General features: G+C 37.7%; 3 protein-coding genes across 3 annotated transcripts in view; 1 reads left to right on the forward strand and 2 right to left on the reverse strand.

Moving 5' to 3' along the window:
* Nucleotides 1-5683: 5683 nt before the first annotated feature.
* On the reverse strand, nt 5684-61454 carry pth2ra (parathyroid hormone 2 receptor a). The gene is made up of 12 exons (XM_053328671.1): nt 61349-61454; nt 58018-58128; nt 56963-57084; nt 54061-54158; nt 45446-45629; nt 38609-38762; nt 30902-30962; nt 25673-25739; nt 18772-18866; nt 13250-13388; nt 8968-9009; nt 5684-6070 (listed from the first exon to the last, which is right to left on the reverse strand). Exons 1-12 carry the CDS (start codon nt 61452-61454, stop codon nt 5684-5686), a joined length of 1566 nt encoding a protein of 521 aa, XP_053184646.1.
* A 39783-nt stretch (nt 61455-101237) lies between these two features.
* Nucleotides 101238-126921, reverse strand: LOC128367963 (ras-related protein M-Ras). The gene is made up of 6 exons (XM_053328673.1): nt 126780-126921; nt 112763-113036; nt 111226-111379; nt 108093-108192; nt 106898-106977; nt 101238-105248 (listed from the first exon to the last, which is right to left on the reverse strand). The coding sequence occupies exons 2-6, from the start codon at nt 112953-112955 to the stop codon at nt 105149-105151; spliced, it is 627 nt and encodes a 208-aa protein (XP_053184648.1). The 5' UTR covers nt 112956-113036; nt 126780-126921; the 3' UTR covers nt 101238-105148.
* A 14767-nt stretch (nt 126922-141688) lies between these two features.
* The window catches only part of tmem177 (transmembrane protein 177), a 3893-nt gene continuing 1402 nt past the window's right edge, over nt 141689-144179 (forward strand). The window contains exons 1-2 of the mRNA XM_053328672.1: nt 141689-141720; nt 143556-143820. Coding sequence (XP_053184647.1) covers nt 143620-143820 — 201 coding nt within the window. The 5' untranslated portion in view covers nt 141689-141720; nt 143556-143619. The remainder of the gene's footprint in view (nt 141721-143555; nt 143821-144179) is intronic.

Here is a 144179-nt window from a genome sequence, read left to right on the forward strand (position 1 = left end):
TTGTAGTGTGACTGATTTGACTTTTTGCATCCGTAGGCTACGTAATACAAAATTTGGAGTGCTAGATTTCATGTGTCAGTGAGCGCACATTGTGCCGCTCCCAGCAAGATGCTATCCTGGGTGGTTGCCCATATCGCCCATATCTAAATCCGCCACTGGTAATACCGAATTCTCTGTCCAGATCATCAGCTTGACTCCTTTCAACTCGTCCTGCTGTCTCAGCCTGTTGTTTCTCTGCCTTAAAGTTCACTAGCCTGAAATCTGACAAGACAACTATTGATACTTTCATAAGATACAGCAGTTGTATGCAACATTTTGCAAAACCTCTTAACATTTTCAACCTCTTGATTTTTAAAAAAAATCAAAATGATGTGAATACATTTTCTACAGGAAATTAAAACACAACAACAACAACAACAACAACAACCACAACACTATGTTCAGCAAACATTAATAGTTACTTTTTATGCCATAAATTGAACAAAAAAAAGCAAACAACCCAAACCATGACTCCGGCAATGCGTTTGGGCACCCTATGCTGTACTTATTATTGTTCAGGGCATATGCGTAATGAAGACTGGATAGACTCAATAATACATACTGTATAGCAGTGAGCGAGACACGACCTGCCACTACTCAGGTGTGCAGAGATTTCTTTCAATACATTTTTGGAGCGACATCACAGCATGGAATTGCTTTTTATAGCCAGCTAAAAGCCTTTCCAACCTTGTATTTAAGATTTTGTCGCATTCTTTCTTGCACAAGACTTCTAGTTCTGCAATATTCTTGGGCCATCTAGCATGCACAGCTCTTTTATGATCTACCTACAGATTTTCAATTACAGCGTGTTTAAGTCAGAAGACTGTGAGGGCCATTCCAAAACCTTCAGCTTGCATCTCTGGAGGCAGTCCATGGTGGATTTCATGGATTTAGGATCATTATTCTGTTGTTGAAGCTATCCTCTTTTCAGGCTTTTTCACATTTGGTGTTTTGTTTGCTTCCAGGATTTGCTGGTATTTAGTGGAATCTATTTTCCCTCCACTCATGCAGTGTTTCCTGTGCCACTGGCTGCAACACAACCCCAGAGCATGATAGATCCACCCCCACACTTAACGGTTGTCAGGGTGTTCTTTTCACTAAGTACTCCTTTTTTTTCTCTGGACTCTTCATCAGTCCACAGCACTTGTTTCCAAAATACATCAAACTTCAGTTACATACTTCTGACATTGGATTTTATGATTAGGATTCAGGTAAGGTTCTCTTCTACTGACTCTTCCATGAAGGTTTTCTTTGAGTCTGCTTAATCTTCACAGGAAGAGAGGGACTAGGAGGCAGAGGGCATCACACATCCCTACAATATTGTCACAATACCAGTATCAAGGCATTGAGCTGATAGATAGTCACTTATTACAGTACAACAGTTAAGTAGTCATATTCTTTGATTCTGTACTATACAAATTATTTTCATAACTTTCACATTATTTGTGCTCAAGCTGTCAAATGGACTTGACTTTTTTACCTTACTTCCTACCTCACTTGTGTCACCGATAAGTGATAAGTGAAACAATTGAATCCAAACATTGACCAACTCTAACATCTATTAATTGTAATATAGGAAAAGCATGCCATTTTTGAAATTTCTCCCTTTTACCTTTTTTTTAAAAAATCTTGTCACTTTCAGAATGACTATGAGAATTACTGAATAAACACACCTGGACTCAATATGAGTCAACATAATGGTGAAATATAGACTACTATAAGATATCTGTCCATTTACTTTCATAGCACAACAAAAGTATCTAAAAGTAACACATTTAGGATATAAATGGACATAATCGACAATAACAGACATATCAAAATCTTATATGCCAAAAGAGCAGCCTTGCGCCAACATTCAGCAGAGGTAATAGCAAAATAATTATAATTGCAGGAAAAAAAGGGAACTGCTTGTTAGTATATTTGCATAATCTGCTTTGTGTATTTATGTGATAAAAAGTGTTATTGTGAAACCTGTTTTGCCAGAGAATGGGCAGATACAAATATAGTATTCTCTATTACCAACTCTAGGGGAGCACTAATAAACTAATAAGGATATGAAGACTCATATCATGTCTGTGTAATTATATAACCTAAGACTCTACCAAAGCTGAACAAACACAGGTAGCTACTCTTTGGATTTGCAGCTCTGTAGGTTATAATGACATTATTATCAATTTTGTGATAATTCATGGCAAATTACATTTGCTAAAATAAAAGACTATAAGCAGGACTGATATTCCTGCTTCATTGTGCTGCCGCTCACACTTTTACATCTTTTGTCTCCTTCTGTCTCTCTCTCTCTCTCTCTCTCTCTCTCTCTCTCTCTCTCTCCCCGAAGCAGTGAAGATGGAGCAGATACTGATGACAAGCCTTTGTATCCTGGTTTATCTCTTTCAAAAGGGTTTATTGATGCTGATGTCCTATCTGTTATAGCATAATTTAACAAGTGAAACACTCACTCACTTATTGGAAATGTTTGATATCTTGTTTCCAGGTCTGATCTAATCTTCACATTACCACAAAGAATTTGGAAGTTCATAGAGATTTGAACATTAGAGCAGATTGTCCCTTTCAAAGTGACTCTTGCAGCACAGCATTTGACACCAATGGAAACCTAAAGAATGGCTTTTATTTTCTTGTGCTGCCCTTACATGCACCGATTATGCAACTTCTGCAAGAATATGTCAGTCTTAATGAAAAAAGTAGAATCTTCGGGGGTTCTCTCTGACATACACTCTGGTGAAGAGTATCAACATTTAGGTGATTGTGGAGTTCTTGGAGATGTAGAATTTTAACGTCAGCGTTATGGTTTGGGTCAAGTAAACCATTCATGTTTAAATTTCTTACACGGTTTCTTAAATAAGCCTCACTATTAGAGACTAAAGGTATTAACTGGTAAGACATACAGGGAACTTTTCTTTCTAAAGTGTTTGCACTGGTTTGTAGCTCTGACTCAATAGCGTGTCCCTTGCTTCATAACATAAAGAGGTTTATTGGTTTTTATGGTTGTCACTTTTGTTACCATAAGGGTGATAAATCCTATGCATAATATGATCAACCTGAATCCCCTCTTTAAAATGAGGGAGATCATTTCAGTCTGGCAATGTTAGCATCATTTAATGAGCCAGTGTTTGAAGCAAAAGGGCAATCTCCTTTTAATGAAGCTTAGTCACTTCCAAATGATAAACGGTTTCATCCCTGAATATCAACCACAACAAATGTGTGCCTTGGAGTCAGTAAGCAACTGTCCATATTGTGGTTTGATACAGCAAACAGTGAAACCCTCTGGTACACTGGCAAAACAGATGGAAGAGATTGATTTGTGACTTGTATAAATAAAATCTCATGTTGAGATAACAACACAGAGATCAATAAGTGAAAAGAAGTTGGGGTAAACCAGCTTCTGATCTTAAAACTGTTTCTTTTTTTTGTATTTTGGAGCTTTGTATTTGTATTGTAAAATATAACCGACAGTGCTGTATGCTTGAAAGATGGTACATTGTGTTTACATACATGAGTATTTTCATACATGAGATTAGGAAGACTGGAAAAGACTGGAAACTTCAGTGCCATCTGGTCTGCTATGATAACGTGTTGTTGTTGGATTTGTTGACAAATTCTACATTGCACCTTTGCCAAATTCATATGAACTGTGAGTTTATATGGGACTTGCTCATTTAGATATTTGACTCTCACACCTTGGAAGTATTGTCAGTAAAATCAGTCAAACGTTTCTATGACGGTTAAAGTGTGTGTAAAAGATTAGGTTCAGTTCCACCCAAGTACTCTGAGGGAACGGTTCATTGTAGTTAAGGTGATTCTGAGAGACTATGCATCCCCATTCACCTGGAAAATGTGAACAGTAGTGAGTAAATGACACGCAACAGTTTGCTTTATGAGACCCAAAAACCCTACCTTATGGGTCCACCACCTACTCACATCAAATACATTTTAAAAAGCAACAACCTGAATAATGTGGTGATGGTCATGATTTTGTTTTCCTTTTCTTTTTTAAAAGACAAACATAAAAGGGCTTATGTTGTTTATGAATTATTCAACTCATAAAGCCCCTTTTTTGTGACCATCACGCATCCATTGATTACAATATTAAAGAGCAGCTCAACAGGTATTTGTTGAAAACATTAAACATTTATCAGCTGTTAACAGAGGGAGAGGAGAGGAGAGTAAGAAGGGAAGAAAGACATTAAGAAATATCATAGAGAAAAACAGCCAAATTCATTCAGTACATGGACGGACAAGATTAAGAAGGATTTCTTCAAGTCATTTTTTAAAGCTTCTGCAGGAGCATGAGGCACACAATAAATATTTCATTTTTGTGACAAGCACTATAACGCACTGACAGACATGCACAAACAAAGCAGTCAAAAATAATCCTTAAGCAGCTACCAAATATAGGCCTTCACTGTCACAACAGTAGCTGATTGTCAGAATAGAAAAATCGTACTTTTAATGCTGTCACATTTGATGTGCTATCACAACTGTATGTGCTACTGACTGAGATCATTTTTTGTGGCCTTGCTTACAGGCGGTAAACATATCAAGTGAATCCACAAATGGGAGCACTTCACGGTGATCAAAGTCAAAATAGTCTGTGCACACATATACATCAATACATCTCCTGAAAAGTATGCACAACATCTGTAGTTCATTTCAGTTTGATTTTAAAGTCACATAAAAAATATTCTGGAAACATTCAATTTAGTTCCATTGGGAGCTGCAGGTAGCTCATTTCTCTTCACAAAATGCATTACTTTTCACAAAGCGGGCTGACTGTACAAGCAAGCACATCATTTCACCATGACACTAACTGACTCCTCCTGCATGACTGATACTGTAATTGTACTTAAGCCAACAGGAGGGATGGGCACGTCTGTAAATGGCTGAGGTCGACATTTTCTGTGGAGCTTTGAGCTATGTGAAGAAAACAACGCTGTAATCTGCCGTACATCTTCACATTCCAGTTTTTATTGTACAGCTATCGTGCTCATGGTGCTTTCATTGTATTTTTTTTTTTTTTAGAAAAGTATGCACCTGTTTTCTTACCTTTTTTTCTCTCTGTTCACAGTGTACACTTAAATACAAATGTCTCAAGGGTTCCATGTGCTTTTTTACCCACTGTGGTTTATCATCATCCCCCGGTATAGACTCAAGGTGAGAGCAGGAAAAGTGCACTTTACAGCAAACCTGCTGTTGTGCTAAAGCATACTGTATTTTCCATGTCCATAAAACAGACAAAGTGGCCTCCAGAGGTTTGCTAGACAATAGAGGGCACTATGGTGTTGCCCTCCCTGAGAAAAACATGGGGTCTTCTGTTTAATGTGTATAATCAAAAACGTTTGCCCTTTTTGAAATCTACAGACATCTGCAATTTTTCAGTGGAATTGTACAGTATACAGCCTTTAGAGCACTAGGTGGAATTTAGTACCAAGGCAAGTACTACTATACTATTGATATTGTTAAGTTTAACCAAAGACCGTCATACTTTGTTAAAGATCTTGTGTCTATGATTTAGTCGTATCAAACTAGACACTGCAGAATGGCAGCAATGCAGCAAATTGTCATTCGGCTTCATAACTGTGTAATAGTGTTTCATCAGTCTCTCTCTTGTAATGTTTGTTGACTGCTACAGTGTTTCCTCCTCATCCTCGGCTGTAGCACTGGAATTGAAAACAGGCAAAGTCTCCTTCAGCGAGATATCGTCCACCCGCTTTGGGCCGCTGTCCTCAGGTTCTTCCGGTATAGATGGGTCTGAGTTACTGATCACATATCCTGGGAGGGTGGCGTGCATGCTGATCACAGAGGGACCCGAGCTGCGATAAACACGGCTTGAGACGAGTGTGGTGGAGCGTGTGGAGAGGCCACCACCTGCCAAGTGGGACTGGCTGCTGGTGCTGTTGTTATTGAGGCCGACAACAACTGAGCCATAACGGTAGCGGCCGCAAACCACAGGGCCTTCCCACTCAAAGGTCAGATTCCAGCGGGTCCATGTTTTCTTTATCTCTGTCTGGACCTGTGGGATAATAAAAGAAGCAATAAACATCAAGAGTGTTGTAAAATGGTAACAGGGTACAGAAAAGGAGTCATCATTATTTTAAGTAAATTCATTACAATTTTGTATTTGTTTTTAGCCCTGCTAAGAGAATGGCCACCACTATGGTCCAGACTGGACAGCTATATGAGCTACAGCTGAAATTATGCACAGACATTCACTGTACCTTTGATACCTTTTGATCTTGTATCTTTTCAAATAATATAATCAACTGTATACAATACCTGAAAAACAAATCACATTTCCTCAGCTGTATTTTGTGTTTGTTGATAAGCAATTTAACACAAGTGAGTACAACCCTTGTCAATAACACTAGAATGTTAAATAATCATACTTTTTTTTTTTCATTTAATATATATATATTAAAGATATCATTTTTAGACAAAGCCCAAGAAGAAAAAAATAAATATTTGACTAAAGTAAACTACTAAGAATGAACTTCAGTACATCCTATATCATATTTTTTCATATTATTTTCACTTTTGATGATAGATTCAATCCTCCAGGGCAGGGATGATACCAAACTTGCACAAATCTGACATTCTCCACAGTAATAATACAAACAATGCCTTTGGCATATTCATCCAAGGTAGGCTCATTCATTTATGACCAATAGACATGGAAACCATACATCATGTAGAATCCAACACTTTAAAAAACAGTAAAGTAACAGTAACGTTTTTTCCTTTCATCCATCTTGTGGATAAGTCATAGCTTATAAAACATCAGAATAGTAGACATATTCATTCTGTCTGAAAAATATACACTTGGAGAAGTAACTGAGTTAGATTGACCTAACAGTGACTAACATCATTGCCATAGTCAGTTATATAATCTACAAGTTCAAGCCAAACTGTGTTCCTTGAAACAATGCAATATGTACGAGGGCAGTGCATACTGTGCTGTACTTAATTCACAGTTTCATAAAACAGTTTCAACACATTGAGTAAACAGTAGACCACGGCTAATTGATTAGACTTAACTCTCCATGAAAACACTTGAAGAACTCAATATGGAGTGGTGCATCACACTGGTTACATGCATATAAAGCGTGCTTGTCACACCATCTGCATCTGTTGAAATGGTTTCTCTGCGTTCATGGACCAGTGGGATTTCCCATCGCCTCTAGCAGAATCCTGAGTGACAGTTGTTGCAATTGAAGACCTTCTGCCATGGCTAAGAGGTAGTTTTCTATATCTTTTTAGGACACGGAGGGACACAGATTGCTGAAAGGCCACGAGGTCATTTCCACTACCAACAACATCTCTGAAGAATAACCAGCTATTGACCACTGCGTTGTTTAGGATCCAACAGAAGACTGTCTGGCTGTGAAACTTTGTCACAGGCTTTTTTCTCTTTGTTCCACCTGTTTACAGGCAACTCAGAGTACTTCTCAGCAGCATCGGTTGCCATGGTTACAACTTTTTCCCCCTGTGTAAGAAACTCAGAACTTCTGCAAGGTATATTTTGGAAAATATGTTACGGAGACATCATGCCGGCGGCACTGTTTCAAAGTGCCAAGACATCCATAACCTCTTTTTGTTGTTTTATCACAGAGGCTAAATGATGCAAAAAGGTTGTCAAATACAAAGTTACACCCTGGAGGAACTACTGCCTGTTTGGCCAGACCAACAACTACACTTGAGCCCTGTCCTATAGGCCAGTTACAGGACAGTGTGTGTGCATGCCACAATGAGGCTCCATATAATACATGTGACCAAATGTGCTGTGGTGGCACAAAACTGTAGCCACATGTGAAAAGAAGCCCATACTGGATCAGGTTTAGTTTGCTTTAAGCACTGCACTGTTGGGTCATAGGTCCAAAAAACTTGGATGCAGTCTTGACCTTTTTAAAAATCCTGTCCCTATTTTGCATAATTTGGGTGGTGTTGTGGGTTCTCATTTTCCTCAGGACATCATCTTTTCAGGCTGGTTGTTGTGGGAGACTCGCCGAGATTTGCTTTGACACTGACTGCTATAGGAGTGGGAGGTGGGAGCCTTTGCCTTCTAGCACATACAAAGCAATCTAGAGTCATGTTTTTGGCCAAATGATTAACTGTGTTTGTGCTCTCCCAAATCCTAAACAAAAAGCATTAGGGCTTAACTTGCTAGATGTTTGCCTTAATTAGCATCTTGTTTATGTTTAATCTGCCACTTAATGCTGTGGCAAGCAACAAATGCTCTCTTTGCCTGAGCTTTCTCGCTCAACACAGCTGTCAATGGTTTTCTACTGGCAAGTTAATGAAATGGTAAGATTCAAGTACACCATTTTATGAGCCAAACATGTAGCCTAAGCTGTCTAGAGATAGAGAGTTGGGCGTTAATTCTCAAGGCTGGCTGTGACCCCTTTCACACTACATGATTCATACGGTTCAATGTTAATAATAATTATGCTTCATGGCGCTTTGATTTAGTTCTGACTCAACAGAAAACACACGTCCTCTGTTTTCTGGTAATTGAGAGTTGTTTGAACTACGGTCGCCCCAAAAGGTCTTGGAGGATGAAAAGAGTGTACCCCAGGAGACAATGATGAACACAAACACAAATCAGAGAAAATGCATAAAGAAAAGGGAGGTATTTGAGAAGACTTTACCAAGTACAGAGTGTATGAGATAGAGAGAGAAAGATAGATTCATTAGAGAGGGCAAGAATCACGTTGGTCAAATGTCTTCAAGTTGGTCACTTTTTGACATACTTCCCCCAGTTATGTGTGTCACTAGAATACTACTTATCTTTACTCTGAAACCAAACACAAACCTATTTTAAATACATTATCTGTATTGTTTTCAATGTGCTTCAGCTTTGAAGTGTTTGTACTGTGATCAGTGTCATTTGGAAAGAAATATATATATACTCACCTCCCCATTGCAGAAGCAATAAATAATGGATACAAAGAAACCCTGAAAAAGAAGAGATTGACATATAAATTGTGAGTGTAAATTACAGTGGGAGGCAAGTCAAGTGAGAAAAATAAACATATATATAGTAGGTACAAGATGATTACAATCATTTTGACTGCACCGCTATCCTGGTAAACACCCTGATCACATCACGTCTGGACTACTGTAACTCTCTCCTCTTTGGTCTTCCGCGGAAATCTCTTCACGAATTCCAACTGGTCCAGAACGCAGCCGCTCGTATCATAACCACAACTCCCTCTATTGAACACATCACTCCTGCCCTGCAGCAGCTTCACTGGCTCCCTATCAAATCCCGCATTGACTTTAAGATTCTACTCCTCACGTTCAAGATCCTTCACAACCTGGTACCATCATATCTCTCTGAACTTATTCACATTTACACACCTTCTCGAACTCTCCTATCCTCCTCTGCCAACCAGCTCTTTGCTCCACCTGCCAACCTAACCACCATGGGGTCAAGAGCTTTCAGCCGATCTGCCCCCTGCTTGTGGAACTCTCTCCCACCAGACATTCGCACTTCTGACTCTGTCTCCACCTTTAAATCCCTCCTGAAAACGCACCTATTCAAAGTGGCATACTCCGTCTCACACTGACTATGCAATCACATTCTTGTTTATTTATTGTAATAATGCACTTTGTAGTCACATTCATATTTATTCTTTATCTTTGCACTAAATGTCACCTGATTTGTATTGTTTGATGTACTGTTGTTGTGTTATATGTGCCTTGTAAGGTGACCTTGAGTGCTTTGAAAGGCGCCTTTAAATAAAATGCATTATTATTATTATTATTATTATTATTATTTATCAAGTGCCATTCGTCTCACAGTAATAACACAAACACTATTTTTCATAAAATGAAGATGATCATTTTCCAGGTCACCCACTGTCATCCATTTACTTATCTAATAAAAAAAAAGAAAGACTCAAACATTAATCTCTGCTTCACCTCATGTTCTTGCTTCCTGCTTTAAGAAGTTGAAGGACACACAGTGTGTCTTTGTCAAAGTGGGGGATAATGGGAAGTTGTGTGACCATCAGTGTGTATTAGTGTGTGCATGGGTGTGTGTGTGCCTTTTTGCACATACTGTATTTGCTATTAAGAAAACCTGACAGTGAATTTCTGAGAAGCCTACATTTACACTGTGCAATTTCTGTGTGTGTAATGAAAAACAGCCTCTGGCAACATCCTAACAGTCATTTCAGAAGAATGTATTTGCTAAACACTAAAAACCAGCCACACTACAAACTTCTTAATTACAATTCAACCCCCTTTTAAAGACCCATTGGTCCTTTGTTTTCCTTTTTGAAACTGTGAATTTCAAGTTTTTTTTCATAGTTTTGAATATACAAAACAACCAAAAGGAGTAATTTCTAAAAAAAAAAAAAAAAACAAAAAAAAAAAACAGTTAAGATTCTTGATCATCATTTTAAAAAAGCAAAATGATTTGGTTTATATTGATTAGCAAAATAAAAAGGTAGGTATTCATATCACTATAGTATCTAATTAGATTACTCAAGATCCATATGCATATACACGTATATATAAACTGGCAAATGTATCAATTAAAATTACAAGTATTAGATTAAGTGGTTTTAATGCTCCTATTAGCTAGTTTCGCTGTCTTTGCCTCTGTTTTTTCTGTTTCTCCTGTGTGCCCTCGTTCTTCTCTCTTTGGGCAGTTAACTGCTTTTGTCCTGATCAGCAAGTTAGAGCCCAGAAGCCCCGCCCCACTGTGATGTGACGGTGTTTATATCAAACAGCCCTCACTGCACTTGGATGCAGAGCCTAGCAGTTGATTTAAAGCTTATTATTATTAAATGCGTCCCATATCCAAATTGCCTCCAAAAGAGTGTCTGTCTCCACATTAAATCACCTTTAAGTGTTTGATGGTTGGGTTAGAGGTTTGCTTTAGAACATAACCGCCATGAAACAAGTAGATAATAAAATATTTCTGTCACGCTTTCTCTCACTCTCTCTCTCAAAGAAAGCTTTCTAGCCTGTCACTCACTGGTGCACTTATTCACTCTCTTTTTCCACGTCTTTTTTAAAATAAGATTCACAACAATGCCAAAATTTTTACTTTAAGAAACGAAGTCTGATGTCACCCCACTGCAGGGTTGCACAGCTTTGATCATGACATGCAATTGCAGAGCCCAGAAGCTCCGCCCCCTCACTGCAGTGTGGAGCTGCTGATTGCCTGTTAATGTACAGTTCAAGTTTATTAATATTAACCATGCTGCATGTCCAAATTGCATCAAATTCAACACTGCTATCCCTTTGTTCCCCAGCAACGCACCTGGCAACTGTTGATTCCATCAGATGAACAGTTCAAGGGATACATGAAGGACATACAGAGATTCCTTCCTTTATTAGATAGATAACCACATACTCGAGCAAAGTACACTTTCTTTTGTCTGGATTCATTAACGTTTCCTAATTTGGTTGAAGTGTTGTAATGACCTTGCAGGAAGGGACCTTGCTAAACAGCGTCACAACAGTGTCTTTGCACAGGCAAACAAGGAAGCCTGAACCATTTGAGTTGAATTCATTTCTGTCTCTGTCTCAACATGATACTACTACTACTGCTACTACTACTGAGAAGAAGAATGATGATAATAGTTAAATAACATATACATAGACTTTATTATACACATTTAACATCTCAAATGTTTAACCTGCTTTAAAACCAATCAGCGAGTGCTGGCATGGTGGAATGATGCAGCTTTCTTTTTGTGATTGTTTTGGCATGAAATTCTGCTTTTGTTATGTCTCTGGCTATTCATAAACATCATCACAAAAATCCAGAGCCATTTTTTGGCTTTAGATGGTAGAGGCACACAAACAGACCTTTTTAAAATCACAAAAGCCCTTTCATGGCATTAAATATTTCTGCTTTCACTTTGATAGAAATTACACATTTGCATGCACATGGAATGCACTTCCAAAAAAAAAAGGATTTAATTGCTTGAGGAATTAATGTGTCCCATCCCTTTTGGGAATCCATTTACACGTACAACTACCACCGGCTTGTAAGTTGATAGGCAACAGTATTATTATATATTCAAGCTGCATTAAGTTCTCTACTAAATGTATTTGCTACTGCAAATGATTTGGGAGCTAACCCTTTTTAGGAGATGCAAAGCACTTTGATGGGGAAAAGTGTCCTGGAGGTTAGAAGCCACTGCATTTGAGCAATGTCATTTTATACAAATTTTTCAATGTGATCTTGAAGTTCATGGTTTTCACCTATAAGCTTTTAATATTACATTAATTCCAAGTTTACATGAATGCATGAATCCATCTGCCTGGCTCAGTCAGTACTGTAGAAATCTGTTACATATTCGTCTGACTCTGGATCTTCTTAATATTCAAGGTAATGGGGGAACACTTTTTTCTGTACTATGTGCTTTATACTTTACTCAGCAAACGTTTCTTGTGATGTAAGACAAAATACAAATACTGTACATGTAAGACATGTAGACATATTTTCTTTATAATAGATTTTATATAAAGTGGGTCAAATGAGTAAGGTTAGTACTGTATAGCTACATTTGGCTGAGCTCCTGTAGTGTAATTTGATTTGCTTTTACATGCGTGGGCTAATTTCACGTTTCAGTAATTGAAGCCATTCAAGGTTGAATTGAGTATTATTTAATTACTACAACTCGTTAATGAAAGGCAGAAATATTTTACACTCTAAAATATGTTTTGTTCAGCGAGTATGCGAGGCTAAATAATATATTCTAATCTGGTAGTAAATGTAATTTTGTGAATATGTCAAAATAAATATCACGCCTATTTACGCTTAGTTCAAAATGACTCAGTTCAATATTGGCAGAGCCACATTATGACACTGGATCAATGTCATTAAAAAGCTGCTTCATTGAATAATGAAGTACAGCGCTTCACTCTGATACTGACAGTGAGTAATAACAGGTAATTGTGGTTAGCTCCACACCATGAAATTAAAATGTTATAAGTTACAATAAGCCAGCACTTTGCCCACAGTGAGAGACCGTCCATGGAGCAGCACAAACTGAAATCTGTCACCTAATGGACTCTAAATGTGCTGCATGTGTCTTTGTGTTACTGTGAGTCAACATGCTGAATTTGACACACTGATGTGTTGCCACCAAAGTGCTTTCAATGAACAATCATAAAATTACTGAGCTAATAGGTGAATACATCCCATATCCAACTGAGGAAACAAAAATACCTGGAAGGAGTTGAAAAACAGCTCACAGTACATGCGGACCTCCCAGCTCGGTCCCTCAAATGTATGAGGCAGACCAACGAAGATTATGTAGTGGATGCCAAACACCAGCACCAACACAAGGGTCGACTTTGCCAGTTTCCTATAAAGACACACACACATGACACAAGGATTAAAAAAACAAACAAAAAATTAACATAAACATTAATTTTTTTTCTAAGGCTTCTCTCTTGGGGTGCTTTGTTATTAAAAAAGTTGTGCCGGTTAAATGAATGGGACAGGATTTATTATTAAACATGACAAGTATGAACATTAATGATGCACACAATAACATAATCACCTTACGTGAATAAAAATGATTGTGTAATAATAAATAAAGTGGAGCCCATTGAAAACGTGTATTGGTGCATAATACAGTACACCAGGTCCAGTACCATACTTGTATATCTGTGTATAAGACAGATTTGTTTTATATTTTGCTTCCCTTAAAAAAAACTATGTTAATATACCCATATTAGAATCTAGTCAGCACATCTAAATCAAGAAGTGACATAATGTATGTTCTCTGAGACTTCCTCCAACTAAATATATATACACTATAGTTGAGGTGTATTCAATGCTTTGACTTGCAGTTTTAGAAGTACTATATAATCCTACAGAACATTGTGTATTGCTTTGTCAGCTGTACTCCACAGTAAGTATAAAGCACAAATAAGAATATATATATACACACGGGTGGAAAACTGGATTGAATTAGCAGAGAAACATAACAAATGCAGATGCTTCTACACAGGTGCATTGCATGGTACAATTGAGCAATTAACATCCAATTACGCTCTGTGACATGTATAGATATGTTAAGCAGGCCCAGTGGATTTGTTGGAAGGAGGGAATGACTTTGAAAGAGAGTTCAGTGTTTGGCATGTGTAGCAGGAGCTTCAGTCACAAAGATGGCTCAAATGGCTGCTGTTTCAGTAGGAGGAGTGATATCTGCATTTAGATCTATGGGAAAAACATCAGTAAATAGGGTCGGAAATTGTGGTCGACAGTGCACATTTGATGACTGTGGTGCTCATGCATTAATGTGATACGTAGGATAGAAAAACAGAAGAGCAAGTCTTCTGCAGGTGACTGAGCATGTCAATGCAGGACGTGATCAGACTGTCAGCAAGAACAGTCCATTGACAATTACATAGAGAGCGATATTATAATAGGGTTGCAGTGCATAAACCCCATCATTACAAAGATGAATGCACATTGGGTTCAGTGGTGCAAAAACCAAAGGCACTGGTCTACAGAGATGTGAAAAAAAGCAATATGGTTGGATGAGTCATCTTTCACCTTAGTTTCAGCATGTGGGCAAGTGCATGTATAGCGTACATCAAAAGAACGGTAAAGGCCTGAAAGCTTGACCCCTACAGTGAGGGGAGCTGGTGGCTCTATTATGCCGTAGGGGGGCATTTTGCTGGCATGGTTTGGATCCACTTGTCACCTTAGAGGGAAGACTCACTGGAAATCCATACAAAGTGGTTCTGAGTGATCACCTTTATCCTATGATGAAACATTTCTAACCTGATGGGAGTGGTCTCTTCCAGGATGCCCCCATCCAAAGGCCACAGGGGATCACTGAATGGTTTAATGAGAATGGAAATTATGTGAATCTTATGATATGGCCTTCACAGTACATTGACATTGGATGTCAATCCAACTGACCACCTATGGAAGATTTTGGACCAATGTGTTACACAGAGTCCTCCACCACCATCATCAAAACACCAAAGGAGGGAATATCTTTTGGAAGAATGATCTTCATCCCTCCAGATGAGTTCAGACCCTTGTAGAATCCAGGCACATTGAAGCTGTTCTGGTGGCACGTGGTGGCCCAACACCTCACTAAGGCACTTTATTTTAGTTTTTCTATTCATTTTGCATATATTGAATATGTATTTTTCTAACAATTGAAATCACTGCATATTGTAGCCAATCACAATCCAACATCCAGACCACACTATCTTTTTCCTAACTGGTTTATTTACTTGCATCTGCATACATGTCTCTTATGTTTAAATAAAAATCTCAGACACAGTGCCACACAGCCATCATGTAAGCACAGTTAAGACAAAGACAGCCGTGCTGAAAAAATAACGCACATTTTTAATTTATGGCCATAATCTGGAATTATCGAGCAGCAGCTCACGACATGCAAACTGTCAGAGATGAACGTTCCTGATTGGAAAATAGTGTTTTTATCCGAGTTTGTTTGTACAAAGGATTGGATTATTAACTTTCACTACAAGTTCAAGCCAGGATTTTAGCTCAATATTCATGTGGTAATCTATCTTGAAAAGAGAGGAAGTGCTTTGTAAAGAAGATAAGCCTGGTGTATCAGTTCAAACTCTGCTGGGAATGTAAAAAGTCCCATGTAGAGTCTAAGGAAACGGTAACAATTGATTGTGGCTGCACAGTGAAAAACTTTCTGTGTTGAAAGAGAAATTTGGACTAGGTCTGAATGAACTTAAAACTACCTGAAAGCAGACCATATTCATTCATTCAACATATCTGCTTTTAGTCACTGATTGAAGCAGATATCGGTGCAGAATTGCGGCAATTCCCAGCAGGCTGCTATCTTTCAAGAAGTCTTCCATTTGGAGAAAGAAACTGATCTGTCCTCTGCTCCCTTCAGCTGTGATAGTAATACTGTGTGACAGCCCTAATGTCACGGTGAATTTCAATTTAGCTAGGCCATAATCAATTCTGTCAGCTAATTCAAATCACAAGACCAAAGTGCTAAATACCAACACACTCTAATAACACAACACACACACACAAAAACAAAATCATAACACACAGGTCTAAAAATGAAATGCCAAATACACACAGAATAATAGTAATGTCCTTCCATGTTTTTCCTCTCAGCGTTTCCAGATTACTGCTAGTGTGAAAATTAAGCATAAACAATGAACGGCCAAGCAAAACAGGGATGATTTGATGTGATCCAACAGACAATTTTAGATCTTTTTACCTTTGAAATATGCAACATAACAGCATGACCTCAATTTAAAATTCAATCCATTTTTGTTTTGGCTCATGTTTTTTCCTCCTTGGGTCTCTCTCTTGGTTCCACGGCATCTGTGGTAAACGTCTAGGTGGTTTATGATTTGAAAAATCTGAATTTACATGTAATTAAAGTGGCCCTGTGGAGTTCCCTTGTAAACAGACTCAATTTTACATTCAGTTATACACACCAAAACACACCTCAAGAATACAGCTTGAGGTTTAAACATGTTGACTGGATTTTTTTTTCCAAAATCCTGCATCATTTACATCCTATTGCATCATATAGTTAACAATCAACTCAAGTCAAATTAAACTTTATACACCATTATCACGAATCACATATATGCCTCAGGGGGGCCGTGCAATCTCTACAGCAGTTAAACATCCTCTGTCATTAGATCCTCTATTTGAATAAGAATAAGCTCCCTTAAAAACTTTAATGCAGTTAAAAATGGAAGAAAACTCAGGAAGAGTAACAGAGGAAGGATCTTCTCCCAATAGTCTCCCAACAGAATATAGCATTGAACAGATTGATAAAATTATAATGGATTTATAAGATACATGTGTCCTCCTTTTCTCCTTCTTAGCTTATTAAGGAAAAAGTTTAGCTACTTTATATAAACCACTTTAATTGGAGGCACAACAGATACTAAGTGTTTCCTTAATACTGCTAACTCATTTCTCATTTGCAAAGGGGAACTGTGTTAGCACAAACCACGCTAAGTTCAGTAGGTCCCTAAACTGTGATGGTACATCTATTGTAGGTTCAATAAATACTGCTTAAAATATTCTGTTTTTTTTTTTTTTGCAAGTTGTATTCTTCTGTCTTTCTTTCTTTCTTTATTGGTTCTCTGAGTTCACATAGATGTATGTAAAGGGCTTTATTGGCCTGCATTCACCTCTCAGCATTGGTTCCCAGTTTGGTGCACCTGATCACTATCATCTTCTCTGGCTAATAGTCTGCTCATCTACACAAAACAGTCTACTTTGCAGCATTCAAAACACTAGCTCGTCTTAGGAAATACACTGTAATTATGATGTTTTTATCTGACACATTGATGCCAGCTCCAGCAGGGCAGAATAATACTGATAATTGCAGATGTGAAAGTGTGTGTCTGTGCGTGTGCGTGTGCATGTGCGTGTGTGTGTGTCTGTATGCATATCTTATGCTGTGTGGGGACTCGTCTCCCTTTTTCACGACAAAATGCAAGTCCCAACAATATACATTTTGAGGTAAGTCTTGATTTAGGGTTAGGGTTGTAGAGAGGGTTAGGGTTAGGGCTGTAGGGATCTAACGATTACAGGTTAGGGAGGGCATGTCTGTTTGTGCGTGTGCTTACTCATTTGCATGAGCTCTGCATGTGTATATATATATATATATAATTGAGTGTAGATAGCATCCAGTCGTATTTGATTAAAAGTGGCTGGGATTCAAATCTATTGGATGTTATTGTGTATACATTTGAATTAATTTTAAATCTGACGGAGGGATTAGCACTAAGCAAAGTTTATTTTAAGTCCAAAGGATACGGCTGATGAAGACAAAAAGAACAATGAATTGATCCTATACAAACAATTGGTGTGTGTATATCCACTAATTCCTCTGCATGAGCCGCACTGTTGCATGACAAGTTTCTTTCCTGTGCTTTGTGTATTGAGTCATCCCCAATCATTATCTCACCAATCCACGCCTGAAAGTAGTTCAACAAATGCAGTATTTTCTCCCTTTTTTCTCCTTCCCAAGTGGTTTAGGAAAATACTTAGCCGTGTGTTGTCGGTATATTCACAGACATCGATGGCATCAGATGAATCCCCTACGTGAGCTGTGCTCTAATAAGGGAAACAAACTACTGATTGATGTGTTTATAACACTATAACATTATGTGACAAACAATTACCTTTACCCGTTTTGTTTTGAAATACTTACATGTACACTTGCTGTATCAACTTGTACATTCTTGTATGTGTCTCATTCTCCTTGGTTTATTCTTTTGTTTTCACTCTTTGTTTCTTTAGTGTTTTCTGTAAATCTTAAACTCGTATGTCAGGCGGTGTATTGTATGCCTACTTACTGAGATCTGGAGCATTGTGTAGGTGTGCTGCTGAGCACCATTGAAGTTATAGTATACAGTGATGTGTGAATGCTGATATCTCTGTTTACTTTGTATAGGAGGGAGCTGTAGATGTGGAGAGAAAGACTACAATGCTTAAAATGACTGAAATGAATATCTGTAGCCGTTTTTTAGAATTTATGTCTTCAAATGGACTATCTGAGATACTGTACAGAATAGCAACAGCCTCATCCTTTAAGGTTGAGAACAATAGGAGTCCAGAACTTTGCTGTTTTAGAAAGGTAAGAAACAAACAAACCCTGAAACAAGGAATCATTAGGAAAATGTGAATATGAGCAATCACAGAGAGAGAGAGAGAGAGAGAGAGAGAGAGAGAGAGAGAGACATAGCATTAACCTGTATTGTTTCCTGGTGTCGTATCTCCCCGCATTTGTCTCTCGAATTTTAGTGGCCAATACTCGAACGATGTTCACAAATAAGATAAAGTTGAGCTGAAACAGAAGAAAAGAGTAGGAAAACTCTTAATCTTTGCAGTTAATGTAAGCACTGTTCTTATCTGTTACTATAACTGACATATCTGAACAATAATAAATCACTTAATTGTCATTGTTACAATGTTGACGGATTTGACAAAATCTGCTTTTTTCAAGAGTGGATCTAAATACTTGTCTCATTAAATAAAATAAAATAAAATATGTTGCTTTGACATCTGAAATCTGTTGACTTCAACATGTTGTTGGCCCATGACTAAGACCGCATAACATCTGGTTTGGAGCTTTTCCAATCGTAATCCCATTGTTGTTTAACAGTATCAAGGTACAGAATCACATTAACACAAAACATTATTCACAAACATGGACTGTCACAGGTCACACACAGGTCAATTTTAGTTTTACTATCCTGAACTGTGAACCCCAAATGAAAAATGCCACTGGTTTCATCTTTAAATTGCAACAGAAATATTAACATACTAACATATTGTTAACATATTGTCTATATCTCATTCTCTAAGACACCATAATGCATTTGTTACATCATACTCAAGTATATTTATCACAAAACAGGATTAACTGAGTTTTCAAAGCTTGCAGGCATAGTACTGCAACAGCCATATTAAAAAACCTTAGAGGCCTTAGAGTGACCTACTGTAGGGTAGTGACTGTAAAGTCAATTTATTTTTCGGCAGTTGAAAAACGGCTAAGAAAAGACTTGCCAAGTCAAGGGATTTCTTCCCAGAGACATCGGTGAAGCTGAGGCTAAGTAATTTGAAAAATGCAAATTGTGGCTTCTGCAATCATTTTGGACCCCTGAATCTATATAATCCTTCCAAACCTGTGTGCCACTTGGATTAGCCTAAATGAGGATATAGTCACAGATGTACTATACTTAATCCAGACATGGCCTTGTTTTCAAACTGAGAGAGTCGTCCTGCAGTCACATATGTGACAAGTGTGTCAGAAACTTGTGTTGTTTCCTTTACTCCTCTAGAACTAAGAATAGAACTAACTATTGGGATTATGTTTGTCAGTATCAAGAATGTTTCACTTGTAATTGGAATATGTGATAATGAGAAAGTGTTGTCTGACCCAGAAGATCCAGAAATAATGCTTCTGATAACTATTAAAACTATCATCCATGCGGAATGATCACGTCAAGGTAAACAGAACCACAGCCAACACTTGACATGCAGAATTTATGAGGTGTCACTTCTAGTATCATTACTAACATTATATGACAGGTGGTTCACTTTTAGTTTAGTTTATTTCCAACATGTTAAAATAGTGAAACAAAACAAATAGGCAGTGGTTTACGGCAAAATAGAAATTATAGGAGAAAAAAAAACATTTAAAAAAAACCAACATATATACATATACATACATATAAACATATACATTCACATATATACACATACATACTGTATACACATATACATACACATACACAAACATATATTTTCCTTCCATTGTTTTCCTTCCTTCCTCCCTTTCTCCTCTTCTTCCCATTTCTTACTTTCCTCTTTCAGACATACAACCAACAATAAACAATAAATATCTGTTTGAATGGGTGCAGGATCAAGCAATGAGCTTTTCTAGTCCTACCCCTTTTTTACCCTTTCATTTTATTTTATTTTTTAATTTTTAGACGCTATCGATCACTTCCATGCTAAACAACAACAAAAAACCATCCAATCATTCAAAACAATACGAGTGAATAATAATAATAATAATAACAAAACAAACAAGCAGACAAACAGCAATTTCAACATCTAATGGCATTTTCACACTGTTTAATTCAACTGAACTGACCAAAACAACTGGACCAAGACCTTTTTGAAGAGGTAGGTTCATTCTGGCAAGAAACAAACTCTAGTACGGTTTGTGAGATCCAACTTGAATCCAAAGCTGCCACAGTCAGCTGCACGGTGCATGCCAGGCTGAGGAAGAGCTTTGTATTGTAAACATAAATGGAGGATTGACCTGAAGCAGCAACAGAATACAAGGCAGCATATCTTTACCAGATTTCTGACCAATGAATGGTGTGATAGCTCCTACGCAGCTTTTGTTGATACATGTTGGTTGGCTTGAAATCTTTGTGAAATCAAACATACCCAAAGGTAAAATGCAAAAAGTAGCAACTCATCCACTGATTTGGACCAAAACCAGCAAACTATAGATGTGAAAACACCCTCAGTCTCTCTCTGACTCACTGCCACTCTTTACCAGGTTTGACTCAGGTTGTTTTAGTGAATGAGCCAATAGGATTAATCCTCTGGGGACAATGAATGTCTGTACAAAATTTCATGGTAATCAATCAAATAGTTTTTCAGTCTGATGGACCGACTGATCAGCAGACATGTCAGTCTATAGAGCCACACCACTGGCATGGCTGGAAAAAACCTGAGACTGGTCTGTTTGTGAAGTTATCAACTATTTCATAACTGTTGGATACAAAAATCTGATTTCTCACCAAGGACTCGATAAAGTGTTCGCAAAATCTTTTGACACTGTCGAAGTCATTAAAAGTAATTTCCAACACATGTGCATGAGGACTTGTAAGAGTTCAATTAAAGCCTTTGCTCCTATTTCTGCAGGTCCAAGCTCTTTCTGTATCTGCAGGGGACAATCTGTTGCAGCCAACAGTGCATCAGTCCACATTTCCAGTCACAGCTTCGTATCAATTTAACTAATTCAGTACGGCACAGATTGATATCAGAACATGTTTTCTACAAAGGTATCACTTTTCAGTAGTCTTGTCATGATTTCAAAGCTTTTATGAAAGATACAAGACACTGTATTTTTCTCTCTCTTGCCTTAATGCATGATTTGAACAGCAGACATAATAATCATTAGCATGCATAGGACATATGTACAGTATAAATCAAAGACACAGAGACTGTTGCTAATCCTGTTTGATTTCCAACATTTGCATTGGCAAATAAATAAAGTTGTTTCATGTCATAATGGTCGTTTGAATTTGAATTAAAGGGATTCACAACAGTTTTCTTCATTTCCAGTTTCAGTGTATATTTTCTTCACATTGAGTAGAAGGGAAATATTTTGAGTGCTATGTCTGCATACAGTAATTTCTCTGAGAAAAGAAAAAGTTGAATAATGCAGCCTTTTTAATGATCTTTCCTTTCTGCTCCTCACAGTTTCTTTGTTCTAGTCTCCAAGCACTTGTTATTTATGCTGTTCCTTCCTCTTTTTTTTGGCGTAAAGCAGAGATCATTAAAAACAAGCACGTTCAACCAACTCTTACTTACTGTACTGTCTTGGGGTTAACTACACTATGCTCAGATGTTATCAGCTTTTTTTTGGTTATGCCCTGGTCTGGTGTAGGTGTTTAGCCAGCACAGTAATTGGGTCAGAAACACACTCACATAACATGCTCACATCCCTCTGGTTTGCTACCACTTGATAACCTATGTTGGTTAGCCTCCATGGAAGACATTTGTTCATTATGATCTATTCTGTGGCAGCTTGCAGATCTGTAGGTGTGTTCACTCTGTTATTATGCCCATTCTGTACTGTAGACACAAAGACTCATGGCTGGTTGATGGTGATTAGCAATGGCTACATAAATCACCTTTGCACAGCATTTCATCTTAAAAAGTGGGTGCTTTAGATATTAACCCCCCAAAATAAGATAATCAGTATCTTCTGTATCCAGACCTTTTGAATGTACCTGTCATGACATGAAACAGCAGTTTCCTGGTTGAAAAAATAATTGATAAGCACCACAGGGGGACTAATAATTAGCCAATTAGCACCAAGGACTAACACTGTTAAGCTTTGCATCAGAACCAAGGAAGTGTAAAACTAGGCAGCACTGATCAGATATGAATTGGAAGAGATGTCTGTTGAAAAAAACAAGCAAAAACCAAGCACCGCCCAACTCACACTAGTTGGAGCGTTTAATGTGATGGTCAAATCAAATCTCCCTCCACCACCAAAATCGGTTAGAGTTGAGGAAATTATTACTGTCACAAGTCGTTGTCTGTAATACACTGAGTTCATCGCTATCATCTCAAGAGCATAGAGAGTCCCTGCCTCCTACATGAGAATGATGGCTAGCAATCACACCCACATAAGTCTAACTGATTAAGCTCTGTGGTGTGAGCCCTCGGTCATCAGGTGGGCTCCCCCTTTCACCAGTGTTTCACCAATTATCACATATCTACAATCTACTATCTAATATCTGCAATATTTCCTTAACCTTAATCAAATGTTTTTTTTTTTTATCAAAGATCTATCACCTTTAAACTACATTAATCATACAGTAGTTACCATACAGAGATGTAGAAATAAATACAATCCATTATTAAATGTTTAAACTTTGCCAGTGAACATAATTTTACTAAACTATCCAATATAGATGATTTATCATGTGATAGAGCTGGTATGCAGTATGCATGTGTGTCTAGGATGAAGCACCTAAGGGCTCACGCTTCACTTGCACTCAATGTCTTCAACTGCAATCACAATCCAGAGCTTCAAGTCTTTTCCTTTTTTCCACTTACCAGAACTGATCCAGTGTGGATAAAAGACAAAGGACTGCAGCTGCGGCTGTTAACATGCTGCTTAGGTACTTAAGTGGTGTTACACACTGTTTACTACACTCAACAACAAATTAACAAAATACATCAGTAGAAAAATACCTTATTTGCTGGAATATAAACATGCTTTAATCTTGTTTTATTCAATATAAATGTGCCAAATTTCTCAATACTTGCTGCAGTCACATTTTGGATGGTAATCAAAACATTATACACCCAGCTAGCCAGGTAAATATAATCTAGCTTCAGCAGTATGGGTAGCAATGCAGACATGTTGTCAAAGAGCACAGGCTCAGAGCAGTAGCTTGGGACTGCATTTACTAACACACACAAAAGAGCAGCACACTGACTGGAAATGATGCCACCATTCTGTCTCACAAATAATAGTCACTTCCAAAATGCAGACAAATTTGAAAATCCCAAGTCTCTTTTAGATGCTCATGCATGGGTTGCAGGTATGTGTTTCTCTTAATTAACTAATCAATTATTTAATTAATTAATTGATTAAGGAATTATTAATTATGACCAGAGGAAATTATCTCATGTTGCAAGTTAAAGCTTGCAGCTTGCAGGTTTCAAGTTTGGTGAAAGAGGCTCCTGGTTTGCAATTAGTGTATGATTCAAGTGTGTGTGTGTGTGTGTGTGTGTGTGTGTTTTTGTTTTTTTGTTTTTTTTCATGGTTAGTTTTTTTTTTCATATAACACAATAATAGCACAAAATGCAGCACTTGAATACATAGTCCCATCTGGGGAGTTTAAATAATGAGTAGAAATACAACCAATTAGTCTCCAGGGGCATACAGTAAAAGTAAATGCTTAAAAATCATTTTCAGGTGATAGGGAAATAAACACAAAAATAAAGTAATGACCAACTTTAATTGGTCGCCAGAGATTGGAGATTAGGCTTTAGGCAGCCATGTTCCTGGGATTGCCTCATTGTGTGTGTTTACTCTTTACATTAGCTAACTCATACTGGAGAAGAGACACAGAAAACATCCACACAATAAATGAAATAAGCAGCAAAAGAAAATAAGAAAAAAGTGTGATAGAAAACTAAATTAAGAAGGAGAAGGAAAACATAATCCCGTTCTAGCCAGACAGAAGACCAACCTACCGTTTAGTCCAGCTAATCATCCCTTCACAATAGAGTTTGTATTTCCCTGAATTATCTGGTATATTACTCTGATATTGGATATGATGGCGCTGTATGTGCTTGCCGCTGCTAATTCTGAATTTTGAACATCCACAAATGCTTGCAGCCAATTTTGTACCCAAGTAATAAAAAGTTTTTCATTAACTTATTTAATTAAGTCACCAAGTTATAAAACCGACTTCCACTAGTGTATTTGCAAGCCTGGCAGCCTGAGTTGAACTCCCTGCCGGGCCTAACCATTTTTCCTGCAGAAACCCTCTCATATTATTAAAATCCTGCACCATGCTGGAAATGAGCAACAATTCATGAATTACATCTTTCGAAACTGAAGCTCCCAAAGATAACCTCAAAATTCCATTGACAGAAAACTTTTTATACAGTATGGTCAAAATTACAGCAGGGGTTTGTCTTTTAATTTAACTTAATCCCAGTTAAACACCAGTGATCAATAGTGAGAAAACTCCAGACTAGAGCTGTGAGCAAGCAATGCGCTACATTAGCATGGCAAGTTAAACGCAGCATACTACACAAGCAAATCCCATAGATCCCCATGGTGATGGTAAATTAGAAAAGCAAAACAAAAGATTTGTTTGTCATGCAAGCTTCTGTGGGAAAAGCCATAGAAGAAATTGGATGAGTTAGAAAAGACTTTTTCTGCCAGATGAATCTCTCTGTATCTGCATTTAATCCCTCCTTCACTCATCATAAATGGTAAATGTGCTACATTTACATAGCATCTTTCTAGTCTTCTGACCACTCAAAGCATTTTACACTACATGTCAAGATTCACCAATTAACACACACACACATATTCACATGCTGATGATGGCAGAGGATGACATGCAAAGTGCCAACCTGCTCATTAGGACACGCACACACACACACACACACACACACACACACACACACACACACACACGCACAAAGGCCCGTTGACAAACCTGCACCAATATCAAAAGGATTAATACACACTTCAATCTTTAAAAAGCTGTAGCTTCAGTAATTACATATTTCTTAAGCAACTTCTCAAGCTACATTGACACTAAGCAATAGCAAATAGCAAACTCACTCACAGTCTCACAGTCTTACCCCGATGGCTGTCAGGATAGGAACCTGATAGATCCACTTAATGTTTCCAGCACTTAACTCCCAACACCTGCAGCGGTTACAAGTATAAAGAGGAGAGGAGACAAAAAGATGAAGTTAAGAAAATAATGGAAGACAGAAGGAAGAAGGAACAGATTGATATTATTAAGAGGAAGAGCAGGGACAGACTGAGCAGGCACCAAATAAATGATTCAATTCAGCACGAAAAAGAAACATTTTGGTTAGAAATGATTAAATAACGTGGGATTTGTGATACGCATCAGAATAATGATCTCAGAGAAGATACCACAATCTAGCTAAGACACAATCTTAAATGGAAACGAGGCACAAAGAGACACAGAGATAGAGGGAAATAAAAGAAGGACAAGAAAAAACAAACTTCTGTCACACACTGCTGCTACTCTGTTGTGTAAGAAGTGGAGAATTTCCATCAAACTGACATGTAGTTGCTTAAATGTCATCATCCATGCCTACTTTTTTGTGTTTCCTGTATCTCCATTTAGTTCATACCTGTGTGACGTTTTGCTGATTTCTGCTGGTAAGCGTTTGACATTAAAGGAGCAGTCTGTCTCTTTGCGTGTTTGACGGAAAGGCTGATGTAACTGACTCATAAAGATTTCGACAGCTTCGTTGGGTGTCTGCTTGTCACACCACAGAGAATGTGTAAGTAAATCAGCGAATATGTTAGCCAGCTGTGAAGTAGACTATTCTTTATTCTTTTGTGGTCTGAATGGAAATTATGTAATATTAATTATGAATATGAAAATAACATCCTTTTGCTTAGCTTTCATTCATACCTGGAATTTTGTCTCTGTCCAATGTAGTCTGTCTATGTTATTTGATATTTAATTGGAAGCAGGTTTGCATTTGTTACAGTGACAAGGGGTGATAGATAGAGACAGGGGAGGAAGCAAAGTAGCTCTTTTAAAACCTGGTTTCAAAGCAGCAGCCAGACAACGATAAATCATTACTGAAATATCCAACCTCCCCTGAAGAGGCGTTGTCTCTATATTTCTTTGTAAAGTTGTTAAATTGGATCCTATGTGTATTGTATGTATATCATCAAATCAGTATTTCACCCACGAAAAGGCATGTTGTGCATTTGTGTTTCGTATAGTGTGCCAACATCAGGGGGAGGCATGGGGACAACACAGTGTGGGAGTCCCCTCTAAATGTCTGTGCATGCCGCTTCTCTGCTCCTCATTTATATTCTGAAGCTGAATGGTTCATGGCAAATGGAAAAGAGAGACACTAAATCTATACAGTCTTTGTTTTGTAACTTACTGTCAGGTTTTCAAAGTTGCTTTTTCTCTTTAGATGTTTCAGTCCATTTTTACATATATTCTAAAGAACATTTTAGCACTGTGTGTGAAAGTGCTTCCATTTCCTTCCTGTTTCAGGTTTTCAATGAATCATGTTTTTGTAAACTATTTTGTGACATAACTGCAGCACAGAAAGTCTTTTTAGTGGCTTGCTTTTTTTCATGGAAAATTGACTTTTCAGTTATTTTGTATTTCCTTTTTTCCTTTTGTACATGGGTGTAACCGCCGTTCATACCTTTCACAAATTTATGCAACTGGAAGAGGGTATATGTTAAATTTACTGAAGATAAAAGTGAGTCTGTGTTACTCTGAAAGGTATGAATTATTTTTTTTCAACACTGTAAACTTCAAAGGAAATATTGCATCACTACACAAACATATAGCTTTCCACAGAGCAGTTGTTTCAGGCTTTTAGTGATTATGGAAATAGGATTATGCAGCTATATCTCAAGTTGAGCAGACTTCAACCCTGGCAACGTGTGCACTTTGCATGTTATGTATGCTTTCAAACCAATGCATGCACACACATCCCTAATGTAATGTGAGGGGAATGGCATGTAAGTAAGGAGTATAACTTTATGAATCTTCAGGTGAAGTGTAACCACAGCCTTAGCTACCACAGAGTTGATTCCACCTCTCTCTGACACACTGGCAGCTACTATAGTTCCTCTCAACACAAGCTTTATGAAACTATTCATTGTTACCGTACTATTGTACTTTTTTCAACCGCACTGGCTCTGTTTTTCACTGTAAACAGACTTTCAATTTTTTAGGTCACTGAGTAAATTGAACTCTGCTGTACTACCAGGAGAATAGCAACAAACTCTTTTCCCATATTCAGGGCTCTTACTGTTGTTTACAGAGCAAATACCTTAATTCACCTGAGCCCTGTGGCGGTGCATTTTGTGTACAAACAGATCTTCATACACCAGAGCGTGGTCCTGAACATCAAATAAATAATATGCCTTGTCACTGACACAGACTGTGCTGGGTAAAATGTAACCACAAATATATTTGTTGTGTATAAAGAAGAATTGTCTCCAAATCTACAGAAAATAATCCTGATAGACGATGTTACTGAGGTCACTACTTCTTCCCACCAAGAGTCCTTGAGACCTGACAGTATACACAAATTAAATAGGTTTATGATGGACTATTGGAAAAGACCGTTTCTGTATCTGCACATTCTGCTCATGTTTGCTGGTGGGTCGGAGCTGACAGTCAGGAGAAAAGACTGCTGACAGTTTTGACAACAGAGACAGCAGTGTTGACTTAAAGTGGATTTTGGATTTTCAAGGAAAGCTATTGTATAGTTGAGTTTTACGCATCAGTTGTGAAAATGTGTGCTAATCTTTAGTTTGAATACTTCTGAAAGACATTAGAGAAAATAGTTTATTACAATTACTGGCCATCCCTTGCTGTCTCTTTATTCAGTTTATTGAATTAAACTTCACCAAGAGGCTCAGAATATCTACACTTATTGACAAAATGCCTCCTGAGAGAGCATGTAGAAAAGTTTGTTTTGAATCAGGACAGCTTTTAAAGTTCATTGCTGCTCAATACTGTTTGACTGTTGAATGGCAAATCTATGACACTTTGAGAAGTTTTTAGTGGCACATCTTGATCTTTTCAGCTTTTATTTATGGTATTTATTTTGAGTGCATCTGTTTATGTGAGGGTGTAGCATGCTGCATTGAAGATTACACTGTGCTCTGAGTTTGTAACAACTTTTTATAGTATTGGCAATAGATTTAACTCAACACAATGTATTAACCAAAGCTTAATGTGATTTGCACAAATATGTATTTGGACTAACTTTTATGGAAAGGCAAGTGCGCCAGTAGGAATTGGTGTGCTTATAATGTATATCTATTACTCTTTATTTCTAACCTTGCACTTTAGTGTCTATAATTTGACTTTTTTATCTTTAAAACTGTCTTTTCTTCCATCTTAGAGCACCAATGGTTGTGGTGAACACTAGAATCCTGGGACACAACTATTTAGTATACGTCACATTCATGGAAATTAAATTAAGCCACCATCTGTTTACACAGATGAAGAATATCATTTTTAGATAATGATATTTAGATGTTGCTAATTTCCTGATGACCCTGTGGATGCAGGGAAGAGCACTGTTTTATGCATTAACAAGCATGCTGTGTTACATTTCTGCAAATTCATAATGAAGCATCCCAAAACTTGAAGCCCAACAAATAAGCAACTACCTTGGAAACAATATCAGTCCTATATATCAGTCCTTAGTCAGCATTTTGCTTCTTAGCCCAAACCAATCTGTTTTAAAGTCCAACCTTACAGTACTGCTTAAAATGGATCCTGTAATTTCACTTGAGCTGCCCTTTCACAACTCTTCAGTTGTTCATATTGTGACCTTTGTGAAGGATCAGTACGGCAGGTTATGTTCAATCTTTGAACAAGAGTGAACCAAATAATAAATGTTATTAACAGCTATTGGCAGGCAGAGGAAGGTCATATTTGGCAGGGAATACCATTACATGTGAATTTATGAAAACCACCACTCAAGCGCAGGGGTCAAAACCTTTGATGATTTTCATGCAAATGGAGCCAGACCTTTTTACTGGTACAAATTAAACCGTAGTAGATTTCTGTTTTCAGTAGAAATCCTGAACTGCATCTATAATTATGTATGTTATGTCTGAAATACACATTGTGGCCTAATGTATGTGCATCTTTGTGTACTTCAGGCCTGGGGCTGTCATAGTTAAGGCAAGGCTCAATATTTCCAGCCAAATAGAATACAATGATACTTAAGACAATACTGTGTTTCTAGCTTTGTTGCGATAGTATGAGGAGTGCCATTTTCTGTTTCAGCATGACAATGGCCCCATTGATGAAGTAACAAGTCTTCCTAATTGAATGATTTAAATGATATTGTTCATTCATGCGCTCCTGGAACAATACATATGATTGTTTTCAAGGAAAAAAGCACCTAAATGTACTGTTTGGGTTAAAATGACTACTTCCTTAAGGTTGATATACCTTTGTCATCGTGGTTCAGATTAAACATGGTGAGACAGTATTTAGCTGTTACGCTGCACACAACTTTAACAAACTACCAACAGAACTGAAATCAGCCCCAATATTTTAAAATCCAGATTAAAAATGTTCCTCTTTTCATGTGCTTATGATTGAGCTCTTTTAAAGCACTTTAAATTTGAATCTTTCATTTGCACTATGTATGTTCTGTTAATAGTTTTAATGCAAATCATTATGTTATGCTGCTCTCTCATAATTCAATATTTATGTCTAGCCTTTTGTTTTCTTGCTCTCTTATAATTTTTCTTTACGGTCATAATTACTGTGGCCACTAGAGGACTTTCTTTCAACTTGAAGATATATTTTTCGGGGGGACTTACATAAACAACTGATCCTGTAAATCTTCTTGGACAGTCTCGAACAAAACCAGCATACAAAAATCTTCTTTTTCTGAGCTTGGTGGTTAAGAGCCTACATAAACCGAGCCCTGACCGCAACCCCATCCAACACCTTTGGGATGAATTCTATAACAATGAATACATTATCACCTAGCATCAGCAGTGGTTGCTGAAAGGGAGGAAATCTCTGCAGCCAGGTTAAAAAATATATACATTGCATGTATATATAAGAAGTTCCTCTAAGAGACATTTGACAGATCTGAGATGTATGCATGTTTAATTGGATTTCAAGGATTGAAATGTCACCACACCTATACACTAACAATCTTCTTTTATCTTCTTTTTCACGTTTACTTTCATGCTCACACACACTTTTTCATATTTAATATTGGTGCCCTTTCAAATCATGGTTTCATTTAACTTTATTGGTGTAAAAAAACACCAGTAAATAAACAAACTGCAACTTGGGCTCTCACCTTGCATCAGCTAGCGTTGCCCTCACAATCGCCCACAGGGCCACAAAAAGAGCTGGAACACCTGCAAGTACACAAAACAAATGATGAGCACAGTTGTCCCCATGATGCTGTTTACCTGATATATGCTGCAGGTGATATTCACATTCCCCTATTCCCACATCATATTAAGAAAGTAAAGACACATGAACCACTCATATTGGCAGCATCTTTCATAGAACCAGAACCAGACTCTCTATGGACACGGTATTTAATTCCCCTATTGGGACTGTACAAGAATTACTGGAGTGGGCAGAGAGGGTAAAACTTTTGTCTCAATGACAAAACAGTGTTTGGATCCGTCACTTCGAAAAAGGTGGCAACACCCTCCCTCCTAATACATCTCAATGTAATGTGTGATACAGCTGACACAAGTCCTGAGTTGCCCCCATGAGCACAGACCCCGAAAAGGAGCCTGTCATTTCCAAGAACAGACACATCAATAAGGGGACAGTACCTCAGTAATGTAGTCTGGGGCCAGGACATGAAGTGTTTAAAGACCGTGTAAAGTGAAAATATATTTGTGTTCTGAGTTAGTCACATCACAGACAGATGTGTTATTAACCATCCTTCCAAATTTGAATGCTAGAAAAATTGTCTAAGTATGTAAAATTATCTTTTAAAATCATGAAAAATCAAGCACTTCTCTGTGCAGTCAAACGCTGGGGGCGTGTCTGCTGAAGGCGCTGGAAACACACCCACGCGCGGAAGGAGGCCGCCTCCGTGTAACATAGCAACAGTAGCAATGGACGCTCGCGCTAACAGCATTGCAGTGACCCAGCCCTACATGTTTGAGCCATCAGAGCCAGACACTGACTCGGAGTCAGACAATGAACATGCACAATCTCGTGCCTCACAGTCTGCAACAGAATGGTAATGTATGTCTCCTATTTATGCAAGTTAGCAATATGTATTACTGACTATCTGCTATGGGATACTGACGCCGAGCTAGCAACCGAGTTAGCTGCCGAGGTACGCTCCCACTGACTAGCTAAAAACGTTAGGGTTTCATGTAATGAAGAATTGTGATTGTTTTGTCTGTTCACAGATTAAACACTTGATTTTTATTACTGTTTCGTTAATTTAATTACTCCTTTTGTTTATACCTAATAAAGGTAGTACTAGTATTTGTTTTTAAGTGTAGTGGGTGGTAAACCCAAGTAAATTCAGTTTGTCCAGGTTTGAAAGGAGGCATTTTACTCGTTTTTTCAGATCACACTATTCAACAAATGTGGGGAAACGCATTAGGTAACTAATTAGACTACAAAAAAGTTAAATATAACACTAGCCAGTTTCACTTAGTCAGTTACTTACCTGTCTTCTGATTAATTTGTGGATTGCTGAATGTCATCATTATAACACACAGGCTGAATAAGACAATATGCTTCAACTGATTAGGTCATTTTGCTGAACCAGGCTTCATACTGAACTGACAACTGAAATGGTCAACATTTGTCACACTGTGATTAAAAATGTACTTGTGCAGGTGCACATGTGGAGAATGCAGAACAATGCCCACAGAGGTTGAACATGTCTGCTACAAGGAGCTGAATGCTGTATGTAAATGAAAACTGTTTTTCACAATAATAATTCAAATAATGAATACATATGCAGCAGCATACTAGATGTCTAGCACTAAAACACCTATTACACATATTCCTATAGGTTCAGAGTAGATGTGGAGAGCTGCCTGAAGAGCCACGCTGCATGACTCTTCATCCAGGCTTGGAGCCGGTCTGCCTGAACCCCTACTCCCTGCAGAATGCCCTAAACATTTATCAGGCAGATCGTGGACCACTGGCGGAAAAGGAAAGATCTGGGTAACGTAGACAATATAATAATTGTTTTACTGATTTCAGATATTTATAAATTACACTTGTGTTGATCAAATGACATGCATTTCAAAGACAGGTAAGGTTTAGTACCCGGGAATAAACTTACATCATTTATACAATCATATTATAGTTGACTAATGTATACAGTGTATTTCATTTACACTCAAAGCACATGAGTGATGCTTGACTGTATCCATTTTAATCCTTCATCTTCCTGAGCTATATATAAACTCTCATGTTGGACAGATTGCAAACAATAAATACTAGTTCATTCTTTAGCTGTTTTTCACTACATAGTAAATCAACCAACATGTACATCACCTTGATATATAGATGTATAAACTGAATGCACATGATTGGACATTTATACAAGCAATCACTAGATTATTATTATTATTTCTGAAAATGTAGCTGTGTGGTCGTGGAAATTCCTTGGAAACTGCTGTCCATTTTCTTGTCCATCCATTTAGCCAATATGATGAGGTAGACTGCAGGTTGATGAATCAAACTCATCTTCTGAGGTCCCAATCTGTAAGACATGACAAAAAATGTGGAGGGAAACAAATAAGTTCAGTTTGGTTTCAGATAGGTTCTTCTAAAAGACAACACATGTCAATGTTTTGTGAAAGACAGCTCCAGTGTAAAATTTGATTACACAGAGGACAACATACCAAAAGTAAACATACATAAAAATATAAATCAAAGTATTTTTCTACATTTTTTATTACAGGCGTGCTCGCTACCTGGCCTACAGGAGTTTTGTGTCCTGGTGCTGGGGATACCTGGGAAAGGACAACCGGGTTGTCATCCCCTCCTGTGTTGTCCTCTGTATTCATCAGGAGTACCCTGATGAAGATGTGGAATACACAGGTTTTAAACCTCCCCTTTAGATTGTTTTATTATTTATAGTTTATTGCTTGCTTATATTGTTATTTGTTTATAAAATGTGTCCAATATAAAATAAATGTATTATTGAGTAATGATATATTTGTGTGTGTCACAACTTCTTTTACAATGGAGGCTGGTGGAGCTCTGGTCCTGAGATTGGCTGAGGCAGGAGTAGGCTTGGGCGGTATAAAGGTGTTGCAGTATACCAAGGTGCTTTCTGAGTGCTTCATACTGTTATAGTGGTTTAATTTCAAATGTTTTAGTCACCACGGAAATTAGTCGCCAGGAATGTGTAATAAATACCATACACCAAGGTAAATGTCTGGAAGCTATGAAGGCTTGAAAAAAATATATATACCGCCCAAGTCTAGGCACAAGGTAAGTCACAGGAACAGTGGCTGCCAGATATGCTGGAGGAAGACACTGAGACCTGTACATGGGAAAAGAAAACAGGAATAAGGAAAAGAGACATTAGGCTGTCATCATGAACACTGCATACATACATACAACATACCTCGTGGGTACCTCGGAAGCCACTTTGACACTCATTTTAGGTGTCCCTCGGTCCATGTTTTACATTACACACAAACGTAAAACCTCAGTCTACATATAATTCCTTGTCATAGCTATATTGGTGCACATAAAATATTACCTGTCGGTTATCATTGTGTTGTCAGATGGATGACGCTCAGGGAATAAGGCCAAATTATGTCACGATTACATGCATGCTAACATTACACGGGCATGACAGGGTGCATGATGTAAAATCACTTTCAGGATTTGCGCATTCAGCAAAATGCATTTAATTGCCTAAATGTACAGTATTATAACTTATAAGCACATAACGTTACTTACACTCTCTGACGGGCACATAATGCCGGTGGCGGTGATGATGGCACCTGCTGTCGGCGGGATGGGAGGATGTAAGCCGGTGAGGGAGACGGTCGGTGGCGGTGATATAGGCACCTGCTGTCGGCGGGATGGGAGGACGTAAACCGGGGAGGGAGACGGTCGGTGGCGGGCACGTAATGCCAGTAGCACCTGCTGCCGGCGGGACGAGAGGACGTAAGCCGGGGAGGGAGACGGTCGGTGGCGGGCACGAAGCCGGGGAGGGAGACGGTCGGTGGCGGGCACGTAATGCCAGTAGCACCGGCGGGACGAGAGGACGTAAGCCGGGGAGGGAGGCGGTCGGTACGGCACCTCTAACCAGACACAACGGACTGCTCAAAAATCCCGACTTCCAGTGAAGATGCACACACGAGGAGGAGTCATGACTAGTTAGCTAGCTGAGAGCGAGCTGGAAAACGACTGAGGCTAATGCGCTGAATGTATTTATACTGCAGCAGCAGCAGGGGCGGGTTTATGATAATTACCGCCGCGTTACGTAACGCGGCGGAGATTTCAGACCCGCCTACTAAATCCTGACACAGAAATGTTGAAACACAGTTTGTGAAGCCTAGCTCCACAATTCAATCTAAATGGTTGAAATGCTTTTTACACCTTTTTTAGAAATACATTTATGACCTATTTAATGTGTTTAGAAGAAAATGTCTGATTTCACTTTACACGGTCTTTAAAATATAATGAGAAGGATCTTAAAATAAATGATAAAACCAACTGGCAGCCAGTGAAGCACATTAAAAGGGGAACGATATGATCCGTTATCTCGGTCTGTGTTGGTGGGTCTGGTTGCTGCAGTTTTGTACAATTTGGAGTGTGTGAATCAATTTATGCCAGTTAAGAGATCATTGCAGCAGGCCAGAGGAAATGTATGATGGATTCAGTATCTGTAAAACTCAAACTTGAAGTCTCACGATGTTCCTGAGATAGTAGAAGCAAGACTGGATTATTTTGCTGATATGTATTTCAAAATCTGAGGAGATATTTGCAGAGTAAATGAAGTGATTACTAGAATTGTTGGATGCAGAAGGTCAGAGCCAAAGATAAAAATTATATTTAATTGCAAATTAATTAAAGAAAGGTTGTTGACATCTAATCTTTTATATCTGCTAATCAGTTTCAGACTTGACTGATACAACCATCGGTGTGTCATCTGCATACAAATGTACATAAATGTCACGGCTGCGAATGTTGTAATCAAAGTGGGATCAAATGAAACATCGCACCACCAACCAAAAAGGGTGGATGTTACCAAAGTCAAACAAGTAAAAACACAAATGGGTGTCCTCTGTCAAACCTTCTCTGCCAGCGTATGGACAAAACCAGCATTCAATACTTTCATATCACACAAAGAATAACCATAACAGGAGCTGCTGTGCTTTCTAAAGCTATTATAAAGTCAAGAAACAAAACTTTCTCAAGAAACTCCACAATTAATTTCTTTAAATTTTGTGAGCGATTGTCGATTCCACTTTGATTCCATTTATAAAACAATTCTTTATCAGCGTAGATCTGTTAGATGTAATCAGTCTTAATCTGCTAGTGTATAAATATAGCAAACCTGCCTCAGACAAAGCCTGCACTGCATGCTCTTTGGATCCATTGGGAAACTGTTTAGATTTAGAACGATCTACGATACACTTTTTAAAGACACAGCATATGGTACCCTAGAGCAGTTTTAGAAATAAACTTCCAATTGGTATTAAAGATAAAACTGCACCAGAGTAAAATTAAATTTCTCTCATCTCTGGGAGGGGGAAAAAAAGAAAGATAATTGCTGTAACTGCAAGAGCTAAGAATATAATTTGATCTACTATGACATCTATTGAGAGAGACTAAATGTATTACAAACCAGAAATTTTAAAAGCTAGACATTATTTTTTTATACAAAACCATCCCCTCAAAGATGAATGATACAAATACGTTCTGTTTCCACTGTTATTATTTTTTTCTATTGTAAATTTCATGCAACTGTTGCAACATTCAGGTAAACTAACAGGGAAACTAACAGGGGATGTGAATTGAATTTTGTCATCAATAATGCATTTGAAATGACTGATGTGGTCCCCTGAATACACAGCTCCTTAAGCAGTAGTGATTGCATAATACTGTGAGTTTGGATGTGCAAGCTCGACTATTTTTAGAAGAAACAGAAGATGAAATTTCCCTCCAATGCCCCCCCCCCCCCCCCCCGCCCCCACCAAGCAGCTCATCAAATATGGCAGCCTTTGTATAGTCAATCTGATAAATTAATGAAACTTTAATTTGTGATAAGTGTGCACATATTCAGCTAATTAGACACAAGTTTTACATGAATGCTGCGTCTTATCTGTAGCTAAAAAGGAAGGGATAGGAAAATGTAGAAAACAGAGAGAAACTGAGTGTAAGAGGCTGAGAGAGCATTATGGGAGCGTGAGTGGAGGAAATGCAGATATGTAACCAAAATCATCAGCTTAGGGTTTATGTCTAATGATTTATGAGCAATTGATGACAGCTACTGTTGAAAGGAAAAGCATTTTCATTCATTTAGCAGTTTGTCAGGGGCTTATATAGCACAATCTCATATCAATGTGAAATAACAAATAGCTAATTTAGGCAAGATGCTGGAATCATTGGAAAAACAATTACACTTTGAAAAAGACCAGCTGCTTAACACATCCATGTGAGAATGTCTACATCGATACTGTCAGTATGCATCTCTGAAAGCTTTTTCCTTTCTCCTGCTTAGAAATATTCATATAATTGTTATAATATATAATACCCTAACTAACCCTTCCATCTGAATTCACACAATCAAGCCAAAATAGCACAATATGTGGACTGCAAAAATTTGGCAAACCTTATTTTGAACCTGTCAAGAAATGCATCCCATCTTATGAGTGTCGTATGCAAGTAAGAAGAAGAAGCAAGTTGTTCTGTAACTACTTTAATCTCTATTTCTACTTCAGTGTGCAATGTGTGGACACTGAAACCACTTTAGTTGTTCCTCTGACCCATACTTACTAAGAAGTGATCCCTTCCTGATGCAATTCCAGGGAAAGACATTCCAGTGAAATATTAGTCTATTACAGACTTTCCTCTTTGTGTTTTTATCCTTCTGCAGCTCAGCAAGGACATACTGCAAACCACTGTAAGATTTGTGGCCTCTCATCCGAAAAAAAAAGAAGAAAGGAAAGCAACTCTAAAGCAAGTCCAGATTTGCAATAACATTGAATTTAGAGTGAATTTTCAGAAATTCAATGTAAATGAAATTACAACTAAGCCACCGAAGTGTCCATCAAAAATGATATCAATTGTACTAAACTCTTCATTATCAAAATGGTTTATTTTCTTTAAGGCATAGTGGATCTTTGTTAATCTAGTCACAGTACAATATACAATATTCTTTGACATAATACTCATTGGGAGACAATCAGTCATTTATGGCAAACCGCCATTTAGATTGTGTCAGGGTCTCCAGATGCACTACCACATATAAACAGATACAGAAGAAACAGAACCTCTTCCTCTTTTCCCCTGTGTGTTGACGTGAGTTCAAAGAAAAGAACAAAACATTTTCGCTGGGGTTGAAATCTTCACATCTTCAAACATTATCACATACTTGTGTGCAAGACAGGGGCAAAACCTAGAAATAGTGCAAGCGGCTCCGCCTCATAATGAAGCATCAAAATTGATGTACTGAACTATTTTAGAACTGCATAATTGCATCCAAAAGTGTAATGTGTAGGAAAATGACATTTAATCTCTTTTGAAAGAAAAAAAGGAAGTATTGAGCTTTTTAAGGACTGTGTGCTTTCAGTTTCTCTATGCACCAGACAATATTTATAAACATAGAATGATTATATATAAGGGCAGCATGCAGTAGTTGTTGATGTCAACGCTGTGTAATGCATTGGTGGAGAAAGAGGTTTTGCTTTGTATATATTAATGCATTGTAATTTTTGTATATTTAATGATAAACTGACTTGCCAAGTTCAAGCTCTGCCTTTAGTCATACTGCACAATGTCTATATATGTGATATGAGATGTGTATATTTTGTCTGCTTACCCCATCCAATGAGTGTAAAGCCCCAGAGGTATTTGGAGTCTGATCGGAAGGCCATGAAGATGAGACTGTGGAGGTAGAGGCCTTCTACCAGGATCCAGTAATAGTTGGTGGTCAGGAAATAGATGAAGAGCAGCACCGTCACCTTGCAGCCAATCTGACAACAAAAAAAAATTAACGCTTTTATCACATCCACTTCATATCTGCTCTTGGCCCTGAGAGAGAAGATCATCTGATTACACTTTACTGTATAAATTTGCACATCAATGAAGAAAAATACACAGCACAAAATCACTATCAATACATAATGCATATTAATTAAAGCCATCAAATCAACTCACTAATGTACCGTGCCTCTCGACTACATACTTGGCATCACACATTTTAGTAAATGAGATTTTGCCAGTGGATTAAGCCAGGTTCTTTGCCTCCTAGTTTCCTCCTCAGTTCTCAGGTTTTTGGAGGGTAAACCTGCAGCTGACTGAGCCTCATTAGTATGCGTTCAGTTTCATTCATAACTGAATCAATGTGTGCTAATCCACGCTGAGTGTTATGAATAATCTGACTTTTCTGTTGAGTTTTGATAAGTGCATTACCAACTTTAACAGACTGGCTGATAAATCTTTCTCTCATCTGAAGAGACTCTAGACAAACCTCAAAATAATGATACCATGAAAAAAAAATATTATAAACTCAATGTTTAGTAGCAACAACAGAATGTACCATGTGATACAATGTAAAAGCCTTTTGAAAATTAGTACGCTCTTATGAATAAAATAAATAAAATATATATTTTTTATTTTTTTTTTTATTATTGAGTGCAACACATAAAATGCCTTTCAGCTTCATTGTAATGTGACAGCAGGGTGCCTCAGGCATAGAAATGGCAAATATGAGAAAAAGGAAACAGTGCTGTGAAACAAATTGTGCCAAATTATACTTTTGAATGCACAATCATGATAATTGATGTTTTAATTATCTGCATTCCCTCTTGCAACATATGTGCATTAAAGCCAACTACTGTACTTCTGGCACTCTCAATAATATGAATCACACAAGAAATGCATGAACACACACAACACAGCAGCATATATAATATAACAGTGAATCATGATCACAGTAATGTGAAAGACTGTAATCTAGTCACATTGTTATGACTCTTGCATGTCATAATCTATAACACATGAAGCAAGAAGACACCCATTAATATTTTAGATACCTACAGTTAATGTTACAGAAACTGGATCCATATCGCAAATTAATAAAAAAAATAAAAATACAGTAGTAGCACTAAAAATGCCCCACCTTGACATGAGTGCATGATGTTTGTGTATGCCAACATATTGTTTTGCAGAGGCACTGAATAAATGCAGTGAAGATATGTGAGAACTCAAATATTATAATAATTCATGTCTGCACAAACATGATGAATTAATTAGCAAGTTGACAAAAACACATGTATGTTTAGTAAAAATGGACTAGCTCCATGCTAATTGCACATGCTCACTATGCTGACCTTTTTAGTACTATAATCTAAAAACATGGTGCAGACGTGAAAAACCTTAAAAGACAAATCACAAAAGAAAGAAATAAGTTTTTAGTCAAGCTGAGCAAGTACATACTCAGCTCAGGTTATTTTTACATCTTTTACTCGCTTTCAGTGCCATCTCATGAAAGGTTTCTGAGTGCAAGGATTAAAGTATATGGTTCAGCAGACAACAAAATAATTGCTTTTACTCTTTCAGGGACACAGACATACTGGTAACCTAACAATTATTTCTGATCACAATCAAAAAAAGCAATCATGATCTGTGATGCCAATTACAGATCCCTAGAAATCCAAATGTGCATAGTTTGCAACTTCTGATTCTTCTATTACAATGACAAAAACAATTCAAGTCAAAAAGTAAAATTCAAGGTGGGATTATTGTGAGAGTAGCTTTAATTCAGACATAAACTCAGTGCCCGAATCAGTGCTCTTCCCTTTCTCACTAATTACTTTATGTGGTAATTTTAAATGAAATACTGAGAAATAAGCATGTCTGTTGAATTCACTCATTAGAGTCTCAGTGGGACATTTGTATGGAGGTGTAATGTAAAAAAAAAAAAGCTGTTGCCTGTGGAGTTTTTCATGATTAGAGACTTTTTGCAGCAGGTTCTTGCAACAGTATTAAGATAACTGATGTTTTTATTATCCTTAAGTAGATGCCATGCTAGCTAATACCTCATTAAACACAGTACAAAGTTTTCAAAAGACTGAGAAGGAACATAAAAACATGCATTTAATGTCACAGTGCTAAAAACAGCATCAGAAATTGGGCAAATGCCTGCAGCAAAACCAAAATAAAAGGACTATACTGTGTATGTTTACTGCTTTTTTTTCATTTTTTGCAACATGTTGACTACTACACTCTAGATTTTCCTTAATTGGAAAGTCTGACACATGCACGCTGCTGAATGTGGGTATGAAGGCGGTGTGTGGGTGGGTCAAATATGAAGGGCAGGTCCCTTAGATGTTGCCTCAGGGCGTCTGTTTATCAAGCTCCAGTTCCTTTTGGAAAACATGAATCCACTGCAACAAATTGAAGGCCAGACTCTTTCTTAGCCTTGAAAGTAGTTTCACAAGAGCCATTAATGACCAACAATGAATTTAAATAGCTGTTTTTCACTGAGACACTGTACATCTAATAAGTTGGATTCTCTTTTTGAAATATTGATCAGGCCAATACATGCCATTTTTCCATACGATCCATTTACAGTTATAATTATAGCACTGGTTGGTGTAATTGCTTGAAAATCAACATCACCAGGTATAGACAGGGTTTAATGGTTATAATTGAGAGTACATAAAGACATTTAACTGCTATTAATGATTACAGTACCAAGGATGCACAGAAAAGTGGGCTACATTTAAATATGGATTATCAATAAGTGAGAGGGGTTAGTGGATGAGTTTGCAAGGTACAATAACATAACATTTTCAAACAGGGGTACAAATAGACAGTCCACTTTTTTTACCCAGCAGACTGGACTATGATAATGCTCTCCTATCTGGTCTCCACAAATATATCAGTTGCAATTCAAACAGTGCAGCCAAGGACCAGAAGGAGAGAAAACATCACATCTGGTTTAAAGTCCTGACATTAGATGACAGTCAGTCTCTGTATTGATTTTTAAAAATATTTGATTTTTGTTGAAAGCACGTACCAGCCTACATGTCTGCCATGCTTGCAATGTATAAACCAGGACAGCTCCTCAAGTCCTCTGAGTGTAGTTGTTCCAAAAATGCAGGATAGAAACTTTTGGTGACGCATCTTTTAATTTTTATGCTCTGAGCTGTTGGAGCTGTCTGCCTGAGGGTCTGGCAGCAGCTGCTATTTCTTTTAGCTTTTGATTAAAATGTTTCATGGCCATTATTTCATTCATTTAATCATATATTTTATTGTACTCATGTTTGAAAATGTTGTATTCCCCCTTACTGTATCTATTTAATTTCTGATTGCCTTGTATATAATTAATTTATTTGTTTAATTTTTATTAAATCAATTTTATTGGTTTTATCATCACATTTTCTTCATTTTTTTGTGTCATCATTATTTTGTGTGCTCATTACTGTATAGCCACTGTAGTTATTTTACTCAGCCATCTGTAAAGCACTTTACAATTGCACTTAAATTGTTAGAAAGATATTATAGAAACAAAGTTTGATTGATCAATATAGTGTCTAGTATTGTATATGAATGTGCTCTGGTAGAATCTCTTCTTCAAAAACCACTTGAAGACCTCCCTCTCCAAGAGTACTCACTCATCATTTCATAGTCCTTCTCTAGGCCTTTATCTCAAAAAAGAAAAAGATGTCTGCCAGGCACTTATATGTTACTTCAAGGACCTGCAAGTCTTATAGCACTTCTGTCAGATGGAACATTGAGTGTTGAGGCTCTTAAAGATTTCTTCTTGATCTAATGTACTTTGGATGGTACTTCATTTGTCGCTTTAAATGTGTTTGCCTAAGTACCTAAGTAGCCTGTTTACTGTTAATCTACATGTACATGCAGCACATCATTAACCACATTTCTCCCCTACCCCTTTTTAACTATATTTGTCAAAGTATCCCTCAAACTCAAATACATGTTTTTCTTCTCATTACTTCAGTTGGACTTTGAACTTCACTGTGCAGAATGATGTACAGTATGTGCAGACTTTGACACCAGAAAGCTGTTTTCACATTAGACTGCTGACAGCGAAAACGTTCTCACCTCAAATTGGAGTCGTGAGGCTACGTACTTGCTTTATTGGTGACATCACAAATAATTTGTAATTTAAATACTTTTTTAAATTACAAAAACAAATTAACTATCAGATCTGAATTATTTTTCAAAATGTATTTGTATATGTCTTTAAAACAAACTTGTTTATATGACATTGAAGAAATCTTGCCGAAGAAAATTATTATTATTTTATTATCAGTGTTTATTTGCTATGGAACAAAACAAAAAAGGAGAACTCATGCTTATTCTACAAAGACTTTCTAAAAATAGCCTGAAAAATTAGTGGTTCCCTTTAGAAGTCATGACAAATAATTGATTTGTAGTGATATGTTAAGCAGACCATTGTGTTTTAATTAGTATCACAGATGTTTTAAATCTTATAATCACTCATGTAGCCAGTTTAAAAGGAGAAAATGACTCACTCTGCTACTGAACATGAAAAACAGAAGGAAAACTAGAGAGTCACCTGAAGACATAAAAAAAAGGTAAAAGCCAAACATGATCATGAAGGTTACAAGACCATCTTCAAAGAGCTTGATGTTCCCGTTGCAATTATTATTAACAAGTTTAAGGCCCGTGGAACTGTTGCCAACATCTCTGGACGTGGTCACAAGAAGAAAATTGGTCCAAGATTGAACAGAGGGATTGTTCGAATGGTCGAAAAAAGAACTTCAGAAAACTTCAATACAGATCTGATCTTCAAGTTCAACGTACAATAGTTTCAAACCACACCATCCATTATTGTCTGAATGAAAATGGGATGCATGGTAGAAGACCAAGGAAGACCCCCACAGAGAGAGACACCAAAAAGAAACCACAGTCCTTCTGTGCTTTGGACGGATGAAACAGAATTAGAGCTTTTTGGTAAATCCCACCAACCATATATTTACAAAAGAGGAGGAAAAAAGCCTTTAAATAACACAACACTATGCCTACTGTGTAACACGAGGGAGGCTTAGTGATGTTTATGGATTGCTTTGCTGCCTTAGGCACTGGATACCTTAAATCTGTCCAGGACACAATGAAATCAGAAGACTATCAAAGCATTTTGGAGTAAAACATACAGCAAAGTGTCAGACTGTTGTGTCTTAGTCGTAGGCCATGTGTCTTCAAGCAGGATAATGATCCAAAGCATACATCAAAAGCCACTCAAGAGTGGATGAGAAGAAAATGTTGAACTGTTCTTAAATGGCCTGATTTGAATCCCATTAAACATCTGTGGAAAAAGCCGAAACCTGCAGCTGAAAGACTATACCAGTGAAGAAGTGTAGAAACCTTTTTAAGAGTTACAGAAAGTGCTTGACTGCAGTTATTGCCTTCGGAGGCTGTGCTGCAAAATATTAAGTTTAGTATACCAATATTTTTGGCCATTCCATTTTCATTTGTTTTATTAAATATGTGAAGTTTGTAAATCAAAAACAAACCCTACTTCTTAAAAAATCACTTTCTCCGAGAGTACTCACTCACCTCATCTCACGGTCCTTCTCTAGCTCTTAACATCAAAACAACAGAAAATAAAGACAAATGATGGCTGCTGGGAATATATGTTACTTCAAGTACCTTGTGGCACAATAGAATGACAGACAGATAGAAAATGGAGTACTGAGGCTCTTAAAGGTTTCTCCTTGATCTACACTAGCTTAGATGGTACTTCATGTGTATGCCACTTTAGACAAATGTGTCTGCCTATGTTGCTTATCCTTATTAAAAATCTCTACTCGTGCAGCAAAGTTTGTGATTGTGTGGTCTTGTTAAAGTTAACATACGTACAAGGATATGGTATGGTAGCCACAACTGGAAGCATGGCTTTGGGAGCATCTGGGGTGTAATACTGGTAGATCTTGTCCAATGGGAGCCAAGAGTTTGTGTCTGCTGGGTTTCACAAATGGGTGTGAGTTGAGCAAAGCATGGTGGGAGCTGAGGTCTGTTTTGGACTCCTTTTGTTTGACTTGGTGCTATTCCTTCTGTTATGAGGTTGTGAAGGTCCCTACAGGCTTCATGACTGTGTGCAGACCTGTCTTTGTCTCATACATGTCCCTATGATGCCCAACAATGTTAAGCTAGTTATTAGTCACTCAAAGTGCCTACATGCACTGAAGCAACCTGGTAACTGTTAATCTATAAATACATGCAGCAGATCAGTCACCGGGTTTCTCCCTTTCCTCTTTTTAACTGTAGTAGTGAAAGAAGTGCTTCGTCACCCTTTTTTTCTTTAATTGAAGCAGAGAGGATCAGCAGACAAAAATCTTCCTCACAGCACTAAAGTGTGGGACTTTAAAGCATCACTCTACTCAAAAATGTATTTTTCTTCTCATTCCTTCAGGTGTACATTTGAGATTCACTGTGCAGAATGATGTATGTGTAGAGTTTGAGAGTAAAAAGCTCCAGGACTCTTTTCAGTTTGAGTGACTGTCTTGTCTCTCAAGAAAACTCTCAAAGTCTGTTAATTAATTTTAGGGACTTGCAGCTCAGCCTTTCACTGTAAAATATGGCTCTGAAGCAAGTTTCTTCAGCTCAAGTAGCAAAGCACGTATGACTTTATTCTATAGAAACAAGAAAGCATGGTACTTACATATTGAGAATTGTCCAGTGGTGCCATAGTAACTGTTTTCAAATTGTCCAACAGAGCAGAGTCAAAGTCCTGCAAGCCAGCGCTGGAATGGACGACTTTATCCTTGACGAAAATGCTGACGGCCCGTAACATGAAGGAAACAAACAGGTGCATGTGGATGTAGTTTCTGGTGCAGTGAAGTCGCCTGCAATGAGAACAAATAATTGCTGTTACAAATTCATAATTTCAAGCACAATGACATACAATCCAACCACTAAGACACATTTATTTAAGTATGCTGGTTTAGTCTGGAGGTTAAAGGATTGTTCTTATGTTGCAAGGGAATAAAAACAACTACACTGAGAAACTTTAGTCAGGTAGAGAGAAATGAAACATTAAAGAATACATTCACAATTTTTCAACTGTCCTCCTATTGCGCACAGTCCTCTTTTTTATGCAAAAGCATATTTAAAAACAGGTTATTTGAAGCTAATATGAAGATTTGGCAGCCCAGATTAGTCAACTCAAGCCACTATATTTCAAAGTTTCTTTTTAGTGCCAAATTCCCTATTTTGGTTCAGTTGCTTCCACTGCAGCTGAACAGGGAAACTATCCATTACAGACACAAAGAGAGATTTTTTTTTTTTACTAAAAGGACTGGAACAGTTTGAAATATCCACATTATTTGACCAACTCAGTTGACTGAAACCTCATATTACCTTCAGATAACTTTTTTCATTCAAACTTTTCACCCAAAACGAGGACTATGGATTTTATCCCCTATCACTGACATTGTAGGTGCCTTTTTTGGGGGATCATCTAATGGAAAGTATGAAAAGGAGGAATTATTACAGCGAGCAAAACTTGTTTCAATGGGCATATGGGGACTTGAAAAAGTTGGGGGATCATGCTGAGATGATATCTGATATCTTCAATTCCACTCTCTGCTGTCATCTATCAAGGTTGATGGAAGAAAACTATTTGGGAGACATCATTGAGAAAATACAAGCAGACAGTTTTACAAAATGAGTCTTCATCAGGACTAAACACAATCCAATACAAGTGACACAAACACAATCCATCTGCTCCATACTCCACTTCTGCTCCGCCAAGCGCCAAGTAAAGCTGTAGTGACCCTGCCTGTTTCTATAAGGACCCTCAGCTCACACATTACTTGGCAAAAGCCTGTCCTGGAAATCATTATCTCATATAGTACCATGTCATACTGTAGAGGTTTTGTTTAAAACTGCAGAGCTGTTTCAGAACTATAATAACCAAAAAAGCTGTGAAGGACTTTGCAACTCGTTTCTATGAAGGACCTCCAGCTCGCACACTACTTGGCACTAGCACTAGCAGTGCTGTCGATGCAGAATTTTATAACAGAAACCAGCTCTGCACTTTTCAATGCATCCCCCTCTTTCTATTAAATATGTTTTGCTGTTTTCACTGACTGGAGAAGTCATGAGTAAGTGCAGTGATGGTTGGAAGTGGACTGGATTGCTCTGAAACACATACTCTATATACATAATATATTTCAATTGGTACTACCTTTATTGTTCCTGCTGTCAATCTGTTGCTGCTTATTATTACTGAAAATCCTCCCACTCAACAAGTGAAGACATAATTATCCTGATATTCAAGAAGATGACAGTGTTTATGTAGGTAATTGACTCAGCATGTCTGACTAAAGTTAATCCTTAATTGGATCTCATTAATCAGTTAATTACCTTAGAGAGCACTGCAATGGCAGCTTTGTGTTCAACTGCTTGAACCTCTCTAATGTGTATGAAGTGTTTTTTCCCCTCTGATTTGTTTTTTGTTGGGGGGGGGGGCGGTTAAATAACTTTTACTGATCTTATTGTGTTGCATTGTTGTGAGTGAGGTTGGGGCTCAAGAGGAGGTTGTTCACCAAAACATCCACCAGGGGGCAGCACGGAGTCAAAAGTTTATGACAACAACAAACTCCAAACACGGCTACTGTGGAGGAGATATTGATAATGTTCCTCTTGCATAAAAAACAAAAAACGATATGTTTAAAGTTTCTAACCAACTCACACAACCTTTCCTCAAAAAGTTTGTCCATTGTTATCTCTTTTTCGTGTCTCACTAGCGCTACGTATTGAGTAGTAACAGCAACACTGCCCCCACGGTTTCCGGTGGTACTGCTCAGTTTGGTCCGTATCCGTAAGCTTTATGGAAACGTGCGGAAATACGGACGAAATTAACGCAGAGCACGGACAGAAGGTTCCGTCCTTATCCGTACCCGTATTTAACGTTGAGCATAAATGGGCCTTTATGGTTCTGTCCAAGTCTGGTCCCTCCACCAGTCCACTAGATGTCATCAGGCCTGTTTAACACTGGACTGAAGGTGATGAAGGACAGATAAGAGAGGTTGAAGATTATATTTAAAGGACCACTTGAGAAACTGTTGCTTTCCATATTCACTCTCATTAGAATCCATAGCTGCAGCTGTCTTTTAGTCCAGCTTATGGTGTTTCATGTAGCCAGTCATGCAGTATTCACATTTATGTCAACAGCAATATATGCTGAAGTGTATTTTACTGTATGTTACTTGGGCACTTATTTTTGTTCATATGAGTTCTGGCTCGGCTTGTGTATGGTTATATTGTGGTTTTTAGGGGTTTTTGGTATTCTGTTTGCTCTGTTTGCCTCCTGTGTTCCCGTGCTCCACACCTGCCCTGCATCAGTCTCGTTAGCCTTGCCTGCTCCCTGTGTCTTCACAGCCAATCAGCCTCCAGCCTGCCCTGGTGTCTTGTTATTTGTTCCTATTTTTTCATTAGTTCAGTCATTATTTAAATCCTGGTTTTAATGTCAGCTTTGTTGGATCATTTGTTCAGTTCTGTTCAGTTTAGTGTGCTCTGTTTGGGCTACATTCAGTTTGGCTTTGACCTGCCGGCTACTGGAAACAAAGAATGAAGAAAATTCTTCAGCCTTGTTCTGCAGCTCCATCTAACACCTCCCGTCCACATGTTAAAGTGTCTTCAGGGAAGACTGTGAACCCAAAATTGCTCCTGATGGTTAGGCCAGCACCTTGTGTGGTAGCTGACTGCCATCAGTGAGTGAGTACGTGTGTGAATTAGATGAATGTATATGTCCATGGACATAAAATTAATCTACAATTAAGTAATTTTTAAAGCAAAAATGCAAAAACATTCACTGGTTCAAGGCTCTCAAATGTGAAAATGTATTGCCTTTCTCGGTCTTATATATTACTCTAAATGTAATATTCTAGGCGCTGTTCAATTCACAGGAGAGTCAGAGGGGTTTTAAACCTCCCTCTTCAAATAGTGTCATCAATTGAGGAGGTTTTTGTTTTTTTGTGAATATTAAAGATGGCAATACCATAATTAAGTTATCCCTCCCTCCCCTCTTAAAACTGTCCAGGTTTTTTTTGTTTTTGACTGAAACATCAAAATAGTGATTTGGCCATGGAACAACCACTTTCTATCTCAGTCAGACTTGGAAACACTTCACACGTCTCTGCTTTTATCACCAGCAGCACAGATCATTGTTATGCCCTCTTCAATGCTCTCCTTTATAAAAGCCATCCAAAGGCTTCAGTTCATTCAGATCCCCAGAGTGCAATAAGTACAGTCAAACTGGCAATAGAGCTTTAGGTGTTTATGGATATGAATGAGCAATGTGCAGCAGCTACTTACACCCAGAAGGACCTTGCTAGCTTATCTTTTTAAGCAATTCATCTCTATGATTATTTTATTGTAATCATGAGAAAACACTTTTTCCTAAAAATTAGAACATTTTGATTTTGTCCAGAAAATGTAGCTCAAATTTAGATCAAAATGTGATATTTTAAAGGAGATTTACAAAGGTAAAATATATTTCATGGAGCAGATGCTTGTGATTTTTATATTCCATTTTTTTTAGCACTATAGGTTTACTGCTAGAGCTCTTAAAACAGGACTAAATTTAAAGTTTTTTAAAATTGTAACCGTTTATTTTAAACTTTATTTTATGGGAAATGATGGCTATAGTTTCAGTGTATAACCGCTATTACAGGATCTCCTGCATAATTTTTTTTTGGCAAGTGTCAATAAATTTAGAACCTTTTTACATACAGTACAGTGTTTACTCGTACGACGGCACTATTTAATTGTTGACTGCTTGAGAAGCTTAATGTGTTTTAGCTTCATAAATCAAGCTCCACATTAGGTGTTGCACATTGTTTACAGTGAGGCAGAAAGAACTGAAAGAGGCTGAGGTCTTAATCATAGCTTGTTTATAAAGTTAAACACAGAGCGAAGATAAGACCCTTTTTTTTTTTTTTGTCAATAGCCATCATGATGGTTCTTTGAAATTTTAGTCTCAATAGATCCAGATAATATGCTCGGTTTTCCTATTTAAGTTAGACACTCATTTTGTGGACTCGACTTTCTTCAATCTCTCCTAATCAAATTCTGCACTCAAGTCATGTTGTGAAAATAATGGATCAAAACAGCAGGCAGTTTCTTTTTACACTGAGTACTCATTAACAGTGACACAACCATTACTATAATGGAATATAATTACATGGAAATGATTTAAAAATCAAAACCTAATGCTTGTGCTTTGGGAAAATGGTCAATCGTGTAAAGTATTAAATATCTGAGAAATGTGTTTCTTGTGATGTCAAATCTTAATCATTAGTATTTACGTACATGGACACTGAGTCGTTGAACTCTCAGCAGTTCTTCTTATCAGCCAACTTTTTTTCCACTGGAAGTTATAATTGAGATTGTGTTGTCTTTGTCCTTCTCAGTCTTGTCTCAGTCTGTCTCTTCAGTGTAGGCCGTCTATCTTTCCCAGACTGTGAGTTTCAAGGCAGGACCACTTCAGCTATGTGTACTCCTCTATTATATGCATTTTCAAGTGGGGTGGGATCTCCAAAAGGTTTTTTGAAGTGCTGATGGGATGATTATAGCCACTGTAAAATTCCCACATAAACCTGGATAGCCTTGCTAGTGCAATTACTAGATCAAAGGCACTGTAAAATGTTTCTGAAAATGATCAACCTTTTCAATAAGAAGGCTGTTTGCGGTGCATGAAGAGAGACGGCTGCCTGTTTACTTGCATCTCTTAATTCATCTCTACATTTTTCACAAAATGGATATAAACTGATCTACTAGCCGTACATTTTAATCCAATAAATGAAAGTCACTCACAGGATCTGTGAAAATGTGTGTTATCCTTTATTTATCTATTTTAATCGTTAAGTCTTTTAGTTTATTTAGACTCTTTATTGTATCATTGCAGTTGATGTTATTAGGTCTTGGTATAAATGCTAACTAATTCTGGTTTCAATTTATTTGTATTAAGTCGTCATCTTTTTATTATTATCATTATTTTATTTCATTATTGATTTATTTATTGTTATGAACTTTATTTATTTAATTATTTATTTTTAGCTCCTTTTTATTTATTATGTTTTATCCAGTCTGGTGTTTCCTCACTGCAAATTGCTGAGAGTAAGATAGTACCTCAGTTTCCTTCTTTCAAGTGTGTATATATGTGTGTGTGTGTGTGTGTGTGTGTGTGTGTGTGTGTGTGTGTGTGTGTGTGTGTGTGTCTCTTTTGGTTTTGCTTCTGCTTTGTTTTGCTTGCTCTTATTGTGTAAAGCACTTTGTATTTTACTGTATGAAAAGTGCTATAATTGATTTGAGTTTTGTTAAGAAGTTTAAAAAAACTCAAAAGTTAAATAAAATGAAAATAGGGATTGTTATTTGCACAATTCATTCTTTCATCATGCAGGATGTCCGTCGGCAGCGCAGGAACTCCGGCTGAATCCAAGGTAACACACCTACAGGTTGTTCAAATACTTTTCAAAGGAATTTTTATTGTTCTACCTCCAGTTTCTACCTTCAGTGACTCATCTGAAAATGAAAGCAGTGATCGCTTGTGCCTGGACAGCTTACTAGCTATTCAGTAATATTTTATTTCATGGGCTTTTGATTTCATAATACCCATAAGTCTTGAAGAAAACTATGTAACTTCATACTACTTGTAGATTTCGTTCAATATTGAGTTATTAGTGGAAACTTTATTATCCATACATAATGTATTGTATAGGTTCCTGCAGACAACCATGACAATATTTATCATGTTGATCTGACCCGCTGTGCATCCATGACTCTCTGTTATAACTTAATTACCTGGAAGTGCTCCAATTGAACACTGTCTCCATTTTCCCTATGATTAGCATTAAGTTGGAAACATCCTGTATTTTATTACTGAGTGTGAAATGAGAAGAATATTTTGTTCCAGCGGATGCCAGATGTGTAGCCTGTCCATCAGCAGTGACGTGAAATAGTAATTATTAAGTTCCGAGGTCAAGATAATAGCAGATGACATTATTTATTCATTGAGTTCTCCTTCCTTCATTATTGTTGTGCTGGATTCATTTACCACAAGTAATGTTACACTGCCCCCACTTCTAACATACATTCAACCACCTCATTAAACAAAGATTAACATTCAAGTGAGGTGTTCAGCTTCCCTACCTCACAGAAGCAGAAGAATAATATGAATACATCTATACAGTGCCAGACAAGAATATCAATACTGGACAAATCTGCATGTTTTTTAACACTAGACTAGAGCAACTTCATCATGATTAAGGCAAGGGAAATAATGCGTTACAGAAAATAAACACAACTAAAATAATTGCTAAGGCGTTAAGGAAAGATCTTGGTAACAGTTCATAAAAAGGCAAATGTTAATTGAACGTCTGCACAGACATAACACAAGCTCTGCTCTCCTACTTAACTCACTACTCAGCCATCTACAGCGCCACTTCATACCCTTACTTTCTATAAGGACAAATGACTTAATGCATTAGCACTTTATGTTGGCATCAGATGTGAAACATGCATTGATGTGGATTCCTCTTTAGCTTCAATGGATATTGGCTTGCATACTTTTTTTTTTTCTTTGCCGCTGGAAATGACATGATTTTGGCCAAGTGCTTGCCCTTAGGGAAATATTTGGTCAGTAAATTGAAGAGTACACTTTTAGAGCTGCTTTGTTGGGATTTGGTGCTACACTACATTGCCAAAAGTATTCATTCACCCATCCAAATAATTGAAATCAGGTGTTCCAATCACTTCCATGGCCACAGGTGTATAAAATCAAGCACCATGGCACACAGACTGATTCTACAAACATTTGTGAAAGAATGGGACGCTCTCAGTAGCTCAGTGAAGTCCAGTGTGGTACTGTGATAGGATGCCACCTGTGCAACAAGTCCAGTCGTGAAATTTCCTCGCTCCTAAATATTCCACAGTCAACTGTCAGTGGTAATATAACAAAGTGGAAGTGATTGGGAACGACAGCAACTCAGCCACGAAGTCAATTGCTACAGACCTCCAAACTTCATTTGGCCTTCAGATTAGCTCAACAACAGTGTGTAGAGAGCTTTGTGGAATGGGTTTCCATGGCCGAGCAGCTGCATCCAAGCAATCACAATACATGGTGCAGGTCTCACAGTGTACATTACATATCATGGAGACTTTTCAAAACCTGAAATAATACGATAACCTCGAAATTCATGATTTTGAAGCTTTAAAAAGGTTAGGATTAGCAGTGCTTGTGTGTATGTATTTGGGTCTCTGATGTTTCTTCTAACAAGTTCTGTGCTCTTGTGATTCAACAAGACATTCAGATTTGATGCCTTTCTTACATCACATGGGGTGAAATGAAGTTAAAGGGGAAAAGTTTGTGCATATTGTGGAGTTGTTGGACCGAGAGACAGAGCCCGCTGCTTGCTGACAGACGGCTGTTGAGCCCAGGGAACCCTGTGCTGCTGCTGCTGCTGCTGCTGCTGCTGCTGCTGTCTCATCTTCTGGAGGAATAAACACCCCACTGCTGTGATCTGGAGTAGTTTACCAGCGGGAGGAGTTTGCTTTTTTTAGAACTTTTCAGATTAACTGAATTTATCTTCATTTTGCTTCTCAACCAGACTAACACACCACCTCAGCTGCTGTCATCAATAATAAATGCTGATGAAGTTCACATAATGTTAAAGTTGCACAGTGTGGAGATAACTGGGTATGAGCAATAACATCACTGCTGTGTTTATGCCTTTTTAGTCCTGATTGATCTGGACTCCATTTAAAAAAAAATAAAAACAAGCTTTTTAAAAAGTAGTTTGCTTGTCATCTTGCTGACAGACCAGACAAAGGATGAATTTAGGCTTTTTTTTTTTTTTACAAATCGACATCATGATGTAGTTATTTCAGCATTCATTTGATCTGTTTATTGCAATTAAATCATAACAAAATCTAAGTCTATTTACACTCAAACTAGCCATTGTGAGCAGGGCTGTATAGACAAGATGAGAAGGCTGTTGTGCTGTTTGATCCTTGTGGTATTTTAATCTAAGCATGTCAGATACACTTAAGACCTCAGGGAACTATTAACCAGTGGAAAAATGTATAATATAAAGGTATAGAAAGTTAAAGGGGTTTAATATGGACCTTTGATCTATCCATCTATCCCTCCATCCATCCATTCATCCAGATGTGAACATGCAAGACACAGCTGCAGACTACTTCCTGCAGTCATTCCACTGATGGAATATAATGCTGTGTTTGTTACTTATGCAATAAAAACTCCTCTCTTACCTGAAGTATCCAATGATGAAGATGGCCACTAGCAGAGAGCTGAAGGATACAGCATAACCAATGGTATACATGACATACAGCCGCTCAAAGAAGTCTTGCTGTGAACACAAAGAGAAGCAATATTTGATACAGTTTAAGAGCTATTCATTCATTCAGACAGCAATGACTCATACCTCACTGAATAGGAGGTTGCTGTGAGCATAAGACAATGTTCACCATTCATGTTTTCGGAGTCTAATTATAGCTTATTTGCATTTTTGACCGGATGAAGGAACAACAGGTGTCATGAATATTAAAGCTGAAGCTTACTGAAGTGATGCTGCCATAGCCTTTGCGTATGACAAGTCAAAGAATGGATGAGTAACCCTTTGCCTGATGTGTTGCCATGTCAGTGTGTGTTTTTGTCTGAAGTTAATTAAAACAGAAAAAGGGTAAAGTCAGAACGTGGCAGCTTTAAATCCTTAATCTCTGACAAATGATGGGCTTTACACTTTCATCAGGAGTTTTAACAAGAGCCTATTTGTCTGAAATCGAAGATAACTTCATCTTAGACCTGAAATAACTTCTTCTTTATCTGAGCCTGAACAATCACTTATCTGGCTCAAAGGGTTAGGGTTAGGTCAGCTGATATAGTAGAAACAAATGATGCTCCGTTTTCTGGGAATTGCCCTTTTTATTTTTTATTTTCATTGAGAAGATGACAAAACTCCCTTAAGACAACATCAAAAGATGAATGGGTTCAATATAAAAAAGGTGGGAAAACTTTAGGTCCCTGATTCCCTGAGTATATTAGCAGAACATAAACAAATAAAAAGGTTATAACACACCATAATGTGGTTGTAAGGAGAGTTAATTGCTAAATAGGGGGACTTAAAATAGTCCAGACCTCTCAGATCATTTGGGATAAATGTGCTTTTTGTCTCCAGAGTCAAAACTAAACATGTAGAGGCAGAATTCAGTTTTTATGCATCACATATATGTTGTTTATTTTATTTTACCTCCATCTTCTACTCTTTTAAAATCGTATATTGCATTTCTTTACTTAGGCAAGGCAGGGCAAGGCAGTTTTATTTATATAGCGCATTTCATACACAATGGCAACTCAATGTGCTTTACATAAAACAGAAAAACATGTCATTATGCCTTTTTAATATTTAATTCTTCTATTGCAGTTGAAATGTACTGTATAAGTAGACTTAGACGTATATGCTGAAATAAGAGAGAGTAAGAGTAAGAATGTTTTATATAAAAACTGTTATTTGACCGTAGTGTTTGAATTATGTGACTTTGTGCATGTACAATTTGCATTAAAATGACTAGAGAGAGAGGAAAAGTGTCAAACAAAGAATATATATTTATTCCTAACCTTTGAGGATTTGGTGAGAAGCACCCAAAACTAACTCATAAAAGCACCTGAAGCTGACTTCCTCTTTAGGCTGGTCCTCAAACCTGAGCTCAGGAAACACCGTTTTTACTTTTTCTTATATTTTAAACAGTTCCTTTTTATTTTTCTTGTGTTTCTCACCTAGAGCATGCTCACAATTCAGCTTTTTACCTCAGCTTCAAACTGAACAATTGTTTCCATTTGTGTTGCATTTGTGCGTTTTGTTGTTTTTTTTAATACCACTACGCCTAGCTGAAGAAGTTACTGTAACTACAACATTTTATTCAACCCTCAACCACATAATCACAAAGAATCAACAAAGACTGTACTACCAACCCACAGCTGACTTCTGATCCATGTCTAAGTGCGTCAGGGAGCAGCGCCAGTGACGCATCAGCCGAGGCACCGGGCCTGGGCTCCCATCCATTGGCCCTGAAGCAAGACTACCAGGGGACCGGCTAAGAGGCCTCGCTGTCAGGCTCACTGCTCACTAACCAAGCTGCATTCACGGAGTCGCCTGGGAACGGAGCGTAACCATGCAGGCTAACTGGCCTTCACTCTGCTAGGAAGCCACACTAGCCTGCACACCAGCTTTCCTGTAATTGCTGATGGTTGAATAAAAAATGAATTACCTTACATCAGTTGTTTGCCCCTAGCGTTGTGCCTTTTTTTTATAACCTTGAATCACATGCTTCCATCTCTATCGCCAACAATCCCAACAGTAATCTTTTTATTTGCTTGATTTTTTTCTTCAGTGTGTGCATTCTTGAAAAATCTAGCTATAAATAAATGTCATCAGCGATCAGCAAGAAGTTGTCTGTTTGTGTTCTTGGGAAGTAGAAGATTTAATGAATTCCACATCTGGTTTCTTTATTTATATCCTGGTGGAGGATCTATCCTAATGAGCACAGATTCAATTTCCAAAAGTTCCGGTGAGTTTGTACCCATGACGATGAACATAAATCTTTGGTATTTGGATTGCTCAGGTAAGAGGTGGGGGGGGAGCAAAACACTTTTTTTCTCCTAATGAAATAGCATAGTTTTACCTCATGCGACCTGTAAAAATGATTCAGATGATGAAAAAGACAGCACAGTCTGACAACGTAAAACCACTTAACTAAACTGCTAACAACTCATGCAGCATGCAGACTGCGGTAGGGGGTCAAAAGTTGACATTTTTCATATGAAGGAGTAACGAGCAGAAATAGGTGGGAGCTACTTCGAGTTGTTCATTTGTTAGACAGCATGTGTTTGGATGTGAATGTCATCCAACAACCAAATTTGCACATGGTGTCCTTACATAAGATGACACATACAGTAGCCTAGCATCTTCAGAACATTCGGTTAGCCCCCACATTTGCTTCCCCAAGGGGTCCTATGGGATTTTGATCTCCCACTGCTGCATATCTTATCAACCTGTGTGTTTAACACATGCCTTCATGTATTTTTTATGAGTACAGCTTTGATTTGTTAATCAAATCTGCTGCTGCTGCTTACACATTTCACAGCCATACTTACTCTCCCTTCTTCATCACTGGGCTGAAGGAAACGTAGACACTCAGAATAATTAGTCCATGTCTTGTTCCAGCGCTCCACAAACACCCAGGAACCGTTGCCATCACATTTCCTGTAAGCATAGCCTGTAAAACATGTTTTGGACATGATTTTGGACGTTTTCAACACATTTTTATTTCAATTATAGTTTTTGTTATGATTTAAACATTTTAATACGGATGGAAAAAGGTTTATGTTACTAATGTTATACTGTTGTTTCGTTCTGTTCTAGAGCGGAGGGTCTGAAACTATGGGGTGCCGATTGTAGCTGATGTATTTTGAATATTTAGCTTCCTTTAAAAGAAAATCCATCTAAATGTTAAATCTCAATTTAGATTTAACATCTGATTTAGTTTGCTCACACGTAAGTGAAACAAAAAATCTTATCTAAGTTGTTTGGAGGCCAACTTTGGATATGGGCCACTCCAACATGTTTTGTGAACATAACCTTATTCCATTTTTCTTTCAGCCTGTAGAAATGAAAGGGCTTGCACACCCACATGGTCAACCTACACAGGTGAATCCAATTGTTTTGGATGATTAGACTTGGGACTGTGTGGGGGTTAAAACAATGCTTTGTTGCTTTGTTGCACTGTAGTTATGGCACTTTTCCAACTAGTCACAGCAGCAGCTATTGTGATTAATAATACCTATGTTTTTCCTTCTATAACACTTCAAAATATCTGCTTTGAAAAAGGTCTCAGCACATTATACATACACAAGTAACTTTTCTCATTGTATTTCTTAGCGTTCTCCAACCTGACAGCAGCAAATTGGCCAGAACAAGTAAAAACACCTTTTGTGAGTGAACCTTTAATACTTTCCCAGGATGACTAATACATGCAGTAAAACACAGCATGTTTTAAAATGTATAAATGCAACAACAAAAAAAATCAGATTTTATAAGTAGTAGCTCCATCCTGATTTAGTCTACATTTTAGTTTCCTTGCAGTCTTCCAGTTTGTTGTTGATGGTAAAAACAATCTGCAAAAACAAAATAGGGAAAATAAAGTGGTAACCTTTGTGATTGAAGTCATAGATGTACGATGGGCAGGGGACCTTGGTAACCAGCCCAGGGGAGCCATGCGGCCAACAAATAAGACCATCCCAGTCTGGAGGGCACACCTCGTCTGCAGCGAGTAGGAGAGAAAGTCATGATTTGAGCCTATAAATTAACATTGCACTCTAAATCATTTTTTGTGACAGTAATTGAATTCTAACTTCACTCTGGATTGATGATAATGTCTTTATTTGTTCAATTTGATCCCCATATGTTGCTAAAAGGGTAGTAACGATTGTTCCTGGGGTCCACACATAAAAATACAAACACCAACAAACAACATGCATAAACACTTAACACACAAAACCCAAAGCCCTCACACCCACCCAGCACCCCCCAGATCAACTCTCATCCACACAAAACCTTTCAACTTCAGAGCATTATTTCCAAACAATATGGTCAGATGATATATTCCCCAGCTAACAACAATAAGACCAAGAAATGTATAGTCATACACCATTTCTTTACTATTTTTTTGCTAGTGGATTTTTTTTAGGGAACATGGTAGCATATTCCATTGAGTGTTAGCTCTACACAAACCTGTTCTATACAGTATATTGCACAAGTTCTAGGTTCAGGGACTACTACATGACTTTTTTGTCACCTGTCTGGTAAACCTGTGTCTATCATTGATATGTGAGATCTTCTAGTGTAAGCTTTTAGGCAAATTTAACAGAGGAAAAAAACTAGGAGATTGCTTAATAATCTGTCCTTAACTTTTAGCCAGAAGAGAGCTTCATGCATGCCCTCTACACTCATCCTAGATGAACAGTGAAGAGCTACATGTAGGTTTCTTCTGCACAAATTGAAGCTTGTGCAAATCTTATTTAGTCACAGACTCAGCGATTGTATAACCTGTCTGACTGAGTGATTAGTCAGGAAACAGGCACACATCCAGAACCTGCTGACACTGCAATACCCATTTTGGCTACAATCCTGTCAGTACAGAAAGACCAGATAAGCTGTTCATCCAGGACAAAAACCAAAAGCTTTGCTTCATGGACCTGCTCTAAAGCCATACACCTCATCGAGAGGAAGAGAAGCAACTCACTCCTCAATCCATGATTTGATCCAGAGATAATACACTTTTGGATACATTAATGCGAGGTAATTATTTTCTACCCAGTTGATACACATTCAATTTACTTTGCAGAACATCATTTAGTTCATTACGACTGTTAGCAGATACAATGTAAAATCATCAGTCTACATCTTCAGAGATGAATTGGTTAAAATTGAGAAGCGGAGAGACTTAAGGCAGCAACCTGGGGGACTTAAAGCGCACACAATGCCTTCTTTTAGCTGTTAGAGACTTCTCATCCTGCTGACAACTTTGCACTGAAACCATATTGCCAAAGGTTTTTTTCAGTAGTATTCCATGGTCAATTAGATTGAAAGCAGCACTGAAATCAAGCAAGACAGCACCATCTTTTTTTTTTAATCATCTATTTGACTCATTCATCTGTGTTAAGGCATTGACAGAGAAACAGTTTAGAATTTGAAAGAAGCTCGTCTTTATTTAAGTATACCAAGAGCTGGTAGAATACTGATAGGTCTGCTTTGCACCCCACTTAATGCGATCCTGCTGTTCTTACATTATATACACTAGAATCTTTCTTTGCCTGAGGGAAAACACTTTCCTTCAAGCTAAGGTTAAAAATGTAACATACTGGTTTACAAATGTAATCAGCTATACTTCTTATTAATTTACTATCAAGGTTATACGAGTGTTCATCATTTTTTACTGACATTAAAAGTTTCTCTTTTGTTTTGGGTTTTTTTTTTTAAACTTACCAAATACATTGGTGAAAATATTCCAAAATTTCCACTCATTATGTTTCATGAATCATGTTCTGGTAATAAGATCTTTTTTACAGTATTAAAATTTATTTTAGTGACCTTGTTTCTGAGTTCATAGTAATTAATCATAATAATATCTAATGAAATGATTGCAGTACATTTTATTTCATCCCAGTGAGCCATGCAAGTTTTCCATTACTCGAGCCGCAGGGCCAAAGTATTTCTCACAATGATTTTTTTTTTTTTTTTTTTTTTTTTTTTGGGTGCACACTTGTCAACTACATTCTGTAACATCTCCAAAAACAAGCGTAGTGCAATATCTCTGTCTCACTGTGCATACTGTCTAACATTAATACATTTCTCTTCACAAAAGGATTTATAACCCTGTATATATTTATACTGTGTTGTCCTTGTATTGTCTTGTGTTTTATTTATATTATTTGTTGATGTGGACCTGCAGATGTGTCCATAAATATGGCTTCATTTAACATTTTTTATAAGATCTTTGCAGCACAATCCTTGGCCCAACCTTCAGTACTTTACTTTTTCTTGCCATAACTACTATACTGTGTTCAGTAAAACCAGCTGCGATGGATATGGCCTAAGAAAAAAGCTTACTGTGTGATTCAGCGCATTTGAGTTCACCCTGGTAGGCAAGTTCATCATCTGAGTGCAATTATTACATACATTTATTAGAACTAGTAATCTCTCTTTCAGAGCATAGTCCTCCAGAAAGTGCAGCTCACTGTCTGCATCTATAGCTCTTTGCAGCACAGCACATATATCATCAGTGTATTGTACATTAGAGCAAAGGGCTCTATAAGAACAACCAATAAGTACTAGTTTGATGTGAGGTGGGTGAAATTGAAGATAAAAGGCTTCTATAACTGGATTCATCATTCATCATTGCTGACCTCACTGTGATGTGGCAACACCACCCCCATACCTCACTAAACGTGTGATGTATATTCACTACACTTGCCCCTTGTTTGTAAATTAATACAATTTTAATAAATACCTTTCCTGATTATCTTATACAGGGATGTAAATTAAGCCATGCATTACACATCATTAGTCACTACTTTGCATTTCCTATACAATATACTAACACACACTTATATTTTAACATATTGTATATCCTACATTGTTTTTTTTCAAGCACCCATTCCTTCGTTTTTTGCCAATATAAGTTAATAACAAGACCTATGAAACAGAGCAGTTTTATCTATAGATAGCCTATGTAGAGATTCAGCATCACTTATGAAAAACTTAAGCCAAAATGTGACTCATTTCCTCTCTGCTCTGCCCACAAAATTGCTGTGCTTGTGTAAGGAAAGCATTGTGAAGTCCCATTATAAAAAACAATGGTCTTTCCATTCAGTCTTCATATTAAAGATCACATGATTTGAGTCCTACATCATAGTAATTGGTCAGTAAAAAATTGTTTAACCTTTTGCAAAAATGTAACACTACATTACATCATTTTGTACCTGTGGTCCCCGGGTCGATGTTGGAGAGGTTCTGGTAGCACTGCAGTTTGATTTCATAAAGGATGTACATCTGCTCCTGTGCAGAGAGAGGACCATCAAACCCCATCTGTGGAGCACAACAAACAAGATCAGATCTGTGACCCTGTGTCTACATGTCTAAGTCACCTGTCGCCTGTAATTAGGTTTTCAAAAACATTGGGGGGCACTTTGTCGTTTAGCATCTGCTGTGAGCCAGGCCAACATTTGTGACTAACAAGTGCTGGAAATTCATAACAAAAACAATGACAGACCTGTGATTAACAACCTTCTACCACATTTCTCGTGTCTCTATTCATTTAGTGTTTTGTTTTCAGCTTAGGATTTAAAACTATGTAATGAATTTAATATTTACAGGGAGGATTCTCTATGTTCATGCTTTCATTCATTTGTTGCTCAGTTAATCCTAATTGGCTACCTTTTCATTTACGTTAAATTCTATTAGTAAAATACCTCCAATGTCCTGTACTCGTGTATGCAACCATTTGCAGGGGTTGCTTGTGTGACTTTCTGAATTAAAAATCAGGAAAAAAAAAATGTAAATAAAGAAGGTAAATTATTGGATGCTAAAGCCCCACAAAAAGGGTCTGCACCATAGCCCTTATTGTACCAACATTTACTTTTTACTCTACCATCAGGCCAAATTTACTCTGTGGTTTTTAACTTTTCCAGCCTTCCACATATTGATTAACAATTTATATAATTCTAATTAGTTATTTAAGTTCAGTTAATCAGTATTATGAGCTTTATTAAAAATCGTTTTTACTTAAAAAAGCTGACCTATTCTGCCTTATGCATGAAAGGAAGTGCCTTTGCTGAGCAAAGTTTTTTAAATTTCCTAAATGATTTATTTTTTGTGATTGATGAAGCTCACCTTGTGTGGTGGTTTCCTGGTTCGGAAATGAAAACATTTTCTATGAGGATTTTCCATCATCTAGGCAACAGGAAATATATTACAGTACATTACAAAGTCAAAGGCAACTTGCCATTTTAGTCTTTAAAACATTTTTGCTATTCATTTAATTATTGATTGCTCACTGTTTGATTTCATATGAGAGTCACTATGCAGTCAGCTGTTGTAAAAATTTAAAAGACCATCTGTGTCTGTGTCAACCCCAATCTCTCTAACCACAGTTAGCATAAGGAAAAACAGAGGGGCATCTTTAAAAGTTTCTTTTTTCATGATTATTCAGTCTTCTAAATCAATCTGTCTGATCATTTAAGTCTCAATTTAAAAAAGGTGTTGATAAAACTGTCCTGTCATTTAAAAAACTAATTATTTATTAAATATTCAGAGTCAGTAAAGCTTTGATTATACAACTTCCTGGGATTTCCCTGTTCATCTAAAATGGTTTATTTTAATGAGCACACAAGATGAACTCAGCAGCCCCCATTAGGAAGATGACGTCAGTCCTGCTCTTGTCCACGTTCTGATTGAACTATAAAAACCCTACTTCCACTCACTCATAAGGCAAACAACCAACATAATACACTCTATTCTAAATAAAGCTGAGTTTTGTTATAGTAGGCTATTTGGTCATAAACCAAATTATTGGTCAAAGTTCAATTTTGACCAGCTGGTGATGCTGGAGGGAGAGAGATAATCAGAGTCATTAAGGTTCATCCTTTCTTTAATATAGGAATCTGAACCAAAGAGATGGATCGACCAAAGCACCTTGCAATGCCTAAAGCCATGCTGCTACCATAGTAACACAAAGTAAGAAAGGTACATGCAAATTCCCTACACCTTAGTTTCTGATGCATACTGTGTTCAGATCAGACCTGCTCAGATGCTGAAAATGCTGCTGCTGAATATTTAACGTATTAATTATTTGCAGAAGGTATTACAATAAGAGAGTAGGGTAAGAAGTATTATTATTATCATCATTGTTAAAATAAATAACAATACTGTTTCTAAAAAAGAAGGTTTTACCCATTAACTTAACTAAAAGCTTGAGAGAAAAGATATGCTTTTAGTCTGCTTTTAAAGGAAGACACTGTTGTAATAGACCTGAGTTCATGCGGTAAAGAATTCCAAGGAGTAGGACAATAATGGCTGAAGGCACCATGAGCATTTTAGATTTAGTATTTAGTCTAGTTATGGTGACGAGACCTTTATTTGATGATCTCAAGGGTCTGTCTGGTGTGTATTCAGAGAGCATGTCAACAACGTAAGAGGGACCTAGGCCGTTCATAGCTTTAAAAACAATAAGAAGTATTTGAATGAATGGGGGAAACAATCGATCATGAAAAGAAAAAACCTCCTAATCAATGAAGAAGTTGTTGTATGGTTCTTTTGTTGATCATAATTAACACACATCACATCCACTTGCATTGTATCTTATTTGTGTCTCCACTCCAGTATAAAACAGCAGTGACGTTGTGATGTAGTATCAAAGCAGTCTAATCAGCCGCAGCGTCCAATCACTAACAGATTTACAATAGGATCGTATTTGCCCATAAAAGACTTCCATGAAGGCTAGTCTAATGTATTTTTGCACAAACCTCCTTGGAGATCTCTCCTTGCACTTTGATCGTTGCCCATAATGGTAACGGGCTGTTAGTTGTCTTATCAGATCAGCTGACCAATCAATAAACACATTCAATCAAAGGGGGGCCACCATCCAGTTAACACGTAGGATACATCTGTGCTTCCTCGCTCTAAGCTCCAACAAGAGCCTCCTCTCACCTCATTCTGTGTCTCTTCCAGGTGCATTTAAGGGATTGGAAGATCCTCCATGATGATGGAGGGGGATCTGTCTCTAGGTTAGTATAATGGAGAGTACTTCATGACACCATGGTTATTTTCTCAGACTAATACTACCCTTGATGTGTAAAATCCCCTTCTAAAGCATACAAGAAGACACTGTAAATTAACCAGGCAAGACCAATTACACGTACAAAAACATGGCAACTCTCTTTTTCAGGATATAAGCCTGACTAGAACTTGTTAAATCCATGGTTCGTCTGGTTGTCTATGCCTTGCCTCTCATCATCACCGACAGCAGTAACTTTATTATAGTACTTGCTCTTATCTCAGGTGTAAATGATCGCATATAGAAGAATGTGTTTTCTTTGAAGTCCAATCAACAGTGAGATCCATTTCTGCCTCTCTTCTTTTAATCACCTTTTTTTCCCCCCCTGCTCTCTTCTTCACACAAGACGACATTGTGAAGCTGCCTATTGATAATTAGCCCTTCAATTGTGGAATAACCTAGGACTTGATTTACAGTATACCTTGAGAGTTGGCAAGAGCAGCTGGTGCAAAATGACTCACAGGCAGGAAACAAGGTTTGGAGTGGAACTGATAATCAGCAGGAATAACACTTCAGTGGAAACCATAGCATCAAAGGACAAAAGGAAAGACAACTGCATATGGACTTGTTGTAACGGGTCGAGGTAGAACCCAGTTGCAGCATAAAAACACCACAGGGAGCGTTGGTGATAACACTTTGTACTCAACGCAGGAGAACACCAGGCAGCCACCGGGGCAGGAGGTGTAGAGGCTGAACTCGTGGTCGGGGAAGAAGGCTGAGGTGTTTATCGGGGGTAGGCAGAGTCAGCAACGGGAGATCAGTCCAAAGAATTGAGTGCTGGAGAGTCTTGCATCAGGGGCGAAGAACAACCTGGCAATGTGTGATTGAGCAGAACGGGCTTATAAAGTGGTTTGATTACAGATGGGTTGCTGCTGAGTGCCAAAGTGAACAGAGTTGGCTGATGAGGTGGGTGTGGCTAACTGGCAGAGTGAAGCAGAGGTGGGAAGAATATTAATTTAGCAGCAGGCAATGAGAACTGACTGTGACACTTGTGACTGGAGGAAGGTGCCTTATGGTGCTTTTCCACTACACAGTTCCAGCACGACTCGACTCGACTTGTTTTTCTTGCGTTTCCACTAGGGATAGTACCTGGTACCTGCTACTTTTTTAGTACCTGCTCTGCTGAGGTTCCAAGCGAGCCTAGCCAATACTAAATATGACGTCAACAGACTGCCGGCCACTGATTGGTCAGAAGAGTTGTGGCTGGAAGAGTCATGAGCCGTCCCACACAAGAATCAAACCTATTTTTAAATACTGGCAACAGCGTTACAACCATACGGCTCAATTTTCTTGCTTTGTGTGTGACAGAAAGCCACATACAGCAGCAAGTACACCACTGCCTCCATGTCCTCCATTGTTTATGTGTTTGTGTCGCGTATAAAATAATGTCACGGCAGTATCACTGAGCCGTGCTATGACGACCCCGCCCACGTTGAGTAGGTACTTCTTTGTAATGGAAAAGGTCGTTCCTGGAACCGTGTCGAGTCGAGTCGAGTAGTGCTGGAACTGTGTAGTGGAAGCGCCATTACAGTGAGGGTGAAGAGGGTAGCACATTGTAATTAATAAAACCTGTCTGGTTAAGTCCAGCGACATGCTCTCTAGCAAAGTTTGCAGGATATCAGCATCCCTGTCAGTTTGGGTGAAGCAGAAGGTAGCACTGAAGAGCAGCTCCAGGAAGAAGAAAGGACAGAGAGGACCCCAAAGTGAATTTATCTAAGGTTAGTGAGAAGGAGTTAATGGCAACTCAGATCTGATATGTGCACTGGAGGGGTTGAATGGGACATTCAACATGGGATTTATGAATATGCTGTACAAAGGTTTGGAGGATATAAAGGTATGGCAGCAACAGGAGATTGATGGGCTCATTCAAGAGAGGTGACAACTTAGAGCATTTTCAGACCTGTGCTTCAAAAGAAACGGAAATAGGCAAGCAAGGTCAGCATAAGCCCCTGAGCTTAATAGTACATATTAAAAGATATTTTACAACTGTGGTTTTTGTGAAGCCACGTTAGGGTGGCATGAGGGAAGCAGCTTATTCTTTGATCTTGGCAGAGGGCAGGAGGGATCTTTATTTCTAACGAAGAAGCTACAATTTCACTCAGTGTAGTGTCACAGAGGTTGTCTAGTCTAGTGGGCCACATGAGCATGGTCTGACATCAAATTCAGTCAGATAAGAGGGGAAAGAGCTTGCATGTGTTTTTCTTAGAAATCAGAAGTAGAACAGCACTCCACTTCAAATGTTTATTTATGCATTACACAGCTGTTTTGATGTCACCAGTTTGATACTTGCCTTTGAGGATTGGAGGGCTGCCATGGCCATGTAGTTCTTGTGAGTGAAATTACACTTACAACATATAATCAAGTATGACAACCTTTAGAAATCAGAAGTAGGTCTCAGGGGAACAACCGGTTGTCTTATGATCTTTGTTTTTATCAGTTATCAATTATCAATTATCAGTACAACTGCTTTGCCCCGTTTTTATCTCGGACATTAAACCACTGATTATGGACATAATCCAGTTAGCCAATTACTATGTTTGTCATTACCAGCAAACAATGCACTACATCCAGGATTCATTCTTTCACTGGCTTCTTGTAATCTTAGTTTAATGCCGAATAAAGTTTAATCTGACTTCACTCAAATCTTTATTCAGTAGCAGATAACTCCATGTGAGTTGATGTGAACAAATAAATACAATATATGAGACAAAAACAAACTGAACTTGTTTCAATAAAAGTTTAAACTATGCACATATTTGAAAAAAAGAGACATCTGAATAAATGTATTAATTCTGGAGACATCAACTGAGTTCAGTCAAAATGGGTAGACTTTTGAGTGTGTTTGAACATTTTTGCACCAAATTACTGATGAATATTAATTCCTTTGTTTGAGGATTTTAAGATATTGACTTGAGATTGTAAAATTCTACGCTGGGAAATTTAAGTTTTGAATTTTAAATGCAAAATTCACACTTCAGAGCCACAATGTCTGAATTCTTCATGTCACATAATTCAATTCAATTCATAATAAGTAAATCCTTCCTATCAACATACCAAACATTGACATTCAGAGACATACTTTCAAATACAAACTGAACCTAACTTTAACTTCATTATTAAAGAAAATATTTTTTTATTTAACAACTTCAGTGTTAATTTATTAATGTCAAACTATTTCTTTAAAGTTTTATTTCTCTTTTGATTGCTTGCAAAAGTTGTTTTCATGTTTAATCAGAGCAAAACAAACTGGTGTTGGATTTTCAAGAGACGTAGACACAGACAGCGAAGTGATGAACAGGGGAGCAAAAGTGAGGTGGGTGGGGAGACTAAACAATGTCTTCAGTTCTCACATTTTGAGAAAGAACTGGATCTCCTCCCTGCTTCAGATGCACATCAAGACGCCAACTCCCACCACCTGCTATTCCTGTTGACATTGATCTCCCTAACCGCCTATACCTGAAGATCCCAGTACGGGTGGAGACAGCCGCAATGGGACCTGACACACCAAGCCAGGCATCCACTCCGCCTCCATATCAGCAGCATTGAGTGTCATAAACTTATGGAGGAACTCTGTGACAGACTTATAACAACTTTCCCAGCCACCATGAGATGGGGAGCAATAAAAGACTGTAAACGACAACCTGCGGCCGATTATCTGCACAGATTGAAAGAACATAGCACAGGCTGGGACAGGGGTCACTTGTCTCTAATCCAACATCACACTATCCATGCTGAGCACATATGCCAGATGTACAAGAACACCAGATGTACAATGGAATAGATCATGGGTGGCTCAGTGTCCACAAGATAGCTGGTGAGAGGATAAAGAAGAAGGAACTCAATTTTCAGCTTGAATGAAAACATAGATACTCTTTTCAGAGCACTTTTGTGGGAAAACGAACATCTAGCACAAACAACAGAAGGACTAGGAAACCTTTCTCAGTTAAACATTGACACACCAGAGTTGCAAGAACTACCACAAAAGCTATGGGCTAAAGATAAATGTGATGTGGGATTCGTTAAAGGTGCCAAACCTATCCATGTGACACCGAAAAGCACATATTGTCCATGTCCGGCACAATACCCACTCAAACCAGAGGCTGTTGAAGGGATAACACCAGCACATTAAAATCCAGAGTCATTGTTCTATATTTACACTCATCAGTAAGAACACCAGAAAAAGGTCAGAAAATTCAGTGTCAGATAACACCCAGGCTCTCAGTTTTGGTTTGCTTTCATATTTACTGGTAAATCTTGAGACTTGGTTCAGGTTCTTGATGAGGGTTTGCGTCCCCCTGTATTTACTCTGAGACCTGGAGTGATTGCACTTACCAGCAGGAAACGCATGAGTACAGTATAACGATTTGATGATCTATTCACCAACAAAAGAGGCATGTGAAGTTGACACAATAGCTTTATTGCGACATCTAGCAGAGCAGGGCCACAAGGCCATTCTGTCCAGGAAAATGCAACTTTCCTTGGTCAAGACTTTTTTTTTTAAAGTGGTAAAATACTGAACTCAAAACAAGTGGAAGCCATCCTTAAAATTCCTAAACCACGTACCAAAAACTTTTTTTTTAGGGATGACAGGCTGCTGTAGACAGTGGATGTGTGATTATGTATCCCTGGAGTATCCCTCCACCTGACTGAAACCAACTGACAATGTGACGTTGACATAGTATATCCACTCGACTGAAACAGACTCTGGCTGCCGCTCCTACGATGAGTCTACTTGACCCAAACAGACAATTTATCTATATAGACTATAGATAAGAAAGTAAAGGACATTTTATGATGTCCGTATTGCTAGACAAATTTGGCAGAAAACAACCAGTAGCATATTGTTCATAAAATTAGACGGTGTAACATCAGGTCTGCCTTTCGGTCTGAGCAGATAAGCAGCAGGGAGAGTGATAATTGCATCATGTGATATTTTGGGATCTCAGCCAGTCAGTCTGGTGGAGCAAAAATAAAACAAAAAAAAAACTAGTTCATTTGTCTCCAGCATGTTAACTCAGATTGTTTTACTTTGTCTCATGTCAAACATTATACAGCACTAAATACTGCTACTCTGCTCCCCATCAAAGCCCCCAGACCATCTCACTGCACAAGCATGTATATGCTTTGACCAGAAGTTGCATTTCTTTTTTTTAAGATTTTGTTGGCATAGACACCTTTTATTTAGCAGTAGACTGACAGGAAACATGGGAGACAGAGGGGGGTATGACATGCAGCAAAGGACCTCCCATCAGGATTCGAACCGGGGTTGGCTGCGCATATGGCATGCCCTCTAACAACTCGACCATCTGCGCGCCAGAACTTGCATTTCAGCAGATAGAAAAACATTAACTTCTTTCATTGATCTGGTTTCACTAGATAACGTTAGAATGGATGCAGCAGCTAAACGTGCAGTGATTTTAACCACGTCCTCTTTACAGATGCAAAAACAACACCTGAAATCCCTGCAGCAGGTCTCACAGACCTTTATGGCAGAGCAGTGGAAATTGACAGGAAGGAAAAAAAACAAGATGGCATGTAGATACGTCCAAAAGCCGATCCATGCCTACCTAAATATCTATGTTAAATTGATGCATGGTGTGGATCATGTGTCAAAGGGGAGAATGCTGGCAGAGGTAAATAGACATTGGTTCACAAAAGGACTCTCAAATTATCCAAAATGTGTGTTTTCAGTTGTGTTATTGTTTTTATTGCTATCTAATGTAATCTATGCCAGAAAGACCGTTTACTGCATTCTGAAGGTCAAAAGATCAAAAATGCTTATATGAAGATGATACTTTAATTTGATGAAATGATGAAGCAGGACACACAGATGACAGCACTACCATTTGTCTTAATGGCCTTGAGGGGAATGACCAAAACAAGTGTGTCATCATATGAAATACTCAGTGGCAGATCTATTAACACAGGAATGGCTCTCCCCTGAGAAAAGCAAGTCATTTGTTCAAACCTCCTGGGAGATGTAATGCTTAATTGCTGTGTGCACTTAAACCCAAAATGTTAAGCTCCAGTCATACACAGGTGAAAGCAGCACTCCCGCAGGAGACGGAGGGCCAGCTGCATAATCTGCAGAAACCAGGAGACTGGGTGCTGCTAAAGGACATGACAAGGAAGCACTGAAGCCTAGATAGATGGGACCCCATCAGGTGAGAGGAGTTTTTCTGTGGACTGCAAGAGAGGGGTGTAACAAGTGTGTGAAAGCGATTTACATAGTGGTTATCATTTGATGTATTTTTTGTATATTTTATATGTTTTATAAATGTTGTTTTCAAACTCAATGATAGGCTGTCATTCAATGCCTGCTCCACATATCAACCTGCTGTCTCTCTGTAGAAATGTCACGGTATTACTGTGGAAGATAAGTTTGTGAAGAAATCTTACTCCTAGGCTAGCTGAACGGTCTGAGGGGTTGTTTACTGACCTTTCGGGTCAACTTCAAATCTGTGAAGACATCCCCCCCTTGGCTGACCATCAGGTGTCTGTGAGACCATTGCATTGATCACACCCTTTTGTAAGAAGGCATAACAGTTTGTGGAAGTGTCCTTTTCGGGACCTGACTGTTTTTAACCTTGCTCCTGTGGAGGTATAAAGCTGTCTGGTTTGTGTTTGCAAGCTTTAGAGAAAGGGCTGGCTGAACAATATACTTTCTCTCCATAAATACAAGATAACTGTATTCTTGTATTGTGTTTTCCTATTTGGATATTTGTATAATTGTTAATGATTGTGTAATTGATTGTAGAGTGTTTGCAACTTCTTTGACAATTAACTTTGTTTAATGTATTCTTTATGTCTTTGTACCTTTGTAAAACTTTCCACAACAGTTGTAATTGTCCAAAATCACACAGAACCACGGGGGATGTCAAAACAAGACGGTGTCAGCAAGATGGCAGATTGTGTATAATAAAAAAAACAGTAGAATAACCTTTCAACTGAAGCTGCCAACAACAAAAGCTGTTGTTGGAGAGAAGAAGTCAAAGATATGCGGAGGCTCTTGGGTGTAGTGACACCCAAGGTGATCAAAATCGGCATCCTGGGTGCTGTGGATGTATACAGTGAGAGCAGCCACCGGGCTCGTCTGGTCTCCTTCTGCGACCTGAGGGTAGCTCAACTACAGCTCTGGGGGGTATTCTAGAAAGCGGGTTATGTGGAAAACTCAGAGTAAGTTAACCCTGAGATGAGACAAACTCCATGTTATCTGTTCCAGAAAGAGAGGTAACTGAAACTCTGAGTCAGTCACCATGGTAACTGACTCTGTGAACGTAACCTGCTCGCTGACAGGTTTTCTTTAAGAAACCCTGAGTTTCTACCCATCTCCTCCTATCTGGAGCAAGCTGCCAGACATGGGTTGTCCATTTCTTCGCAATCTGATAGATATCGAGGCAGAATGAATTCGCAATGCCTTATGTCGGGAGATGTATTCAGAGCTCAGTTCGATGTGCTTTCATTCTGAGACGTTATCACTGTTCATTACACTCAATCATTTCTTAACATTCTCCGGCCATATCTGCCTTCTTGTTAATCTTATTTTTAGGAAGTATTTTTATTTAATATTCATGTAGTACACATCTCACATTTTAGACTTAAAATCAATAACTCCAATATGTATAATAAGTAAAATTGTGTTAAAATAGTGTAAAATGTTAATCTACTAAGCAGGATATTAGATGAGAGCTTTTTGGCGGTTTAAATGACATGTTGAAATAGCCACTGAATTAACATTTACTTTGTTTAATAGCCTTAATATGTTTTTTTATTTCATTTTTAGCTGCTTTCAAATACGTTACACCACTTTTTCACCTGTATGCTACAATTTTAAGTGAGGTAAGTTAGTCAATGGACTAGTGTATTAAAACTTAAGCATTGACTCGGGCGGCAACTTGCTCCCATGCTGCTTCTCTCTCCTTAGCGTCGGCAGCAGCGTTACTTTTTGTGAAATATATGATCATATTCGCTACAGGCCTGCAGGGGGAGCTCCAGTTACAGTGAGGTGATGTAACTCAATCTTTTTTTTCTCAGTAGTTTCTATGGTGAATCAAGGTATCGGGGCTCCATTGATGATGGCTTTTTACAGCAGTTGTGCATGCGCTAAACTCAAACTTAACATACTCAGAGTTGATTGAACTAATTCAGATCAGCTTTTCTGGAACCGGATACTCAGAGTTTCCCATCTCAGAGTAAGTCAACTCAGAGTTCAGGGTTAGACTCAGAGTTTGTTGAACCTCCTACCTGGAATACCCCCCCTGCACCGTCAGCTCAGACCTGATGCTCTGTTTACCAACATTCCTGGAGAAGCAGTGCAGCATGTGATTAACGCTGTTCAGTGCTCCCGAGGTGTCGCAGCAGGAAATGGACACCCTGTGTAGACTGCAAGTTACTGTTTTACCTCAGCCAGGCTCTGGATATCTGTAACTGGAAGATCCTCTCAGAAGTGCTTTTCTCTGAAAGCAACAACACTGAGGATTACTTTGAAAGCCAGAGTGAGCTGAGGCAGAAAGGCTACGAACATACGCTGGAGAGAGCCAAAAGACACATGCAAGAGGTGAATAATAATAATAATACATTGTAAGAAACTAGGATAAGAAATCTTTGTGTACATGAAGATGTGAGTTCATAAACATACATGTAAACTCTTAAAAAGGACAAGTTCACAATTTTTCAAGTCTGTCTTTGTGCCCACGTTAACATTAAAATAGGTTTTTCTTGCCATAATCATTCCTCCTGTTGATACGGGCCATCAGCAGCTCCTTACAATATATATCTGAAACCTATTATGTAATACCGGAACCTTCCTCTGACATGTGGCCCCTTCTGTTGTTATGTCAGGAGATGTGGTGGAACTGGAACGTATTTTCAAGGGCATGATGAAGGACCTATATAACTCCATCTAAACTCCTGTTGCAATCAGTTTAAGTATACAAAGACTGTGAAGGACTGAGAAGAAAACTACAAGGACAAAATCTTGAACTAAATTCTCCAACCAGCAACATACATTATTTTACCTTTTTATACAATAAAATATGTGTGTATTTTCATACAATGTGGAAAAGTTTTAAACCTGACAGTGAACGGCTGCCACAAACCAGAGAGAAGAAAGAGCAATAACAAATGGTCCTGGCTCTGACAAAGAGTCTGTGTTCCTGCTGCACCTGGTAACCCAAAAATACTGTGATACTCCAACTCAAGTGTTTCTAAAGATGTATTTTGAGGGGACTATTTTTTTTATGAATGATATACAGTGGTCTAGGTAAAGTGAGTATTGATAACATAAACAACCTCGAAGCACCCACTTGCTTTGAAGAACACTCACTTGAAGGTGTTATTAAAATAACTGAGTTTAAAGTGGGGCACTTTACTATTTGGTCCCCTCATAGAATTGAGAGAGTTACTAGAAGCCATTTAGATTTAGAAAATACAGAATGATTCAACTCTCAGGTTAGATAAATCAGAGTCACAGCTAAAATGTGAGAACAGATAATAACATTTCTGCTTTAACACTGACTTGTAATATTGTGAGGCTTGATCTCCACCCCATCGTGGACTGGATTCCACCATATAATGATGAAGACGGTCTTGGCACACAGCTGAACTGACCTCCCTCGGCTAGTCCCTGACATAGTAGGGTAACCCCTATCCTTTGAGGGGAAATTACACATTCAACACATATAATCAAATCTGAACATCTTTTATTGCACGTCTGCTTATACGGTGAATTTTTACTATGTAATCATGTTTAATATTCTCTATGTGTGATTATTCAGAGTCTAAAGCATGTACTCTTTAACTGAGAGAGCTTCTGCTGGGAAAGAATGACTAATTCATAGAAGCCAATGTTACAGGTGCAGATAAGAGAAAGAGAAGGTAAGAAGTTGTCCAGTCTGCTGCTCCAAGCGGATTCAAAATGTATCAAAGGCCTCTCAGCAGCTGCAAGAAGCTCCCGAGGAAATGGAAATATGATAAGTTACAATGGACTGGCGGTAGTTTTTAATTACTTTTGAGTCTAGCATAGAAACTGATCCTGTGTGCATATTTGATGCTCTGTGCTCTGGTAAAGTGTGACAATATTGTAAGAAAACTTTGTCCCTTTCCTGTCTGTCAAAGTAGAACTGCAAAATTGACATGACACCCTATATGGAAATGGGATTCTATAACTAAGTGTTTAAATGTGAAAAGGCAAGGCCGAAGATTACACTTTTGGGGTCTAGGGAAACAGCAGTACGGATTACAGCACCACTAATCTCAGCAGAGAGGAAGAGGAGCCAAGGGAGGGAGCTTTACAGTTTCGGGCTGCACTTACACATTGTAGGGCATGTACAGCATGGCAGCAACAGCAGTAGTCATAAGGAAACTGGTTGTAGAGGAGATTCAGAGGCAAGAGGAGGCTGCAACATGTGCACAAACTCTCTCTCAGGCAAAGCATAGTCAGCAGGTGAAATGAAAAATGTAGAAATGAAGATACATACTTTGAGGGAAGTGTCAGGAATGAAGTGAGGCATGATTAGATTCACACTAGGAGCAATTTATAATGGGCTTCTATCTCCCCTAGATCTTAGTAAACGGCGAGGCAAAGACCCAGTGTGTAATTTTGTGTTCAGGTGTAGTCCCACTTCAGCATTTTGCGTTCAGGTGTATTGCTGACTGTGCTAAAGTGCTGAAACAGTAGCAAGCACTTAGAAGTAAACTCATTGGACTGAAAAAGGACAAAATAATTTTGTTTGATTGCGAGGGTGAACAGGTCTGGCATTCAGCATTTTGAAACAGGTATGGTGCAGGGCAGTTATATGCAGGGAGACTGGAAAATGAAAGGTTTAGGACTACAGCTTGTAGTTTCTCAGGAGATACCAACCATTAATCTAGACCTTGTTTTACAGCCAGAAACATAGTGTGTAATGTATTTTGTGGAGCTGACAGTACCATGGGAGGATACCATAGAAATGACAGAATACAAATGACACAAAATATGAGGAAAAAGCTGTGAGGAGTTGACAGCGGATGCAGAGGAGCGTGGTTAGAAACCTAATGTTCACCCAATGGAAGTTAGCTTTAATGGTTTAGTTTTTCCACCTGTTAACTAAACTGGTATCAGACATCAAAAGAAAGTGGTGTAATCTTAGATATATTATGCTAACCTGTGACATTATAATTACTGTTCGAGGTAGCTGAAAGGCTTTGTTGGTTTAAGCTTTTTCAATTAATGATGGCAGCTGCTAGCTCAGTTAGTTTGGCATATTGTGAATTGTTGCTTGTCAGTGTGTTGTTAGTTGATGGTGTTAGCCAGTATGCATGCTTCGTTGTAGTTGATGAGCAGCATGCTAATGAGCTTAGCATGCTAATTAGTATATGTCATTTGAGTCAATGTAGATATGAAGATGACTCACACCACTGACTTTCTACTCTATGTTCTGGTGAGGGTAGGCCTCAAGGACAGTTTAAAGCTAAATTACAATAGTGTGTAAAGATGTTCCGATATAACTAATAGCTAATTGTCGGACTAGTGGAGCCATACAAGCAGGGATGACTACTACTAAGCTGGTGATGGCATTCAGATGAAACTACTTATCAGTACAGTTTGGTCGGCTGAGATAGATTAGCCTAAAGTGATGGAGTACAGATATGATCGGGTCAAGCTGCCCAGTATCTGCTCTTTGCTCGGGTCAAAAGCAGCTCACAGGTATGTATGTGTATGTAGGTCAGGGTTAAAATTGTGCCTCATGTCAGGGGACTCAGTAGATGTATGATGGCACATCCCACTGCAGGGCCTAATAATACATCAAAAAACCATTTAACGTGAACACTAAGCCTCCATAGGAATGTTAACCCAAACTTTTGGCACATCAGTGTGTGCTTGCTGGCAACCTTGCTATTATCTCAAGAAGCAATTACATACAGAGAGACTTTTATAGAGGGTTTTACTCTTTGATTTTCCAATCATTCTTTTATACCTCAGCAAGGCTCTTCTCCTCAAATTTTAATAATGAACTAATGGTATGAAATCTCTAAAGAGCCGCATGGCCAGGTTGCATAATGACAGCTGTTCGGGCTGATGCAGAACCTTGCCAGTGCAACGCACAATCTACAAAACTGCACACTTTCTCTTGTTTGTTCATTGACAGGTCGACTGGCTGGTGGAGCTGACAGACGGTTGATATGAAAACAGCTGGTTGTAGGTAATAGGTGAGTTTTGTAAGAGTGGAAAATTATGCTTGTGCATATGTGCCTAGTTCCACAATGATAGATGTATAAAAACAGAGCCATAGATTTGCACAGCTTTATGAATCGGATAACAAGAATGCATGTGCGTATTTCTAGCTTTGTGAATGCATAAAGTTTAAGTCATAAATCTAGTTATATAGAGTTTTATGGATCTGGCTCCTGGTGTTACAGAGCTGTAGACACTATAGGAGCGTCAATGATTCTGCTGTTACTGCTGGCAGAGAACACTATTCTACAAAATGACTCATACTTCCTCAAGCCTTTCCATCATAGAGGGCAAATACTTCAGTTATACTGTAATGTAGGAAGGATAGATAGAACATGGAGAATTACACATACATAGTGGTTCTTTACAACGTGTTCATATGCAAATCCCAGCTTTTCCACTGAATTTTCTCCCAAAATATGTGAGACAAAAGGGCATTTCTTCTAATATTAGGCTTTTTAACCATCTTTTGCATGTTTTTTTTAATTAAAAAATATATACATGATATCACAAGACATGTGAAATGAGGAGTTGTTTTTTAAATCCAAATAACTTAATACACATTCCTGGTGGATGTTTGTCAAAATAGTTGTTTTCTCCTTATTCCACCTGTCAAATGTTCCATAGAAAGCCTTTTCAGCACCTTGTTGCCCTGAGGCAACAAAACAATATCTTGTCGGGGGAGATGGACCCATTTCCAGGGACCTCCAACCTCCCAAAACTAAACCATTCAATCAATCATTAAGGGGTTTCCTCTAAAATAAAAATCTATGCTGTAGAGGATTTAGAAGCAGAAGATGGGAATTTTGTTGTGCATACACACTTTAACTCCGGCAAAGACAGCAAGTGCTGGTGTCACAACTGCTTAAAATAAACAAGTGGACAAATAATGTTGCCTTACCTGTGCGTAAACACAAGTCCTACACAGGAAAAAGTTTAATATCCACAGGGATAAGTTCATAGTTCGTCTGTCAACCTGCATCTCCAAGCAGTGTAAAAAATAACACTTCACGTTCATTCAGATTTAAGCAACCTCCTCATGCTTGTGGTAAACATCCTCTCTGTTGTCGGCGCCTCGCTGGGTAACAGGTTCACATCAATGGAAAGTTTCATCGCAAGTTGTGATCCAAAACTGAGCTGGCCAGCGCAGTGTCACGAACGCAGCACCGGACTTCATCAAATTACAAATCCCACAGGGAATTCCCATTCAGATCCTCTTCTTGTTGCACACTCACAAATTAGTAGAGAGTCATATGCCGCTGCGCAGGAAGAGTCCCGCACGCACTGGCACTGGAGGTGTCCATCTGTGATGTGGTTCGCAGTGAGCAGCGCTCGACCTGGGCTCAGAGAGGGTGGGAGGGTGAGAGGTGATCTGTGGGAGCTTCGCGTTCAAGTATCATAATGAAATCCCCTCAGCCATTGCGCGCTCTCTACCACGGAGCTGGTGCGTAAACGCTCTCTCTGCCTGCCTTGTAACCCCATGTGATTTGTGACTGAGATGCCCCCACCAACCCTTCCCTACCGCATTAGTTCATGGCACGTGCTGTTGGTGTAAATGGCACACAGACTCCAACATATATTCAATATAAAATTAAAGTTGTGTTGTTTGTATCTCTTTTCAAAGGTGATATGAGAATAAGAATAAGTCAATATGAGAATAAGTGTAACACCTCACATGTAACAGTAAAATCTAACATATGTTTATGCATTTTAACTTATATCGACATTAGGGGGATATGCATTATGATAAGAAATAGTTAAAGACTAATAATTATGAGAGCTACAACTAAAAAACTATGACTTGTCTTCTTTCCAGTATATTCTGATGATTTTATATGATTTTTTAATATCAAAATTTATAGTGGAGAATCTATATAAGGAGTGTTTGAATGGTGTTTACTCAAAAAACTAAAAGTGCTTAAGTATTATACTTCATGGACACCTGTCCTATGTAGAAATGCTTAACATATAAAACAAGGTACCAATTGCGCCACCATGTGGTTAGTTATTACTTTTTTACATTTTGGCGAATAATTCATGAACTATGAGGCGTGGCAAAACAATATTTTCACAATGTTTCTGAGTTGTAGCTGATTCTACCGATTTAGGCCACACCCATTAGCGCCTTGAACATTTTTTCATTGTTTTGGATTTTCCGGTAATCACATTTTTTTTGCTTATTTTAGCACGTTTGATCAATTATTCACCAAATTAATTAAATGATCCCGAATAAAACGTGTGAGTTCATTTTTGCGTTTCACTTACTGTTTGTCTGTAATTAGTTACCAAAATTGGGCCCTAACTCCTCAATGCTAAATTTAATTGCAGCCAAATTTCAGGACATCAGAAGCCAGACTGCTCAAGTGTGAAACATTTAATACAGTCCTACCCACAGGGGGCGCTACTGTAATATTATAGTATTATATTTCTACATATCTGTCATCTTTAATAAAATGAAACACAAGTTATCCATGAAAATGTGCACAACACATTGAAGCATGCCACAAACAGCTCCACCCTGTGGTCATTAATATAACACCTGGACAAGATGGACAACATGGAGTTTTCCTGAAATACACATCAACCAAATCAGGCATATCCAAACTCTGCCATGAAGGGTGTGTGCCTGCTCCAACCAATCAAGAGCACACAATTCAACCAAGAGTCTGAAGACTGAGATCAGTTGATTAAATGAGTCAAACTGGGTGGGCCCCTACTTAGTGGGAATAAAAAACCTGCAGCCACATTATGGTGCTTTATGGAATAGTTTGGACATCTCTGAACTAAATGCTTTGTACTCTGGACTAGTTTAATGACATTAAAATAAAATTAAAATTAGAATAATTACAATCAGCTAACATGCTTTGAGCTGGCTACACACAATTTTTCAATCAGTTAGCGATTTCTTGGCAGCCCAACTCGTAAATGATGACTATGTGACAGGGTTTTGCTGTTGTTATTATTGCTGTTTTTTTTGGGGGGGGGGGGTTATCAGTGTTTCCTTTTGGTTAAGTACTTTAAGTGTGAAATGAAAACGCACCTCAGCCTCAATTTATGCATGCTGGTGCTAGTATCCTTGGACTGCTTGAAGGAGGAGGACTGCACACAGACTTGCTCGTTTCATCAACGTCTTTATTCAATTGTGCTGAGCCCACAAAGCCAAACATTTCAGTTTGCACCTCATCATCAGGGGCCAAATTGAAACATTGGATTGGAAAACACTTTTTAAACATTTTCTGTATTTTGCTCAGTTTTTTTAAGAGGTCATGGTTCTGCAGGAGGCGGTGGTGCTGACAAGGCATGATAAGGATAAGGCTGCAGCCCAATTCAAAGGCAGGCCTGCCAGCTTCATTTAGTGTTATTTTGGTTGTAAATAGGGTGTCTTTGAAAAGGTTTAAGACGGGGTGGGAAGTCACTATTTAGCTCTAATGATTATTATGCCTTGTCAACAGTAATTTGGGGTGAAAAGGCATCCCTACTTCCTCTTTAAAAGGTCTAAATTCTATATAAACCACTTTGAGCAAGAATCTCAAATTATGTTGGATAGAAAATGAAAAACCTGCAGCACAATGTACATGTAGATGGAGCCTGCCTGGTGACTCATTAATAAGCTAATGCATTCAGCGCATACGCCAGGACATTGCACACTCTGCACACTCTGAGTGATGTTCAGATGGTAACCGTTGATGGCATGCAGCTGTCAAATTGACACGTTTGTCCCAGAATTAACCCGGCGTGTAATGTGTGTGAAATAAGTCATACATAAGTATATAATAAGTTTACAACCTGATGTCTGCAGTGTAACAATGAAAAAGTAGAGACAGAGAAAAAAGAGACAAAGTGGAGAATTGAGATGGTTCCCTGTCATAAACTTTCTGGAAGGCGTTTTCTTTTTTCAGAAATCAAAAGGCATCATAAGAGCATGCATCATTTGTGTATTACTTTGCGTCCGAGCATTAATTTTCCCCCCGGCTCGGTTAATGGAAAAGGTCAACTAACTGCATTTTCATGAGTTCTCTTTAAGCATCCCAGAAGGGCCTCCTCACGTTGCTGGAGTGACAGTTGGTTGCCTGATGAAACCTGAAGAAACTGAGAAATAGCTGTTCTTAAAATCTTAAATTTTCTCTAAACTTCATTCATTTCAGACTCAAAGTTGAATTGCTTCTAGCAGCTTCTTTTCACAGGACAATTACACTCGTAGTATCTTGAATCAAAAGAGGACTGCCAGTGCTGTATTGTAACACTGACATCACAAAAGCTTCCAGCAGTTTAAGTGTCATGTCTTGTCTATTCCTCACTGATATCACTCTCATTGGGTTGAATTTAATATACCACATAGAGGCTCTGAACCTATATATATATTTAACGTCCCTTCACTCTCCCTCTGCTGCTTCAATCAAATATATTTTCAATGCTGTTCATCCCGGAAGCTTTTACATCTCAGAGGATGTTGCTTGCTAATTTCGGACCCTGCCGTCATACTGGAGATATGACTAACAGCTTACTGATGTTTGACATTTCAAACTCTAAACAATGACAGATATGTGAGTCACTTATAAATACCTCAATTTGATTACATGTGGGCTATTTTATGTCAATCTGAAGTTCATGTAGAGCTCACATAGTTAACTAATGGCTTCAGAAAAGGTACAGTGTTTTTATTCTACATAGGTGCTTCTTTTGATTTTCTTGTATTTTCCCGTGATGTGTGTTGTTGTCCTCTCCCACCGATCCCTCCTTTTGTTTTGTTTCCTTTCCCAGCTCCATCTCCTGAAGAGGTCATTATAATTTGCACAATGCTTCAATATTTGCTCCATGGAGCCGAACAGGAAAGATACATAAAAAGCATCTTAGCTCTTCTCAAATTGAAGGCTTTTATTTCTAATCATAAGAATTTAGTGGCAGATGTGAAATCCTCCAAAACATATAGAAGAAAATCAATACCACTCATGCCTCTGTTTTTCTTTTGTTTTCTTTTTTTAATAAAACATATAAATGATATAGATTTTTTTCTTCTTCAGTGAATCACAAAAAGGTGTTCATTCATATACAGGAAGCTCAGTTTGATAACTAATTACTATTTTACTGTGCAGCTATAATTTATATTGATAAAACCACAGATTCACATCTTTTGTTGCCTGTAATGTGATGTTTTATTTGGGGAAGGTAGTGCCAAGAGACTTTTTTCTAAAACTGTCTAATGATCAAATGTACTGAAATATATGGAAAGTACAGTAAAATTCAAAGGTTTGGACATACTTTCTCATACAAGTGGATAGGTAAGAGTGTCCAAACTTTTGACTGGTATTGTTCATATTGTGCTTGAGACATTACTCAAATAAAAAGTTTCTTATTGCATCTCTGTGCAGAAAATTGCAGGTAAGAATTAAGAACCCCTAGCTGTGAAATTAAATGTCAAAGACAAAATAAACAAATTATTCAGTTACAGTCTTGTATTGGAAAATAAAAAAAGCCAACTAGGAAGGTATACATGACCTATTGTGGAAATGCTCTTCAGCTAGCTCATGTTTGCTGGTAAATTGGTGCACACACCTCAAAGACACCCAGAGAGAGTGTGTGTGTCTCTGCTGTGCTGCTTCCCTCCTGAGTGTCTGAGATGAGAGAGGGGCTGATTGAGGCAGAGTGCAGTAAGTCCTGCCAGCGCGCTTCCCAGCATGTCATGAGTTTGTTTTGTGATGATATAAATTAAACACTCGCCAACCTGCCAGGAGAGAAAACACTTTTATTTTTCACTCTGGCAGTTGTGTGAACTGTGAAAACCTTACAGAAAGCCTCACTGTTTTATTCCAACACTTGAGCCGCTTTGTTTCTAGTTTTACTGTTAACGTGACAGTTCTTTGCCAACTAGCAGGCTGTAACAAGCCAGCAATCACACGGACATAACAAAAAAAAAAGAACATGAAAGAAAAGACTGAAAAAGATTACTCAAACATGCCATGACCAGTCTATTTAAGATCTTTTGATGCCCCCACCACCATAATTCAGGTTTCTGATTTGTTTGTAGAGTCCCTATTGTGCCTTGGTACTGTGTATTTCTCCAGAATGAGGTTGATGCTCACAAAATGATTATTTTAATCACTATGTCTCACAATATGTGTTAAATGGTTTGAAGAACAATATCAAAGACATTTTCCTAAAGCTTTCAAACTGAAGTCTTCCATGGTCTTGAAACACTTCACCAATGTCTTACATCTCCTACTGTCAGTATACCCTCAACTCAAAATCTAATGAAACACTGTCAGCGTTTGCTCCTATGTTGTAAAACTACACATGACAGGTGTAGTTTAAACCAGGATTCTTTGGTGATTCAGTGATTATAAGAGTAAGTATATTTATTTACATAATAATAATAATAATAATAATAATAATAATAATAATAATAATAATAATAATAATAATAATAATACATTACTTAATTAATACAAAATAATAATCATAGTAAAATAATAATAATAATAATATATTTTTTGTGTGACACCTTTCAGACAGGAAATCAAGCTCAAAGTGCTTTACAACAAAAGAAATGACCTGCACCAAGTGCTTTGCATGAAAATGACGTAAAGCAAAATAAAAAAAAATAAAAAAAACATGAATGTAACAGAAGATGGAAAACAAAACCCGCTTGATAACACAAATAGAAATAAGATCAAATAAAGTGAGAGTGTAATACATTCAATGAGTGCTTCAGTAGCAGTAATTTGAGACTTGTGTGCACAATCCATTGACGCCTCGGTCTTTGAAACCATAAGAAAATAGAAATCCCCTTTTCCCACCAGACAGAGACTCACCACGGGTCTTGATTAACCTGAAATAAGCCTATTTCTCTTGTTGAGGATTTTATAGTATACTTTATCTTCATTACATTTGAAAGCAAATATTGTACTTTTTGCTTCACTGCATTTATATGACAGCTTTACTTCCAAGTTTACTTTTCCCCAATTCAGATTATTAATAGAAAATAACATCAACTAATACAGTCTGATGTATTTTTCATGGAATAAGCTCCCCAGAAGTAAAATGATTGAAATTAGCCTTACCTTTACCGGCTGTGACATTAGTGATGCTTACACGTTAATTCATATAACTATTCTGAAATGGGCAGGGGGGGGGGGGGGGGGGGGGGGGGGTTGTACGGTGTTTGGCACAAAGGAACAGAGTCTTTTAAAAAAAAAAAGAAAAAAGAAAAGAGGTTGCAAATGAATCCAGCAGCCACAGAAACTGCACAGAGTGACTTGTGATGGTTAAACTTCTCATCAGACAGCTCTTGAGCGAAGGATTGTGGTGAGTCAGTGTTCCCTCCAAAACCAACAAGAGCGGCAAAACCCTGCAAGAGCAAACTAAGACATAAATCTGGGCTGGTGAAATGAATCACAGCACAGATGGAAGAGCTGTAACAATAGCATACAACACCAGTGCCACACCAAGAAGCCCCGGTTAAGGCGTTCTGTACAATTTGGTGCAAATAGTTATAGATTTTGACTTAAGTGAAAATTTGAAGGCAAGACTTTTACTTGTAATGTAGTACTTATGCACTGTGGTATTGCTAATTCTGGTTCAAAGATAGAAGATGTTTGCATGAGCGAGTTTCCATGGACATAAAACCAGCAACCGCATCATGAACTCAGTAATGAAAAGAACATTGAGAGAAGCAAAACAAGATGAATTTTAGCGGCACAAGGACAAGTGGCGGTGTATCCTGCGTCTTCACAAAGAAACAATTTTTAAAGATAAACTAAAAAATAAAAGGGCACGTATTTGAAATTGTGACAAACAAGCTTTAATTGCCCTTCACAGTCTTGTAGCTGGGTGAAGCAGTTTGCTTTGGGGTTGGCTCATCTATTCCAGCCTCTTACAGATGATCGAAATCTAAGAGGAAAAAAATCTGAATTAGGGGATTTCATAGAGCACAAAGACAGACAGCCAGAAAAACTTCAGCTTTTTAGAGTTCATGCCCCTCGTCATGCTAGAATCAGTATTCATGTTTTTATTCAAGCATGACCTCAGTCTTATCTAACATACTGCAAACCAAGTGGGTTTCGAAGTCTTAAAAAAAATGAAATAAAATAAAATAAAATAAAAATGTGTCCTTGTCCTGTACTGGTCTGGGTGTTTGTCCTCAGCTGGCAGACACACACAGAGAACCAAATTGTACTCAACACTGTTGGATACTTGAATCATTATTACCAAATGATATCCACTCTTTGTAGTTTAATGAATGAATTAGTGAATACCTTGAGCCTCCCTCGTTGACTTTCAACTACAAACTATTGTCCCTGGTACGAGGACACAAGTGACGCTGTTAAAACTATTAAACCCAGTCTGATGACTTTGATTTGAAAGGGATAACCACTAGGGAGATAATGACAGATTGTTCTATAACGAGAATTTGAAAATGCAACGTGTTTTAGGAATCATTTTCTGTCACTGTCTCCTTTTTTTGTGATAGAAATAGTTTATCACCTTCCTGTTGTTGTTTTCGAATCTTTTCAATTTGCAGATTGATTAACTCGAGTCTCACTGTGGAACTTATGAATGCGCACTATAGTCACAGACGTTTGGGGACCAGGTGGCACCAACTCCGTTAACACAAATGCATTTTTCATTATGAATACATAAAAAGATTATGGAAAACAACATTGTACATGCCAGTCATCCCCCATGTGTCTCAGTAAATCATTCTCTAGTTGAAATGGAGTAAAGGTGAGGTCATCTTTACCGATTAATAAAAATGGGGAATGTTTGTGTGTATGATGGGGGGGGGGGGGGGGGGGGGAATAATAAAAATAGTTATTTCATTGTAATCATGGTATTAACAATTATTTATTTGAATGTAATTTTAATGAGATGTCACATACATATTACACATATTACACTTGATGCAGTGATAATAGTCTTGTGCAGGAAGTCATGCAATGCAAACTGCATGAAAATAATAATGAATTACCTGAGGTACTGTGAGAGGCACTTTGAATATTTGCTTTTTATGCAACTTGTTTGTTGTTGTTTCTTGTTTTTTATTAAGAAATATGGTGCATGAGAAGAGAGAAACATATCAGTTGGTTACACTTAAAACAAAAAAAATAATAATATAATCATAAAAGTACTGCTCAGAGGATCAAAAGAAACACAAGCCATACTTTCTGCCCTTTTAAACAGGTGTTTTTTTATTATTCAAAGTTCAAAAACAAAATATACACACTGTTTTACCTATGTCACTTTTGGGGTATTTACATAGACTTACATTCATTTCCTAGAGGCTAACCCTTACCCAAACCATGACCAGTACTTGCCTAAACCTAACTGACCCAAAACTCGCATACTACCTTTTTTAAGTCTGGTTTGTGTCCCCAAAAGTGGCTTAAGTCGTACAGCTTAAGTACACAAGAGAATGAATTAATACAAACAAACAAAAAACCCAACAAAGGAAAGAGAGAGAAAAAGAAGGGTGGAGGGGGCACCTGTCATTCATGGCACAGAGATTAAAGGGAGTTGACAAACATTAAAATAATATTTCCATTTATTATAGACCATATCACCATTTCCACTCACTGAATATTTAATCTTCTGTAGCTTTGGAAAGGAAATGAGCCACTGAATGCTCCAGGGAAGAAGAAGAAGAAGAAGAAGAAGAAGAAGAAGAAGAAGAAGAAGAAGAAGAAGAAGAAGAAGAAGAAGAAGAAGAAGAAGAAGAAGAAGAAGAAGAAGAAGAAGAAGAAGAAGAAGAAGAAGAAGAAGAAGAAGAAGAAGAAGAAGAAGAAGTAGAAGAGGATGGCGTTTTGCCAGTAATAAAAGCTGGAATATCTAATTGCTTGGAGGTGTATCGGTTCTTCTGGAAATTTAAATATGGCAACACATGGAGAGAATTTGGTAGTTATTTTCTATTTTAGTAGTTTTAAGACAGTATCAAAGTAGTTGTGCCAAAAGCAAAATTATAATGGACAAGAACAGAGCATAAGACAACTATGAATTATTAATCTTTCAGATTTTACATGCAAAATATATATCAGCTTATAAAATGTGATTCATTATTTTAGCTTTAACCACACAACAGTATAAAAAGTAGCCCAGATTAAGTCCATTAGCTCCATTAGCACCAGAGTCTAGTTTCCTGTAAACCATCTTAACATGAAAAACACTTGACTGTCTTTTCAGTGTGGGATTTAATAGGTGAGATGAATGGACTTATATGCGAAACAAACTCAGTGAACATTTCACTAAATACTATGATGCTGTCAAAATTATGGAAATTAATACAGGCCAGTGTACTTCACTGTTTCTATGACTACAACCGCTTTCAGACTGGTCTATGCTTAAATGATGCCATGTTACTGTGTTAGTCAGTATCTTACTTCCAGTATATATTTAACCTACCACCAATTACTGTTAATATGGTCAGCACTGAGTTTAATCATAATGGACAGAGTACATTAAAAGTGAATGATCCCTATATAACATTAAGTCAGGAAACAAAGAGAAAGAGAATAAGACAGTAGCTCTTCCTGCATGTTCCCTAATGATAGTGTACAGGATGTTTTCACCCCACTATGTAATTGCTCTAACCATGTTTACAGAAAATGGCAAAAGGTAAATGGACCGCGTTTATGTAGCAACTTTCTAGTCTTCGGAGCACTCAACGCCCTCTACACTACATGACACATTCACCCATTCACACATGCATTCATACACTGATGGTGGAGGCTGCCATGCAAGGTGTCAACTGTCAAGGAGGAATTTCTAATCATTCACATACTGATGGCAGAGATGGAACCGCTTCTAATTAGTGGACCACCCACTCTACATCTGCAATGGGGTGGGGTGGGGGGGGGGCAGCAAAAACACCTCTGCCTTTGCCTTCAGCCCCATGCTCTCAGTCCTCCCTAGATTTTGTGGTTCTTTATCTGTCCAACGGATACTCTCAGATTGTCCTGCCTGGTCCCCACACTCACCTCCTCACCTGTTGCCACTCCCTAATTATATTACTCACCTGCTGCTTGTTGCCTCATCAACCCCAGAAGCTTATATACCAATCATCTGCCATCTATTCCCTGCCAGGTCATCCAATCAATCTTTATTTATATAGCTCCATCTCACAACAAGTTATCTCAAGGCACTTTTTCACATAACTGTTTTTCATTTAGTGTACATAAGAGACTGGCCACTCAACTTATACTTACAATCATGGGTTATTGTGATGTTGTATACCAAAATGCTCATAAATCTGACCTTGCTTCACTTAACACAGCCTACAATAGACTCTGTAGGTTTGTCCTTGGTTGCCCTTATCACACCCATCACTGCACGATGTACAATAGACTCAACTGGCCATCATTGAATGTGAGAAGACATATGCACTGGTTGCAACGTATACAAATGTATTTACTTTAATTATCCACCTTATCTACAGCAGTTTCTTATACCATATACATTAATTTATTATATCAGACATTCTGCCCATCTCTATTTTTCTGTTCCCAATGTCAATAAATCTTTCGGCAGAAGATCTTTTATGTTTAAAGCACTAGCAGATTGGAATAACTTACCGGCTAATATCAGAACCTTTTCTTCATTTGTTATCTTTAAGCGTGCTCTGTCTTTTGTATTGTCTAGTCTATGTTTGTATGTTGAATCAATGTCTGTTTGTGTGTTTGGACTCCCTCGAAAACGAGATGATGCATCTCAAGGGGTTTATCCAATTAAATACAATTTCAAACATAGATTCTGACTCATAATTAGTCTCTACACTAATTCACATTCATAAATTACCCGTCAGTCATTAATAATTCATTCATAATCACTGTTTTATGGTCCAGGAGAACATTTTATAGAAGATAATGAATACATACATATATACATGTTTAAATGCTGATTTTTAAAATTTCATTATTCAATAAACACAGGTCATATTTGTATATTTGCATATTTAAAAAATGGGTTTCAACTTCACAAAAAAACCCAAAAGAAAACATTTTATTTCCATTTTTGTAAATTGGTCACATAAAGAAAAGTCTGGCTAAAAGAAATATGTATAGAATGTTTTTACAACTCTCAAAAGTACAAATGGGTCAAATTTGACCCTGAATAGTATAAATATCTCTATATCTATTGTCTGTGTTTCTTACCTGTTTACCCGTCTTGTTGCCTCCCTATAAACCTTTTTTTTCACTTATTCAAGTCCCTTTTTACTAAGATTCGATCATTTTACTATTCAGCTTAATGAAGTTGGCAGATCTTTTTGAGTGTGTTATGAATGGACACAAACTTAAAAAACAAAAATAAACCAATAAATTCTCATAAGGATTGATGAAATCTGAATTTGCAATATGCTCCACAGTCATGTGTGACAGTTCAGGATTAGTTTGCACCAACTATTTGTAAATCCTTCATTAAATTTGTACCTCAGGTCATTCCTAAATTCTCAGCAACAACTAATTAACCTCCAAACGGGTAGATTCACTAAATCAGGTGGCACCATTAAAATTTAAAAAACATCTCAGCAAGTAACTGAAGAAACATCTGTAGCACCGTCCAATAAGAAGAAACCAACTGTGTAAAAATCAAATAAACTGAACTACCTATCCTTTGTGAATGTAGGTCTGACTTTATTAGTATTATTCATGTAGTTTACAGTGAGAGGGAAATATCTGATTATGCTGAGCTAACAGTCAGCATTTGATGTTACTTTGTACTTCAAGTTTTATAATTTGGGGTTGGGGGGGTTCAAAAATAAAATGTCAGGTCATCATGATCATATTCTGTAGTACATACTGGATTCAGTAACAACTCATCCCTACGTAAGAACCCGTTTATGTGACTGATCAGTCATAACTATCAGCATCTCACTGAAAACAGCAAGTTGTAGCATCAGAGTTCACTTTTTCACAATTTAGTACAGGGAAGCTCAGATTACCTCAAATGTGGAAAATGTTTTACCAGACAGCACAAGAAGAGGGGAACCACTCTACTATCACTGTTTACAGTATCAGTGGGTGGTTGGTGTTTAGCAGGTAGCATGCCAGATGTGTGAAGGTAGTTCGATTCTTTATAGCTGTGAAGCAGCAGGAGAATTACAGCATACATGTCAATAAATCTCCACTGACTTATGTTCCTCAAGTCTTGATTACTGACTAAAAGATTAAGACATCTGTCTTTAAAGTCATAGATTTACAGAGTGACAGTATGCTATATTGGAATTAGCACAATTAAAGCTTAATATGAACTGATATGATTGGGGCTTTAAGGCATTATTGGCTTGCTTCAGTTGATACTTTGCTTACATGGTGCATATTCCCAAACAAATTGGTTTTCGATCCAATTACCACAAACTAACTGGTTGGTTTCTGAAGCCCTCGGCAAAATATCATGAAATAACCTTGCTGTCGGTGACTGCTGTGACTACAGTATTTGATGGGTATACGGAGGCGACAGGGTATTTACACAAAGCCCCAAGGGTGCAGCGGAGGGTCAACAGGTAATTTATGCCCCAGCGCCCACAGGCAGATTAATCCTACCAACCTTCTACAGTTAACTGGAGGTTGATTCTGTCTGTTGGCCTCACTGCCTGTGCACTGTCAAATAACAAATAATTTGACAGGTTATCTGTGTACGACAAGCGTGGATAAGCAATTACAGTTTTCAATATCTATACACGTGCAAACACACACACACATGTATTGTAGGACAGATAATATATAATCATCCATCCTCCCCATCTGTCTTCATGGCAATTACCCTTACTATAATTAATGATGAATGATGTTGTTGATGCCTCGCAAAACTAGAGAATGAACATATCAAGCATCAGGTAATATCTGTAATAAACAACATATTTTATGAATGCAGACCTGCACCAAGATATTTTCAGATGTAACAACTTGTTCATAACAAGTACGGAGGGAGGGAGCAAGATTTCTCGGGGGGAAAAATATTTCAGTTTGGTGGGTGGAAGTTACATCAGTGTGATTCGGTGTGGGAGGGAATTTGAGTGTCAATTTCAATAGAGACAAAGGTGACATGTTTTGGTTTTTGTACGGTTGGCTTTTGAACCCACACCTCAAATAGTCAAGAATGGAACTAAATCTTAAAATTTGACACCAGGGAAGAGTGGTAAACATTGTATTTTTGACTGTTTTAGACAGTTGCAGAAGTATTACAGCAGGCTGCCAAATGAAGACATGTCATATCACTCTACAGACACTCTTTAAAATGACCTAAAATGACATTTACAGGCATATAATCTTCATTCCACTGGACATCTTTTTGTTTCTTATCAAACTGTAACAGCCTGGAGTATTTTATTATGTAGGTATGCATGATGTTTGGGCGTCATGGTGTCTTATGGTCAATTTCGCAGGTTCAATTCTGACCAGAGATCATTGCATGTCAGCCCTCCTCTATCTTTCTCTCTCCTCTCATTTTCTCTTCACAATCCATTTTTCAGTTAAGTGGAGAGTGTTTCTTACAGCAATTTCAACAATATAATAATATAATAAACTTATTTTTGTATTTGTGTTGTTCATATAATTGGCTTGTCTGCCCCTGCTATCATTAACTGCACATGTGCCCTGTGAGAACAGAAAGCTTGACAGGTTAACAACAGTAATTAATGGAAGCTAACAGTCAATTATGCACTCTCCCTCTCGATCTCTCTCTTAAACTTTTACTTTATGTTTTTCTACTAACTCTCTTTCAACCCTGTTCTTGTACTCAAACTTTTCAAGCTGTTGTTATTAGTCGGCAACCTCTAACTGCACCTTATCTTCAGATATCCTTTACTGTGCAGTTTAAGGAGGATGACATGTTTTCGAGCATCTTCTTTTTATGTGAAATGATCGAGCTCTCACATCTGGTTTCTATCATGAGTCGGATGTTAACCCGGTTGCCATGGAAACATTTGTGGTTTTTTAATCTCTCTAACAGCACCTGACACTGACAAAGCAGTCTCAGTCTGTCCAATTCGCTGCAGTGTCTATTTTAGAACATCCTTAGACCTCTCCATCCTCTGCCATAGTATCGTTCCTTTGACCAAGAGGACCAAGAGCCACAGGTCTCATAGGTGTCATAAAATTGGAGCTCAGACTTGTGTAAAAGCTTCCTCAAATAGACACCACACTGTTGCTGTCAATTTGTTCTCTAGGTTAGAGTTTCTAGCAATGCTAAATACATTCTGGTAGTTCTAGAAATGTGCGATCTGAACAATATTAGCCAAATCTTGCATGGGTTTTTTTTTTCCAAAATAAAAGTAGTCCGATTCAAATGGACCAAGCTTCATCAATTAGAAGCCTCATTTCATTTCAGGCTTGTTATTTCTCTGCCATGAATCATTATTTTCTGTGTCTAAAATAAATGAAGATGACTCACCCTCAAAGCCATCTTAACAGTGAGGCCAGACGAGCCAAACTGGGCAGGAATCACTTTCATCCTCTTTTTAATTCAAAGTTTTTTGCTCGACTTGTCTTTGAACCTGAATTTAAGATCTTGGACCCTCATTCTTACAGCTGTGCGGGGGCCACATTTCTCATCACACACCTGCCTGCGTGTCTGGCAGAAGTGTCTCCTTGTGGCAACAAAAACAAATATTATGATGTCATGCAGAACTGCCAGTTTGACAGACTTTATACCTCCTATTGCCAGGATTTTACTCAAGGAGAACAGAATTCATTGCTCTGTTCAAGAAACCCATTATAATGCATAGAAATAGGTTTGAAGGGCAGCGTGCGGCTACTGGATCCCTATTGTGATGTAAAATGAAGGCTGTGCTGAATAATATGTCAGTCATTTAAACCCCCTGAGAAGCTCTCGAGTCCTCTGATCTAATTTTTTTTTAAACGGGGTCAATAATTAGAGATTAAATTAAATTACAACCTAATATGACTGCTGGCTGAGGAACCTTATGGTGAATTATGTAATGTGGCAGTTTTCTTTTTTTCTCCCTCACTTTCTCCATCAAGTTTTGTATAGCAAATCATTATATAAGAAATGACCACACTCTCACACCACACTACACTTCACTGCAAGGTTGTGTTTTTTTTTTTAACAAGCTGTCCTTCTTTTTCTGTGTTTCTGCTATCTGCCAGAATGTTATCCCAAGCACTCATTAATACATTTCAGTCATGTTTAATGGATAAACTGGGTTTGCACCATGAAAAATAAATTAAATTGTAATGGTAGTTTGAATTAGAACCACTGACTAACAGAGATTACTTGTTTTGTTTTTAATATTTATTTTTATTTTTCAAGTCTTAAGAAAAGGTAAGCCAAACAAAAAAAATTGCACATCTCACACAGAATCTCTAGAGGGATTTAATCATCCTTCAAATCATTGAAAGGTATTTAAAAAAACGGAAAAGATTGCAAGAAATGTGTCCTTGTCTTTTGTCTGTTGTACTGCCAGCACTGTTTTATGTATAAGTGTCACATAACATGTAACGGAAGCAGAAAGTTAAAGTGAAACAGACAGAAGGTCATGGATGAGGAAATACATGTTTAAAAGGATATCCACTATATCAGACTACACAATGAAGAAATTGGGTTATTCATCATCATTATCGTCATCATTATCCTCATGGAAACCATGATCATTAACATCATTTACATTGTCAATGGTGAAAACCACATCCTCCCTGCTATTGTTATCACTATCCTGTGACATTTTCAGCTGTGTGCCAGCTATATACACCTGATTTCAAAATATGCCGATATGGATCGACATGAATATATGCCCAGAAACATACTGATTATCTGTAACTATCTTTTCCAAAGTGTAATTCAACATATCGTGTTTCCATTCATGTATACTTTGATCTCATGGGCATCAATTTCTTGAGTTCAAGCTCAATTAAACTGACTGTTCCACATAGCTTCAAACACAGGAATCAATTTGTCTGCCTGCAGGTAAGAAAGGAAAAACTGTGAACACAGTAATACAGACCAGTACATAATATATGATCAGTATGGAAATAATTGCATCAATGCTGAAAAATGAATCCAGCAGTGTTACTGTAGTTTACTACAAATATATTTCCTCAAGTACTCTACTAAAGAACAATTTTGAGGTGCTTTGCTTTAGTATTTCCATTGTATGCTACTTAAGCTATTTTCAGATGGAGATTTGACACAATGAATAATATAACAAGCTTTTAAAATACAACATATTATTAAAAATTACCCAACCTTTTTGGCTTTGGGGGGCCCCACCCTTAGGTTGGGAACCACTGGACTAAACTAGCTTACTGTACATAAAGCAGTTGAAACTAGCTCCACCTCCAGCAGCTACAACAGTAATAATAAAAATAATAACAATAATAACTTTATTTTGTATAGTGCCTTTCATGAAACCCAAGGTCGCTTCACAATAACAAGAAACACAGACAAAAACACACATTTAGCCAGAAAAAGCCTGCAGGAACAAGTGCCTTTTCATGCTGCTTCAGTATTAATAATCTAATGATGTCATATATAATAACATATCAGTCAAAGGGACGAACAAGGGAGTACTTTAATACTTAAAGTACATTTTGATGCTAAAACTTATTTACTTTTTTTCTTACTTTTTTAAGCAGGACTTCTTCCTGAATGTAATCCTTTACAAACACATTGAGGGGTTGAAACACCTCAAAATAGATCAATATGTGTTATTGCTGCAACAGCGTTAAAGATTTTGCTTCCTCAGGTCGTCAGCACATGCTAAATTAACCCATTGATCCCAGTCCCTTAGAGGTTAGAGGTCCACTTGTGCTATGTTGTGTTGATAAAGTAACAGAGAATTTTAGGTGTCCATTGAAATGCCAGTCCTTTCTTTCTTGCCACAGTATCCAGCAGAGGCCATTTATTTCTCTGAGACCTCATTGTCAGTACCATGAGAACAGTAAAACCAGCACCTTCATTCACATTCATCCAAATTCAAATATAATCAAAGCTTGATATAACTTTTATTATTCTGTCGTTCCCTTTTACCCAATCACTTTAATAGCCTGCTTTAACAATACAACCACAACATAATTATATATTATTAGGCTTGTGAACATCCACACACCAAATGCAAAAACAGATTTGAACGATGGATTTGAGAAACATTTCAATCTTCAAACAAATTCTTTTTCTGTATGTTTAGTAGAGCAGAAGCAAAATATTCAAATGTATGTGGGTGATTCAGACTGTGTGAAGAAGGTGATGTTTCTACATATTCGTTAAAACTTGTTTGTCCGCCTCTGCCCACTCTTCTGTTGGGCCCAGTAATGTTCAGGCTGTGTAGTGAATCCACCAGGTCACCACACTTGAAAGTGAGTTGAGCAAAGTCTGTCTCATCTAGCTCGACTGTCTCAATAACCAAACAAAACTCTGTTGAAAGATGCAGCTCAAACAGTAACATCATTTGGAGATAGGATTACAGAATGAACACTGAACACTGCACACATGTAATCAGTAATGTAAAATTGTTGTTGTTCTTCAGCCTGCAGCAACAAAGACCACATAGAAAGGCTCCTGAAGGGATAATTAGTGTTGTGAAATTTACTATTTTATACTCATGTAATATGTATTATATGGAAGTGAACCTCCCTGATTATCATAATTACCATAAACAGTGGCCTTGTTTTTAGGATTTTCAAAACACAAAAGCACAAAATATGTTTGTTTATTGGTGCACAAGTAGTTAATTTCCACAAGACACACACAAGGGAAAACTGAACTATTTAAAATGCAATGCGTAGAATTTAGTGGCATTTAAAGGAAAGCACATGGCAGGAATGGAATATAAAATTCACAAGTATGTTTAATTAGTGTATAATACCATGAAAGTAAGAATCATTGTGCTTTTGTTACCTTAGAATGAGACTTTTATATGTAAAGATTGAGCCTGTTCCCTTCTACGCAGCCTGCCATGTTTCTACAGAAGCCCAGAATGGACAAACCAAACTTTAAAGAGGGTATTTCATGTTTCATGTTTGGCAAGTTTTTCGGCCAATATAGGTTCTCTTACATGCGTATAAGGGGAGGGAGAGATGAAGGCAATTTTATTTGGCTGCAATCTGCAACCTCACCACCAGATGTCACTATATATATTATTATATGAAAGCGTACAGTCTAGAGCTGCTCTGTGAAAAGTGCCTGGAGACAACTTGTGTAACTTTTGTTGTTTGAGCTATATAAATAAAGATTGATTGATTGTTCAATCTTATACGCTGGACTTTAAATGAAGAGCAGAATATGGATTATGTAGACAGGCTGACAGATAACACAAGAATCAGCAAGTCAAATCACAGGCACAAGGGCTAATTGCTGTTAAAATTAAGAGAGCAGCAGAATTTGGACAAGGTGATAGAAAATTTGTGAGAATAATTGCTGCAACTTGGAGAGACATCTCTCTTGGATTGAAGAGGGCTCTCAACCAGACGACCAGATTCTCTCTTGTATAATGATTGTATGAAAATCAAAATCCTGCAAATTTGGCATGACGAAACAGAAAAAAATGTAATCCTGTGAAATTGAAGTTTGTGCACATATTCAAATTACAAAATGTTCCATACAAATGAAAGTGGTTTTGATAGAGAAAAGACAAATATTCTCTTTTCAGTCCCTACCACTGAAACTTTTGTGTTTTCAGTGTCAGTTGCTGTGCACCTGGTGGAGCATCAGGCATCCAGAGGTCAGTTACTCTTTGGTTAAGCTTCTCACCATTCACCTTGGTATTTGTTTTTATTAAACCCTACCAGTGTGTAAAATCAGTTGAATACACCTTAAAATATGTTGATGAATTTGTAGCAAACTCATTTTCCAGAGTTTCAAACACCATCTCTCCTCCTCATTACATTTGTATTTCATACTTTTGTCTTTGATTAAGAATCCCAAGTTCAATTTCACATTTGAATTGTTCACTGACAAATGGACCAACACAAGGTCATGACTTCCATCTTTTTGCTCGCTCTCTCTCTCTTTCGTTTCCATGTTATGTTTTTCTATTTGTCCTCTGTGCTGCCCTCTAATGTCAGGAGGAAAATGACAAGACCCATTACCCCCAAGGACAGTCACACCTTCACACCTCTGTTCATCCTGCCAGCGTTTTCTGTCTCATTCCACATTTCTACGATCCCTCCTGTCTGCATGTCTTTCTCTCATTCTGACCTTTTTTTTAATCCCTTTTTCATCATTTCCTTTGTTTGCTTGTTTTCTTCTAATCATCTGCCTGCATTAGCACAATTAATTCCTTCACCTGGCTTCACTTTTCCATCTCCCTCTTCGTTTCCCCTCTTTGATTTGATTTTTGTCTTTCTGCCATATTACCTCTCCCTCTCTTCCTCTTTTCCCTCTGTGACTTTTTTCACCTGCCTTCCCCTCCTCTCCTGAAAATCTCAACAATCCAACCAGTTCTTCACCTCAGTATAACACTGTTACGTCTGCCATTTGCAGTTACAATGCGAATAATCTATTATTAAACGTGACAATGTGAGAGTTTAAAATAGTGGAACAACAGCTGGTTGTGAAAAATATCAGATTCTCTTGATACCAAAGCAGCTGCGATTATATTCTGTATTTTGACACACATAAAAGCTTCAGTACACAGACACAGACACACATGCTTTGAATAAATAACTGATTAAAGGTAGAATATGTAGAATGAGCAGAACAACGCCATCTAATGTCTCGAGATCGTAGTCGCAACAACCAAAAAGTAATTCCAGCAGTCGGGTTGCCAGGTCCGGTGCCGGATTATATTTTAGCTCTAACTCTGTAAATATACCACTTTATCCACACGTCTAACCTTTTTAGGCGAGAAAGTAGCCCTTTAGATCAACAATGTGACGCTAATTTGTCCAAATAACATCTGCTTAAAGTTTTGTTCCTGCGAATTCGGAGCCACTCAAGTTAGCCGTAGCGAGTAACGCACTTCCGGTCATTTTCACAAAATAAAACACCCGTTGCCTTTTATTATTAAGAAAACCATAACGATAGAGTTGTTGCTTTTATTTTGAAAACAGGAAGCGAACATACCCTCGCTGTAACTGACTTGAAACCACCGAGGTACATTACATTGTAACGCCAGTGGGAGTATCAGCAATGTCTCTGCATGTACTGCCTAATCCTAAACACCGATTGGCTTGTGTGTGGTGTCGTCAGCAGCAGAAGAGGCTCACGGTCGTAAACATCTAGTCACGTGTACTCTGAGATGGACGCGCAGGTCAGGAAATGACGTAAACGGACCGTATATGGTTTGTTATTTGTGTTATTACATTACGTGTTGGACTAAATACATGGACATATTGAGGAAAATATTCCGGTTTTATGGAAACGGATTTCATATTTCACAAGAATGGATACTTGGCGAGCTGTACAGAAAGTCCTGTGTCATAAGATGATCGTTGTGGATAAAGGGAAGACTTTGAAGGTATGTAGGCATTATAGCTTTTCTCACTTAGCTGAGTGGCTAGCCAAGCTAATCGCTAATACTATTACGGCTGTGAGCAACCATATAAGTCGTGAGTGGTCTTGAATGAATCAGAACAATCTAAGCTTTCCAACAATGTACGGCATGAGTATATATGTTTAAGGGTTGGTGTTTAAAACATTCAGAAGAACGTGTGGCTACCTCCTAACATCCGTCCCGTCCCGTGAACGGAACAGCGTGCGTTAAGAGGTTAATGATCAAATATCAAAATCCGAATAGCGTCAGAAAGTCAACCCACTCTCCACATTTCCATTGCAACCGTTTTGATACTTCATGGTACACTAACAAATAGCATCTCATATGAAAGCTAAGACCCTGGCGCAGAGGCGGTCCTGGCTAGTTTTGTGCCCTGGGCGGACCGACTATCGGCACCCCTCCCCACAAATCCTTCATAACACAAAAAATAAGATGAATAAATGAAATATAGTATGTAAACACCAAAGTAAATTACACACATCCGTCATCATACAAATGAATAAAAATAAATGAAAAATACTAATAATTAACGTAATCTGACAGACTTTCACCCTTTTTACAACTGGCATTAAAATGTTTTCTGGGTGATTAGATTGCTATCAGGGAGTGTCTGACCACATGAACGTGCAGGTGTAAAGTTATTTATTTATTTATTTATTGCATTTTCACATAACCCAATAACTTACATGTAGCTATAACGGGTATGTATTAGTTTTATAAATGTATTATTATTTATTTGGAAGCAGCAGTTTGTGTTGTGTGGCCTGGGATCATAATCATCACAGGTCAGTCTATCCCCCCCCCCCCCTTGCTTTTCCTCTGAGAGTGAGACTCACTCACAACCTGCTCACAGCCTCTGCAGTCGCAAGTTGATCCCCCCCCGCCCCCTCCCCTTTGCCTTTTCTTCTGACACACACAACCTGTATACGTGACTTTCAGCAGCAAGTTGACGTGATAGTAGGGGCACCTCATCGCCCACTGCACCAACTTGATGTGGAAATGAGCGGTATTTGTCTAGAAAACTGCAGATTTTTTTTTTTTTTTTTTGAGGGCGCGCTTTTCTTTTTTTGAGGACGGACTTTTTTTCTTTCTTTTTTTTGAGAGTGCTCGTGCGCCCCCAAGTAGATTGCGCCCTGGGCGATTGCCCACATTGCCCATAGCAAAAACCGCCACTGCCCTGGCGAGTTCAACAGTACCACTATTATTGCGCTAAAAACGCAGTGAACCAGCAGCATACAAAGGTAAACAACCACTTATTTACAGCGACTAACAGATATTCTGTCTTACCTTCGAAGTTTTGTGATGAAAAGTTGTACTTGAGAGCAAAAACCGCTGGTTTTAGTAAGTCCAACACGGCCGTGTTTGTTTACAACTCCATTTCACCCAGTGCCAGCATACAGTAGCTGCACCGGAACAACAAATAACCCTGGCAACCCGCAATTCCTAAATGGCTGGTACAATGTACACAGAACGTGTCAGAACGTCATTGTCGAACCTGTCAAAAAATTTTAAAAATATTAATTCGGACTAAATTTTTTTTTTAATGGAAAAGCAATACTTTCATTCTGTACCCCTCAAAACGCCCCGTGGCTGTATTATTTTTTTTTAAATATAGCTTTTAATAAATATTCTACATATTCAACCTTTAATCAGACTTGAACCTTTTTAAGGCCATCAATCTGCACATAACATCAGTCTAAATTCACTCAGGTAGCAGTTATGCTTATAGAGCTTGCTTTCCTTTCCTTTTTTTTCTTTTTCTTTTTTTAAATCTGAGCTTCAAAACAGTCTCGCTTTCCCTGAGCACATTTTAGCATTAATACACGCTCAATTCATGTAATCTCACAGGAGCACGCATTCTAGCACAAATGCTATTCAATTCACAGTTGTCCCTTGTGACCCTAAAATTTAAATTATTGCTGGACTAGTTTAAGCCAAAATAAAACGATTGCACTCAGTGTGTAAAAGTTCTGCTGTTGAAAGCTTTTCTCAGATGAATTCAGTTTGTAAGATATGTGTGGGTACAATAAAGCCATCCAACACGTGAATGGAATGTCAATACAAAACATATACTTTACACAACATAAAATATGCAGAATCAGTAAGAAGGCTGTGTTAGGTTGTTGTATGCAAAGAAGATAAGGGAGGTTTCTGCATGTTGATAGCGAAGGGGTTGGGGGAGACTGAATAGAGCACGTGAAGGTGTGCACAGCGATTTGTAGATGATTATAGTGAGCAGCCATGTAAATGAAAAGCAGAAGTCAGAAAAAGCAGAAAACATTAGCATTCCCCTCACCGGTGACACAACAGTGATGTAATCGGTAGTGACAGCGAAGTGGCCTCAGCGACACAACAGTCATTGATGTGGACGCCCATGTACATGTAAGTGAGCCGTGTATGTGAAAAGATAACAAAAACTAAACAAAAAAACAAGCTCTAGTAAGATTTTTTTTTTCATGTAACATGGAAAATGATAGTAAAAAAAAAACATTGCCAGAAAATGTGTTATATTACATTCATGGGTTTGCTGTTTGGCTTTTTTACTACCTTGAGTAGCGAGTGAAGACGAGAAATCAGGGCAGTGCTGACCCCCAGTGGTCAGAACTGCATATAACACCCAGAGCTCATAGCACAGAAACTTTGAGGTTCAGGAATATTCTGGTAGAAAATGTGTATGTATGTGTAGTTTTGTTTAATAAAGTGCTATGTTCTCTGAAGGATTAACATGCTAACTCTCATTATTGCTGATTATATTGATGTGTGGGTATCTTTCCTGATCAAATGAAGGCTAAATTGAACACTACCTCATCATTTCAAGCTGTTTTGCTATAGGCTCCAAATCCTCTCAGCTGATTACATGTACATATAACTCCATGTTTAACAAGGTCAGGTGGTTTCCTTTGATTCACTGCTAAAATAGAAATGATACCCATCTTCGTAATAACTCTGAACAACATCTCACAGCTCTCCTGCCTCCTTGTCTCATATTGAGCACCTCTCCTTACCAATTTTATTCTGAGAGGAGGAACATGAATGCAAATCAATAGAAGAGATGCAGTTACCTATTCTGTGTGCCAGCCCTGCCTCGATGTCCAGAAGGGCTGAAATCAATGAGGCAAAATGGAGCTTTCAGCATTCTCATGGCATAGAACCAAATGGGCCTTGACAGCTCCGAAGATTAATGAGGCGAACTTCTGCTGAACAAGCAGGACGGCTCTCAAAACATGTGTAGCCGTGTTCACCGTGGCTGTTGAACACAGGCCATAAAACAGCGAGTTACTGTAGTGTGGAGCTTGAGCTGAGAGAAAGAGAAAGAGCTGGTGTGCATTTTAATACCACATACATCAAACCACCCTTGACCAAAAAATAATGGACTCAATATTGTTATGTCTAAAGTCACAATACTTCTCTTTATTGAAATATAATCGACCCCTGAGGCTAGATAAAAAGGCCACACAGTTTGTGCCTCGTCTAGCTCCTCAGTCTGACACAGCCAGTTAGAACACAATAGACCTGTCCAAAAACACACATTACACAACCGGTGTGACAACTCCAGATTTAGCTTCGTTTTTTTTTTGTTGGTTTTTCTAACCTTTTTTTTCTTTCGTAATACAAACTTAAAAGTTTACATGGCCCTTTACATACTGACAATGTTTCAGGACATAAACAACTCAAATCATTTGCATAACTTCAACAATACTTGGTGTCTATTTGACAGAAGACAAAGAAAAAGCTACCTTTAAAAAAAAAAAAAAGATCGAAAATAAAAGTGCTCAATTTAGCTCACATATTATCCAGGGTCCGATAATTGAATATAATTTATTCACTTTTCAGCATTTGTGTTTGGTCTGCTTGAAATGTGAAGACAAAGCGACAAATCAGCAGGGTTTTTTTCTTCTTCTTTTCTTTTTTTTGTACCAGCCATGATGAATAATCCAAGAAATCTGTCAAACCAATTTGTCAAACTGTCAACTAGAAGACACCTAAGCTGGTACACGAGTTTGGTCTGCTTAAAGGAATAGTTCCACCATTTTTGGTAAATACACGTCTGTACTTTTTTGGCCCAAAGTTAGATGGGAACACAGACACCACTCTCATGTCTGTGGAGTAAATTATGAAGTTGGAGCCAGGCGATAGTTAGCCTAGCTTAGTTTAGCATAAAGACTGAAAAAGGACGAAACTGCTACATGGCCCCATTCGAAAGTAAGAAATATTACAACATATTACCTCCTGTAAAGCATTTTAGCTTCAGCTTTTGTACAGAATACACAAATAGGGTATAATGTGTTAATTAGTGAGCTTTAAAAGGTGCCTCCTATCATTCAGGCTAGCAGTTTCCCTCTGTTTCCGGTCTTTATGAACAGACATCCAGCCCTGGGTAAAACAGCCAATAAGTGTATTTCCCAAAAAATGTCCAACTATTCCTTTACTGAATTTCACATTGAACGATGACACATATATTTTTTTTTTAAATTACAAGTTGGACAACAAACTTTCTCTTTGACCCATTTAAGGTTATATTTTCACTTGAGAGGCGATCCACGTGAGCTCCAGTAAAGCAGAGGTCCTTATACTAGATGAGCTCAGGACCATATTCTGTCTTTCTTCACCTTGGTCCACAACACATAACACAAGTCTCTTCATAAGGGGGCTCCAAGGCAAAAAAGGCCTACGAGCCATCATGAGTCCAGAAGAAGAAGAAAAGAAAAAAAAAAGAGGGAGGGGGGGATTTTTTTGTCCAGGTCTGGGACACGCTGAGGTAACATAGACAGTAATAAATTATTCCGTTGTTTAAAAAACACTTTGCAAGAATCATATCAATAATTCATATCAATAATACAAAATGGTATCAAACAGACATTAATGCGACATTTTCTTCAAACACATTCAGTTTTTTTTTTTACTTTTTTTTTTTTCTCTCCCACGATCCAGAGTCTGTTGCTTCATTGCTCGATGATCAGTACTTCAATGTTTTAAAGTCCTTCTCTGAAAACTCTTTGTGAAGTCCCTTTTTTTAAAAAAAAAAACAGTAGATGTAGATTGACACTGTTTTTTTCTTTTCCTTCTTTTGTTTGAGGTTGTTTTTCCACGTTCATGCTGAGGTGAATTTGTGTGCCATTCAATACATGAAGGTTTTTTTTTCTTTTTCTTCCACACTCAACCATCTCATCTCAAAACTGATTTTCTTTCTTTCAATTGATTAAATTACAACTTATTTAATCTCGTTACAATCATCACCAAGGCAACAGGCATACACAGGCACACAGGGCACTAATCTCCCTTTTGCTTGTTTTGTTATTTGATTTTTTTTTACATTCAAATCATATTTTTCTTCTTTTTTTATACCGTGCCTTTCATTTCATTTCTCTTTACAGATCCGAAAAGTAAATGACATGCCAATAGGAAAAGTCAGAAATCGTATTAAAAGTGCAAAAATGTATTCCTTCAAGAGACAGTATTCATTCAGACAAAAAAAAAAGTTGTCCACCAAAACTTTTAGTGCGTTAACAGTACAAGCCATTTCATAGGTTATTAAATTGTACATTCCTATCCACCTCACAACTACAAACATGAATACACTGAATGTCTTGTTGCTTTGAGTGTGTGTGGTTTCCCCAACAACTAAACTTCATCTGTAGCTAGGTTAACATGGCTTTTTTTAAGCCCTGGGAGCATCACACTGCCTCATCCACAAAGACTTCCAATCTCTAAACATATTCCCAGGGCTACAGTATAAATCCCCAATCTTAAAAAAGGACTATTATCCTTTTACTGAGCGTGATTCATCTTCGAACATAGTCCTGAATTCAGCTGTGCAGTTTGAAAAGCCCCAAGACTGTATTAAAGTGACATCACATTATTTTGGTTAGTGGCCAGTGCAAAACAGCGTCTCCAGCCCGTTTCAGATCTGAAACATGTAGCTCTCATTGTCCCTTATCTACTCTGTTTCCTACAGATGCTTTGAAAAAAAAAACAGCATGACATTTGTTTACATTGCCACCTATAATCTGATTTTTATATCACAAATATACTTTAATGTTCTATTTTTTTAAGATACAAAAAACATGAAATGTAACTTTTGCTTTGAAGATTCTGCAGAGAATAAAAAGGCAAAATGATAATAATCAGGATTACTGTTCGTACAGCACTGATCAAGGTTGCACTCATCATGCCATAGACAGTGACTGTAGAGGCAACCTAAATTAACTGTAATTCATTTCAGACACTTGATGAAAAGTGGCTCTGAAATACCGTCTGTCTCTCTGATGAGGAAAATAATAAATCTGTCTGTAAACATGGCCGCTGACACGTCAGTGTTGGTTTAAACCCTGTTACATATACAAGTGTAACCACATACACTGACCAATCTCGCTCTCCTTCACAATTACAATTTTTTTAAACGTTACTCAACAAGCCGATATGACCGTAGCGTTCACTCGTCATCCCATATGACACATTTTTTCTCAGCATCATGTCACGTTTCTTTCGCTTGCTACAACACGTCCTTCCGTCCCGTCTGAACTCACATTCTTTAAAACCAGAGCGTCACATGACCACAAGGTACACGCACAACTCACAGTTCACTCATCAACGACACCACACAACATCTATTTTCATAGGTTTCCTCAAAAATCACTGTCACCGCTCTCTTATTTATCCACCGTGCCCTTATGACGTCCACTCTGCGGAGAGAGGATCACACAACTAACAACGACCAATCTCGAGATAACACAGTTGCTTTTTTTACTTCCATAAGTTGTAGGAAGGGGGGGGGGGAGTGTTAGGACAGGAAAGTGATGACCAGCAGATTTGTTGGAGTTAATCCATAAAACACGAGGCGCCGTTTTCCTTCCCTTTCTTATGAAGACAAAACTTACAATATCAAAGTGATATTGGCTCATTATCATCGATCCTCGGAGTCTGTTATCTTGTGCCACATTTGATAATGAACTCAAAAATACATTTGACTGAAAAGCTGTTCAGTGACACTGTACTTCTCGGTTAGATACGGATGGGAGAGATCAAAAACCTTCAAAGGGGGACCATAAAATTGAGGAGAGAGGACATAGCACTCATTCCAAGGCGTTGTGAAGGGCAAGAGGGGACATCAGTTCGACGTTTCAGATTCACTTCCCCCTCCTGGATCCATGTAGCCGTTCATCAAGTCTCCCTCTCCCCTGTTGTGCTCCAGTAGTTATCGACTGCTGGGGAGTTCCCTGACATCCGAAAGGTGTGTGGGTGTGCATGTTAAGGGTGTGTGTGTATGTTCAGGATGATAAACAGGAGGAGGAAGGAGGTCACAATATGGCGCAGTGGAATCTGTGAGAACCTGTGGAACGTTCTGCTCTCCATTTCATCTTCTTTTTCTTCTTCTGGTTTCGCTCTGGTACTTGTTGCCTGTGGGTGTGGAGAAAGAAAAAATAGCTTTTACAAAATAATTTTAACTCAAGGTCCACTTACTAGCTTTTTTTGTATTGGCTCATAATGTTTAATTTACAATGAGATTGTTTTATACAGAACAATGGAAGTTTATTCATCTCAGTAGTTATTTCTAAAGTCAAAGAATTAAAGGAATAATTTCTGGCAAGATTTAGATAAGAGGACTCATACCACTCTTATGTTTGTGCAATAAATATGACACTACAGCCATGAGATTGTTAGCATAGCTTAGCTTAGCAGCAAAGACTGTACATGAGGAAACAGCTAACCTGGCTCTGTCCAAAAGTAACAAAATCCTACTAGCAGCACATCTAAAGCTACACGAGTATCTAGCTCCCAATGCAGGTGGAGTTAATAGGATACCACAAGTGATGTTTTGAGCTCATTGCTCTTCATCAGACTGAACAACTTCTGACTTTTTTCTTACTTTAAGAGATTTGGTTATTTGGTCCAGCAACTGCTTTTCTACTCTGGAGTAGCTTCAAATTTACCGTTAAGACATGACAGCGGTGTTGATCCTTTCTTCCAACTCTTGTTTATAACCATTTATGTTAAGCAACTATCCCATTACATGCCCATTCAGTCAGTTTTGGTGAACATGTGACACAAATGATGGCATGATATCTGAATGATGTATCTCTATCTCTGTATCTCTATATTTCTGTTTGGCACATGATAAATACAGAAGACAAGACTTTTGACTGATTCAGTGTAATTCTGTTTGAAGTCCTCGTCTGTGTTCAGTCTTCCTCCTTCAAGAGGGTAAACATGTGCTCATTGCTCTTTGTTTTATGAACCTTGTTTTTCCCTCCACTTTTTCCTCTTTCCACAATACTTATTTTTGCAGAGTCCTGTGATTCATGCACCAGTAATTCCCGCTGCACCTATTATAAATCACAATGGCAACCATACAAGTGAGTCACACTAAGTTTAGAACCAGTACATAATATTTGTCACCTCTCTGAGATTTTACATTAACCATTTCACAGGTGAGTGTTCAAGTCAGCCAGCTATGAAGTACAATGAGGACAGTTGTTGCCGGAACAGCTGATGCATCAGTGAAAAAGAAAACATTTGACTGGCTTTCTATAGTCTGACCACTAGAGGACACTGCTGATTCATCGGTGTACTCTTCAGTTTTTGAATCTTATGAAAAAAAGAGATGAGAGCCTGCATTGTGTTTGGATATTTGGGTTAAAACTCCTCAAACACAGAGACATGACTACTTGTTGCTTGCTGTGGTCTTAGCAATAAGAGAGGAGGCCCTAAAACAGGATATGACCACATACAAAGCATGGACACCAACCAAATTCTTCTGAAATTACATGTGTCAAGACAGGAAATAGCTCTGGAATTTTTCTTTCCTTTTCCACTCCCTGCAAACACTTTCACTGCTGTCACATAGCAGCGTAACACTCTGTACTATAAACTTATAACACTTAAAATTAAGAGGAATACACTATGTTACTACCACTACTTTTCTAAGAAAAGGGAAGGGGTGGAGTATGGTGGTTGCTGCAGGTGAAACATACATAACGTTTCATTTCATACAAAGATCTCAGTGTCTTTATTTACTGAGAATACATGAAAAGTGAACCTGGAGTTACCTTATAACGCGGACCAGCTCATGAAAGGCTTTGTCCACATTCATAGGAGGATCCTTGGCACTGGTTTCAATATAAGTTATCTGAAGAAAAAGCAGAAATACTTCAAATCTAAGTACAAGAGTTGTATGATTGTATTACATAGGAAACTCCAGTACATGGAGACATAATACAGTGACTACAAAAGCAGTCTAGCAGTCAGGGAAATGACAGTGATTAATCAGACAAATGTGAAGTGTGTAAACAGTCTTAAATACACATATTTGCCCCTTGAATCCAAAATAGAAAAAATGAAAAATGAAAAAAAAAAAAGCATGACATAACAGTCCTGTGAAGTCACATCCCTGGAATTGGAGGTTACAGTGTGTGCGTGTGGCACAGTGAGCTGTCATTTTCCCCGAATTCCCGTGGACAAAAATCACTCAACACCACAGAAAGAGAGCACACTCAGCCCTCTCTTCTGCCAGGAATTCAAGGTTACAATATCACCAAATTACACTGAATACAATGGATGTGTACACTGTGTAGTAAAACACACAATGACAATACTCCGAACAGAATAATCCTACAGACATTCTTCATAAAACTAAAATAGCACACAATTAATACTCTTAGGCTTACTGAAGAGTGGGATCACAGGGTTTTTCTTCATTCAGGGAACACAAATACATTTTGAAGCCAAGAGAGCAGTAATCACTCCAAAAATATTTAACCTCACTTCTAAAACATTGAGTTATTTCTGATGTTCACCTTGTGTAAAGAAGAGTTCTCTCAGATCGGTATGATTGTTGTATTCTGTAACATCAAGCTATTGTCACATTAGGTGCATCCTAATGGGTGGATACTGTATAGCCTGACTTTACAAATAGTCTACTGTTCAGTTGTGGAAATCAAATTAAACTTGTTCTTAGTTTTGGATTGAAATATTTTGGATATTAGGACACACGTCTATGAGTGATGACTTTTCTTTTCTCTGCTGTTTCAGACATGCTGCACTGCCCTCGGTCACTGTGGCATACGCTCACACATGTAACAAACCTATTAGAAACCTGGTTTAACATGTAAATGACCAAGAACTCAGGTTTCTGTGGCAGAAATTGAGCTGTGTTGACAGGATATTTCAGATTATGTGTTATCATGTTACTGTAGAAGGCCAACACTAAAAGATAAAGTGTTTGAGGAGAGCTTCACCGCTTACATTATGTTTTGCAGCCATCTCTTGGCCCTGCTCAGAGGTGACTTTTCTCAGATGGACCAAATCCACTTTGTTTGCCACCAGCACCATGGGGAAGGCCTCCCTGAGAGGAAAAGGGCAGACACACACACACACACACACACACACACACACACAAAATGTCACATTTTTCTGTATGACTAAATAGGGAACAGTAACCATAATATCTGACAGGTTTAGTTCAGTTCAGGATATAATGTGTCATTAATACTGCCAGCAGACACATAGAAAGAGCATCACATGCTTCACAAAAATTCTGTGAGGTGTCAGATTTCTGCAACACTTGAATCTTGTAGAAAAGTGAGCAACAGCTACACCACTAAATATGGACAGATAGCAAGTCACTCAGTTCCAGTTTCTATTTTTGTTCCATCTCAAGCTCAGTTTTATTAGCTGCTGTCAGTCACTGTCACGAATAGACTCTTCTCTACTCTCACAGCGGCCATTCACAACATGAAACGACTTAGAAGTACTCGGCCTCTGCAGTGTCATGGAAATGGAGTAAAGATGAGATCCCCAAATACTGTCACAACACGCACCAAAAATTTCTGCTGAGCCTGCAAATCTCACTGAGGCTGAGGCTGGAAAAACTCCCACAGTCACAAGGCAGCGTTTGCTGAATACATTTTAATATGTTGAACTTTAGTGCATTTATTTCCAAAGGCATGCACATTGTGGAGTCAGGATATATCAGATGATGTTACTGAGCTGATTTGACCTGAAAGGTAATATCTTGCAGGGTGTAATGTTAAGATTTTGGTCATTGACATTCCTTTTATAACATTTTACTCACAAACTTAATGAGGAGCTAACAACATTAGCAGCCAGAGGATCAGTCAGGCTATGAGAAAGTCCGCAGTTTTAGCATATTGTAAATGTCTTTTACATCTGAAAGAGCAACTTCCTCTTTTGGCAACTTTGGTTTCCGGGACTTACTATATTTAACACGGTAATGCTCACACACTGTGTTCAATGCAATGGTTGATTGGTTGTTTGTATTGGGCATTTTGGGTGCTTTCCATTTTCCTTTCACAACCAAATAATCTGGTGAAAGTAAATGTGACTAATCTGACCTGCTTATTTAACTACAACCGGCCACATTATCTGACTGCTGATGCTGTAAATTAACTCACTATAGTGATGTTGTTGTTGTTGTTGTTGTTGTTGTTGTTGTTGTTGTCTCAGTAGTAACCCTGCTGAGTTTTTATAATGAATATGAAGTATAAAGTAATGAAAGTAAGAAAGAGGTTGTATTTAAAAAAAACCTGTATGCTCCTTGTACATAAAGGGGAAGCTTAGCAGATGTCATAGCATGACTGACATCTGTTATTTAAAAAAAAGAAAGAAAAGAGGACTTGGTCCATAAACATATACAGCCTCTGTACCCTTTGTCCAAAGCTGTGTTCAACTAGTTTTATAACAGGATTTTTTTGTGTGAACTGAAATAAAATCAAAATCAAAACCAGAAAACTTGTTTTTATTGTTCTATTTGCATCTCTAAAAACATTGTCATTAGCTATGCTTGCAGATAGATAGATTATTAACCGCCCCCCTGCCCACCACCAAATAAGGTTTTGAGTATATTATATACCTGTAGTGATCTCCCACCCAGAGTCACATTGTGCACATTTACCCACGAGGCACAGCGGCTTAACTTCATTGATTATTCAAATCTCTCGACACGCTGTCAGGATCTCAACCTAATGGTAATTAATGTTCTGTGTTCTTCTGCATATTCAAAAGGTCATACACAGTCCAGGTTCATACAAAAGCAGCATGAGCTCCATCAGAGTTGAAAAAAAAGCTCAAAAGTGTTTCCCTTGGAGAATTTCCTCTCTCCTGTCAACAACCACAATTTTAGTTTTGCTGCTTAAATGTCCCACAACATTGCTGTAGTGACTTTACTGAGCACATGGAAACATTTAGAGTTACTGAAAGCAGCCTCTCTCATCTTTACAGTTAATCATTCAAGAAAACACTCATACATCAATACAACACACAATAAATAAATCACTTGGAAAGCTTGTGCTGCTCAACATAATTTTAAAAGCAATACAGTCTACAGGGACTGATAGAGGTGGAGTGAAATGTCCACAGTAAGCAGCTCTGTCGGGCCTCCCTCGTTCTTTTCCACACTATTCTATCTTTACGCACAGGGTCTATTTTTTCACCAAAACACAAATAAAAGCTTTAAGCAGCAAAACTAAAAACTGTATAAACTTGACAGGACAGGCAAAACTCTCCTGGGAAAAACACAATTAAACTTTTAGCTCCTGAAATTAAATGTTTTAGCCAATTTAGGATTTAACAGGAGGGCGGCTGCTTCACTGTATGAACCTGAACTGTGTGTGTGTGTGTGTGTGTGTGTGTGTGTGTGTGTGTGTGTGTGTGTGTGACCTTTCGAATGTGTAGAGGAACACAGAACATTGATTAACATCAGATCCTGACCCATCCCGTCACCTTGTCGGGAGATTTAAATAATCAATGAAGTTACGCTGCTGTCCTTCGTGCATGAATGTACACAATGTCTCTCTGTGTGGGAGATCACTGCAGGTATATAATTATAACAAAAAAAAGTGAAGGTACACGTACAAAAAACAGGTAAAGCTAATTTAATTCACACAAAAAAAACTGAAAAACAAAATAATGCACTGTATCTTTATCCTCTAATCAAATAAGTTGAACACAGCTTTGGACGGAGGGTCAAAGGGTCCTGAGCTTACCCATCATCATCTTTAACACTCATGATCTACTGCTTGTCACTGAATCAAATTAGCCTAGGTAGGATTGATTTCTCTTTTTACTTTTTACTCACATTTAGAAAGATGTTTATGGTGAGTGACGTCACACACAAAACCCATTGCTAATTGTGTCTCTGCGCTTGATTAACCAAGACTTTTGGGGTATGATATTCAGCCACAGTGTGAATAAGTAACTTCTATGAAATCATAACCTGACTCCTAGCCATATCCACATCATACCTCAATATGCTCTTGTGGGTTTGTATGTGTGTGTGTGTGTGTGTGTGTGTGTGTGTGTGTCTGTGTGTGTCTGTGCATAGTGGTCTGTATTTCTGAGCTCAGCTGTTGTATCTTACCTGTCTTTGACCCGTAGTATGAGTTGATGGAATCGGTCAACGTGTTCAAAGCTGGCCTTGTCTGTCACAGAGAAGACGATGAGGAAGCCGTCCCCTGTCCTCATGTACTGCTCCCTCATTGCGCTGAACTCCTCCTGTCCGGCTGTGTCCAGCACTGAGTGGATGAAGGGACAACAAATTGATTTTTACTGACTTTTTTAATTTATAACACACACAGATGATAGGTTTGACATGGACTATATGGAGCAGTTACTGCAGCTGAACCAGAGATGTTGTCGTCTTCTTCGTTCATGCATTCCTTCCTTAAGTGAGCAGGCTGTAGTAGACCAACCTCAGACTTTGATGTGTAGCCTATCAAAGCTGTGATTAAAGAGTTATTCCAAATATTAACTGTTTGACATTTCCCAACCAAAAGTGATTTATACTGACCATATTTGCAGTAATCATTGCACAAGAAGATTGCAATTTTGTTATTGTGACCTGTTCCAATTTTGCTGCACAAAAATGAACCGCAGAGAGGATTTTCTTAGCTGTGAATCACTCCATATTTACAATACAGTGCATTACATTTACCTTCCACCATTTTATTTGAGTGTCCGCATGCTGAGTGTGTAAATATCTCCACTTTATACTGGCATCAAATATACAATGGACCAAAAAGAATCCCACAACTGAGAGCTCCACATTTTAAAGATGTGAAAACTACCATAGTGCCACTGTTCAGCTGATGGTGATGCCAATTAGTTAGTGTCTGAAATCTTGCAGCTCACTACTGAGTAAACTATTTAGCAGTGATTTCGGACACAGAAGCAGGCTGTGGAGGTTGTATGATTACCTCCACCTGTGCATTTTCATAATAGGAAAGGCTTCTTGTTTAGATTTTGATGACCTTTTGACCCACCTTCCAGCCACACTCCCCTCATGTAACTATTCTGTCTGAACTGGGAAGATTTAAGGTGATGGTAGAGGTCATTTGGTTTAAAATAATAATATTGTCATCTTGGTGTGGTTTCTTAATTCCTTCCCAAACTTTATGTATCCAATATAATCTGAGTACTTTTTTACTACTATTGTTTTTATTGCTTTTGTACTTTATTCTTTCTATTATTCTATCTCTTTCTATTTTTACTATCCACTTTGCTGCTTCAATAATGTAAATGTCCCCGCCGTGGGACTAATAAAGGAATATCTTATCTTATTTTATTTAGAGATGGTCATTTCTCCCACATATTACAATATCAGTAAAGTATTTTACTAAATGTCATTAAGTCTTGGACAGAGCTGCTATTCTTATAGTTAACCCAAAGTCTGAAGCATGAACCTGCACAAGGTACCGCAGAAATATAGTTCAAAGTTTTTTAAAAAGTCATTAAAGTATAAATAAAAAGTGCCCTCACTGCTCAGTGATGGACATGTGTAATTGAAACCAGGAGTAAAAAGTAAAAATAAACCCTTTTAAGAAGATTAGCACGGGGGAGATAGGATCATCCTCAGCAGCTGCTTGGCTAATTCGACATGCACATACTTTACCACTCACCATCCAGTATCGCCCACTGTCCGTCGATCTCTGTGTGCTTCAGATACGAGTCCTCTATCGTGGGATCGTAGTCCGGCACAAAGATCTTCTGGAAAAATTGGATGGTGAGGGCACTTTTCCCAACACCACCATCCCCCACCACCACCAGCTTGTACGTTGGCAGGTTGTCACTTGGCACGGCGCTGGTCGCCATGGCTACCCCCCGGCAGTGGTGGTAAAGGTGGGAAGTCGGCTTGTCGGAGGCGGATGAGACACACCTGGCTGTAATGGAGGACTGAGACAGAGGGAGAGAGAGAGAGAGAGAGAGAGGAGGGGGGGTGGGGGGGAGAACAAGGGATTGAGGTGTTAAGGTTTTTGTTGCGGTTGCTTTTTTCATCACCATGGAGACCACAGACCACAGCTAAGACTTTTGGATCAAAGCAGTAAGATGGAAAAAAATATATAAATATGTGTAGTACAACAATGAAGAAAGAGTTCATTTTAGTTCAGCACGCTACGAGTAGACCAACAACACATACTGTACTCTCAAAGCTGGATAACAGATATTTAAATTCATCTACCAGAGAAATACAGCAACATAAATAAGAGCTGTACATTACTATATAAATCAATATGGCATAGTAATGGACTTAAAATTGATAAGATCATAAATCCAGTTGTATTTTGTTTTTGTGTTGCTGCATTTAATTAAAATGCAATTTGTGTTTACCATAAAATGCTTTTATCATTGTTCATTACATTCATTTATTCATCGTCTTTATTTATTTCTTGGTTTTATTGTAATTATTTTGAAATATGTAACTGAATATTTGTTTTTATGTTTGTGAAGCAATTTGTAAAAATGTTTTTTGGGTTAGGGTAGATGCTATACAAATATTTTTATTATTAATTTGGGCAAAAGCAGAAGAGCTAAAGAGAGAAGCGGATAGGAGGCAGAGTGTCAGTGTAGTCATCTATCAACCAACTATCACACCCTCGTTTAACTCTTACGGCTTTTCTTAGTTGTGAATTTAACCCTTTCATAATGTTTGACCCATACTTTTTTTCTTCCTCTAATGTGACCCAGAGTATACCCATATTCATTCTTCACATTTAATATAATGTGTTGAAATGGCTCTCATGTTTTATGTAACATTGGACCATAACATAGTGTATTTTAAACAGATTATCATAAAAACTAAAGAATAAACTCTCTCTGCTCTCTGAAAGCTTTGATGAGGATAAATCATGTTTATCTGTGACTGCTGAGGTCTTTGTGAAAGATTTGTGGTTCTGTATAGAGACTAATTATATGAGGGTTAAGAGTGAAATCAGTCAAATGAAAAAAAGGTAAAGTGAAACAATTTCTATTTTTAGACAGAACCTGGTGCTTTCCGGCCTCTTTGAATATTATTTGTTGTTTTTTTTTAGAGTGAATATCTAGCTGCCATTACAGGAACTGCCTCTTAAGGGGTTTTGACTTGAGTATTTGTGCAAGATGGGCAACAATGAAACTATAAATCCCTGCACAGTCATTCCTGTGACAAGACTCTGGCCTTTTTTTTCTTCAGCTCCAGCACAGCAAGATTTGGCTCGACTGTGGCGTTCGTAGCTGTGATCATATGCCTTCTCACTGGGGCCTCAAAGCAGGGGATAACCAAACTGACAAAAGGTATCACTAGGTCAAGCAATGATGGTTTTACCGGCAAACAGACTGCAGGCATCTCTAAAGAAAGTGTTGTTTAGCTTTCAACACTTAAGACTCTCTGTGGTGTCACGGCTACGTACTTCTCATTACTGTCAAACAGATATCAGCCTCGCTAATTCACTCTCCTATAGCTTCATTGGAGCTGTGTGTGCCATCTTAAAATGCAAACCGAGCATTTCCTGTGGCTGCTGCTTCATGTAGCCAGCTTCCCGCCGGCAAACCACAAAAAAGGTTTTTATTATTGAGGAGCAACAGGAAATTCAGTAGTGTTTAGTCATCAACGTCAACACCACCTTACTGCCTCAGTGCTGAAAGATATGAGCAGCATTTTCACACATTTTGAGTGCGTGAGTGAGAGTAAAACTGAGAGGTCAGATGAGGTGAAAGTGACAGGACATTACACAGGGTCCCTGAGGATACTTAAAAAGTCTTAAGATATCTTAAATTTAGTTTTTGATATTTGTAGGTCTAGAAATATCTTATAGGAGTTCATGCATTAAATCAGAGTGTGAATGAACTATTTATATTATTTATCATTATTATCTTTATTTTCTGATTATTTTACATAACCAACCTATCAACTTATTAATCAAAGTAAAACATAATCAGCAGTTGGAACTATAATGAAACTAATCATCCTATTTAAGGGTCAGTGACAAATAAGAGTTGGCAATTCAAAAATATGTTTAAAAATACTTTTAAAAGCAGCATCAGGTTTGTTAAAATGTACAGTTTGTGTTTTTGTGGTTTTATGTCATTTGAAATGACATTTGCACTATTTTTTATCAAAAGTAAGACTGAAAGCTCCTGAAAATGTCAAATGGTGTAACCACAAAAGAATGATAAATATTAAATATTTCATCCACCTACAGTATATTTAAGTGTACTTACACAAATAATTACTTCATTTAAAAACATCTAATGAAAAGAAAAACAAAATAGTATTTCTGCATTTTGTCAATATTGATCAGGACATATCTTATCTCATATCTTTATAAATAGGTTTTGACAAATGATGTAAAATTTGTTTTTAAATAACCCATAGCGTTACATTGCAAAAGTGGATTGTATTTATTCTACATTTTAGTTCACATTTATGAAAAAATAATGGTTACACCAATTGACACTGGGCTGTATCATGTCATTGACCCATAAATGACTTCAAAATGAGTACGACACTCACATGTGACACTCTTGTTATGACAGAGGACAAAAGCTTTACACAGAATAAATACATAACGTTATCATAAATCATGATAAATGATAACTCACTATCAGAAAGAAGTTTGTTATTGTCTATTTCTCGCCAGTTTCAGTTTCAATAAAACTCATAACTGTGTATAAAGTAGTCTATTTTGACATATTCTTTTGTGGCAGCGATGGTATTATATATTCCTTTGAGAGATATTAAAAAGTCATAAAATTTGCACTTAAAGATACCCTGTTAAAGCCCGGGTATGACAACCGTATGGAAAAGTGTCTTTAGCAAGATTTGAGTGTACATTTAGCGTTGTAGCTGTCTACTTTCTCTATCCCACAGAAACCACAGAGCCGGCAGTGATATACGACGGCTGAGACACACATGGATAACTGCAGCTTGTAATTATAGCTTCAACAAAAAAAAAAAAAACCCCAACAACATCTAAAATAAGAAAATATAATCTATCTTGTGAAAATATGAGAATGAATAGTGAAGTTAAAGTGAAGAGTCTGTTTAAACACTTACAACTAATAAAGATGTGTTTTATACTCTGGGGAAACAGCTTGTACAGTATTCAACAAATGTGCCTTTTTTCTATATATCCCATATAGTCCCATTAATACAGTAATACTGTACGGCTCGAATCACTCAGGGCAATGACATAAGAGCTTTAATATGCGTCATGCAATCTCGTGCTGTTATGGCAAAAAGCTCACACCGCAGCTGGCCACAAAAGACGGAGAGAGACAGAGAGAGAGTAGAGAGAGAGAGACACGACGAGAGGGAGAGAGAGATACGAGAGCAGGAGAGGAGGGTGAGAGAAATCGGAAACAGAAGAGTGAAGCAGTGTGAACGAGGGCACACGAGGACAAAGTTGAGAGAAATGTTACAATAGGCTTGTTCAGAGACACCTCTCTCTCTCTTTTACTGACTGTTTAATAGAGAATTATTTTACATGTTTAAAATGATCTGTCTGACAATCACGAGCAGCAACTTAACACTTGATCAGTAAGGAGACGATTAAGACCAATAAACCCAAACTACTGTCTTATTTCGTCACTTGACTGTCAGACCAAAGAACAGACCAAAACTATAACCATAGTCCTCCCATAAATGATAAAGTATACATATATACCTACAACTTTGTGGGTTTGAGTTTACAGACCTATTGCTCCTGATAGAAGCTTTAAGATAACTTTACTACATTTAAGATAACTTTACTACATTTAAGATAACTTTACTACATTTAGGATAACTTTACTACATTTAAGATAACTTTACTACATTTAGGATAACTTTACTACATTTAAGATAACTTTACTACATTTAAGATAACTTTACTACATTTAGGATAACTTTACTACATTTAAGATAACTTTACTACATTTAAGATAACTTTACTACATTTAGGATAACTTTACTACATTTAGGATAACTTTACTACATTTAAGATAACTTTACCACATTTAAGATAACTTTACTACATTTAGGATAACTTTACTACATTTAAGATAACTTTACTACATTTAGGATAACTTTACTACATTTAAGATAACTACTACATTTTTAGACAACTTTACTACACTATAAGATGAGTTAACAACACTTTAAGATAACTACAACATTAAAAAGATTGGTTTTACTACATTTTACGATATCCTCAGATCGCAAATCGTGGCAAAAATGCAGAAGAATACAAGGCAGGAAATCTAAAAATGTATAATTTGCTTTATACAACCACAAAACTAAAGTTCGGAGTAGATTTGATTTGTAGTAAATGTGTTAAAACAATCATTTAAGGAAAGTCATCCACAGTGTTAATATAAACTTAATCTTTATTTGTGATTAAACTTAATCTGTCCCATCTTACTGTGAACCCTTTAAATTTATAGTTTTCATTAAAACTGTAAAACGAGTCAAAGGCAGACCAACAAAATAAAAATAAAAAAAGAAAGTCACTCACTACTAGCTCAACTCCCCCACCAACACACCCACACACCCATTCCTCCTTCATCCACCAGGAAACAGCTGTCAGCTGGCTGCAGTCCATCCTATCCTGCCCAACACAATGGAGGGAAGGAAGATGTTTCCTTCCTTTCCAAAAGCCAGCCGGACAAACCAATCAGTCAGTCTGAACCAGTCAGTAAGGGCAAAGAACTCAACCAAAAACTCATGATGTTAAAAAGCTCCTTCAGCCAGTCAGCCAGTCAGTCAGTCAGTCAGTCAGAGAGTTGGCAGGCTGTCAAAAAGTCACATTAAAATAACATTATGGCTACATCCTGGAAAGTAAAAAGCACAGCAGCTCGAGAAGCCCCATGAAATAACGGTACAGCTTCTGTCACCAGTTGTGGTTTTGACACCAGTCATGCGTGGAGACCGTCCCGAGGCCGATCCGAAGCAGCCGGGTCACAACCTCGTAGGGTGTGTCAGCGTTTCCCACTGACAGGCCCCCGTTTGGTGGGGTTGCACAAAAAAAAATCTCCGAAACACAACTGACTGTTCCGTGAGACAAAAATAATCCACAGACGAGCTCGGTCGAGGAAATTTGACTGAGTCTCGACCAAAATTTGGCCCAATCTGTCCTGTGTGTGGCTGCACGGATTTAACAAACCATGATGTTTTAAACAGACGGCCGACCGACGCTAAAAAGAACATAGTTACAGTAACAACAACACTTGTCAATGTCCACAATAATGGCAATAAATTTGTTGTAAGCTGACATTTTCCGATGCTAAAAATGACACTTTCCAAAAAAACACTCTCCAAAGGGGATGAAAATGGGAAAATATTGGTCTTGTGTTGCATTTTGGACACAAAAAATGAAGCTTTATGAAACAAATCTCTGCCTTAATCAAGTGATGTTATGTAGTAGCAACATTTATGACTTTCTGATGCCTAAACTCTGTGATCACTCATTTTTTATGTCAATATGCAGTTATTATTATTTTATATATTTATGTTATTTATGTCACTAATTCAAGCAGGACTGGATTCAAGGTCTACATGTGGAGTCACAACAATTACGGTTAGCTTTCATTAACATTAAGATGTATCAAATCATTATTTTATTATTATTTGAGGTTTTTTGGCATAACTTCACCTACTTTAAAAGTGCATGGAAGTATGTGAATGAAAAAGAACAATAATATTATATAGACAACTACAATATACAACTAATAGTTATTTTCTCAATCAAATAATCTGTAAATTTTACCTATTTTGATTTTTCAAAGCAAATAAAAAACACAGAAATTAAATTATTTAAGTCTCAAATTGTATGACTTGTCCTACAGTGGCCTAAAATGCCCAAAAATGTATGTATTTTTGTGCAGCTGGTACACATTTTGCACATTTTTAAAGGTAACAGAAATAATTATGGCTGTCATATTCTCATTTTAGAAAAGATCATAATATAGTTTGATTGTGAATCTATTTTCATTGTAATAATGTCAAATCTAAAGAAAACATGAACATTAAATACATTTGTGGCTAAAGATTTTAGATATTCTACTTATTATAAGATAACAAAGAAAAACAGTAAATAATTACCATAATAGGCTGGAATCAGATAATCTTGCCACTTAATAGTAGTTGCTTATCAATTTTCTGTTGATGAATCAGTTAAAATCAGATATAAACAGGATCCAAAACCTGTGGAGTCATGGAGTTTCTGTCCATGTGTGTCAAAATGTTCAAGTTATTCTCCTCCACTCCTTCTTAACAGATTACTCGTTGTAAAGCACATTTTTGTCTTTTTGGCCCCAAACAAAAACAGGAAGAAAAGACTTAACCTTTGTCCTATTGTTTTGGCCTGTGTATGCAGACTGCAAGCTTTTTTCTTTCTTTTTTTTCCTGAAAATGCTCATGAACAGAAAACAACAGAAACATGCCCTCATTTATGATCTTTTTTTCCATTTTTCAATAAAAAATCTGAGAAAAAATATCATTTCAAATCCATAAATGTGCTTGGATTTCTTGTAGCACTCACTGAATAACATGTAAAGTATTATAACGTATTATATAAAGCATCTTAAGCTCATTTGAAATCCTACTTTGGGATACAGTTACAGATATCCAGGAAATACTGAGTCCTCCTCTCATCACAAAAAATTAAGAAATATATCATTTTAAATCCACATATTAGCTTGGATGTCTTGTAGCACTCACTGGACAACATGGAAGTATTATATAAAGCATCTTAGGCTCATTTGGAGTCCTATTCAAGCTTTTCTCACCTTATCCCTCACCTTAAGTGCCAGTCTCTGCAGCTATAGCTACAGACTCTTCTCATCACATTGTGACAGCTATAAGACCTAAAGAAGAGTGTCAAGTAGTGTCACAATCAGTCAATCTGTAGCACATACACCCCCCCCCCCTTACACTGACACAACATTTAAAATAAGTAAGAGGGGCAGCTGCTATGACTTGGACTTAATATTTTGTCTTCAGCAGGACTTCATTGAGTCACTCTGGCCTCTGTTAAGAAGTGGCTGGTTGCTGCCTTGGGAAAGGATAAAGGGACTTCCCTCTTCACATGGGAACAAAGCAGCAACATAACTCACAGCATAAGAAGGAACACAGCGGTGCACACCCCAGCCTGTACTGCAGCTTTGATATCAGCGCTCATCCATCACTCTAAAGGAGGTGTTAAGACAGTTCACAGAGTTCAAAATGTAAACCCCACCTTTAACTTGTTTTTTTTTTTTTTTTTTTTTGTTCTTCAACTGAATGCTGATCTTATCTTCTGTGTACAGATTGTTTGTTCTTTTTTATGTTTGGTATGTGAAACTCATTTAAGAATTACATCATTTCATTTAATCTGATGTGATAGTGTTTTTTACAAAGTGTTTAAATCTTCACTTCAGAGTGTAGGTTCTTGTCATAAACAGTGGCGATATTAATGCTGTTACAAATCAGATACATATTAATACATGACTGCAGTCTTAATCAGTTCACTGTGTTTGCCACCATGGCATCACATTCACTGGATTTCTGTACTAAATTATTTGTCTCTCTGGATTCAAATCTCAAACATCTTCTTCACACAAGTATAAATTCAGTATAAATTCCTGTACGATGCAAACTGACCAACTAAGCTACTGCAGTGTTTCCCTTGTAGCCTCTTTATACAAATTATGAGCCTGTCACAATAATTATCGACTTATCGTACAATAACGTGATTATTGACATCATCGTGCCAATATATCGACTTATCGTATGATGACCAATCAGTTTTTTACCTCAGTATTGCACACTTCACATTAGCAGCTAAGAGGGTACTCATGTCAGATTGGCTAAGTGAGTAGTGTCCTCCATTCCTCACTGTGTAAGTCCTGAGTGGAGACTGCAGAAGTGAGCAGCGCCGCTTAAATGAAATTAAAGATAAATAATTCTGTCCCGGCTCATAATGGCAATCAGTGTTTTAACAGAAGTGTAGCGCCCACTCTCAATAATGACAATAATATTATTTATCGCGATTATTTCTGAGACAATATATCATCCAACAGAAGTAGTTATCGTGACAGGCCTACCTCCTTCTCCTCACTTTCTAAAGAACAGCTGTGTGAAAGGTACTTTTATAAGAGTAGCGTATAGCTCCTTTAGGAATACAGCAGTGTATAATATGTGTGCCTAGTGAGCGTGTTGTTCAGTGAGTGGCTGAAATGTGAAGGTGAATGTACGCCTGTCACGATAATTACGTTATGGACATATTATTATTAATACACAGATATGACTTTGATCATTTTCCCTGACATCAATATTACCCATTGTCTTAAATTTTTTGCTCAGTTTAGTGAATAAAAGCCAAGACTCCCCCAGGCCCCGTTTGCCACCTGCTGATTAAAGTGAAGGATGTTAGCCCTAAAGTAACCCACAATGGGTAGCCTAGCCTGGCCGGGCTAACTTAAGGTGGACCGACTTTTAAGGTGGACCATCTATTCTCATTGTAGTGACAATCTGAGCTGCTACTAAACTGAGAGCAGAGAAATGTCTGGCGAAACACAAAACTCTCCCAAAACTCTTCACTCCCTCTAGTAACTCCTCAAATAGGTAAGTATCGTATTTGAAACCGGCATAAAATGGTCTTAAAAAAAGCGGAGCAGAGTAAAAGTTTAGCAGTAAGTTGTTAGTATGGTAGTAAATGGCAGTAAATGTCCAGTACAGACTACACTGTGTCTGTCAACAAATGCTGCAGCTCTTCAAAGTCAAGAAAAGTCTCATCTGTTGTTTCTTCAATTGCTGGAAGAGTGAAGAGAGTTAGCGACACTGGCTTAGCCTAACCCGACCTTTAAGCTATTCTATATTTCATATTTGATCTCTATTTCATTGTTTAAGGACTATTGTTGGTTTTACTGCTTTTAGATTTGATGTTTTATAAACTTATTTGCCTGTACTTTTTGTCAGAACTTATTATTCTTGCCTTGCTGTTATATTATAAAGGGGGTTTCATACATTTCATACAAAGGGGGTTAGGGTAACTCAGTGTGCTTTAAGGGTTAGGGTTATATCAGGGGATGATTATATCATCACAATAATATCTCTATTTCATGGTTTAAGGACTATTGATGGTTTTATTGTTTTATGATTTGGTTTATGATTTTGGAAAGCACTTTGTAGCATTGTTTTGATATATAAATAAAGTCAGTATTATTATTTTTTATCATTATTGGTGGTAATAGTAGTAGTAGTAATAGCATTTGAGTCAAGCTATGGTAAAGATACAGTGTATTCAGATGTCTTTAAACTTCTTTAAAAGCATTTAGTCTACATCACTTTGAATCAGACACACTTAAATATAAAATTATGTTAAGATGATGACAGTCTTCATACCAAAGATCTTCCAACACCCCTCCCTGCAACATTCAGCAGGGAGGAGGACAAAGTGCAAATAGCCTCGTAGTCGTCGGCTGTGCAGCTGATCACATGATTGTGATTCATCATCACTGATGACTAACTTAGCACAGCCTCCAGTCTCGCAGCGTTTAGCCATAAATTGCATCGATGTCTTTTTTTCATTATACGACACCATTTGGAGGATTTCTCTTGGCTGGATAAAGCTGCTATTCATTAAAAAAAAAAAAAAAAAAGGTTCACATACACAACTCAAATGTCCCTCTCTCTGCTGATGTACTGTGACTCGATGCTGGCACTTTATACTCTGACCTTCCCATTCATTCATTCATTCAGTCCGAAAATTTTACTTTTTTTTCTTTTTTCTGGCTTTTTGTGAATTTGAAGCAGGGCACAGGATGTCAGGACTGAACTCCTCCCAGACATCAGTGACAGTGAATGGCTAAGTAGACTGTAACTGTTACTTTTTGAGACAAAGAAAGAGCTGCATTGAGCCAATTACATAATATTATTCATGCTTATTATATGTCCTGTCATTAAAAGGACATGCAGTAAGTTACTACAATTTATTTATTCTGCTCTTGTTGGTTAACTATGATGTAATATATCTTGGAACAAATAAAACCACATTATCTCCCAGTAGTAGTTTGGTTTTCTAAAGATACTGTACTGTGCATTAGTCATTGCAGACAGCTAGGGCTGGGCAATATATCCATATTACATTGATATCATAACATGAGACCCAGATAGGGGTCGTCCCTATGTTCACACAGCCCAAAAGTAATGTGATATCATTTTCTGAACTTATCAGACTGTTTTAGCTGTGTCATTAGTGGCCTTTAGAGCCTGACTAACATATCAGTCAGTTGATATTAGCCTATCACACAGATATATCAGTATCGGCATATATGTTGTCCAATAGGCACCGATATATATTTCTTAAAGTTATATTATATTAAAGTTATATATATAGATATTTTATGTATATCTGATCATTTTCCTTGATTCAAGTTTAATGTATTTGGTTGTTGTTGTTTTTTTATTATTTATAGGAATTTATTAGTATTATTTTTCATTATTTATTAGTATTATTAAATTCCCAGTGAAGTTTACTACTGAAGTTTCAGTGCACTCGTGTCATTTTGAAAATAAAGTTTATAGTAAAACATATCACAGCCTACTTTGTCACAAATATTTGATAACCACATTGCAAAAAAAAAAAAGCATTTAGTCTTATATATTATATCGGCATCGGCCCCAAAAGTCCAGTATCGGTTGGGCTCTATTGGCCTTTACTAACTCAGTCATTATAACCACATTTCTGATAATTATTTATCAAATATTTAATTGTGTATTTTGTGAAAAGACCAGTTATGATATGTTATGATATGCTGATGCTGTTTGCTCATGGCTTCAGAGACCAAATTTGCAGACTGTGTACACGTGGTGAAATACTTTGAGTTTTCAGCTTATTAAGTCTCTAAGTGCCACCACTTTAGTACACATTATTTGTATCATATTTTTCACTTTATCTTAATCAAACAAGTGTATATTTATATTTGTTTTCATGTTCAATTTGAGTCACATGTTTTCTCCATGGTAACCAGATGCTATCCTTAGTTACATCACATCATCCCGACCGGAGACAAACAAAACGAGGACGTAATCTTAAAAGTTACAGATCAAAATATTGACAAGGAAGTTCAGTGAAAACTACAATCACCATGGCAACGATAGTAACACTACCCAAGATCACACGTGCTAAGATTAAACACTAAGAAATGTACTTAGTCATGTTTTTGAGTTTAGTCTCATGTTATGCATACCTATGGAATATCAATTTGATTCTTTTATAAATCTTTTTGCCATGATTTATTGATCTGTATTGATATTGGAAAATACCCTTTAAAAATATGAAGGATAATAATGCTTAACACTAATATCATGAGGATAATATTGAGATATCGTGATTGGAGATGTACAGAATTAAGCAACAACTGTTCACGAGTAACTTTAGTCAAATTTAAGGAGTAAAACAATCAAATTAGTCCCATTTTATTTTACAGGAAGTGTTCCAACTTAACTCAAATCAGCTGTATCTAGTAGAGCCAACACCATCATTATTCATCGCTGTAATGTCAACATTTCAGTGTAGCTGCTCTACTGAAAATGTGGAGTTTTGTTTGTGTCAGAGCGGCATTTCCTCCCACTGTACCTGAACTTTACACATTGTGTGTTTATTCCTGTTACTTTGAATGTTGGTCAATCTCAGCTCAGCACCTCTGGTCAAGTTACAGCTGCAACAACAAACTGTACATCATATTATATGCATCAGTAGGAAAGATACTGAGGTCTACACTTAATGGACAAAGAATTTAGTGAAACTCCTCAAACCCAAAACAACAAAGCAACTATTCATCTGAATTTGCTTGCAGAAAAAAAACCTGGAAAACTTGTATTCTGATTTATGGTTATTAAAAAGGAAATATCCAGTTTAGTTGGTGAAACCTTATGTCAGCTGTAAGGAGAGCAATACTGGCTTTAGGAGAATACATTCATTTTAATTATTTTTATTTATGTGTCAGATTCACGCCCTGATTAACACTCCTATGATTAACTACATGAACATCTGGGTTGCTGAAGTCATGCATGTCCCTGCTTGGATTTGTCCTTGCTGTCAAACGACAGAAAAAGAGCTGCAACAATTAGCCGATTAATCAATTAGTCGATTGACAGAAAGTTAGTCAGCAGCTATTTTCATTTATTCATTAATCATCAAATCATAAAGTTTCTTAAGTCATATTTTAAACTGAATATGTTTAGGTTGTGGACTTTCAGTGGAGACAAAAATAAACATTTTAGAAACAGTGATTGATATTTTTTCATCATTTTCAGACATTTTATGGCTCAAGCGACTAATCAGAGAAAATAATCTACACTTTAAATCAATAATTAAAATAATTGTGAGTCACTGCTCTACACTGAAGCTGCAACCTGCTGGTCACAAGCCTGCTTCTCTAAACTTAAGGTCAAGTTTTTGTCACGTCTGTCAAACATGAGAAATGAGACTCCATGTGTGCTTGTTCCAATCTGAATCTCACATGTGCTTTAATAATAACGAGTAATAACAAGGGCTAATGTCCCTCAGTCAAAGGTCACAATTAAGTTTTAGGGTAATATTGAAACACACAAGCAACTTCACCATTACCATCACCACCACCACCACCACCATCATCATCATCATCATCATCATCATCATCATCATCATCACCACTATCATCATCATCAGCAGCAGCAGCAGCATGGGTTTGACATTTCCACTAGGTTATGATGGAGGGATAAAGGGAGAAGGGCTGGTCGGTTCCTGGACAGCTAAATTATCTGGTGATTTCACTTTGCTATTAATAGTGATTAACGTGTGTGTGTCAGTGTGTTACTGTGTGTGTGTGTGTGTCTTTCTGCAGACTGACTGGTGCTTCTGAATGATCTCATCCAATGATTTGATACATGAAGAATCTCTCTGTTCTCTCTCTCTCTCTCAATCTGCTGCACACCATTTCTGCCCTAGAGTTAGACACTACAGTGCATATATATGTGTATGTGTGTGTGTCAAAATACATACTATACATGTGTGTGTGTGTGTGTGTGTGTGTGTGTGGTAGTAGTAGTAGTAGTAGTAGTAGTAGACCTAGTAGAAGGTCTCTGGTTCATTTTGGATCATTTTTGACAGACGAGGAGAGACAAGTAGTGTGTTTTTGTTTCGTACCCATGGGATACATTTTGACACACAGAGGCAAGGCCCGTGTGTGTGTATGTGTGTGTCTTTATGTGTGTGTGTGTGTGTGTGTGTGTGTGTGTGTGTGTGTGTGTGTGTGTGTCTTCATATGTGTATGTGTGCATATAAGCGACCGTATGGAAACCCCGACAGTAGCCGCCCCTGAATAACGGATTTGGGTTGCTTCATCCCTCTCTCTCTCTCTCTCTCTTTCTCTCTCTCGCTCTCTCTCTCTCTTGTGAAGTTTGCAGCAAAACGGAATTTCCGCAAACGGGATTCACTCGCCCATAACCTCAATTTTAACCCTACAAATTTCCTCTGACCGTCCATCTCGGGTGTCATTTAGTGTACAATAAAAAATAAAAAGAGCTCTGCCACATAGTAAGTTATGTGTAATAGTTAAGGATGTTATTGAAACGCTACATTGTAACTAGTCGCTGTTGCCTTCACTGTCCGCATTCACGACCCCTCTTCTTTCTCTCAGCGGGGAAAAGCTACTCACCAATACGAGCTCCGCTGTCTGTGTGTGAACACAAAGAAGGGAGAAAAAAACCCTCCTCACACCGACATATTCCTCCTCATCTCCGCTCTCCTTCTCGCCTTTCTAGCCACCGCCGCCCTTTCGCCACAGACGGGAGTGAGCTCCCCACATCTGCGAAACAATACGTTGAGTAGCTAATCTTTGTATTGCAACAGCTGATGCTATAAATAGAAAAGCCCCAAAAAGGGGTGCAGGCCGTTTTTCGTGAAAACAGCCCACCGTTAAATTGCTATTTTTACAGTGTGGATATGCTGTCATGGTTTAGAAATGAATGGGAAGTGATGTGTTTGTTTTTATTTTAATGGTTTTTCTGATGTTAAAATGATGAAATGTCACGAAGCAGTGGAAGAATTCCCCTTTTTCAGTGAAATGGACTGTTCCCCTTATGGTACAGGAGTTCTTTAAAGGGATAGTCCTGTCAAACTCCTAATTTAACGGGGATCTGGATTATTTATTTTAACAAATGAAATGCGTTGTGTCTCTGTAACCTATGTATTTTAAGTTAAACAACTGATTTTTTTAAATAGACGTACATTGTTTGTCTATATATCAGCTGATTTTTGTTATACCTGAGTATTATCTCCTGAACTCACCTGATAAATGGTCTAATCAAATAATTGTATATTAATACCAGGGTTGGGAAGCTTACTTTGGAAATGTAATAGATTATAGATTACTTGTTACCTCATTTATAATGTAATAAGCAATGTACCTACGCCAATTACTTAATGTAACATATTACATTTGATTACTTTCTGATGACATTTCTAATTTTCTAATAAATGTTTTCAGCTGTTAGGGTAAGTGTACCTATTAAGCACCAAAATCAGCTATTTTCATAGATACTGACATGATTTATAAAGCAAGATTTATCTCTCATTTGAAAATGTATTCATTAATTCATGTAGATTTTGGAATATGAAATAAGGATATTTAAATATATTAATTGGTACATTGACACAATTTAAGCCCATGTCATGATTTATTTACATAATATAAAAAAATATTGTTTTCAAAGCATCAAAAACAGCAATATATGTATTCAGTAACATGTTAAATGATTTTTTTTTCTCAGTAACTGTAACGGATTACAGTAATTAAATAACACCATATAAGTGTATCTAGTTACTCTCCAACACTGATTAATACAGTACCAGTACAAAGACTTATGACTCTGAATGTATGATATGCAGTCATACATTCTCAAGGTAACCAGACAACAGGTGAAGGTTGTGACAGATGTGAAGAAGTGAGGGCCCTAATTCATGTTGCCAGGTTGGAGTCAAGGTCACTGATCTATTCACTTTTCTGATTCACTGCTGTAGTTTTTTTTTCTCCAGGTGGTTCTTTAGTGATCCTCCACAAAGCAAACATTTTTCATTCACTAGTATAAGGCTTTGAAATACAAAATGAGTGAAATAAAGCATGTATTAAGACTGTTTAGTGTGAGACGACTAGACTATCTGAAGCGTATACAAGTCTTCAGCAGTCTGAGTTAGTCATATCAAGTAGATATCATTTTACAGTGCAACCCTCTTTGTGTTTCCTCGGACAGTGTTTCCCTGTTGAACTGTGGTGGAAGTATAGTAACAAAAAGAGGGATTTCTGCACTAAAAAAACATTGGATGGCTAAAGCTTCACATAGGCTTCAGATAAACCTTTAATTTTTGCACAGAAGTACTGTGGATTTTGGTCATGACTTACATTGTGAGTACATGATGAAGGGATGTTCTAATGGCCAGAATGAACAAGGGAAATTATGTTGGTAAGAAAAACCTACTTCAGTGTTCATTGATGCCCCTGACTATTGTTTTAAGACAGACTGGGAACCGGTCCTTTAACATTGCTCCATCCTATCCACATGTTCCAGTAAACCACAAGAATAAGCCAGTAAAGCCAGAACCCTGATACCAAAGCTGCTAAATGGACTTCAGTCATCATTAATCTTTCTACTTACACCCATGCTTAGTGTAACATGTAAAAATGTCTGTAAAAAAAAGGCTATGTATTGTGAATTTATCAAACGTAACACGTGTTTATCAAAACCAGTTCACATGTAAAATATTCACATGTTTACAGCTCTTATCTTTATCATAAATTTACATATAGCACAGTCGTAGGTAGTTTTTTGGGCATGCGTTTTTGTTTTGTTTTTTCTTAGAGAGGCACAGTTGTACAGAATAAGACATAAAGTGGAGATTCTTTGATTTAATCACCTCATACATAAGCATCTCAGAATTGCAAAAAACACAGGCACATGTGGTTTGACCATGCTCAAGAAAAAAAGGATATAAAAATGCCCCCTTTTGTTTGTTTTAGCTAGAGGTCAAAGAGACAGATAAAGATCTGATCAATCAAGAGTATAGTGTGTGTGTGTGTGTGTGTGTGTGCGTGTGTGTGTGTGTGTACGTACAGTGATGGAGAGCAAAGGGTGAAGAGAGATGCTGTAGGCCACGATTTAATTTTGATGAGCAGTGAATAAGTAAACAAGCTGTGGACACCATGTTGACATATCATCACCTTGATGTTGACAGTGGTGGAAGATCCTTTTCATAAGTAAAAGTACCAATACAACAATGTAAAAATATTCCATTACAAGTGAAATACCTGCATGAAGAATAGTACATAAGTATCAGCAGCAAAATGCACTTCAAGTATCAAAGTGCAAGTATTGGTTTGGTCCCTCTGACTGATATATTATTATATATTTCATCATTAGATTATTAATAATGAAGCATCAGTGTGTAAGCAGCATGTTACTGTTGTAGCTGCTGGAGGTGGAGCGAGTTTCAACTAATGTACATACAGTTATATCTGAGGGATTGTAAGATGATTCATGGGAGAGAAAAAAATAAAAAACACAAATTTTCCTTCAGTTTTTGGATTCAGATCATATATTTTTGGGAAAATATAGGACAATTTTCACAATGATGTGATAAGTTTAGAGGGAAAACACTATTTTGTGGAGCTGTTAACAACTCATAGACATCTGAAATGTGACCCAGACTACACACTGCTTTTTCAGACAGATGTCAAAAGAAAAAAGTTTGGAAAACACTGGGTTCATCTTTAACAATGTTTTGTATTTTAAAAGCTTTTTATATTATCCATTGTGTCAGATAAATGTTGTGGAGTAGAATGTACAATATTTCTTATTGTATTTGACTCAAGTATTTTGGTTTTCATGCTATTTTGTACTTCCACTCAACTACACATCAAAATTGTATTTGAGTTCAATATCTTATAGAGAATTTCTTTGTCAGTGGTATTTTATACTTCCTAACCTCAGCAATGGAGAAAGTGCCCAGGATCCCAGGATGTCTTACACTGAAAATGTTGAATGTATTGAAGCTTGGCCAAAGTATTAGCAATATAACCATCTGATGCATGCTGCCACCATGACTCTGAAGAAACTGTCCTCCGTGGGTTGTCTTCAAGCCTTCGCACATTTTACCACATATAAATGGTCAAACTCAATGCATCTACAGTAAAGGAATTAACCTATTGGTTCGTTATTCTACAAACAAGAAAGCACTTACCCATCTGTGGGGTTAGGGAGTCAGACAGTCATGTCTTGGCTGCCACAGCAATGTTGTGCTACCATTATCAAAGTGACTCCTGCATTCCCCAAAACACCACAGACAGCTGCGTTCACCACCTCAAGGAGAGAATCAGTAGGCTATGTCTCTCTCCCTTTACTGTGAAGGTCCATGCTTGACCCTAAATATGGAAAATTCCCTATCACAATAAATGTTCATAGTTACTTTCTGAGGCTGCTTGTTAGCATATGGAGTCATGTCAACATCATCATTCATTAGGGAGTCTAATAGTCACTGTATTTGCTCTGTTTTTGGTCTCCACCGACTCTTGAGGTAAATATCTACTTGTCGCTAGCCATGTCTGAGCATATTTTTAGACCATTTTTACTGGAAGCAGCAGCCTTCTTCGGCCAGAAACAACACAATGAGAGTGGTAAATGTGAACCAAAACAGTAAAGTTGAGCTGAAACGCACTACAAAGGTGATAATTCTCTGTATAATTCATCACTATATGAGCGACGCCTCTCACATTACTCATTGTCTCTTGATAAGTTGGTACTAGGAAAATATCGAGCCACTTTCAAGAACTGCTTCCTGGAAACCTTGGTAATAAAAAGGCTGCTTGTGAGCACATAGTGTAGTTAATATTTGCACACACACACACACATACACACACACACACACACACACACACACACACACACACACACACACACACACACACACACACACACACACACACACAAATTCAAGTATCCAGTATGTTCACAAAAACAAAACACACACATTTTCCACATTACTGGCAAGATTGTTTATGATGTGCTTGTCCATTACCAGTAATCATCAAAAATGTGTGTTTGAGAGAGAGAGAGAGAGAGAGAGAGAGAGAGAGAGAGAGAGAGAGAGAGAGAGAGAGAGAGAGAGAGAGAGAGAGAGAGAGAGAGAGAGAGAGAGAGAGAGAGAGAGAGAGAGAGAGAGAGAGAGAGAGAGAGAGAGAGAGAAATAGGCTTGATGTGAGCTTTACTATCTCAAATTGTCTCTTCTTCTTTGCATGCTTGGCCAGTGACCCCCCCCCCTTACCCCGACAAAATCAACAGTTAAAGTCAGTTGACCAATGTAGACACCCAGGTCGGGTCAATTCCCGGCACCGGCACTTCTGGCTCGGCTGGGTGCTCCAATGAACACAAATGTCAGTTTTTGTCGGTGGGAAGCTGTTGAAGATCATGTTCTTGTTATTACTGGTTGGTCAGGGTGCCAGGGTAAGGATCTGGAAGAGTGAGCCTGTGTAAAAAAAAAAAAAAAAAGAAGAAAAGAAAGAAAAAGAAGCTGCTGGAGACTCCATTCAAAGAGGAATGACTGTCTACACTCAAGAATACAAGAATAGTGATAATGGCAGTGACTGTTCATATTCTGACTCATAATTTGTCTGTACACCAATTCACATTCATAAATTCCCCCTTCAGTCATTAATAAATGTTTGATTCATCTTATGGATTGACAATCAATATTTTATGATCCAGGAGAACATTTTACATAATATGATGAACACAACAACATGTTTGAATGTTTTCTTTTTCTTTTTTCTTTTTTTTTAATAAACACAGGTGTACAAACTTGTACATTTACATATATATAAATGCTGCACAAAAATGTAAAAACTGATTTATTTTATTTCCATATTTTCGTATACTGTAGGTCTCATTCGGAAAAGTCTGGCTAAAATAAATGTTTTATGGTGTTTTACAGCTCTCAAATGTTTTTTTTAAAAGGATCAAATTTGACCCTGAACAGTATGTACAGTAAGGGTTAATGGTCTCGGGTGCATAACACAAAATCTTGGAGATAAAGTTACAGAAGTAGAAATGTATCTAATTGGAAATAGGAATTGATCTGTCCAGTATATTTGAGTATACTGTGATAAATTACCAGACTTTGGCTATACATTTTCCTTCAGGTATGGAAAATATAATGTGTTTAGCAATTACAATAAACAGGGCACGTGGGTCATCAATGACACATGAGTTGAATGGGTTTTTTCCCCAGCATGTTCACTAGGGAGTTAGATTGCTCTGTTTGATGCAAGGATTTATTGATTTAGGCTTTGGGAGACTTGCAGGAAGCAATCAAGAGGTGTTGAATTGATTGAGTGGGTGACTGATTTATTCATTCATTGAGGGGACACACCACTGGATTGATGGGATCTTAATTTGAGAATTGATTGCTTTGTGTCGTGCATGGACCACATTTCTTCTTCAGATGCTGTTGGCGTTTGGAGGGCAGGGTCAGACAGAGTGCAGCTTGAGCCTTTCGAAAGGTAGCCCTGCATCTACTGTACAGTCACAGGAAAACCAATACCAATGGACACAGTATACTAAAGCAAATCTTAAGTTCTCACAGGAATATCACAGGAATTTCTTATTGTCAATAATGTGCAAAGCCAAACCAATGATGAATCAATCCTACTTACAAGTATTGTGTGCGTATCCAAAGCTTGACATGTTGTTCCTCTGTGCCTCTGTAGACGTCCATTCATGTGCAAAAACTATTAAAAACACTGTTGCATTGGGATTTTGGAAATGGCTCCAAAGACTAATAACCTTCAAAACAAATCACCTTTTCAGTCTCCAGAGCATACTTCCGTGTATAGCAGACGACGTGGTTACATTTACAGTGCTTTGATAGTGTTTTGTGCTACGTACAACAAACTCTTGACTTTCTATTAGTTTGTTAATTTCTCAAAGAGCATCAAGTTCTGTGTCAAGAGGCACAGAAAGCTATCGAAGCTCTGTAAACAGGACAGCTTTACACAAAACTGCTCTGAAAACTACTGGAAATGTGATCGCTGTTTTTAAGACTTTGGAACCATTTCAGGGTGAAGGAACATATCAATGATGTGGCTCACTGATGTGTTTCTAATAGTTTTGGACAATAAAGGCAGTCAACAGCACATACGAATAAGATATATCAGACTGTAGATAAAAGCAAGACTTAATATGTTGGATCAATTCATTGTTGGTTTGGTTCTGCATGTGTGATTTATTTATTGACAACAAGAAAAATGTGGAAAGTCACCGGCTATATCCTTTAAGGTACGGCCAGAGGCCAGAGTGTTTATCATGTCCAGCTTGAAAAGCGTATAATTGACATTCAGTGTCATGGATCATTAAGCACCGGTGACATCTGAGTGTGTCAGTATTGGCACTCTGACACACAGAATGCATATACGTATGTGCACATGCATCCATGTGTAAAAAACACACACATCAATGTCTAGCAAATAGCCTCCTTGACCTCTATGTGTAAGAAGCTGCCCTTGAAAACATACACATCGGCACGTATTGGATTCTACAAGGAGACACAGGTTTGAATTTAGTTTTCATTTATTACTTAAAGGTGCTGGCAGAAGTCTTGCTGATATCTCCAACCTGAGTTCAATGTAGTCCCTTCAGGCTTGTTTAAAATGCCAAGGACCAAAGAGTGCAAGTGCACGAGGTCACTGATACCAATCAAACTGTTCATGCACTTTGGTACCTGTTTAATTCTTTCCACGGGGATTGTGGCTTCTTCCAGCATGAATTGTGCAGAAGGCAGAGAGAAGCACCATAGAGGTACTTCCAGTCCATCACAGGACTGACACAGCTATGAATGAAGTTAATCATGATAATGGCACACACAGATGCAGATGTTCTCTATAATGTGCTTATTGTCTACTTATTTACTTGAGCTTTTAGGCATAAAATAGATCAAAACAGAATAGGGGTTTCTCTCGTTCTATTTTTTTTTGGTCACATATTACATACATACACACGCACACACATCCATCGCCTCTTGCCTGTTTCCATGGAGACACCATGTGAGCTGTTTTTTTCCACTAGGATCAGACCGTCTGTCTTGATCACAATACACATGCACACACGCACACACACAGCCCCCAAACTCTAAAGTGATGATTTCTTTTCAGTTTAACAAAATAGTCTTTATTACAATGGCTGTGTGATACCATCTCATACAGAACTGATCCCTACATGTTCAAGGTTATATTAATTAAGAATCATCACTCTTCATGTCTTAAATTATGCCTATAACAACCTATAAACAATTGGTCTCTCTCTTAAAGCAACACTATGTAACTTTTTTTAAAACACTGGTGCATTTAATTCTGTTGATATCTGAGCAGTGAAGGTAAAGCACTATTGTAATGTGAGGGAATAGTATTTGAAAGGGAGAAGACTTCAATACCTTTACCATCTCTAGACCACAAGCATGCATGAGCAGCACATTTATCATAGACACACAGACAGAGCACTGTCGCTGCTGCTCTGCTAAATGTGCTGCTCACACTGTGGTTTCAGTAGACACAGGGTTGCTGTTGTGACATCCATCACTGGGTTTCTGGATGATCTTATTTCTGTGGATGCCATGCTATTGGTCCGACAGCCCATTATTGCAAAGCTCAAATAGTTCGAAAAACATCCCCATTGGACTAAAAGCCCACTGCTCCAAAGGTGAAAATGCACACTCTCTTCTCATCTTAACCCAAACCCTGACCATTCCCTGACTCTAACCAAGTGGTTTTTGTGCCCTAAACTTATCCAGACATATCCAAACCACATGGTGGCATACCGTAAAACATAATGACTTTTTTTTAACACAAAAACACTGAAAGACAAGAGATAGCACAATCAGAATGCCAAACCATAAATAATGACTGTGTGTCAATAATGGTTATCAGATATTGATTATCTTTATTATCTGAGGAAAACAGACATTTTATAGATTACTTTTGGTAAATTTGGCAGCATGTTGAACTCTGTTGAACGCCGATTTAGTAAATCAGGAGTTATATTAGGTGTAATCTGTGTCGTTAAGTCAGAGGAGCATTATCAGGGAAACATCTAATTTAATGTTAAGGTATAACTGTTAACAATTAAATATTTGTGATATGAAGTAAATGAGCACAACTGTGAAAAAAAACTGTTTGGGTCCTTTTAAGATTTGTTTGATGACTGCAGCAGTCGGTGTGTGTTGAATAAAGGTATTGGGGATGAAAATAAAGTTAAAACATAAAACATTTGAGTGATCTGGCTGAGGTAAGCTATGAGGGTGGTGGTCATCCACTCTGGCCTGCTTCTCTCTTTGGTCTACAGGATTATATCTGAGTTTAAATGAAAAGAAGTGCTGCCACGATTGACTGAAGCATGTTCATTTTAAAAAAGCTGTGAGGCTTCCCCACCATAATACACTTCATCCCTCAACTCTGGCAACATAATTATTTGGTATAAGAAAATGAAAAATCTATGATTTGTGTTTGTGCCTCATTTTTAAGCATGCAATTAAATGTTTTGTCAAGATTTGAGCTGGCATGGCATATGAATTATATTTTGCAGAGAAATTATTATCAGTTACAATTGTATTTGTTTTGTCCTCAATTCATGTATTTGCATGTTTGCTATTAACCACCTGTACACAGTGACTTTTACTCGACTGCTATCTCTCAATATATCTGCTCTGGTCTCTCAAACACCTTTTGTTCTAAGTGCTCTCATGTTTGCCTCATCATGCAGTAAGAAAGTCTGTAATACTGAAAGACTTCTTACTACTGGTTTCAGCAACTGCACAACCCCCACCCCCTCCTCCTCCCCTCCACCCACAAATTACAAAACCACAAAATATTGTTACTCACAAACTGCAGATACATTTATATGTCTTACAGCCTCAGATGTTCATGCATGGGTTAAAAATATGGTCCCTCTTTTGATATAGTTAAACATCTTAAAATTCATCTCATGTTGCAAGTCACATGTTGCAAATTTGGTGAAATGGGCCCCAGGTTCTAGCTTTCATTTACATAATGCGCATAAACACAAGGCTCAGCTATACCATTACAATTTAACAACAGCTTGCAGGCATGTAGATGCATCTCAAAGCTCCTCCAACGAGCACACATCATCACAGATCAGCAGCCACGCATATGCTGCTCACTCACCCCTTCACCCTTTTTCTAATCAATGTGTGAAAGCATGCATGTTTGATTGTGCCTGTATTTCGTAACATACGAGAGAATGGTGGAACATACAACATTTCCATGTTCAACAACACACAAATTATTGCAGAGGCCAGCATCTCTTGATAGAAAGCAAAATACCAATAGTAATGAACCATTTCCATTTATACAGCACACCCACAGATGACAACAGCAGCTCAAAAAAAAAAAGTGTGTGCATGTGTAGAGAGGGGGGTTCTGCTTTATTTTTACTCTGATGAGACCTGCCAATTTTGTTCTGCATTTTTCATATCCAATCATTTTGATTTTAGGTCACCCTGTACTGATTGGTTCTTTAGCTTTTCTAACTGATACGTTTTGATCTGCTCTGCATGGTAACTCTGCTTTATTTGTTACACACACGCACACACACACACACATACACACACAAACACACACACACACACATACACACACAATAGCACGTATTATACAGCACATGCAAGAAAATAGGATTACATAAAACTGTCCTATTTTATCCAGAAGTCCCCTGAAATGACATGTTGGGTTTTCTCTTAAAATGATCTGTAAATTATATTTTATTCTTCTATATTTTCCTCTATTCTATTCACCTTCAAAAAATGTACCTAACTATGATTTCCAACAGTTTTCTTTCATTTTTCCACGGTGCAATAAGTGAACCCAGAGTTTTGTTTTAGCCACACTTAGTTACAGCATGAATCTATAACTTGGCTTCAAGTATGAAAAAAATAAATAAATAAAGTGAGTCCCACAGAGTGCTGAGTGGACTGTAGTGTATACAATTTGTCATCATTTGACATAAAATTGATAAATGCATAAAATAATCTGCATGACTGCATTTCCCACACAAGAAGTGAAGGTAGTAAGTTATCTTCGCTCTTTCTTTTTGTCTTCTTACTATGTAATCACACTTTGTTCATATCACTCCTTATTATTCCACTTCTTCTTGTTGAACATACCGTACATTTTTTGGCATTGTTTAAAATAAACAAACTGTGCACTTTGTTAGGTGAGGTAGATGAGATAATGGAACAATATAAAAAAGCAATGCTCAGCAAAAACCTTTTGAATATCCCTCACCCACTGTAAGTTTGTAGGGAACATACTGAGCATATAGACAATTTAGAAGTGGATCATGCTTTTCAAAGTTTTTATGGAAATTGGATAACTACTAATATCCACTGCAACTACTAATGACTAATTAATAAAACACTGACAGACGCAGATCCATATATATATACATAAAGTACATGTGTGGTATGTACATGTATGCATTCAGACTTGTTGTTTGGTTCACTCTTTCAGTAGGCACAGATTCAGTGCTTTACTATCATCAAGACACGTTAGTATTTTCTGCATAAAGGTGAGCATGTTAATGAGTTTCTTAGGATTCTCTAAATGCAAATCATACATTAAGCAAAACAACAGTAGGCCTTCAAAGGCATCAGTCAACCTGGGGAGACCACTCAGCAATTTCATCTTCAACTACAGAGACGAACAGAGACTCTCACATGGCTGAAGTGGATTGCACCATTAGTGTTGTCAGTGATCATCAGTGAGGAAAGCAACAGGAGTGTCAGCTGTATCAGTCTTGACTTCTCACTGCAAAACACAAACAATACAATTATGAGGATAGATCCAGAAGAAAGGTTGCAAGTCATATAAACTCCTCAAAGACTTTAAGGCTAGGCTTGTATTTTTATTTTGTAACACTTGCATGGTTATATGTATGTTGAGAGTTGCTTGTTCCTGTAATCAATCTTACTTTCTATAATGGCTGTGCAAAGGTGCAGACGCACTGGATCCATTGACACATGTCAAGTCAATGGATCCCATTAATGTTGTATGGTGAGAAGTAGATCCGGCCACGTGGTGCATGATGGATACGGCACGGCGAGATGACCGACAGCTTCCCATATATGAAATCACCACTCAGCCTCTGCTTTATGCAAATGAGCCGATCTAGTGTAAGGCACCCAGCTCACACAACTCAGATCAAATTGTCAAAATATGCAATGTTGATCAAATATTAATCAGGACTCTGTTACTGCATTGCCTAAAGCTTTCTTTACTGGAAGTGGAGTCAGGGGCTGTGTGTGAGAAATTCAACGTTTACTCCCTGAACCATCAGATACCTGTTTATGTTGCCTGTAGAATCCTGAAATACTATACTAATAGAAAGTGAAGCTCTTTAATAATGCGAAAAGCTTACTGATGTAAAGAAAAACAGATGACGATATTATGAATCAGGCCCAAGAAACATGAGAAGAAAAGGCAGGAGTTCAAGATGGGGGAGGAATTGAGGATTGAAGCACTAAATGAAGAAGAGGAGACAGCATTGCAGGTTTGACCAAACACATAAATGTCCTGGAAATACATTAAAATCATAGAAGAAGTGCAGTCAGATGAGAACGCATCTTTCCTGGCTGAGATCGACATGTGAACGAAAGAAACTCAGCGCCCCCTGCCTGATGATCTGAAAGCAGGTCTCAAGGTTGTCAAATATTTGGACAATATGACCTTCAGTATCTGATACAAATCAAGGTGATACACTTTTCTAATTCTGGAGCATAACATTGCCCATCCAGACCTCCACCTGTCTCTCAGCTGTTGACCAGTGTGAGATGTGGACCAGAACAGCCTCGCTACAATGCCAGATGGGTTGGAGCAGCACCTGCTGTGTGCATGCTGGTCTTTGAGGACTTCGACTCAGGGAGCAACACCAGAGATGTGGAGGGTGGAGACAATCAAGTATGGACACTCGGTGTGATATCAGATGCCCAGACGATGGGAGTCATCTGGATTATGGATGACTGTTAGAAAATTAGAAGTCAAAATGATTATGGATGACAAGGTGGTCTTTAGAGTTGCAATTATTAGTCTAACTGATTAGTTGCCAACTATTAAATTAATTGGCAACTATTTTGATAATAGATTCATCATTTCCATTTTCAGCTGCCTTCAGTCCTCTATGACAGTAATCTGAGTATATTTGGGCTGTGGACTGCAGGACAAAACAAACAAAGAGGACAGTGCTTTGGGCTTGTGATATATTTCACCATTTTCTGACATTTTACAAGCCAGATTATTAATCAGGAAAATAATCGAGAAAAAGAAAAGTATGGGACACAACAGATAATTGAAACAAGAATGCTGAAAATAAAGTTATTTGTAGAGTTATATATGCAACCTAAATACAACATACAAAGAACAAATACATGAGAAGTGCAGAGAGATGTAGGCCTATAGATCACAGTTTTTACTAATGCTAATTGTATGTACAGAGATGTGAACACGAGGCAGTATTAGTATTGTAAAGCATCCTGTTATCTCATCTAAATCCATGCTGTTAAAGTTAGAAACAGAAAAAAAGATGTTTTCCCCTGGTCAAATGAGTGGTGGCAGGAAGTTTGAGGTTAAATGTATATATTTATTTGTATTTCACTTTGTAGGGGTACTATGAGGGTGGTGGTGCATTGATGGTTACATGGTATTGAGCAGTGCTGTACAGATAATTTTTCTGCCATGCTGTAGAAGTGCCCTTATTTGTCTCAAATGTTAAGTATTGAATGCTATGTGCTCTGTAATCATTTCAAATCTGTACGTTGTTGAGCCACAGTTCCCTTAATAAAAATATTTTAACCTCTATATTCAACTTTGAGTGGATCCAGCTGTGTATACAAATTACACATGTTTATAATGTTAAAATATTAACTATATTCTATGTATATTAAGTATTGTGTGAAAGGTACTGTAGCCTCTCCACATGGTGCATTCTGCTATTGTTTTATAACAAGTCATTGCTCTATTATTTCCATCTTTGTTGTAACTAATAATAATTGATATGTGGTTCACACAGTTAACCTCTCTCTCTCAGTCCCTCAACCCCAACCAGCTGAGACAGATGGTCGCCCAGCTAGAGCCCGGTTCTGCCTGAGGTTTCTTCCTATTAAAGGGGAGTTTTTCCTCGCCGCTGTCGCCAAGTGTTTGCTCATGTGGGAATGTTGGGTCGCTTTAAATCAAATTAAAGAGTACAGTCTAGACATGTGAAAAGTGGCTTGAGATTACTTTCGTTGGGATTTGGTACTATATAAATAAAGACTGACTTTCACCCAGCTAAAACATCATCCTATAACCAAGTGTGGTTCATGTTTGACTTATTTTTAGTGCTTATTTTCAGTGTCATGAATCAGGGGACACATAGGTCTATGGTAACTTGTATTTTTTTTTTCTGTAAAGGCCACAGCTGAAGCTCAAATATAAAAACAACTTCAACTTGAGCTTTTTTTTGCAATAGTATTGAATTCCTGTTTAACATCTCAAGAGAGCTGCCTTTTATTTTAACATCCTGTATTCAAGGTTGTGACTACACTAAAAAAAGTGTAAATATACAGTCACTTAATTTTAAATGGACCCAATGCAACAGCTCTGCTATAAATCCTACTTTTCAAGTTTATACATTTTAATAGTTTTTTCAATATTGTCAGAAAGGTGATAATACTATTTTATGTTTATTATTGAGGTCATATAGTGGGTGATATTGGTGCATTATATTGAAGGTGTTCCTAATATTTTGCCTTCCTTATGTATGTTAATGAAGTGGATAAAACATAAGGGAAGACTGTAATGTTACTGTAATGTTCTTGCGCTTATTTCCTCCCATGAATTCAAAATAATGTGAATATTTCCACAAAGTGAATAATGTCCCTTCTGAGCTGCCGTAAACAAAGCAGTGATATAAACGGAGCACTTAGCCAGTTGCCTGTCTGCCAAAAAATTAGTACAGTGGCAAAAGTTACAGGAGTAGTTGGTTTAAAAAAACAGATTACTTTTTTGGAAAATGTAACTGTACTTAAATTAGGTACCAAGTACTCTACTCACTCCCCGGCACTGTTCATAAGTAACTATAATTTAATTACTATTTTTTACTCAGTAACTATAATGGATTATATTTCCATTCATGTTGTAATTAAATTACTTAACGCCATTACATAATTAGTCTCTCCCCACCACTGTGTGCACACTATAGTTTTTAATCTCTGGTATTTTCTTGAGACTGGTCTGCAGCTGCTCTGCAATATATCACAATACTACATTTATTTCTACCATTACTTTAATTTATGATGTTTTTAATAAAACAGGTGTATTGTATAAACAGCATAAATACATTAATATTAGGCTAGTGAGAGGTTATATATACAGTCTATGGTTATAACACACCCTACTCCTGTCGTAAAAGTGTCGTGCAACACTATGGCGACGACAGCTAAATCGCTTTACGGACAGGCGCTGTTATGCATTGACTGTGCTGCTGTCCTTGTAGCGATGTGGAGAACATGTGAGTATCTTAAGATGTTTCTTGGCCACGCATAAAAGTTAATATAGCTGTTTTTAGTCTGGCTGTGTTTGGATTCAGTGAGGTGAAGCATTTCCACACATGAGGTCGGAAGGTGTAGCTCCGTTAATGTGTAATTGATAACTAAAAGCTCATTGTTACAGCATGCACTTCAGAGGTAATGTTAGGTAAAGTGACTTTTAGGTTATGTTAATGATGTTTTCTGCGTTTTTCAGTTACATTAAAATACCTAGAAGCGGTCATTGGCATGTAGAGTTACTGCAAGGCTAAATTCAATTCGTTGCTATGAGGAAAACTCAAGTATAGCAGCATTTTGTGGCACTTGTGATGTAATATGTTGCATATGGCTGCAAGTCCATTCATTTATTACATTTAAACTAGGAGTGACTCACATAATAAACAAATGTGGACTTCACAAAGCCTGAATAGAATGATAAATTCAATAAATTGTCAAGACCTGGATAAGGCATGAAATTATAGTAAACTATTTTACACATCGTCCAGCATTACCTGAGTGTAACCTGGTAGTTGTTGCTCATTTATAAGAAGATGAACCATGTTTAAATAGCACTTTAATCCCAAGCGCTTCACATTGTCTCTCATTCACACACACACACACACACACACACACACACACACACACACACACACACACACAGTGATTGGCTATCTAATCTTTTAGGTTATGTTAAAGTCATTTTCTGTGTGTTTCAATTACATTAAAATACCTGGAAGAGGTGATTGGCATGTAGATTGACTGTTTGGCTAAATTCAATTTGTTACTATAAATAAAACTCAAATCTAGCAGCATTGTTGGCATTCATATTGCAAATGGTTGTTAGTCCATTCATTCATTGACTCACATAATGACTCACATAGCTGTAAAAAACAAACAAATGTGGACGTCTGGATCCATTCTGGTCATTTCATAAAGCCTGAATAGACAGATAAACACGGAATACTTCTACCAACATCCCAGGCGTTACATCAAATTATGGTTTATAAACTAATTTGATACACATCATCCAGCATTACCAGGGTTATTACAGTTTTGAAATTTGTATTTCGTTTATTTCAGTTTAGTTATAGTTAGTGAAACATTAGTGATTAAGTAGTTTTATTTTTATGTTGAGGAATTGACTAGTTTTAGTATAATTTTTATTTCATTTTAGTCTTAGCTTTACTTTTTTATGTGTTAGGAGGAAGGCATTGGTTTGTTGATGCTGGAAAGGATGAAATAATCCATGACACCAAATATGGTTTACCAAGTCATTGTATATTGAAGGTACCATAATATGCAAAGCCATTTTATTATTTTATTCTTTAACCAACCACAGCAGAGCTCAGTAATTACCACCTGGAGCTAAATCAAAAGCAACACTTTAAATGGTCTGCATTAATAGCCAGAATGAAGTTGTGGAAGAAACAGAAAACAAAACAACCGGGGATTGAACCACCAACCCTGTAGATAATTGATGACTCGTTCTTCTCCCTCGATGTGCTATCCCCGTCTACCTTGTTCACCTTGAAGCCACAAAGAGCTCAGATTGTCATGGTGAACTGTGTAACTGAGGCTAACGGTACATTGTCTGTGATGAATGGGCAGTCACAGAGGCCAGGTGGTTAAAAGAGGATTTTCTCTCAACAGGATAAAACATTTTCTAGTATTCTTGAGATAGAGAGTTAAACTCTACCTAACCTCTTCCAAGAGGAATCAACAAAGCATGATGTGTTTATTAAGAATTCATTCATCTCTAACATACAGACCTGTTTGTATATTCATAAACCTTCTGTCTGGCTGTCTGTCTTCTTCATAGATGCCGCCTACTGAAGTCTGCAACACCTAACAGACGCAAGATCAGTCAAGAACAAAAAGGAAACATGGCGTCTCGCTTCCTCAAGTTTTCCGTGCTTCTGCAGAAGTATCGGACTCCGGTGCTGATCGCAAGCTGCGGCGGGGTTTTTGCAGCCAACATGTTTTACCATGTTCTCCCAGACAAGTCCTACCGGCAGCTCTATCAGGCTTGGTACAAAGGAGAGCAAGTCACGCTGTCGGACAAGTTAGAGGATGTTTTCCAGCAGGTAGTGCATGAGTGTGTGCGTGCGTGCATTAGTCTCAGTGTTTTTCTTTTTTCTTCTCTCTCTCTACTCAAATTTACATTTGGATTTGTAATATTCTTAAGTTCAGCTAAGTCAGTCTACATCTATATCATCTTTATTGACAACCACAGAACCATTAAAAATACTGTATCCTCTACCCCAATGGTCACTAACCCTGCTCCTGGAGAGCTATTGGCCTATTTTAGGTATCTCTCCGTTCTAACACACCTGATTATAATAATTAACTAGACATCAAGCTCTTGACACACTTCAACTGCTTGATAACGAGTTAATTATTAGAATTAGGTTTGTTAGAGAGGGGAGATACCTAAAACATGCAG

This window comes from Scomber japonicus, chromosome 11, assembly GCF_027409825.1.
Source record: "Scomber japonicus isolate fScoJap1 chromosome 11, fScoJap1.pri, whole genome shotgun sequence".
Taxonomy (NCBI): domain Eukaryota; kingdom Metazoa; phylum Chordata; class Actinopteri; order Scombriformes; family Scombridae; genus Scomber; species Scomber japonicus.

Excerpts from the sequence above, each read along its gene's own strand:
- LOC128367963 (XM_053328673.1), bottom strand. The coding sequence starts at position 112,955 with ATGGCGACCAGCGCCGTGCCAAGTGACAACCTGCCAACGTACAAGCTG. Across the intron at positions 106,978-108,092 it reads AGATGGCTGCAAAACATAAT|ATAACTTATATTGAAACCAG; the intron begins GTAAGCGGTGAA and ends CTTTTTCTTCAG. Across the intron at positions 105,249-106,897 it reads GAGCTGGTCCGCGTTATAAG|GCAACAAGTACCAGAGCGAA; the intron begins GTAACTCCAGGT and ends CCACACCCACAG.
- pth2ra (XM_053328671.1), bottom strand. The coding sequence starts at position 61,454 with ATGGGGTTTGATGGTCCTCTCTCTGCACAGGAGCAGATGTACATCCTT. Across the intron at positions 57,085-58,017 it reads CTATGACTTCAATCACAAAG|GCTATGCTTACAGGAAATGT; the intron begins GTTACCACTTTA and ends CATGTTTTACAG. Across the intron at positions 9,010-13,249 it reads TGTTTTTCAACTCCTTCCAG|GGTTTCTTTGTATCCATTAT; the intron begins GTATTTTTGTTT and ends CTTCTTTTTCAG.